The 110,438-nt window shown below is 44.3% G+C and overlaps 2 protein-coding genes, 1 long non-coding RNA gene and 2 pseudogenes across 3 annotated transcripts in view; 3 read left to right on the top strand and 2 right to left on the bottom strand.

Moving 5' to 3' along the window:
- Nucleotides 1-5,844: 5,844 nt before the first annotated feature.
- Nucleotides 5,845-6,510, bottom strand: LOC127691889 (non-histone chromosomal protein HMG-17-like; annotated as a pseudogene).
- Nucleotides 6,511-10,353: 3,843 nt separating this feature from the next.
- On the top strand, nt 10,354-14,013 carry Tmem169 (transmembrane protein 169). The gene is made up of 2 exons (XM_052193610.1): nt 10,354-10,625; nt 13,201-14,013. Exons 1-2 carry the CDS (start codon nt 10,355-10,357, stop codon nt 13,821-13,823), a joined length of 894 nt encoding a protein of 297 aa, XP_052049570.1. The 5' UTR covers nt 10,354; the 3' UTR covers nt 13,824-14,013.
- Nucleotides 14,014-18,775: 4,762 nt separating this feature from the next.
- Xrcc5 (X-ray repair cross complementing 5) lies at nt 18,776-69,564 on the top strand. The gene is made up of 16 exons (XM_052192647.1): nt 18,776-18,913; nt 21,989-22,102; nt 24,672-24,855; nt 26,854-26,902; nt 27,974-28,096; nt 31,848-32,039; nt 38,002-38,116; nt 39,350-39,488; nt 43,405-43,517; nt 47,058-47,120; nt 50,985-51,122; nt 51,809-51,899; nt 54,766-54,899; nt 58,784-58,980; nt 66,739-66,832; nt 69,483-69,564. Exons 1-16 carry the CDS (start codon nt 18,893-18,895, stop codon nt 69,546-69,548), a joined length of 1,833 nt encoding a protein of 610 aa, XP_052048607.1. The 5' UTR covers nt 18,776-18,892; the 3' UTR covers nt 69,549-69,564.
- Nucleotides 69,565-83,543: 13,979 nt separating this feature from the next.
- Nucleotides 83,544-84,370, bottom strand: LOC127691888 (ribosome biogenesis protein NSA2 homolog; annotated as a pseudogene).
- A 22,697-nt stretch (nt 84,371-107,067) lies between these two features.
- LOC127692375 (uncharacterized) overlaps nt 107,068-110,438 on the top strand; it is a 3,596-nt gene continuing 225 nt past the window's right edge. The window contains exons 1-2 of the long non-coding RNA XR_007979456.1: nt 107,068-109,575; nt 110,022-110,438. The exon at nt 110,022-110,438 is cut by the window's right edge and continues 225 nt beyond it. This is a non-coding gene — a long non-coding RNA (uncharacterized LOC127692375). The remainder of the gene's footprint in view (nt 109,576-110,021) is intronic.

Below are 110,438 nucleotides of genomic sequence, written 5' to 3'. Positions count from 1 at the left end.
GACTCACAGATCCTCCTGTCTCTCTTTCTCAAGTGCTGGGATTTAAGTCTGCAACACCATGCCTGCCTGCCAAGAAACTTTAGAAACTTAAAGTTACTGATGCGTAGAATTTACCTCCCATGTCTTCTCAGAGCTGACTTTTCCCAGGAACATCGACTCTTCCAGTTAGTCATTAAGATGCAGGAAGGAGTTTTGGCTGGAAAAAGTTGACCGTTGACACTCTCAACAAGAGAGTTGCTTCAGGCAGAGGTATCATTCCCACCTCCCTAGTGGGAAACTAATTATCATTCAGCTGCCCGGTCTTCCAAGTCAGTAACTGCTTTTGTTTGTTTGTTTGTTTGTTTGTTTGTTTGTTTGTTTCTTTCTTTCTTTTTCTTTTTTCTTTTTTAATATTTACTTATTTATTTTATGTATGTGAGTACATTCTTGCTTTTTTTAGGCACACCAGAAGAGGGCATCCGATTCCATTATAGATGATTGTGAGTCACCATGTGGTTGCTGGGAATTGAACTCAGGACCTCTAGAAGATCAGTCAGTGCTCTGAACCGCTGAACCATCTCTACAGCCCCCAGTAACTGCTTTTCAAGAGTATTACTCACACTCCGTGTGTATGAGTGCTTTGCCTGTGTGCATATTTGGGCACTTTGTTCATGTCTGGTACCCTTGGAGGTCAAAAGAGAGCACTGGATCCTCTGGGACTGGAATCTAGAACAGTTGTTAAGCTGTCACATGGGTGACAGGTACTGAACTTGGGTCCTTTGCAACAGCAAGTGCTCTTAAATGATAAACCATCTCTTCATCCATCCCCCAGATTAGTGGTTTGTAAAAGTAGCAGCATGTGAAGGGCCAGCAAAGATGGTCCATTGGGCAGGGGCGCCCTCTGACAAGCCCAGGGACCTAAATTTGATCTTTGGGACCCACATGGTGGAAGGTGAGAACAAACCCCTAAAGTTGTCCTCTGCCACCATATGAGTTCTGTGGCCCACAAATGTGCCCCCACTGCAATATATGTAGTAAAAAATAAACACAAATGGACGGATAACAGAAATACAAAGGGAAAAGAAGGGAAAGATGGCTGCTCCTAATGATGATGGAGGTTTATTGTAGATAAAAGGGAGAGTGTAGCCAGAGTGGGTGTGACCCTGAGCTGATCTGTGTAGGGGGAGGTTGGAAGGGAAGGGAAAGGGAGGAGAGGGGAAGGGAGAGGAGAGAGGGAGCCCAGTGGAGCAGCCAGGAGGCTGTTATACCTTTGGGTACAAAAAAGAGTGAGTAACCAAAATGGCTGGATTATACAGGGAAGAGCAGCCCAGCCTACTGGGCTAGAGAGTTCGTGGTAGGAGGCAGGTATGCCAGCCAGGAGGACCCTGTAACAGGTAAGATCTGTAAGGACTGCAGGGAGAACCTGATGGCCAGGTTCACTTTGATATGTGAAATAGGTACTGCAGCCATTTGTCCTGGGTTTGAAACCTCACAAAAAGCAACTGAAGTTGTAGGATGTGCTCAGATTTTACCCCAGTTACAAGAGTACCAGAGAGAAGCAAGCTGTATCCTGACTGAGCTCACTGGCCCTTCCCAGCAACCAGCTGGAGGCAGGGAGGTTTCTCATGTTGCTCTGCCACAATCCCAGTCACCTAGTACTGGCCCAAGCTCAGTTCCCTCCCACCTTAGACTCTGCAAGAAAGGCTGGTCACCTTTGGGGGTAAAACACTTTGCTTCTTTGTTGGTAGCATGTCTCACAGTGGTCAGTTGTAATCAGCAGATTTTGGCCAGTCTAGACAGGGGATGTGTGATCCTTGGTTGACAGACTCTCAGATCGTGAGAAGAGTGGGAAAGACAACAAGTCAGAGGCAGGGCACACTTCATCGTGTAGTGGCTGACTGACTTTGGGAAGATAGCCCTCCACACGTGTACACTTGTGATCACAGCAGATCAGCTGCAACATGGGAAAGAGGCAAAAAAAAAAAAAAAAAAAAAAAAAAAAAAAAAACCACTCAACATTTTCTACAGCACTGGATTGGAAGCTTCTTGTTGACCATCAGTGGCATGCAGCCCGCCCATGTTTCGATTTGATTGGTTGTCTGCATGGCCATTCATTTAAAATTGGGCCAATCACTCAAATTTAAACCAGAAATTTTCCCATGAAACTTTATACAACCCATGCCAAACGGGCCAAGTCTTTATGAAAGGAGTTGTGTGGACAGTGTGCTTGGTGGGTAAAAGAGAAAGTCACAGCAACTTCCTGGTTTACACGAGACCCAAGCTTTTGTCTTTCTTATCATCCTGACCACTTACACATCCAGCTCTACTGTCAAAGTTTGCTGCCATGGCCTTTATTAACCCTTTCCAGTCAAATCTCAACCCCACTCTCTAGTTACCTGCTACCCTGCAGTGCACATGAAAGTATAGGCCTTTAGATTTCTTGGTTTCTGCACCTACTAAATCTGTAATTTAAGCTGAATTATCTGAAAGAATAGAAGGATGTGCTGGGTTAGTTGGGTAGTGTGAACAGACCATAGGGAAATCACACAATGTTGAAATGTCTATGAAGATGCAGAGAGGCAGTTCTACAGGTTCGGCATGGAGGTAGACTAGTAACCAAACAATTGCTTACATGGAATCTGACTGGTCCTTCGAAGATCCTGTAGGCTTACTCATTTTGAGTTTGAAGATTTTTTTTTTAGTGATGTATAAGTAACTTCTATTTAATAAAACATCATTGTTGGCCCTCTTATTGCAAGCATCAAATCCTATCATGTACTGGGCTACACTGAGCTCCCAGTGGATTTCTATCCTTTTTTTTTTTTTTAAGCTTGTTATTTCATACCTATGGTTGTTTGGCTTGCAAGTCTGGCTGTGTACAGCGCATCTTTCCAGAGCATGCTGAAGCCAGAGGAGTATGTTGGATCCCTGAAATTGCTGTTACAGATAGTTGTGAGCTGCCACATGGGGGCTAGGAATTGAACCCAGGTCTTCTTGAAGAGCAATCAGTGCTTTTAACTGCTAAAACATCTTTTCAGACCTCCAGGGGATTTCTGATTGAACTTGAGCCAGTATCACTGGAATAGTCCATTGTACTGGACAGCTGAGTTTTAGAATTTCTGGGCTCCCAGAAGAATCAAAATAACTTGAGTTACCCATTATCAGGAATCATGTTATTTTGAGTCTAAAATGCTCCTTAAACTCTGTGCATATGCCAATGACACAGCAGAGAGATGGAGCTATAAAATGGCCTCGGAGTTTTGAATTCCTATCTGCCTATATTCAGAAAACCAAAATTACAGATTAATACAAGACTCCCCTGCCCACATAATTTCAGTCTAAACAAAAAGAATCTATGGTCCTATATTCAACTTTTTCTGTGTCATTTTTCTATTGGGGGGGTATGTTCTACTGTCCTCCGGCTATGTGGACATCATGTGATTACCTGAAACCTGCATTATTTGAAAGGAGAAAATGGGACTAATTCTCAACGGCCTGTACCTATAGTTTTGGAGGGATCTGACACCTCTGGCATTTGCAGGTACCTGCGTTCATTTGTGCATCACTCCTTCCTAATACATACAATTACAAATAATAGAAGCAGATAGAAGCAAAAAAATAATAGAAGCAGACAATAAATATAGGAGGAAAACCTACCAAGTGTGAAACAGCTAGCACACAAAGGAGCACATTGGTATCTTTCTTATATTTCTCTTTAGTCTCAGTCTCAAAATCAGGCTAGTGATTGCTGCCTTTTAAAGCTCTTTCTTACATATCTGCTTTGTTGAGCTACCCTGTGACTCCGCCTCTCTCAGATTTTATAGTCTCATATAGAGGAAAGACGACAAACAGATAAAAGAACATTTGTTAATAATTAAATACTAATTACAAGTGTTGATACGTTTTACCCAGGAAAATGATTTTGGAGAGGAAGAATCATGAAAGGGAAGGAGCCCATTTCTGGTTGCTGGAAAAGAAAGCCTGGGAGAAGGGGCATTTGAACTTAGGACTTAGGAGATGGTCACAGAGTAGGCTAGATGACAGAGTAGGCTAGAATGGCATGTCATGCAATGTAGACAGCATTTAAATATGTCAAGGAGGAAAGTACTTGGCGCTCTTGAGAATACAGTCAGCCAGAGTGGCTATAGACAGTGGTTGTCAGGGAGGTGGCTCAGCAGGGGAGAGTGATATGGGGGGGTATGTTCTGCTGTCCTCCGCCTATGTGGAAGGTCTGGATTTCATTTTATAGTAAGTAGTGGGTTTTAGGCAAAAACAAAACAAAACAAAAAATGATTTTATTCATCTTTTTCAAAGATCTTTGTTTCTTTGTGAATACAAAGTCTCACTAATCCAGGCTAGCCTCAAACTCATGATTCCCCTGCCTCAGCCTTCTGAACTCTGGAATTTCAGATGTGTGCTACCGTGCCTGGCTCCAAAAATCTCTTTTAATGGTGAAATGAAGGACTGACTAAGGCATCAGGACTAGAAGCCAATGGCTTAACCATTTTTTTTTAAGCATGAATCCTGGAGTATAAATGTATTCTTTAACATCTCTTGATTCCCTGGATGACCAAGAGTCCAGTTTGAGGCTAATGCTCTGCAGGTCAATCCTGGATAGGAGACTTTGACCTGGGAGCAGAGACAGAAGATAGGCAAGGCTTGATCCAGAAAGGAGAACAGAGTTGTTTTTCTTCTCTTGATTTTTTTTAAGATTTATTATATATAAATACACTGTAGCTGTCTTCAGACACTCTAGAAGAGGGGTCAGATCTCATTACAGATGGTTGTGAGCCACCTGTGGTTGCTGGGATTTGAACTCAGGACCTTCAGAAGAACAGTCAGTAGTCTTAACTGCTGAGCCATCTCTCCAGCCTTCTTCTCTTGATTCTATTAATTAAAGTTTTGGGAACTTGGCAGATTTGTTGTATTCTATCTTAATAGAATCCAAAAGGCAAGAGAGAGATTCAGAACCTGTTTCTCACACGAAACACCACAGCATTTTATATGTACAAAAGTCAGAAAGAATTAGATCTTCTTCTTCTTCTCCTCCTCCTCCTCCACCTCCTCCTCTTTCTCTTCCTCCCCCTCCTTCTTTCCTTCTTTTCTTCTTCTTCTTCTTCTTCTTCTTCTTCTTCTTCTTCTTCTTCTTCTTCTTCTTCTTCTTCTTCTTCTTCTTCTTCTTCTCCTCCTCCTCCTCCTCCTCTTCCCCCTCCTCCTCCTCCTCTTCCCCCTCCTCCTCCTCCTCCTCCCCCTCCTCTTTCTACAGTAACCAGCTTTACTTTTCATAAACAGTCATGGTATTTCAGGCAGGACACGGGCAGACACTCAACAATATACAAGAACTTCCAAATTCCCTTCTTGTATAGACTACCAAAATCAGAAAGCCACTATAAAACCCAATGAAGTCTTCATTTAATGTTTTGAAAAGGGGGAAGTGGCTTAGAGTGAGGGTTGACATTTCACATTAAGGATGTTGTTTAACAACATTTCACAAGCCGACCCTGACTTTCAGGAAATGAATATGGCAGAATTACCAATCTGAAGATCCACAATCTTTTATAAAAGGAACCAGAGCTCTCCTGAGAATACCCAATAAAGTCACTGCAAAGTCCACATCATCCAATAGACTGGAAAACCGATTTTGGGGACCAGATTCCAATGGGTCTCTGGTTTTAAGGGAATTAAGTCTATGTTGATGGTGAGGGGGAAGAGGATATAAAAATGAATTGAGAGTTTTCCCAGACCACAAGACATTTTGTGCCTTGGTGGCCACCTGTGTCAAGACCAGGATGTCTCTCCTGGGAGCCAACAGGAGCCTTTTAAAATTATCAGGGAAAGAGGTTTTCTGTCATCAATCCAGCTTGGGAGATATTTTGTTAGTGACACATGATCCTTCCCCCCAATAATGAAGTGTTCTGTGTGCTAACAATATAGCCTAAAAAAAAGTAAAACAAAAATCTGCATTTTTATAAAACATGATAAAAAATAGTATTTCAAACTGTACAGTCACCAGAAGTACACAGTTATTAAAAATGCACACACGTCACTTGGCATCCCCAGCACCTTCAGTTTTCTGTGCCTGGTCTGTTTTGGCATCTCCATTTTCTGCAGGGTTATTTGCATCCTTACCAGGTCGGCTTTTCCCTTCTTCCCCTGGGTACCTTCTCTCCCTTCTTCGCAGGGGCCATCTTAGGCTTGGGCTCTGGCTTTGGAGGAGCAGGTTTAGCAGACACCGTGCAGATCTTCTCTGTGGCTCGTCCTTCACCTTGGCTTTGTCTCCTTAGCATCCCCTTCAGCCTTTCTTTTGGGCGTGGTGGCGGCAGTGGACGTCGGCACTGAACACAGGTTTACAGCGGCTCGCAGATTTGGTCCATCCGGGGGTCGTCCTCGCTGCTTCTTCCCACTGTCTTCTTTTTAAACACTTCTTTCCATCATTCAGAGTAGTTATTCATTATTCAAAATTACTTGTTCATCATTTATTTCTCCTCTGTTCTAAGAAGTCAGTAGGTGCATACTGACTATCAGGTACATCCACTAGTGGCAGAGCAGTGTAAGGCAATTCCTGCCCTCTACAAGGTGATAGTCGGCCTGTAGGAATGAAGGAGAGGTCACAATGCCACTCACCACCCCCGACATGAAGTGCTGCATCACTAAATACTAAGAGTATGGAACAGAAGGCAATGCTGGGTTAAAGGTTCAGGGCCATGCCTGGCTTTACATGGGTGCTGGGGATTTGAACTCAGTTCCTCTTGCTTGCAAAGCAAGGGCTCTTACCCACAAGACCATCTCTTCAGCCCCTGGCATGCACTTTAGTTGTTGTTGTTACCTGTAAGGAACTTTATTTGGTGCTGGGGAGTCCTCACAGAACTTGGTACAGCCCTCCTTCCTTCAACTCATACAAACTGACTGGCAGAAAAATGCAGATGCTGTCCTGGCACTAGACTCTTATTAAAGAATGATGGAGACAAAGTCTGGAGAAACCCTCCATCCAGTGTGGGGATTTCCTGCCCATGGTATCACTGTAACCAACCACAGTAACCCCCTCATACCCCTGTACAAGTCTTGAGCCAAGTGAAGGAGGAAATTGGAACACAGAGCATTAGCATTCCTCTATTTTCCTCAGGGTTGACACTGAATAAACTGACCAACTTCCACTAATTTCTGTCTATGCAGACTTTTTAGGAGAGCAGTGAGTAAACTGACCTTAGATATGGTGTCTGTGAGAGAGCCTCCCACAGCAAGTCTGAGGCGGTAGTTAGGGAAGACACTAGGCTGCTTCTGAGATCTAGGGTGAGGGTCTTGGGCTATTTCTTTGGCTCTGGCAGGGTATTCTAGTGGCCTGGCCCAGTGGGTACAGCGGAGCTGGGGTGTGGATGCAGATAAGTGAAAACAAGCAGAGCTTAGAATGCTGTTCAATCAGAAGCAAAGCCCATGTCTAAAAATGATGCATCTTTGCTGAGCGGTGGTGGTGCACGCCTGTGATCCCAGCACTCTGGGAGGCAGAGGCAGGCAGATTTCTGAGTTCGAGGCCAGCCTGGTCTACAGAGTGAGTTCCAGGACAGCCAGGGCTAAACAGAGAAACCCTGTCTTAAAAAAACCAAATCCATAAAACCAAAACAAACAAACAAACCAAGGATGCATCTTTGATATTACCGTGTGACAGGAAGGACTTTGTGTTACATTTCATCAAATACTAACACATGCAGATGTTGTTGATGGCCTTTCCCCCCTCTCTTCTTTTTCTGTATTTCTAAACTTTGGGTGCATTCATTCCAGCGAATGACAATTTTGACCTTCCAAGCAGTAGATAATCATCCTTTGCCCTTTGTCCTTTGCCTACTCACCATACCCTGTACTTGATTTTCTTTTGTGATTCCACAATGGATAAGCAGATTGTTGAGTCTTGCTTTTGCGTCTTAAGTCCTTAATCTTCTGCCTGAACTAAACCCAGTGCTTATGGATGGCATTCTTAACGGCGAGGCTTCGAGGAAGATGTTCTATAGCCCTTTATTACCTGATCAAGCTTGAGAGTCTTCAGTAAACAGCATGAACCCACAGGTTCTTGTCTTTTACAGAAGGCACTGTGTTTAGAGTGTGTTATTTACACTTGTACAATAACCTTGTATTTAAAAAAAAAGGCACCAAACCAAAACAAGAAAAGGAATATGATCAAATGACATGGTATGAAAATTATTTTAAATGAAAATAACTTACATTAATATTGCTCCTTGGTTTAGTCAGTATTCTATTGCTGTGAAGAGACACCCAGAGCAAAGCAACTCTTGAAAGGAAAACACTTAATCGGGGCTGCCTTATAGTTCAGAGGTTTAGTCCATTGTCCTCATGGGGGGAGCATGGTGGGGAGCAGGCAGACATGGTGCTGGGCAGGTAGTTGGGTGTTCTGCATCTGGCTCTGCAGGCAACAGGAAGAGAGAGCCACTGGGCCTCGCTTGAGCATCTAAGACCTCAAAGCTTGGTTCCCCCAACAAGGCCACAGCTCCTCATCCTGGTCAAGTGTCACCACTCCATAATGATCAGGTGTTCAAATTATATGAGCCTGTTCGGGCCTTTTTTTTTTTCAACCAACCACATTCCTGCAAAAAAAATTAAGGAACCTTAATTTTTTTTTAATTAAGTTTTTAATTTTGAATGAGATAAACATATAAAGTTTAGAACACTGTGAAACTCTTAGGCTTACATCTAACTGATCTCTCAGGCTGTTGGGCTGTGAATTCATCGGGCCAAGGTGTTTAGGGGCCCACCCTTATCTCCAGGAAGAGTCAGAGCAGAGGGACTCCCCAAAGCAAATGAGCAAAAGAACCCAGCATTAAGTGTTGGTTGGTTCTCAGTGAGCTCAGCCAGGCTCCTCACCAAGATGACCCAGCACCGAGGGACCCAGATGGAGAGAGGCTGGGAAGACATGGTCCTCCCTAAGGGTAAGGATTCCAAGTTCCCTTGTTAAAAATGTATATAGATAGACAACCCTGCTCCCTAAGTGTCTGTTTAATACAGAAATGTTTCCCACAATCTAAGCCCGTCAGTAAGACTGACACTCAGGAAGCCATAGGACTGTGATTCGGCGACCACTTTATACCCCATAAAGGGCACACATACCAGCATGGCAGACTTTGCTGTGACTCTGTGCTTTCCTAATTGGAGTGTCTGCTGTCACAGAGTCACAGCAAAAAAGTTGCCCCTTATACGTGTTTGAAACTTACCATAATGACAGTTTTCCCCCTATGAGTAACTGGTTACCTACATATAATAGGATGGGTGTTGCTAATGTTCACTCTGTAGCAACAGCGTCACAGGAGTCCTTGGGAATGACTCAAGCTCAGAAATGGATGGCAGCCTCCTGAGGTCGGCTGGATTTAAGTCAGAGCTCATCTGTCTTGATTCTCTTGGCGTGCCTTGGCTTAACATTATAAGCCTCAGACAAAGCCTCCCAATTTTCTCCTAGAACAGCAGTTTTCAACATGTGGATCTTGGCCCCTTTGGGGAGGTCAAACCACCCTTTCACAGGAGTCTTTAACTGTCTTATAACAGTTATCCTGCATATCAGATATTTGCATCATAATTCATAACAGTAACAAAATTACAGAAATAGTAACGAAAATAATTTTATGGCTGGGGGTCACTGCAACCTGAGGAACCATATTAGAAGGGTAATAGCACTAACAAGGTTGAAAAACACTGTCCTAGAAAATCAATATTAGCCCAATGTTAGCTTGCAAACATAAGTAGTATGCCCACATTTTCCCTATAAGATGCTCCACCTTTTCCTTTCTTTCTGGCTTAGCTGCAGAACAAAAGAATGTTCTGCAGTGTTGGAAGTGAAAGCAACCCAGATTCCTGAAAGTTCCTGAGGACCTGTTGTACCAGGAGTTGATTTTCCCATAGCAAAGTAGTCAGTGCTTTCACTACTCCCATTTGGATATTGTTGGAGTGTATTCTCAGTAGTCAGAAGTCCAAAGTACTAGCCTCAGCCATATCAGTCTCCACCTATGAGGAGAGGAAGACTGGGTTTAACCCTTCCCTGCCTGTAGACACTAACTTTCCCATACTCTGCCCCCTTTAACTGGACTCACGAGGTTTTCTTTCATAACACTACACGTTTATTCCGTGTCTGTTACTGAAAGTTGATTTCTATGGACCCTTCCCTCCTCTGATTTCCCAGTTTCTCTCCAGCCCGCCCTTTATGATTCCAGAAGATGCTTTGTCTTTCTGCCTTTCAGGTCGCAGGCATCCTCGGAGGCATGTCTGCATAGTCCTTTCCGGGTAGAAGCTGAGTGATGTGCGGTGCTTGAGTTTGCACTAACAAGTCAGCCTCTTCCGTAAAGTAAGTAAGCTCAGTTAGCTAGCTCTCAGGCCTAGGATGGAAGAGTCGGCACCAGTGGAAAGCCAGGGTCAGCTCCCAAGCCCCCACCATGGCTCACTGAGGAGGGCAGTTGCTGCTGTCCTGGCCCTGGATGGGGAATCCACATTGGGCCGCAGGAAGAAGAGGAGGAAGGACTCTCGCCCAGAATCTATCATCATCTACCGGTCAGATAACGAGAAGACGGATGAGGAGCCTGAAGAATCTGAAGGTGGAGATCGGCCTAAAGAGGAAGAGGGGGAGGACTTCCTGGACTATCCTGGAGATGATGGTGAGTCTTTTAGGAGCCCCTTGTTCAAAGTCATCGGAAGAAAACTAAAACAGGGTCTACCCTCCAGCCGAAGGGCACCTGCTTTCTGTCCTTTTCTTTCTGATGATGCATATCTTGATGCATGTCTTCACTCATTACACTGACAGTAGTTACTTAGAGCCCGCAGTGCTCTAGTCTAGACTGGACGGGCTCTCTACCCTTTCACAGCTGCTAGTGTAAGAGAAGGGGTTTTATAGGCTAACTACGTTAACATATATAAAGAACAGCAGTCATTACCTTTCATAACTATGAACATTCGCTCAGGTGTGATAGCTTATACCTACGATCCTAGTACTTGGGAGGCTGAGGCAGGAGGATCATGAATTGGATGCCATCCTTGGCTATACCGCGGAGACCGTGGTACAGCAAAACAAAAGGTAAAACCAAAAAAGAAAAAAAGAAAAAAGAAAAGGAAAGAAAAATAAAAAAAAAAAGAAAAAGAAAACCAGGAGACTGTTTTTAAGTTTTGAAATCAGTGAGATAAAATATTCCTTCACATTTAGGAATATCAAGATTTGTGTAAAATATGATAGTATTATTATGAACTATAGATAGTATTACTATGTAGAACTAGAACATGATGATAGTATTATTATGTGGAACTAGATAATACTCTCATACTTCTCAAGGACCAGTTAGAGTCACATTAACCACACTGTAGGGAACTGTCCAATATTTATAAAGATACACAGTATGCATACTGTGCGTCACCAAAATTCTTAGGATCTCCACCATGAAATTTATATCCGTGTCCTCCATGTTTAAGAATATTTGCTGCTATTAGGGAGTAGTGGGTTGTCTATGTTAAGAACTTTTATGCAGTACTGGATAGACCTATTCATGTAGAAGGACAGACGTTAAGACGCGTGCTCAGAGGAGACAACATGAGCAGTCTCCCTGAGCTCATCTCTGAGCTTTTAGTCTGGGAAGACAGACAGCGAATAAGATGACTTCAGGTGGTAAAATGCGTCCCAGAGACAACAAAACCTAGAAGAGTGGGGAGATGACCATTGGCAGAGGGTGTCAGGGAGGGATTATGGGCCAAAGGGAGAAGACCTTGCCAAAGAAGTGGCATTTGAACTCATTCAAGGAACAGAAGAGACCAGGTAAGAAAGACAGGCGTGGCAGAGGGTTTTTGTGTGTTTTGTTTTGAGACCAGCAAGGGTCTTGAGGTGAGAACAATGCAGGCCTGTTGATGGGGAGGGGTGTTTCTGTCAGTGTGTGGAGAGAGCCAAGGAGGAGGTGAAAGATCAGCAAGGAGGCCTCGATAGATCCTGGTGCATCTCACAAGGGCACAGCGCAGGGCTAGGGACCGTCACACCCAGTGGGAGTCAAGGGGGACTGTCAAGCAGGGCAGACATTGTCTTATTTTAAAAAATTACTTTAATTAAATACACACACACACACACACACACACACACAAGGCCATACCTCCTAATAGTGCCTTTCCTTGTGGGCCAAGCAGGAGTCTATGGAGCCAAACCTACTCAAACCACCACTCTGTGTGTGTGTGTGTGTGTGTGTGTGTCTTAGTTGGGGCTTCCATTGCTGTGAAGAGACATGACAACCAAGGCAACTCTATAAAGGACACTATTTAACTGGGGCTGGCTTACAGTTCAGAGGTTTAGTCTGTATTGTCATGGCAAGAAGCACGACACCACCCTGGCAGACACAGTGCTAGAGGAGCCAAGAGTTCTGCATCTTGATCTGAAGCCTGCCAAGAGGAGACTGCTGCAGGCACTTGGGAGGAGACTGGAATTCCACACTGGGCGGAGCTTAAGTATAGGAGACCTCAGTGTCCACCCGCATAGCGACACACCTACTCCAACCAGGCTACACCCTCTCCAACAAGACCATACTTCCTAATAGTGCCATTCCCTGTGGGCCAAGCAGGGGTCTATGGGGCCAAAACCTACTCAAACCATCACTCTGTGTGTGTGTGTGTGTGTGTGTGTGTGTGTGTGTGTGTGTAGTGAGTGAATATTTTTTTCTTTTTGAGACAGGGTTTCTCTGTGTAGCTCTGGCTGTCCTGGAACTCACTCTGTAGACCAGGCCAGCCTCAAACTCAGAAATCCACCTGCCTCTGCCTCCCAAGTGCTGGGATTAAAGGCGTGCACCACCATCGCCCAGCTGTGAGTGAATATTTATAGCTCAGATTTAACAGCTAGGGTGTCTATAGACATGAGACACCATGTTCCCCATCTCAGGGAAACCCAGAACATAGACACACATTTTATGCACAGACCAGTACTCATAAATAATGCCTTCCTAACAGGGTCATGATAAAGTGGTGAAGAGGTTCCTCAACAGTCTCCCAATCACAGAGACTGTGTCAAGGCTGTGGTCCAGACAAATGTAGAAACGATAGGAAGGACATGTTCATCTTGCTCTCGGTTTTCTCAGGGCCCACCCTGTGGAGCCAACGGTCTCTGTGAGAGTCACAGCAGCAGAGATCGCCTTCCGTGGCCTCAGGATGGCACTGAGATGAACTGTGCATTCCTCAGTTCAGGATGCCCCTCTCCTTTGTGTGCTGCAGGTGTGTGGGACATGCCTCTGGACAGCCGCTATGTCACACTCACCGGGACCATCACGCGAGGGAAGAAAAAGGGTCAGATAGTGGACATCCACGTCACTCTGACAGAGAAGGAGCTGCAGGAGCTGACCAAACCCAAGGAGCTGTCCAGGGAAGCGGCACCTGAAGGAAGAAGGGCCTGCCAGGTGGGGGCGGACCAGGGGCCACATGTGGTGCTCTGGACCCTGGTCTGCCTGCCTGTGGTCTTCGTCCTCTCTTTCGTCGTGTCTTTCTACTATGGCACCATCACCTGGTACAACATCTTTCTCGTGTACAATGAAGAGAGGACCTTCTGGCATAAGATCTCCTGCTGCCCGTGCCTCATTCTCTTCTACCCAGTGCTCATCATGGCCATGGCTTCTTCCCTGGGGCTCTACGCCGCGGTGGTGCAGCTCTCGTGGTCCTGGGCTGCATGGTGGCGAGCGGCCTGTGACATGGAGAAAGGCTTCTGCGGCTGGCTCTGCAGCAAGCTGGGTCTGGAGGACTGTTCTCCCTACAGCATTGTGGAGCTGCTGGAGTCTGATAATATCTCAGGCAATCTCTCCAACAAGGACCCCATCCAGGAAGTAGAAACTTCTACTGTCTAGACCACCAGTGACTTCCGTCCCAGGCCCTAGTCTATAATCATTCAACAGAATCTAGCAGAGTCTTTCCTTAAACTATGGAATACCCTCTATAGTCCTGGAGCATCCTGGCTCACACTGGTGTATCCCACCATCTTCATTATTCCAAGATGGGGGGAAAACAGAAAAGCGACTCGTGCCAAAGCAGTGCTTCTGAGATACAAATGCTTCTTGACTCTTTCCCCTGAAATGACTGTTTATGCGTGATATGAAGAGACATTGGAAATTCCTTCAGGGGCCTGAAGGTGTTATTGGTGCCTGTGACCCAGGGGAGTGTGTGCCTAAATGTGACAGAAAGGATAAAGAGGCTCAGGGGTGACCAAATCCTCCAAGGAGATAGCTGGGGGATGGAGTGACACCCTTAGGGAGTTAGGAATCACTGTATTTAGATGGAACGGCACATAACTAAAGCCACAAACATCATTGAGCTAAACAAAAGAGAAACATACTTCCTTCTTACGCAGATGTCTGGAGGCAGACCACCCTATGAAGTTTTCTGGGGTTCTCTGGATGGTGGAATGTGGTCCTTGGTGCTCCTGAGTTTCTAAATGTTGACTACAGCTCTAACTGCCATAGCAACAGAGATGGGAAGGAGAGCAAACTCGACCTGTTTGAGGAGGCTTTTAAAAGTCCCCCCCCCCACCAATATTTATTATATTTCATTGGCCACACAATAGTCACATGACCTCACAATCAAAGAATGCTGGGAAATGTAGTCTTTCATCTGGGTAACTGTGTTCTTAGATGAATATTGGGGTTATGTGAATTTGAGAAAAGGGGGATAATGGCTATTGGGTAGTCGAGTACGAATTGACATCTTAGGACAGGTATTTAGATACACCCAGAATTCCAAATTACAAATGCAGCTTTATTTGTTTGTTTGTTTGTTTATTCATATTTTGGCCATAGTCTTACATGGAGAGTTTATTATATATCTGAATTACATACACTATGCATATGCCTTAGATAGTAGCATCTCGTTGGAAACTTGCCTTTTGTCAAGTGGTTTCTGGGTTCTTTGGAAAGAACCATTAGGCAGGAGCATATGGTCACACAACCACAGACCACAGCACAATTCTTCCTGGAAAGGAAGGGGAACAGGGATTTACAATATTTAATCTATAAAGATGGAGAAGACAGAAAGGGAGAGGAAGAAGGAGAGGGAGAGAGGGAGAAAGAGAGGCAGAGAGAGGGGAGAAAGAGAGAGGGGGGAGGGAGGGAGAGAGAGAGAGAGAGGGAGAGAGAGAGAGAGAGAGAGAGAGAGAGAGAGAGAGAGAGAGAGAGAGAACATCTTCCAAACGCTAACCCAGCAGAGATCAGTAGCTCAAAATACAAACCACAGTTCGCCTGTGGTTTCAGCAAACCCAGGAGCCTTATTCTCTCAGATCTTTATAGTATGAAGCTTCTCTGACAGGGTTAGGAGCAATGTAACAGGTTAGTCTAGATGGAAAGATCTGGACTGGAGAAAGAACAGCTTCTTTAAGACTGTCCTGATTTCAAAGGGGTCGGCGAGTTTTCAGTTTGGTTTCTTAAAAGGAGCGATAATCTTTTCTTTTCTTTTTTGGTGTGTGTGTCTCAGAAGGAAGTGCTCGGAAGCACTCAGTGAACCAGAGGGGTTGATCAAGCTCCCCCGAAGCCAGCCAGGGACATTTATTTAATGTATGGTGCTGAATTCCACTTTCAGAGAATTAAAAAAAAAATCCTGTTATTAGTTTGGTCAAAAGGAAAAGAAGATGTGTCCAGTATTTTTGAGGATAGCTGTGGTGCTTTTCTGGTGCATTTCCAGAGATATGAATAATATAAATGAAAATAAAGATAATAAACTGACTAGCATTTGCTTATTTTATTTTGGGGGGGTGCTCTCAAAAATAGCTCTGAATGCTATAGTTGAGTCTGTTGGCAGTCCTGTGGATGAGAGATCTTTAAAAATCTTTTAAGTGTCTGAGTGCTGCCTGCATGTATGTAAGTGTACCACATGCATGTCTGATTCTGAGGAGGTCAGGAGGGGTCCTAGCACGTGCATGGCTGACTCTGAAGAGGTCAGGAGGGATTGGAGCCCCTGGAACTGGAGCTGCAGGTGGTTATGAGCTGCTGTGCAGGTGCTGGGAACCAAAGCCATGCTCTCTTGGAGATGCCCTTAATTGCTGGACCGTCATTCCACATCCTTCTTTGAGAGCTTTATTCTCCCACCCTGGAATGTCAATTCAGGGTTTTCATTTATGGCACTGAAAAGATTAATGGGCCAGGCAGTGGTGGTATACGCCTTTAATCCCAGCACTTAGGAGGCAGAGGAAGGCAGATTTCTGAGTTCGAGGCCAGCCTGGTCTACAGAGTGAGTTCCAGGACAGCCAGGGCTACACAGAGAAACCCTGTCTCGGAAAAAAAAAACAAAACAAAAACCAAAAAAAAAACAAAAAACAAACAAACAAAAAAAGGGAAAAGATTAATGGGCAACATAAAGTTTCTTTCCCTCACCTCAATTTACGTATTTACTTGAGGCTTTATAAAACATGGACTTTAAAAGATAATATTCGATAAAAGGAGCTGAACGTGGCATCACAGCAGAACAGTCGTGGTTAGGATTTTAGTGATGTTCCCAAATTGTCCATACAATGCTACAGCTGTCTGCTGGGAACGGAAGGTTGCGCATCTTTGTTCTAATGCTCATGCAGTCATCTCTTAGGTAGTGAAGGGCCCTAGCTGGCCTGCACGTGCGTGCGTGCGTGCATGCGTGACAAACAGGGCTCTGGCAGGCCTTACCCCGTTCCCATTCCCTCTTCCTTGCCAAGAACCACTAGATTACATCCCTAAAGCTAGCCACCTACATCTATTTCCATATTTGACCACTTCCTCCTCCTAAAACTGACTATGAAAAGAACCCACGACACACCAAAGTCCAACTTGGCAAACCAATTAGTTTCATTGGGGCTACTTACAGGGTATGATATGGGTAAGAGGTTACTTGCAGGAGCAGAAATGACAGGAACAGAAATGGAGCTGTATCACCAAAGCCCACCTCAGCATGGGTAACAAACAGGTCACAGAGCAGGGAAACCTGGAGCACACTGCTCAGGCTGTAGGCGGTTCATTGCATTGGAGAAAGTCGTTTCCAAGTGACTCAGTTGGTCTACACGTCTTCCAGGCAGCTTGTTTTCTCTGACTGGTAGTGAAGGGCCTAGAAATCTAGTCAGTTTCAGGGACTTCCTGAAGCTATTCTGAGTTGTTTACTTTCTGTCTTAAGGAACTTCTCTGCAGGAGGGATGTTTGCATCTAAAAGGAAACAGCTATTTAACATCCTTAGGAGTGATACCAACTTTAAATATTCCAGCAATTTAATTTACATTTTGAAGTAATTTTTTTTCTACTTTTTTAATCATCCTGAGGGAAACACATGGTTCACAAAATTCAGTATGATAGGTCTTACTTTTAAAAACAAACTCTTATTTTGTTGCAGGTTTGGGGTCATCCAGAGACTCATCGGTATGACTCAAGTTTTGGTTTTAGTAAATTAGAGGCTTTTTATTAAAAAGAGACTGGTCAGGGCCAGCCTGGAGAGAGTTCTCCAGGTAAGGCTCCGGGTTCCAATTATTGTTAGCCAAAGGATTAAAAGGTAAAAGTCACAAAGTTATTGTAAGGAGAAGTATCTGCTTAGGACCCTGAGGACCAAGTTCTCAGCACAAAGGAGGGGCAGAGGGCAGGGAATAAGAGACAAAGGCGGGAGACTGAGGACAAGGGAGAAAGGGAAGGGAACGAAGGAGAGGGAGGAGGGGTACTTATGGGGACAAAGGACTGACTCTGGATAAAGAGGAAACAGCCATGGCACATAAGAAAATGACAGTTTAATGACAGTTTATAAAGGTAAAAAGAGAAACCCCATGTTAGGATGAGGTGTTTTATTAATTGGTCACGTGGATTGGTGAGCCAAAGGGGGCTTTTGATTGCCTGACTTAAACATAGGTGGGTTAGCAGAAAATTCTTTCTAGAGGCTACGGGGTTTTAACCTCTTGTCTGTAGAGTTGAATGCCTTTCCTACTTTTTTCTTTCTTTCTTTTTAAAGATTTATTTATTTATTTTATGTGAGTACACAGTCACTGTCTTCAGACACACCAGAAGAGGGCATCCAATCCCATTACAGATGGTTGTGAGCCACCATGTGGTTGCTGGGAATTGAACTCAGGACCTCTGGAAGAGCAGTCGGTGCTCTTAACCACTGAGCAATCTCTCCAGCCTACTCCAGAGAATTCTCACTCTTTTCTTTGGATGTTGATCCAAAGATCATCGTTTCCATGGTTTTTCTTTAGTATCATGTTTAGAAAGCCTTTAGAGGAGTTAAGTGACTTCGTGGACTCATCTTACACAGGGGACTCTAACTCCAGAGTGCCGATACAAATTGCCAGCAGGAGGGGTTATTAGTCGAGTAATAGCAGTTATTTTTTCATTTTTATTTTTAAAAGTCGTGTATGCATGCGGCTGCATGTGGGTATGTGCATTTGTGTGGAGGCCAGAAGAGGGCGTCAGATCCCACGGAACTGGAATTTTCGGTTGCTTAATGTGGGTGCTGGGCTTTGAAATACTCACCCTTGCAAATACAGTGCCCCTTCCTAACCTGTGACCCTTGTCCTTCAACCACCTTGTTTCCTTTTTACTATTAAATTTATTTATTTAAAATTAATTTACTTATTGCGATGTGTGGGACACGTGGAGGTCAGAGGGCAACTTGTGGAGTTGGATCTTTTTCTCCACCGTATCGGTGTCTGGGGTTTGAATGGGCTCGTCAGGCTTGATGACAAATGCCTTAAACTGCTGAGCTTTCTCCAGCCCAATACTGGCGTTTTAGCAGCTCAGAGAACAAAGCCTAGACGAGGGAGGGAAGGAGGGAGGGAGGGAATTCTGCGCATGCTCAGCCCGGAGCCGCGGTTCCCCGCCTTGCACGCAGAGCGGGACGTCTGGGTCTGTGGGTTGCCCGGAACTGAGTTGCGACACTCTAGGTTTCCGCCTGGAAAAAGTAACCAAACCACCTGAGGACCAGCAACATGGCGTGGTCCGGTAATAAGGTACTGAGAGCAGGGCCTTTTACCTTTCCTAAGCCGGGGATCTGCAGAGGGTGGTTCGGTAGCAGAAGCTGTGGGAACCGCAGCTGAGTCAGCGCTGAAGGATGGATGCCCAAAACGAAGGGCTTGGGGTTCGGAGTTCTGCATTTGAGTCTTGTGCACCTTCACGCTCCCGTAATCCTCCCTCCTGCCTCTCCCGCTTCGCTTACCCCTTCCTCCCTAGCGGCTTCAGTTTACTTTCTATCCACTCCACCTGCTAACACAGACGTCCTTTATTGCTTCTGAACCTGGGTTCTAAAAAAAATCTATATAAGTTGGCGAGGATAGTCCCCTCCATGACGGGCTTGTGAAACTTTAGAGAGGGATTCTGTGAGATTCTGTGAATGAAATAACTCAAGGTGTAAAGTATCATATTATTACCTTCATAATAATTAAAAATCTCGAATTTATTGAAAGCTTACTGTGTGAGGCACAACTAAGCCTTTTATTCCTATTTAATTAACTCTTCACACCAAACCGTGAGATGCACATTATTGTCCTTAGCTTGTTAAGTAGGAGAACCAAGACATGAAGAACTGAAGTGATTAGAACGTGGTTACCCTTTCCATGGGTGGTAAAATATGAATGGGAATCCAAGCCATCTTCAGAGCCCTGAAAGAAAAACAAAACAAACAAAATAACATGCTCTATTTTTAAGAATCTATGATCTCTGGCTTCCTAGATTAATGATGGAAATTACAGTGAACTTTAAAGAGATTGTTTTTGACTGCTAGAGAGAGATGCGCTTGCAAGGATCCATTCATTCACCGACTCACCTATTCGTTTAAGACAAACACGATAGGGGTTCACTAACAGAGCTCTCTTTCCCTCCACCCCCATTTGGGAAATTATGAACTCATAATAAGGTAGCTCACTTCCCTTGTCCTCTGTTTTCAGTTGCTGAAAACTTTGTAGCTCTTGTGAAGGACTTACGGTGGCAGATGTACTTGAGATAAAATCCTAGCAGGCCGTATTGCTTACTGTAGTAATGAAGACTTGCAGTTCCCTTCCAGTTTGTCTCCCCTGGTTTTCTTACTGCTTCCAGACAAAGACAAGATTTATTTATTTATTATATGTGAGTACACTGTAGCTGTCTTCAGACCCTCCAGAAGAGGGCATCAGATCCCATTACAGATGGTTGTGGGCCACCATGTGCTTGCTGGGATTTGAACTCGGGACCTCAGGAAGCCCAGTCAGTGCTCTCAACCACTGAGAGCCATTCTCCAGCCCAAGACTTTAAATTATCATAAACCATTCTTCCAGACCAGAATCTTCATACCATCAAATTATTGATTGCCTTTCTCCAAATCTCTAATTCTTGACAAAAGACTTCCAGTCCTTTTATGTTTGCTACTTTAAAAGTAGATTTGTAGCCATATATTAAAGGACCACAGCAGCATATTTTGTGATTCCTATGTTTTTTGTTTTTTTTTTAAGATTTTTTTATGCTGAGGAATCACTGTGGGATGTAAATTGAATTCCTCTTAATAGTTTAATTACTGTTTGTCCCCAAATAAGGTGTCATTACTTCTGAAACCTGTTAATTTTCAGAGTGTCATGTGGTTTCATTCTTTATGAACTAAGGGAAAATAGTATGTCCTTTGAGTGCTGCAAAAACTCAGTTGGGGAATTAACCCCCTACTACAGGGGCTGCTCCATGTTTTTCAAACACTTCTAGAGTCAGATGATTACCGTCTTAATTGATCACTTTTCTGTCTTTGTCTCCTAAGATATGATGCCCCAAATCACTCACATTCTGTCTGGTCAGCACACAGCACAGATGAGACTGGTAGAATCAAGACTGTTAATTCTGCCAGCAGCCTTAGACCTCATCAAGCCCAACAGTTTACCGCCTGACTGAATTAACAGTGAGGTTAAGAGACATTGCCTAGGGGGTCAGAGCTAATTAGACAAGATGAGACTGGACCCAGGTCTCTGGATTGCTTATCTAGGTTTGTTTTGTTTTGTTTTCCCCCCATCGAAAGACCCTTCATTTTCTTTTTATGGTTCTTTTTTTTTTTTTTTTTTTTTTTTTGATTTGGTTTTTCGAGACAGGGTTTCTCTGTGTAGCCCTGACTGTCCTGGATCTCACTCTGTAGACCAGGCTGGCCTCGAACTCAGAAATCTGCCTGCCTCTGCCTCCCAGAGTGCTGGGATTATAGGCGTGCACCACCACCGCCCGGAGCTTCATTTTCTTACTTGAATACATTATAGTGTTTTAACAACCTAAAATGTTCCTCGAGGAGAGAATGTTGAAACTGTATCATCTTGACTCAATCTATAGTTTACTTTGAAATTATGAGTTCAGGCCTTTAGCAGTTTCTATTTAATTACATTTTGTGAGCAAAATGCACAGAGCTTCACATATGTTTTGTTTTCTTAGTCTCTGTGATAGTATTAGTCATCAAGTTGACAAACCTTAGAATCATGGGGTCAGATAGGCCTTTGGGCCTGCCTGTGGGGGACATTGTCTAGATTATGGTAATTGATGTGCAAAGACCCATCTCAAGTATGGGTACGGTTCCCTCCTCCAAGGATTTTATAAAGTGGGGAAGGCAAGTTGAACACTGGCTTTTGTGCATTCTTTGTACTCTGGATGTAACATGACCAGCTGTGACTGGATGAAACTTGACCAGCTGCCTCAAGCCCCTGGTGACTTGTTGTGGCTCCCTCACTGTGATGAGCTATAACTTGAACTATGACCTAAAAGAAAGGCTTTATCCCTGAAGTTACCTTCATTGGGGTATTTTATCACAATAATAGGAAAAGAAACCCAGAGAGCCCCCAATATATGATTGCAATGTCACATGATTGACACCTCTGACTATGTGGCTTTTAGGAAATATTAGAGCCATTCACAGGCTCTCCAGAGTGGAACTTTACATGTTTTTAAAACTTTACATGCTTTACATGTCTTATACATGCACACACATGTTCTCTCCCTTTATCCTTTTTTTTTATAGCAGGACAGGGACCCATTTCAGAAGCTTTGCCAATAGCTTCTTTTTTCTTGTGTACTTTTTGGTCCGTTGTGTCTAGGCAGCTGTTGTGCTGTGTGTGGATGTCGGCGTTGCCATGGGTAACTCCTTTCCTGGTGAAGAATCCCCAATTGAACAAGCAAAGAAAGTGATGACTATGTTTGTCCAGCGACAGGTAAGTTTCAGATGAACCTTAAGCTTGTAGCCCATGCTTTGAACACCCATTGTCTTTGGCCTCCTGACGTAAGTCACCAGCCTCCTCAGTATGCGCAGCCTGTGTTTTTCAGACTCTGGGGCTGGGTGGGGTGGTGGGGTGGGGTGGTGGGGGTGGGGTGGTTCTTACATGTACTCAAACCTGCTCACCCCTAGAGCCTGATAGTCTTTGCTTTTCCTGATCCTACCCCTTCTCCAGATATAACAGTTGTTAGCCGAAAGGAAAGTCAATCAATATAAAATGTTAATAAAAGTCTCTATGCCAGATGCATCTGAATCCGTGCTTTACCTGTCATTTACAAACTCCAAGATCTTGAGCAAGCCCTTCAATTTGCTTGTGCCTAGTCCAGTAATGTTCTTTTCAGGGCATCACAAATATTAATATCTTAAGTGACTTTTTCAAAAAAGTCATAGATGGCCAGCGTTGGCTCAGGCCTTTGATACCAGCACTTGGGAGGCAGAATTGAGTTGATCTCTGAGTTCAAGGCCAGCCTGGTCTACAGAGCAAGTTCCAGGACAGCCAGGACTACACAGAGAAACCCTGTGTCAAAAAAAAACAAAACAAAACAAAAACAAAACAAACAAACAAACAAAAAACCAAAAGCAAACAAACAAAAACAAAACAAAGAACAAAAACCAAACTAAACCAAACCAAAAACAAAGAAAAGAAGAAGTCACTGTTTATGGCCATGGGCAGTGGAGTGGCTGAAGTAGGCTCAGTTAGGGCTCATCCCAACCCCTTTTGATTAGTTACTTGTTGCTGCAACAAAAATACTTGAGAAAGCAACTTATACAAGGGTTTATTTTGGTTCACAGTTCCAAGGTCCAGTCGGCCATGTCTGGGAAGGCCTGGGTTTAGGAGCTTGAGGCAGCTTGGTCACATTGCATCTGTAGTTAGGAAGCAGGGAGGCAAAGGTTAGCGTTCTGCTCACTTTCTCCTGGTCTTTCAGCCCAGGACAGAGACACTCACAATTAGGGTGGGACTTCCCGCCTCTGGTAATCTAGCTAATTTCCCACCGCTCTTCTAATCTACATGATCTCTCATAGGCACGCCCAGAGATTTGTTTCTCAGATTCTACAATTTACCAAATTGACAGTATTAGCCACCACGCCCATCTTTTACCACCTTCCCCCTACTTTTTAAAACTTGAGGCAGTGTCTTTCCCAGCCCGGGCTGGCCTGCGGCTCTCAGTTCTCCTGTCTGCCTCCTGAGTGCTGGGATTACAGGCATGAGGTACTATTTTGCGTTTTTCATGTGAATCCTCTTAAACAGTTGCACCCGGATGGCGGATGGCGGGCGGCTGGGGATGGAGTTGCCTGAAGGCTCACTTGCTGTGGATGGCCAAGACGGCACACACAGAGAGGTGGATGATGGTGCTTCATGGCCGTCGGGAACTCACAGACCCCCTTACATGTACATGTGTGCTGGGTTTGGGAGCCTCACAAGTGGCCTCACTACTTCTAAGGAGTGTTCTAAGAGTAAACAGTTCCCAGAGGCACTGCCTGGGTCTTTGTCATAGCCTAGCTTTAGAAATCTCAGAAAGCTTTTTTGTCGTTTTGTGTTTGCCAATAAGTCATTAAGGCCAGTGCATATGTAAGGATGAAGAGAGAATTAGACTCTCTCCTTTTAATAGAAAGAAGCCAGCCAGTGCAAAGAGAAGGATGTTGGCTGGCTTGGAGACACCTAACAACGCTTCAGCGCCCTGTGTGCAAAGTAAGACAAGTAATATTCCCTATTACAGCGTTGCTTTCAGGAATAAAGTAATTCTGTAACCAGGGCATGGTGATGTATGCCAGTAACCTCAGCCCTCAGAAGGCTCGGGCCTCTGAGGTCAGCATGGGCTACACAGCAAGTTTTAAACCAATTTGGGCTACAGGAGCAGACCCTGCTTCAAAACCAGCTGCCCTGGTTTATAATTTCTGTTTCTGGCATCAAGAAAAAAACAAAACACAAAAACTTCATGAGAAATGACTTAGGAGAAAGGGTTTATTTTAGTTCACGGTCCAGGTGAGAGCCTGTCATTCTGGGGACATGAAGGAGGCAGGGACTGGAAACTGTCAGTCACAGCTAAGTCAGGAGCAGGGAGGGAGCGAAGCTCGTACGCTCATTGCTCTGGGATGAAAGGTAAGACCTACAGATAATGAAAAATCTGCCTGTGCTGGAGAGACGGCTCAGGGGTTAAGAGCACTGGCTGCCCTTCCGGAGGATAGGCCTAATTCCCAGCACCCACATGGTGGTTCACAACCATCTGCATCTTTAGTTCCCAGGGATCCGTACTTTTGGGGCATGAACAGACATACACACAGACAAAATACCATCTACATATAAAAATAAAATAACTTTTAAAAACTTGAAAAGGTCTCCTTAGGGCATAGCTATCTTTGTTAGTCCTGTGTTTGTTTAATCTAATATCTGGTGGCCTTGGGAACCTGCGCAAGGAGGTATGGCCTTCCTGCTTCCCTGAAGGTCAGGTGTCCTCTTCCTCTGAGGCTGTTGGAATTGTCTTCAGCCTCTGGATTTTCCTTCCTAGGTGTTTTCAGAGAGCAAGGATGAGATCGCTTTAGTCCTCTATGGCACAGACGGCACGGATAATGCCCTTGCTGGCCAGGACCAGTATCAGAACATCACAGTGCACAGACACCTGATGCTACCAGATTTTGATTTGCTGGAAGACATCGGAAACAAAATCCAACCAAGTTCTCAACAAGCTGACTGTATCCTTTCTGTGCACCAAAAGAAAAGAAATTTCCCTTTATCTGGAGAATCATAATCCAGTTTGGCGAGGCTCTCCCAGAGTCCCAGATATAATATCTGGGCATATTTTCCTCTGAGGAAAGGGGGTTGTGCAATTAATATGGAGTTAATTCCCAGCTCCAGGGCTTCTAGTGTCTTGCTCTTCTCTATGTGATTAAGAGGTTCGGAAGTACAGGAAGGGGGAATCCTAGGGGATGTATGCGTAGGTTGACCAGGGAAATGGGCTGGCACTGTTTGGAGGATGTCATTTAGGGTTCTAGTGCCGTGAACAGACACCATGACCATACAACTCTTATAAAGCAAACATTTATTGGGGCTGGCTTTCAGTTCAGAGGCTCAGTTCATCTTCAGGGCAGGAAGCATGGCAGTGTGCAGACAGACACGGTGCTGGTGCTGGAGGGGAGGAGGGGGGAGGGAGGGAGTGGGAGAGAGAACAGCTCCCGTGACACAGTTTCTCCTACAAGGTCACAGCTACTCCAATTTGGCCACACCTAATCCTATCAAATAGTGCCACTCCCTATGAGCCTCAGGGGCCACTGTCATTCTAACTACCTCAGAAGTCTGTTACAGATTACAGTACTAACTGCCTCTGCTCTTCTGGATGAAGGATGGTTTAGGTTTTTTTCTGTTTTTTTTTTTTTGTTGTTTTTGTTTGGTTTGGGTTTTTTTTTTGTTTTTTTGTTTTGTTTTGTTTTGTTTTGTTTTGTTTTTTGTTTGTCCCCCCCCCCCACTGGGTTTCTCTGAGTAGTTCGGGCTGTCCTGGAATTCACTTTGTAGACCAGGCTGGCCTCGAACTCAGAAATCCGCCTGCCTCTGCCTCCCAAGTGCTGGGATCAGAGGCGTGTTTTTATGACAAAAAAATAAGATGCTTTTGGCCGGGCGGTGGTGGCACTCGCCTTTAATCCCAGCACTTGGGAGGCAGAGGCAGGTGGATTTCTGAGTTCGAGGCCAGCCTGGTCTACAGAGTGAGTTCTAGTACAGCCAGGGCTAAACGGAGAAACCATGTCTCAAAAAAAACCAAAAAAACCCCCAAAAAACAAAAAAAACCCCCAAAAACAAAAAAAAGTTGCTATTGAAGCAGAGCTTTCTCATCTCTTCCACAGAAGGCTGCTCTAGTTTGATTCTCTGCTGGTGTGATAAGATACCCACCACCATCAAACTGGAGAGGAAAGGGTTTATTCTAGCTTCCTTATGGTCGGAGCCTGAGGCGCAAACACTTGGAGGGACGCCGCTCACTGGCTTTCTCCCCCTCAACCTGCCCACCTACTTAGAGATGGCGCCACCCACAGTGGTCTGGGCTCTCCTGCATCACCTAGTAATTAAGAAAATACCCCACAGACATGCCAACAGGCCAATCTAATGGAGACAATTCTTGAGTTGAGGCTTAGCCTCCTAGGTGTGTCAAGTTCCCAATTGACATTAGCCATGAAAATTAAAACCCTCTCTCTCTCTCTCTCTCTCTCTCTCTCTCTCTCTCTCTCTCTCTCTCTCACACACACACACACACACACACACACACACACACACACACACACAGATTAGGGTTCTAATTTTAAGAGTGTATATATACTATTTTTCTAAAAAAATTAGTAGTACCATTCTTGACCACTAGGGAGCGCTGCCGTGTTTGGTGTGACTTGCAAATGATGTATTATGACTTGCTTTGCATTTAAGAATGGACTGATGACCAAACATGGGTTCTAGGAACTATTAAGTGATATCTTAAGGCTTTTGTTAAATGAATGCATGTTAAATTTCTTGTTTTACTCCCACACTATTTGTCAGGATGTATTCATTGATAGAAGACACTTATGAGATAGAATCTGGAAGAGGGACACATGGGGCGAGCCCTTTCAAGTCGTCCAGTGTCTACGGTTATGTGGGCTTTGCTGGGAGCACCTGTGATGTTCGTGGGGAGCAGGGAGTGTTGGCATTCTTTTAACCCTTAACTAGCTGAGTCCTGGACGCCCTGATTGTGTGCATGGATTTGATTCAGCGCGAAACCATGTGAGTGTCTCACCTGAGGACAGGAGTGGGGCTTTCTGGGAAAAACATGATTGATGTGTGGAGAGGATGCATGGTTTGTTGTTAATCAAGTGGCACGTTAGTCTGGCAGCAGCTTTCTAGCTTTTGAAAGTTTAAAACAAAGGGCTACCTTTGGCAGGAGTTTCTCTGGATGAAATAAGTATTTGGCATACTTTGGTTTTCTTATTTGGCTTAAACTAGTTACCCCAAATCTTTAAAAAGCACTAAGTGGTATGATCCGTAAATAGTTGGCGTGCTGTACACAGCAACTGTCAACTTCCTAATCCATACTTTGCTTAATTATTGTCTTGAAAGTGTATGCCCTTGAACACATAGGGTTGCGCTGTTAAAAAAGACATTTTGTGATAGCATCCCAGGCCTGGGTCTCTGTTATTTTTATCAGTCTGTATCCTTTGTAGAATCCTGTAGCTAATCCCAGGTGTAGTGTCCCAGCAAGACATTTGGGAAGTGAAGCGGCCAGGCAGATGTCTTATGCCTGGGAGTCCCTTGTTTACGCTCTGAAGCTGTGCAGGTGGGAAGGCATTGCTTTAAGTCACAGTGGTAGGAACCAGGGCAAGGGACACAAGAATATCACATTTTATAATGTTGAGCCAAGTGTGAACTATATGAAGCTGATTACCTACTTAATAGGAACTCAGCTGAGCTTTGAGAATGTAACTGCACTTCATCAATTCACTCCTTCATCTCTCTGATCAGTGATCAAGTATATTTCAACTCCTAGAAAACAGATTAGGAGATTTACTTCCTTTAAAATCGCCTTTTTATTTTTATTTTTTTATATTTTGTATCTGTGCATGCATACACACACACACACACACACACACACTCACTCACATACATCCACTCATGTGAACACTCTGCAGCGAATGGTGGAGGCCAGAGGACACCTTCATGGAGTTAGTTTTCTTTGTGCGCCCTGGGTGAGTTTTGGCGATTGAACGCAGGCTTGCACGGCAGGCGTCTCTCTCTGTGCTGAGCCACCTCCCTAGGCCTCAGAGATTGACTTCTTAATGTGATCATTCTGTCTTTTAGAGGAAAGAAGTTTGGGAAGAAGCATATTGAAGTATTCACTGACCTCAGCAGCCCATTCAGCCAAGACCAACTGGACATTATAATTTGTAACTTGAAGAAGTCTGGCATCTCCCTGCAGTTCTTGTAAGATCCTGAGAACAGGAATTCTTGTATAGGATTCTCGGCATCCCTCACGCAGTGAGCAGGGCCCTGTGTGGATGGCTCCCAGGAGGCCTCTGCTTCAGCTGAGCTGGGGGATCCGGGAGGTGGCTGATTGGCCACCCTGCATGAATTGCCATTCCTGTGTTCGAGGAACTATTCTGAGCCGTGGTGAGAAAGAGAAAGAGAAAATAATATTACAGAGAAACAGCTCAGTAGCAAATCACTGCTTTTAGAACCAGAGAATCAAGGAATTTAAGAAACAAAACAATCAGACTCCATCTTTTGAGGCCCTTCAGTTTATCTCCTGTCTGCATCCATGACATGGGCCCTCTGATGTGTGGCCCGGAGAGTGATATCTACAAACAGCAGTAGATTGAGGGTAGACAGGACTGTTATGTTGGGAATCAACTTATAGCACATATAATGTATATGTTTAACCCTTTCTCAGGATGCAGATACATAATAAGATGTAATGTGTGATGTATATTATAAAATTTGGGGAGAAAACATATATTTTATAGTTTAAAAGGAAAAGTTATTATTATCTCATAATAACTTGAATTTCCCCTCTAGCATTTACTTTCTGGGTCTCAACATCCCCACTAAAAGATTCCTGTCACACTAATCCTTCCTGCTGCATTGAAAACCCATTTCTTCTTGTCCTATTTTTGGCCGAAGCAGAGTGATGATACAGGATGTTGAATTATTAATCTGATCAGGGACGTTCACTTTTCAAATTGAGAACTGCGCTAAGAAGCCTTCAGTTCAGAGTGGTAAGCCTGTGGCCTCCTAGACTGCCTGCCAGCGGGGATTACAAACCCTTCTAGCACGCATGTGTCCCCCTTAAGACTGCCGAGGGACATCTTCCCGTGGCACTATAGAGAAAACTTCAGAAGAACCCACCACATCGCACTTGTTAAGATAATACTTCAGAGAAATTAAGTGCTTTTTAAGTGACACTTGTCACTGAGCGGGGATTTCTCAGTGCTGCGGAAGGCCGGTTTAGCTCCGTCTCCTGCCCATGGTCTCAGGATGCCTCCGGTTTGAAGCACATGGTGTGGCACTTTCTGCTGGTGTCATTTGGAAGAGCTGTTTTTAATAACTTTTTATCCTAAAGATTTATTTATTGTTATATGTAAGTACGCTGTAGCTGTCTTTAGACACACCAGAAGATGGTGTCAGGTCTCATTACGGATGGTTGTGAGCCACCATGTGGTTGCTGGGATTTGAACTCAGAACCTTCGGAAGAGCAGTCAGTGCTCTTAACCGCTGAGCCATCTCTCCAGCCCCCTCTTTATTTTTCTGTGAGTCCACAGTAGCGTGCTCGGGAGGAAGGTGGTCTTTCTTCCACTTGCTTGCACTGTGCTGGATGCATTTGCTCCCCTGCATGTTTTCTTCCTGTACGATAGGCTGCCACTGTTCAGGGCATCCCATGAATTGCAGTTGCCTTAGTTTCATTTAACACATAATTACTCGTTCCTTTGGCATAGTTTTTAGCTTCCTCTACTCTGGTCAGATACAGCACAGAAAAAGCTGTTACTGTAACTTTTTTTAGGAGAAGCTTCCTCAAGCTTCATTTTCACTTATTTTCCTCTTCCTGTGTGATGCTATGGTAATAGTCAATACCTATTGCGAACTGGCGCACGCACACACACACACACACACACACACAAGCGCTTTAGCTTGATGTGTTAGGCAACCATGTGGATCTGTCATGCTAAGTAAACAGGGGAAAGGTTTACACAGAAAGCCTTATTTTAAGTATAGCAAGCAGAATGACTATGGCCTGTAAAGTGTCCACCCACACAGGCGTGGCCTACAGAGTGTAGGGGAGAAGATTGCCTGACTCAGCCACTGCGTTTGGAAGACTGAGGTGAAGTCAGGTATGTCAGGGCACAAGCGCTCACCCTGTTGTCAGGTGACGAGGGCCTCTGGCCCAGTTATTTCAGCTCAGTTGCTTTAGTTCCTTTTCAGAAAACAGAAGCAGAAATCTCCACTGACTCAGTATACGAGAATCCATGCTATTGTTTAGATGAAAACATTTCTACAGTACCATATTATAACATTATCTTAGATATATTTGGGTGGCTTTTCAGTTTGCATATGAATTGATTAATATATTTTTAATTAATTTCTATTTTCTACGTTTGGGTGTTTTGTTCGCATGTATATCTGTGTACCACAGATGTGCCCGGTGCTTATGGAGACCAGAAAAGGGTATTGGGAACCCTGGAACTAGAGGTCCATGTGGTTGTAAGCTGCCCTGTGGACGCTGGGAACCAGACCTGGGTCCTCTGCAAGATTAGCAAGTTCTTTTCATTGCTGAGCCAGCTCCCCAGCCTCTGATTTTGGAATATGTTTTGTGATTCATAATCCCAACCCAGATTTAGCCTCATTTCAAACAAATAGCTAGAGAGAAACATAACACAATTGGGTTTTATTTCTGCCTGGCAATATTCTGATCTCTATTGTGATCTCTGATCACAATAGCATGTGAGTTTTAAGTATTTTCTGTTTTGCAACCACTTATTTCTTCTTCCGGCCATTGCTTGCAGTGCTAGGGTTGGGCTCAGGGCCCCGTGCTTGCCTGGCAGCCAGTCACTCTGTCACCCAGATATGTCCTCAGCTTCACATTCCTACTAAATTCCGTAGGACTCCTGCAGGGTCACAGTCGCCTCCGCAGCACCCTGACGTGCTTACGTATTGCTTGGACTTGCTCTGGGATGCATTTCTTCCTGACCTTTAACCTCCGGCATTAGTGACCATCTTCTTGGCCTCTCCCTCAGACTCTTGATGTTATTCTTATAAGTTTGACGTTGAAGGTTGAACACTTGAGTCCTTCAGAGGTATAGTGTGGGATGCACGGTGATACACTGCGGTGTCCGCGACAAGATGTTTCCTATGCTTTGTTTTGTTTTGTTTGTGTGGTTTTTATTTTTCTTTTAGTGGGGGTTACGAGGGTGGAGGATGGATATGAGGGTCCAGGAGATGAGTGGGACTGTGGTGGATGATGGGGAACTCACAGAGTCAATAGACAGACAGAGCGAAGCACACTGAGTCCTTAGCTAGTAGCCATGGGCTACAGGAACTTGCCTCTGTTGATTCTCATTGCTGTGACAATACAGGTCAGGTGATTTATAAACAGTTTCCCCTCACAGGTCTCGGGGAGGGGAAATCTGAGCTCACAATGCTGACACAAATTTTGTATTTGGTGGTGGTGGGGGTGTCTGCCTCCCAGGTGATGCCGTGACATTACATGACAGGAAGGATGGAAAAGGCAGAAGGGCACTTAGTCCCTGCTCAGCCATTGGTCAACCTGATGACGCCCCTTCCCCCCCCCCCCCCCACCTTGAGTTCCAGTGCAGGACATTTGGGGCACAGACCATAGTAGAGCAGTGTAGAACAGGCATTCTCAGAGGGCAACCAGGTACGAGGCAGCGAGGTGAACCGTGGAGACAGAGAGAAAGGCTCCAGGACCCGGCTCTAACTGCACTCTGCACAGAGAGCATTTTACTTATTTGCTTGCCAGCAGCCAGTTTCCCCTCTTTATGAAATCAAAGGAGTGTTGGCTATTTAAAGCTGAGGTAATATTCAGGTAGATACATGGCATTTGACAGATAAAACTATGGAGCTGAGTAAGGTTGACTGATAGGCAGGCGTCTTCCCCATTGGTAGGAACAGTCACAGGGTGGAATCCAGGTTTGCAGCCAGAGCTTATCTTCTTTCTCAATAGTCTGCCTTTTCCAATCGACAAGAATGGCGAGCCTGGCGAGAGAGGAGACTGCGATTCCGGCTTGGACCACCGTACACCCTCCTTCCCTCAAAAAGGACTTACTGAGCAGCAAAAGGAAGGCCTCCGCATGGTGAGAAGGGTGATGCTGTCTTTAGAAGGCGAAGACGGGCTGGATGAAATTTATTCCTTCAGGTAGGAAGTGGGGGCTTCAGCGGCGTCTCCGTCTTCCCACATGATCTCTCTCATCAGAGATCCCACAGATCTCTCTCATCTTAATGCTGTCTCTCTCTGACTCAGCAGTCACTCTTTAATAAGTGTTCTGACTTTTATTAAAGAAGTCTCCAGCTCACTCTTAATCTCTTTTTATTAGTTGCTGTGGTTTGCCCAGGGTTCTCATTTATTTCCAGATGTGCCACTGAAGTTTGGGAGCATACAGAGGCTCAGAGACAGAGTGATAGACTCCGTTTTTAATTCCAAGCTTGGGGCACATGTATTGGACCACATTTACATTTATACATTTACTAAACCCATGTAAAAAATGTTTAAGTCCTTTTATTAGTATATATTAGTTATAGGTAATTGTTTTTATTGTGTCTTTTCATTCCCGTGGATCATGTCTTTTGATCACACTCGCCCCTTCCTGTCCTCTCAGTCCTGCTGATCTCTCCTTTTCTGTGCATTTCCTTTCTACTTTCATGTGTTTTTGGATGTGGTGACCTGATGGGTTTACCCAATGAGGGCTGCTTACTGGAGCATAGGTGAGGGATTACTTACAGACAAAGACTGGCTCGCCTGTAGTTACGGTAGTGAAGAAAATGTCTCTCTTCTTCTCCCACCAAAAGAAAAAGGAACTCTCTCCTCCTTCCTTCCTTCCTTCCCTGCTTTTCTTTTCTTTTCTTTTCTTTCTTTCTTTCTTTCTTTTTTTGTTTTTTTTTGAGACAGGGTTTCTCTGTATAGCCCTGGCTGTCCTGTAACTCACTCTGTAGAGCAGGCTGGCCTTGAACTCTGAAATCCACCTGCCTCTGCTTCCCAAGTGCTGGGATTAAAGGCATGGGCCACCACCACCCAGCCTCCTCCTTTCTTAAAAAGTGTTAACTGCCTATAGATCTTGAGGGAAGGGCAGAACTTGGGAGCCCCTCCACGCCGTGATGGAGTGTTGAAAGGTCCAGTCTTACATGATCGTAACACAACATTCTACAGTATTCCACTGCTTCCTCTAGTTTTTAATTTTTTTTTTATGATCCATCTTCTATAGTGTTCCCTGAGCCTTGTAGGGGATAATATAGGTGTCCCATTTATGGCCAAACATTCAATAAACAGTTTTAGCGCTTTGACCACCTACAGTCCTACCTGTAGTAATTGCCACCTACCACAAAAAAGATTCTCTGACCAAACCTGATGTAGCACCACTACTTTATGTGCATAGACATAGATGTTAAGAAGGTAATTTGAAGGACCTGGAGGGATAGCTCAGTGGTTAAGAGTGTTTCCTGCTTTTCCAGAGGTCCTGAGTATGTCCTCATGTGCATATACCCAAACAAACACACAATTTTAGTAAAGACAATTTGAGGAGGATATTATGTGCATTTAGCTTCTTCACTAGGGCCTATGACCTTTGTAGCCATGGGTGTTTGCTAGGGTTGACAGTACTACATGTGGCCTTTTCCAGCATGGAGGGGTCAGTTGCCATAAGTCATACTACAGTTACTTCTGTGGGCCTGGCAGGCCGGTGTCACAGTACACTGTATCCACATCGTGGACTGAGTAAGACCTTTGATGACCGTTCGCCTGGCAGTCTGCCTAGCATCTTCCAGCATTGGGAAACCTACACAGCAGAGAACAAGCTGCTCACTCAGCACCGGCCAGCTTGCTTTCTCTGCCCTGCAAGCAAAGCACGAGGTGCCTTCTGCACAAGGGTCTTTCCACACAGTTCTGTTGAGCAACACACAGTAGAGGCAGTAGCCCTATTGTTTGGAGGATCTCAGGAGTTTCCTTTACCAGTTATTTGTAACAGTCTAGCAGTCACGAGCAAACTGACTCGTGGGTTTACCTGAAAGGGAGGCTGGAATTAAGGTAGAGGGCAGAGAAGAATGGAGCCAAGACCAAAGTTCTGATCAAGTTTATTCTTCAGTTCTGCGTTTACATAGGTGAAGACCCAGCCTTAGTTTCAGCTGGGTTCTTGTTTCAAAGCAGACTGTCTTGTTTTTGCAGGAATACTGTGGATGTGGTAAACAGGAGACTCCACTCCAGGTGGGCTAGGCGACTGTGACAAAATAAGGTCTGATTAGCCCACTCAAGGCTGGGGGAGGGGTACAGTTATTCACAGTAGTAACCTGCCCCTGGGATTTGCACTTAGTAACCTGTGGCTTCTGGGACAGCTTTGTCACCCACACAGGAAACCTGGACCTCTCTGGTCAGTCTTTAAAGTTCTATCTTCTTACAGCTTACAGAGAAGAAAGTTTCCTTATGGCTTAGAAAGACTTTCTGAAAAGTTTTTTGTTTTTACTTTATTTGTATGAGTGTTTTGCCTGCATGTATGTGTGTGCCCACATGTATGCCCATGTCAGAGGTCAGAAGAAGGTATTGGATCCCTGGAACTGGGGTCACAAATGGTTGTGAGCCATCATATGGGTGCTGGGAATTGAACAAGGGTCTTCTGCAAGAGCTGTCTGTGCTCTGAATCCCTGAGCCATCGCTCCTCCTTACAGCTTTCTCATAGAGCCTTAGCTTGGGTCCACTCCGTCTCCTTACTGTTCTACACACACACACACACACACACACACACAGAGTTCAGGCTTCTTTTGTTCCTTCGTATGGTCTATTTCTGGTTCCCCAGCCTCTGTAAACTCATCTCACACATAATTCACATATATAAAAATTAGAAGCCAGACTCCACATAAATACAGACAAGAGAATATATATTAATTATCTTTCAGAGCCTGGCTTATCTCACCTAATATATTTTTTCAATTCTATCCACTTTCTTGCAGAGTTTATAATTCCCCTTTCTTTAAAGCTGACTCTAGTTCTCCCGTGTATATGTGGTGCATTTCCATTACCCACTCAGAAGCTGATGGCCGTCTAGGCTGCTTTCTTTCCTTACAGTTGGGAATAGAGCAGCAGTAAGCATGATAGGCAGGGACCTCTGTGGTAGGGTGCAGGGTCCTTGGGCAGATGCCCAGAGTCGTGTAGCCGCGTAGTGCCTGACTCCACATTAATTTCCATAGTGGCTGTACCAGCAAGAACCATTTTTAATTATGAGAAATGATGTCATGTCTGAGACTGTCAGTATTCCTTTACTTTTTTAGGTTTTAGAGAGCATCATGGGAAGGAATATGATGGTTTTGATTTGGGGCTTTTTTTTTCTTACTTTAGATCATTAAATAGTTTGAGTAAGTCCTGTTACAGCAAATAAGCAAACAAAACCCCTCTCAGATAAGAATAAACAACCAAAACACCCAAAGTCCAAACTCATAATGTAGAGAATTCATAACCAATGTCATTACAATGTTGGTGTTATGAAAGGAATATGTCCCCCTTGGTGACGGAAAGGGAACTGAAATCCCTGGCGGGGTGGTAGTGGTACATGCCTTTAATCCCAGGAGAGGCAGTGGGAGTCAGTCCTGGGCTACAGAGTGAGTTCCGGGACAGCCAAGGCCTCATGGCAAAATCCTGACTTGAAAAACAACCAAAGGGATGAAGCCCCTGAAGTAGCGTGTAACTCTGAAAGAAACTGCTTTTTCATCTGTCCGTAGAGGCTGCGGGAGAGACTGTCTCCATTATCCATCTTATTTTCAGTTAGAGTTGGATATACACTTATTATGAGCAAAGAATCTGGGAAGGCTTATATTGTATCTTCTGCCCTATTTTTGAGGAGTGAAACTTGCCAAACAAAGGTGGCCAAGTAGTGACTTGTACGGATTCAGTCTCAGGATAGTGCTGTGCCGCCTTCGTTTAGGAATTAATCCCATTGATCTGTTGCTACATGGAATTGAGGGCCATGTGCAAACTCAGCTGAAGTAGGTCAGCGGTTGGCATTTTTATGAGTAGCAACAGACTACCTCTTTTTTCTCAGCTATGATTTTTAAGTATTTATGGAAATCTGTAATTGACAAGAAATACACCATAAGTTTGTTAAGTATGGAAACCCCTGAAATTATTGGTAACTTGGAATGGAATTGTAATTTTCCAAGGGATCACCAAAGGAACTAGTGAGAAATACTACAAAGTGAGACATCTTGACTAATATGTATTCTTGTCATACTGTGTGCAGATGACTAATAGTGTTCTTGTCACACTGTGTGCAGATGAGCATTCTTAAGCTGTTTCTCTCTCAGCTTTGGGAATGCATGCCTTAATGTGTAATGGGCTAGTATAAATTTACTATTTTAAAATTATCTTCCCATTGCCCTAGAAAACAGATAAATTATTGACTATGTTTGTGTATTAGTACATTAAACTGCTTTGGTTTTGGGTCTTCCATGTAGGTCAGAACTTTGTCATTCAAAGACAGTGACTGTTCTTATTTAAGTCAGTTGTAAACAACTGGATTTTCTTTCTTTCTTTCTTTCTTTTTTTTTTTTTTTTTTTTGGATTTGGTTTTTTTCGAGACAGGGTTTCTCTGTGTAGCCCTGGCTGTCCTGGAACTTACTCGGTAGACCAGGCTGGCCTCGAACTCAGAAATCCGCCTGCCTCTGCCTCCCAGAGTGCTGGGATTACAGGTGTGTGCCACCACCTCCCGGCTACAACTGGATTTTCAAATTCAGTTTCTCTGAAACTGCACATGTATGACCTTCGGCCCGGTGATCATAGAAATGAAAACAGAGTCTAAAGATTGAGTGTTCAGGCAAAAATTTTAATTGGAAGGAAAAGGGGCTTAAGGAAGGACAACATTGGCTGTGAGAATTATATACAAGTCTTTTAAGTAAATCCTTTTCAGAATCCATGCCTCATGGTTATCATGGATGGACTAGTAATGTCTCATAAGACAGATTAGATCTGGTGCAGACATAGTCATTTTTCCACAAACCCAAAGCCAAGGTGTACCATGAACTTTGGAAGTGGGGGTCAGGCAGAACAGCTGCTTGCTACCATGGTTTTGAGGACTGGAGTCTGTTGCGGTCCCTCTGACTCTTACTCGGTGGGTAATATCAGGTAGCTCTCTACCACTTTATAGACTCTTCTTTGGTCTGTACCAAGGACATCAGTCGTAAGTCTGGATTGTATACTGCGTGTATTAGAGCATCAATTCCTTTGCTCTTTCTCTGATTGGATGCCACATTCTACCTCTCATGTGGTCTTTTGTTCTGTTTGATTAAAGGCAAATAAAACCAGACTTGAATTGTACTCCATCCCACCCCCCCACCATCCCTGAGACAGGATTTTACTGTGTAGTCTTGGCTGTTCTTTGTAGACCAAGCTGGCCTCAAACTCAGAGATCAGCCTGCCTCGGCCTTCCAAGTGCTGAGATTAAAGGTGTGTGCCACCATACTTGGCTAAATGCCACCCTTGTCTAAATGAAGCAGTGCTCTATGTTATATTTATTTTTTCCCTGCTCTTCTCTGCATTAAAAACCTGTAGAGCTAACTACTTTACATGAAGATCAAACAGGCTACAGAGTCCTTTCTTCCCTGGGTAGTATTTATGTAGCTCCCTCTTGTGTGCACATAAAACCATCCTGTCTTTTATTTAGGGGAGTTGACATTAAGTAATGAATTGTGAGCAGGACTGCAGACTGGTACCGTGCCTTTGATACTCCAGAGCTGGGGCTCATAGCCTCTTGTCTGTTGTTTTCTGGGACTGGCTGGGTGCCTTCCATTGTACGCCAACTCACTGGTGAATGTGTTTTTATCATCTCCTCAAAGGTGTCCTTGGTGGAGCGTAAATGTTAAGAATCATTGGTAACAGCAGAAAGAAATGAGGGCCGAGCAGGTCCTTTACCCTGTCAGGACAGTGACTGGAGTTCCCCCTCCCAAGCCAGCTGACCTGTCTCTGGCTCCTTCCCAGCCACGGTTGTCATTTTCCTACCACCTGCTGCTCTTTCTCTCTTTATAATCAACAACAGCTTACATCTCATTCTAGTAAAATAAGGAAACCATCTCGTCTAAATTAACATTAGAAAATTGTCTTTCATTATGTGTTTTCCTTTATTAAGCGAGAGTCTGCGGCAACTGTGTGTCTTCAAGAAGATTGAGAGGCGTTCCATGCCCTGGCCCTGCCAACTGACCATTGGCCCCAACTTGTCTATAAAGATTGTAGCCTATAAATCGGTAGGTAGTAAAGTGCTTTTTTTTTTTTTAAAAAGCAGTGTTACTAGGCAGATAAATATGCTTATGTAAGAAGCTGACAATTCATGTGTGAGTTATTCAGAGTCTAATTACTGCCTCTCTTGCTGCTCTCCCTTTTGATTTAATCTCTGTTTAGCTTTTCATCTAAAAGGCATGCGAGGAGAGGCTTTAAAAATTGTTTATAAGATGGCTCGATTCTCTCTTCCTCAGGAATTCAGGCCTTTGTGTCTTTTCCTTTTGGGGGAAAGAAAATGTGATGGATTAACTTGTCTTTGTGTGTCATAGTGGGGATGTCAGTAATACACCAGTTATGTGTAGAGCTGTGGAGATAAGGTCATACCTAATTAAGTTATTAGTGGTCCAATAGGAATAGCATAGGATGCTATTATAGGATGTCAGAAATGTTGGCTTATTAGAGTCAGGTTGTGTGTGGGTACTCATGTACATTTGCACACCAGAGTTCACTTTTTTTTTTTTTTTTGTCTTTCAAGACAGGGTTTCTCTGTGTAGCCCTGGCTGTCTTAGAAGTCACTCTGTAGACCAGGCTGGCCTTGAACTCAGAAATCCACCTGCCCTGTCTCTCAAGTGCTGGGATTAAAGGCATGCGCCACCACTGCCCGGCTTCAGAGTTCACTTTCAAAAGTCAGTTGCCTTCTGAGATGACTTAGGTTCCAGTCTGAGGAGGAATCTGATCTAAGCTTCAACATGCACTTCCGTGTCCTCCTTAAATAGATGCTAAAAATAGAATTAAATCTGGGAAATAAATATACAGAAATATTTTTGTATGTTTAAGAACTTAATTCCCAAATACATGATGAGAACCACAGAGATAATTTTGAATTATTTTGGTTTCTGACAAGGCCGAAAGAGCGTGCCGAGGGATGAAAATAAACTCTCAGTTTCCTTTGTTGGCTTTCCCCTCCCTTTGACTATGGCAAAATGTTTTCTCCCTCTTTATTAGTCAATTTGAGAGTTTTCTATAGAAAGTATATGTGTATTCAGAAATCAGTTTGTGCCTGTAGCCTACCAAAGGAGGAATGGGGACTGTAGAAACAGCTATAAGGTATTCCCATTTGAAATAAACCAACATTTAATAAAAGGAGAGAAGAGGCTAAATACTGTAGGTAGAATAGCTGTTCAGAGACTGTCAGATTTTCATTTTCTGTCCGTCACTACCTTGTCTGTCCTTATTTTCTATTTATCTTTTGATAATAGATTGTACAGGAGAAATTTAAAAAGAGTTGGATAGTTGTGGACGCAAGAACTCTAAAGAAGGAAGATATACAAAAGGAGACTGTTTATTGCCTAAATGACGATGATGAAACTGAAGTTTCCAAAGAGGACACTATTCAAGGTATGAAGCAAGTGTCTGTACTTCCGTCCGAGAGTTTTCTGCAAGGAGACGGGAGGCAGCATAGACTAGTCATGTAGAGATGCTTCTTTGATACAGAGGTTCAGCAGACACACTGGGTCCTGTAGGTCAGTGGGGACTCTGGCAAGATGGCCCTGGGGAAGGACCTGTGTGTTTGATCCTTCCAAATTTCAATGTGTCAAGTGACTTGTACTTGGCTTTATTCTGCGGAGCAGATTCACTAGCGAGGAGGGTGCTTATAATGCGACTAAAGCAGCTTTCGCCCTCATTCTTCAAGTGCCAGTTCCAGGCCTTACATCCTACTGAGTATGCTCACTTAGGGGAGAAGTATTACTCGTGATTATTGTCATGGCTTATACACTCTAGGCTCTTTAAAGCAGGCCTAAATATACCCAATCCGTTTGGCTTACATAGTATGTTTAGACGACATCTTCATCCAGAGGACGGGGAAACTAGCTGAGAATATCTGAATATTCAAGAGCTCAAATCCTTAGATGCCAAATGATGCTTAAGATAGCAGCCAGGGTGCGGGGATCAACTTATTACCAGGTTGTGTACTGCTTAGGGTAGTTTTAAGTTTCCAGTTCTGAGGAAAAAAAAAAAACAACTCAAGAATGGTGTTATGTCTTCCTGCATGTATTTAAGTGTGTGAGGGAATTGGATGATTTGAAGCTGATAGTGTGTACAGTTATGTACAGAATATAATGAATACTTTACAATATCTACTGGTTTGATTGAATTTAGTAGCATAGCGTAGGCATGACTTTTGGAATTGTAGTTGAACTGTTGGAATTGTAGTTGAGCTGGAATCACGACCCCGTTGTTAGTGGATCATTCTATCTGGTTGAAGGACTGGCTCACGTGGGCAAAGGAGTGTGAGTAAGCTGCAGGCCAGGCTCAGAGGGCCTGTGATGTATCCTAAGTAGCAGCCTGCATTTTCTCTTGTCACAACCTAATGAAGCAGACACTGTTGCTATTTCTGTTTTCCACAGGACTATAGCAGGGACTTTGCTCACTGCGGTGACAAAACTAACTTAAGGCAGCAAAGGGTTATTCTGGCCCACAGTTTGGGGATCCAGTCTGCCAGGCAGGGAAGGGAAGGCGGCAGGGATGTGAGGCCCACTACAGCTACGCTCAGCAAGCTGTGCTCAGCCCATTTGCTCCTTTTTGTTAAGCTCTGGACCCCAGCTCTTGAGACTGTGCCATCCATAGTCAGGGTGGGCCTTCCGGCTTCAGTTAATGCAGAGTCAGAGTCGGAACTTCAGAGACACACCCAGAGGAGTGTTTCCACGGTGATGCCAAAGTTTATTATCCCATCTAGTTTATTATCCCATCTAGTAGAAAATCAAGATTGGCCCTCAGAAGGACCAAAGCTGAAAGACACTCATTAACATAAAGTCACACAGCTATCTTTGCATAGACACAGAACTAGATTGGGAGCTGTGTCCCAACAGTCTGGATCCCTCCATTCTGTTCAGAACTAGGGCTGATAAAGGGTTTTGCATGATAGTCTCAGAGTGTATGCATGATTTTAAAAGCACGTGGAGCCATCGATGGTTTCAGGGATTCGCATACGTCTACAGTGTCCAGGAGTGTTCCAGAGGGAGATGAGTGTGACAGCTGGATTAGAAAGGGAGGGGCGGGAGGAGAGGGGACCAGTTCTTTAAGTTGTTCAAAGAAAGTCCTGTTATCTGGGACAAACAGATTCTTAGGGCAGGCAACTGAAGGGGGTCGTTAGGCACGGTCTGGGTCACAGCGTGGGAGTTCCTCAGCTTCCGTTTCCCTTTCAGTTACCGACCACTTTCCTTTGCGTCTCCTCCACCATCTACTCACTGATGTGTGGATTGTCCTCTTTCTTACCCAGAGCATCTGGTACACACGTGAGCCATGTATGGTGCTATGCTACGGTCTCTTCTGTACCCCTTGACTCGGAGGAACGTTATTTGCACTTGAAGTAGAAGAACCAGAAAACACAGGCAGTTTTCATGAGCACCTCTGAGATTCTGCTAATGCAAATAAGAACATGCCTGATGATAAGAAAACGTTAGGAAAATGCTTGGTTTAGGGTCCAGGGATGGCTGGGGAGCAAAGCGCTGCTGTGCTGGGTGAGGGCCTGGTTTGGGTCTACAGCGTCCCCAGAACGGCCAGGACGCAGTGTCACACGTCTTTAACCCCAGCACTAGGAGACAGAGACTGGCAGATCTCTGCGTTTGAGGCCAGGCTGGTCTATAGAGTGAGTTTCAGGACAGCCAAGGCTACACAGAGAAAGCCTGTCTTCAAAAAAATTCAAAACCAACCAAACAAATAAGGAAATGAAATAAAATAAAGCCAGGCATGGCAACGCACACTTGCAGCCCCGCGCTGGGGAGGTGGACACAGGTGAGCCCCAGGGGCTTGCCAGCCAGCCGGCCAGCTGACTGGATTACAAGCCCTGTCTCAAAAAGTGAGGTGGAGAACAGTAAAGGAAGAATAGAGGGGAAGTTGACCTCTGACCTCCCACGCACTCCCACACGAGCACACATACACACATGTATGTACCCTTCCCCTTACCTGCAGCACACAAGTGACTGGAAAAAAAAAGAAGGCCATTTGGTTTAGACGCCATGCTAAATCGTGTCTCAGGTGTTTCCCTGTTGAGTTTTGTATTGGAACTTTTAAATTTGTTGTCTTTTTCAAAAAGCCATGCATGAGTCTAGTAATTACTTTCTATGATTTTTTATTAATTACATGACCCCAGCAGCCTCGCGGGCAGACACTGGATTAGGAAGTCTGCCTCGGGGCTCCTGCTGTTTCTGGGGTTTTGATGACCCTTCTTGCATTCACAGTATTCACAGTGGAGAGTCCCTCTGCGCTGCAGAGAGCAGATGCAGAGAACAGGGTTGGGGCGTGGATGTTTTTTCTTTCACTTGTAGTGGGGACATAGGAACCCATATTCATCCAACCTAAGACACTGAAAACAAGTACAACCCAATTCCAGTAATATCATAAATTCTAATCCAGAAAAGTGTAGAGCTAGTCAGTTGGGTGCTTTTAAAGTAGAGTTTGGGCTTCTTCTGTTAGGTGGCTGCAGGCACACCTGTTTCCAGCATGTGTTTCTGGACGTTTTGTTCTGAAGATTTCTGATGGGCCATTTTCTCTGTGGACCTCTGAGTTTCTGAATAAATGTGCTTTTGATTATGTTTACAGCTCACTCTTGTTCTGCAGTCAGCATGGCTGTCTTTGGGGGAAGACTAATTTGCCGTGTTTGTATGGTCTTCTCTGCTGGGTGATCATTAAGGCGCCTAGACTGCAGAGGATGCTACCTTAAAATGTAATCAGACCTTAATCATCTGTAAGGGGAAGATGCGGTTTGTTTCTGCCTCTCCTTTGGGGGCGCAGTAATTTGGTTCCAGGGAGCAGAAGAGACTGGCTCTGGGATACATGTATTGGTGTATTTACACATGTATTGATGCATATACATGTATTAATGTAGGTACACGCGTATTGATGCATATACACACATACTGATGTATTTACACATGTATTGATGCATTGATGTATTTACACATGTATTGATGCATTGATGTACTTACACATGTATTGATGCATTGATGTGTTTTCACATGTATTGATGCATTGATGTATTTTTACATGTATTGAGGCATTGATGTATTTACACATGTATTGATACATTGATGTATTTACACATGTATTGATGCATTGATGTATTTACACATGTATTGATGCATTGATGTATTTACACATGTATTGATGCATTGATGTGTTTTCACATGCATTGATGCATTGATGTATTTTTACATGTATTGATGCATTGATGGATTTACACATGTATTGATGCATGAACACAGCTTCTTTCAGGCCCCACATGGCTAACACATGCTCTGCTCTCACTCTCCAGGGTTCCGCTACGGAAGCGACATCATTCCTTTTTCTAAAGTGGATGAGGAACAAATGAAATATAAATCCGAGGGGAAGTGCTTCTCTGTTTTGGGATTTTGTAAATCTTCTCAGGTACGGCAATTACTCTGCAGTTGGGAACAAAGTGCAAGTCTTGGGCTTTTGACTGCTTACTCTATTTACAGTTCATGCTTATTTCTTATTCTGTCTTCTAAAATGTAGTTTGCAGAGGAGCGCTGCCTTTTTTTTATTTAAAAAATATTAATTTCTGTGTCTGAGTGTGTGTATATGTGTGTGCCCATGCACAAGTGTGTCCACATGTATGTGGAGGTGTATACACACACACACACACACACACACACACACACAGAGTTTTAAACACTCAAACAAACAAACAAACCAAACCTCTTTAAGCCGAAAAGTGGGCAAACCTACCTGAGATCTCTAAGAATGTCCTGCAATGGACTGTGCTAAATTAACTGCTTTTTGGAAGTTTAGAGCCCCTAAAATTCTTTAAGGTAAATATGCAAAATATGAAAGTTAATATTTATCAATCTTAAGTGAAACTAATCTTATTTAGACCAATTTGTACAAACTGTCTCCCCTTTAAAAAAAAGATCTGTAGTTTTTATTTTACTATGCATGGATGTTTGCCTGCATGTTTATCTGTTAACCATGTCATGCTGTGTCTGCAGAGGTCAGGGGACTGTGTCACTGGGACTGCAGTTAAAGGCAGTGAGCTGCCGTGTGGCTGCTGGGAATTGAACCCCGCTCCTCTGGAAAAGCAGCCAGTGCCCTTAACCCCTGAGCCATCTCTCCAGCCCTTCTCTCCCTTTTGTGAGAGAGATTTTACTATGTATCCTGGCTGGCCTTGAATTCACCGAGATCTATCTGCTTCTGCATCCTAATTGCTGGGATTAAAGATGTGTGCTACTATATCTGAATAAACTGCCCTTTCTTCCCTTGTCTAGATAAGACAGATAAGCCCTATCTCAAACACCTTTAGTATAATTCAGAATTGCTAATTCTGAAATTACCTTTGTCAGGCTGGAAGTAGGGGCCTGTTTTAGCTAAATAACAAAGCAAAACAGGGCAAACATAACCAAAACCCCCCCAAAAAACAAAACATGTCCCTTTAAAACAAGACATTTATTAACTTCAAATTTTACTTTTAAAATCATGTTCTCTTTTTTTATCATTTAAATCAATTATTAATTGTTCTTTTGAAGGAGGAAAATACTTTTATTCAAATCTGGGCTTAGAAAATGGGTAAAGACTGCCTATCTCAAAGAGAAGACCCACCTCCCCCCTCCCCCCCAGTGTGGAAGAAGGGTCTCCCAGGTTTCCGGAGATGGATATCCGAGTCCCGGCTCCCCACTCAACTTTGTTTTAAAGTTCTGTCTCAGACAACTATCAGGCAAATATTATAATTATAACTACCATTAAATGCATAATTATAGTGTTCCAACCCATGTAAGCATTTGATAAAAATTCTTAGTTATTATTACCCTTCCAGGCATGTACTATTGTAGGCATTTTTTAGATTAGGAAATTGAAGATTAGCCTTGTTATGTAACCAGGTCTTCTTGACTCCGGAGCTGTGCCATTGCCCAGCGCTGCTCTTACTGTGAACCAGCACAGTTTTGAACAGCCCACTGTCCATACCTGCTTTCATGTATGTTTTTACCCAGGGGACACAAGGTGTTGCGGGGAGTATCTTCCATATGGAATACGACATTATACAGATGTGCACCTTCTAACAGACTAGTGGATTTTTTCAGTTATCGGAAATGAAATCGTATGCTCCTCCACCCCATCCATCTTCAGCGGCAATGCTGACAAAACACCAGTTTTGGAATGAATTGGTGTGAAATAGTTTTGTGTGTGGATGGTGACTGTTTGCTAGCCAAGCACACTACCACTTCTGTGTGTGTGTGTGTGTGTGTATGTGTGTGTGTGTGTGTGTGTGTATACACTGTCTATTTTAAAATATCCAGCAGCTTTTCAGTTCTCTTGCTGCGTTGTTAAGTATTCTGGGTAGATAATTATGAGACAGAAAAGACTGGTAATTAGCTTCCCTCCAGATTCCTGGCTGTTCTTTTAAAAAGTCATTTAGGTGTACTAGATAAAGATGTCATTAGCTATTTCTTAAAGATTCCTTTTTATTTTTAATTATGCTTGTGTGTGTGTGTGTGTGTGTGTGTGTGTGTGTGTGCCTGGGTGTAGCTATGTGCATGTGAATGCAGGGGCTTGGGAACCCAGAGGTGTTGGATCCCCTGGAGCTGGAGTTATGAGGGGTTGTGAGTCTCCTGACATGAGTGCTGGGAATCAAAGTCCAGGACTTTGCTAGAGCATTATGGGCTCTTAACTGCTGAGCCATCTCTCCAGCTCCCTCATTAGCTATTTTTTGAATAAGTCAAGGACTATTATAAATTCTCTCAGGGTAAGGAGATGGCTTGAGTATCTGTGCTAGCAGTGTAGGGTTGTTCTTGTATGCCTTAGCATAGTGGTTTTCAACTGGGACATAGAAGTGGAAATGAGGGATATTTAGATTACGTGCACTTCACACCTTTGAAGCTCAGCGGGCCTGAGCCGCGGTTGCTCTAACGTGATCTTGGTTTCTCGTCTTCAGAGGAAATTTGAGGAAGAAGCTGATGAGAAATGTGGCCCAGAACCACACATGGCACACCCTTCTGAATAAGCCCCAGGCTCCAGCTCCCTGGAGCTTGGCGGATGGTGTAGGGTTGTGATTTAGGAGGTTAACATACATTTTCTAGTCAGGTGTTAGCAGAGTTCTGTGACCCTGATTGCATTTCAAGAATGGGGAGAGACCGGCAGCAGTACATTGCCTGTAACTAGTTTCCCTGTCCCGCGTCTGCTCAGCATTGGCTTTCTTTGGTCGTCTGCAGTTCATCAGGGGCTTGCCACCTCTCCTGAGGACTTTATTCCCAAGAGTCTTCAGGAGACAGTCTTTGTAATTTGTCACTTTTCACCTGTCCCCTTGCCCTGGGCCTCGGCACTGCTCTATTGCAGGACCAATGAACACGAGCTCCGTTCCCATTGCTCCTGATTGCTCACTGTGATGGCTGCCTTGGAGCCACCATAGACCTTCCTTCACGGTTTCCTTTTTCAAGACGCATTCCTGTTGGGCGTGGTGGCGCAGGCCTATGATCCCAGCACTTGGGAGGCAGAGGCAGGCGGATTTCTGAGTTCAAGGCCAGCCTGGTCTACAGAGTGAGTTCCAGGACAGCCAGGGCTACACAGAGAAACCCTGTCTCAAAAAACCAAACCTTTTGGTTAGTTTCTACTTCCCAAGTCTTGGTCAGTTTTTACATATGACGTCTGAAACCCTCACAAGCAAGCCCAGTGCCCTGTGTTGGCCTGTAATACAGCACTGCATTTAATTACACAACCTTTTAGGCTGTTGAAGGACATGGTCTATCCTGCTCGCTCCTCTGTTTCACTGTCCAACATGTAGGACAGTACAGGCCATGCATTGGGTGCTCATGAAGTTGAGCTTCAAGTGCTAAGTTGTTTCCAGTCGCTCTTGATGTTTACCAGGAAGAACATTGTAAGTAGATATTTTAGCAACATGGGACCTTACAGTGGTGTATATCTCAAGACATTTTTTTTCTCTCTCTCTTACTCTTGTAGGTTCATAGAAGATTCTTCATGGGATATCAAGTTTTAAAGGTCTTTGCAGCAAAGGATGATGAGGTGAGTTGGGTTGGAGCTTTGAGATAGTGCTACAAATTGAACTGTTATTCTAGGAAAGTGGGCTGTTTATGGCCTTTATTTGTTTGTTTGCTTGCTTGAAACAGGGTTTCTCTGTGTAGCCGTGGCTGTCCTAGAACTCACTTTGTAGACCAGGCTGACCTTGAACTAAGAAATCATCCAGCCTTTGCCTCCCAAGTGCTGGGGTTAAAGGTGGTCACCATCACGATGGCCTGCCTTTGTGTTATAAAATGACATGAGTAATCGCAACAGTCGTGGGAAAGTCACCAACCTTTAACTCTGAAAGTGGAGAGATGCTAAAGGGGTTCATGTTAGCTTCAGCGTAAGACCTGAGGTCATAGTCTTACACGGCAACCTCTGACCAGTCTGACTTAGGTGTAGGTGTCGGCTGTTAAGGAGCTTTGGACCAGGTTGGCCTGGTCTCTCATGAACAGTGAACGTTTGTATGGTGTGTGGACCTGGAGAAGCGCTCCTGATCTGTGGGCGATTTCCCTGGTCTCCCAGGTTCTTAAAGTTTTCTGTTGTTAGGCCTGTTTATTCCTGGCTAACAACTCTGACTTTCACAACCTACACTCACACTTTGCTCTCTGCATATGTTCTTTTTGAAATATTAAGTCAGCACTTAGTATTTCATTGGTGTGTTGATCTAGCTGGAAAATTCCAGTATAGTGTGTTAAAACAGCTTAAGCAGGCTTCTAAAATTCAAAGGTATTTGCATTAGAAAATAGTGACCTTAATGTAGAAGATTCGTTCAGGGTGGCAGGAGGGGTCAAGGCCTCTTTCTCCACGCTTCTGGAACATGGCTGCCTGCTCACCTAGTAGGTGGTCATTGTTAGTATCTGAGAACAGTTAACATCAGGGAAAGAGGCTTGCCTTCTGCGCTCTTGGGTGGGAGTGAGTTCATTAGTCATCAACACATAGACGACTTCACACCTGAGAATTCTAGTTTGTGATGTTCTCCTGAGTCAATCCTTAGAAATTGTGCTGGTCTGGTTCGGTGTGTATTGATAATTTTAAACTTTTTTGAACTCTAGCTGTGGACATAACTCCCACTTGTTTTCTTTCTTTCTTTCTTTCTTTTTTTTTGTTTGTTTTTTATTTTGTTTTGTTTTTCCACAAAGGTAATTCTGGTCACCTCTTGAGAGTTCTGTTGCAAAGCTATATTGAGGCACCTGAGCTGAAAATCAAATTTGTCATATAAGTAACTAGCTTCTGTTGTCAAAGTCAAAAGAAAATACAGAGACAAGTTTCTGATGAAGCATCGTGTATTTGGAATGAGGACTGGGATCGTATCCAGGGCCCATGGGCATGGATGTGTAGGGTGTGCTTAGGTGATGGAGCAGAGTTTGGGGTTTATTAGGACCAGGAAACCTGGGCAGCTGTTATGAATGAGTCCTTATTGGCATTGGCACTTTTGGTGCTCTAGGGACGCAGTTGGCTCTGATGTGGGTGAGCTCTGGAAGTTCCTAGGTAAAGCTAGTTCCAAGGTTATAGCTGCTGTTCTGCAGTCAGTATATCTAAACAACGATCAAGTTGTCTCTTGGTTACTTGAGATTATTCTGGGGGTAGATGTTGGTGTCCTGGGTATTTCTACTTTTCCATGGTCCTTTGATTCTATTTTTGCGAGTTGTAACAGATATGGCTCAATTTTATATAATAAATCATCACATATCACTTTGAAGTTTTTAAAGAAAAGACACTTTCATTTCCTAAAGGCTCTTTGGTATCTGTGAGTTTTTTTCTGTGGTAGTCGAAAACTGATATTGTCAAACCTGTGCCTATGAGATCAATAGGAGAATAGGGAGAGTGTGCTGTATGAGAGCACAGTAGAAAATGCATGCCGCGGACTTGTGTGGGTAGACAGAGGAGTAGGGCACGGTGACAGATGTAATAGCAGTCTTCAAACACTTTGAGGAGGATCATGTGGAATAGAAATTAATCTGTGCTTCCTACCAGAGCCGTGAACGGGGACCAACAGGTGGGGAGCTTGGTTCTAAAAGAGTTATTCTGTCACCAGAGATTACCAACTCCAGATGGATTGCCTTCTTGTGAGGTTGTCTTAAGTCCATCCATGGAAGGGTTTGAGCAGAGTCTCCGAAGCACCAGCCATGTGCCTTGTTGGGGTTGCTAAAATGGGTGAATATTATTTTTTTTCAGTTAAAATATTCTGTGATTCAGTGACTAACTCCTTAACATGTTTTATCTGGCTATTTGCTTATAATTGAATATGTGTGTGTGTTTAGAATATATACATTTTTGTGCTGATTTGCACTGCATGTGGAGAAGAAGGGCAGAGGAGAAAGGAAAGGAATGGGGACTCAGTGGAGTTAAATACAGTCTCAGTGTTGTTACAATAGAGAAACAGTCATTAACCCATTGTCCTTTACATCAAATATCCTGACTAGTCCTGTTAAAGACACACAAATTTTAATTCTAAGCAAATGAGAAATAGTCTTTTCCCTAGACTCTATGCTTATCTGGTCCTCTCTTATGGGACTTAGCATTAGGACAGACATGTTCTGTTTGGTACATCATTCATTCCCACTAGTGAAGAATATCTTTACAGTGAATTCAGGGAGTCCTCTTTGCTCTATGACAGGGCCTTGACACCTCCTAAGAAAAGTCTTAACATCAATATTCCTTGAAATGAGAGGAAATTTATCTATTATCAAAGCTGCAGACTATTTTGATGGCAGGATATTTGAAGGCATAGGTCTTTATGAAGGGATGGGGCACACAGATCTAACTGATACAGGCTAGCTAGCTGTGATCCTGGGAAAGTGCATGGTGTTCAGAACCTTGGAAGATGACGCTTACTTAGTAAGGCACATCTGAAATGCCTTAGAAGACATGGATGGGGTCGTTGCTAGGAGGAAATTATATGAGCGGAAGCACCCAGGGAAAACAGGGCACAAGGTACAGCCCTGGGCCCCAGCCAGTTCTGTGATGCTGGAACAGAACTCTTAGAGGTCTGTGGAGGAGACAGACAGGGTCACCTCTGAACAGAGGAGGCAGTGGTGGATTTGAGAGACAGGGTAGAGCTCAGGCTGAGGGATGAGGAAGGTCAAGGACTTTGAGGCCATAGTTTGGTCGAGTTGGAGGTGTGGGTAGCGGAAGTGGGAGATACAGGAGGAGAAAGGTCTTAGTGAGTGTGGCAAAATGAGCGATCCGCAGTCAGGGCCTGGCTCACGGGACAGTATTTATTTGTGTGTCCACAAGAAGAAGCCAGAAAAAGATCCGGGGAGCCTTTCCCTCTCTTACTTCCTTGAGACTGGGTCTCTTACTGGACTAGAACCGTGTCCTTTTGGCTAGGTTGGTTGGTCAGCAACCCCCTAGGCCGCCAGTCTCCAACCGTAAGTGTTAGGGTTATAGACACAGCCGTGCCTGGGTTTTTATGAGGGTGCTGGAGTTTCAAGCGCAGATGCTGAAGACTCAACCTTCGGTCCTTAAGTTATAAAGACAAACACTCTAACTTACTGACCTGTCTCCCCATCTCCTTGGAAGAGTTTTGAAGACTTTTGATTCTTCCATTCATGAGACTGGACCAAATAATCCCTAAACTGAGTTTTAAAGTGAAAAGAAACGAAAGACTGAAAGCAGACGTTAAGAGCTAGTTGGAAGAAGAAAAGAGTGGCAGAGACCCACGTAGAGTAATCAGAGGAGACTGTTACTTCTGAAGTCAGAGTGTTGAGAAGGGGGACCCGGGTTCTGTGCTTACTGAGCAGGTGCTCCGCCACTGAGAGGCTGAAACAGGAAGAAAGCAGGTGGCCCGTGTGAGCGTCAGGTCTTGTCTGTGAGGAGCTCTCACGAGCTGGACCTGAGCTGACACACTCTTCTTCCTTACAGGCGGCCGCTGTTGCACTTTCCTCCCTCATTCATGCTTTGGATGAATTAAACATGGTCGCCATCGTCCGATACGCTTACGACAAAAGAGCTAATCCTCAAGTTGGTGTAGCCTTCCCTTACATTAAGGATGCCTATGAGGTAAAACCTATGTATTCTAGTTCTGTAGGGCTGGGGGGGGGAACCATTTTCTGAATTTTTTGAAAACTCCCAGATGATGTTGGGATTGCTGGCTTGCAAGCCAGGTTTTCAGTTAGAAAGCAACATGACTCCTGAACGGATTTAAGGAGGGTCTCATTACACCAGCGAAGGTGAGAGCAGGGCTCTCTCTCCGTTCCCACCCGCTTGGCCTTTTCAGAGCCACATGAGTAGAGAAACTACTTCCTGTTTAGCAAATAAGGACCAGGAATAAGAGTCGGGTGTGATTTCACTGTGATCTGAGTGAAGGTCAGTCCGTGTGAGGCTCTCCTGTTTGATTCTCCTATGCTCTGGAGACTCCATGCGGCAGGCTGTAAGCGAGGGTAGGGATGGCGGCTTCCCAGCCGGATAGCCTGCCATGGACTGTCCCGTCGGTTCTGCTTGGTCCTGTGCTTTATGGTTCCTTACCAGCCTTCTTTGAGGCATGTCTTTTACATCTGGTATCTGCCGTACTGTTTCCAACTGTGAACTCACTATTAGGCAGCCAAAGACTTTATTTACCGAGTGTCAGTCAGATTTACACCGCGTTTTGAACTATTTCTGCTGTGCCACTCCCGCAGCATCTGGGACCACTCAGATGAATCTCCATTAATCTGATGGTTTCTGCTTGTTGACTTCTCTCTCATTAGTGTTTAGTTTATGTGCAGCTGCCTTTCATGGAAGACTTGCGGCAATACATGTTTTCCTCGCTGAAAAACAATAAGAAATGCACTCCCACAGGTGAGTCAATTCCATTTAGCTCACTAATGGCTCTGCACACAGATTCTTCTTGGGAAATCACCTGGCTGCAGCTGTGGATGGGGCCAGGCCCTCGTGGGGGGAATGAAGTACTTGGATTCTAAGCTCAGACTCACAATCGTGATGAACGTGGTGCAGCAGGTGTTCTGACAGGGAGCCGGTTCTCCTAGCCTTCCAAACTGTCTGGTTTTCCTTTCTGCATCCGAGGAGCAGCTTGTTGGATGTCTGCTCTCCAGTTGTAAGCAGAAAGCTTGCTCAAATGGGAGCACGTATATGTGCCCCACATCCTGGGCGTGGTCTGATGTAGCAGGAGCGACAGTGGCAGCATTGAGCATCTCTGGTCACTTTGATCTTTCTTTGTAGTTTATGACCGCAGTTCAGTTCTTACTGGGGCTTGTTGGGAGCTTCCGGTAGTTACCCCTGCAGCCAGCTGTCAGAATGCCAGAGCGAGCCTCACAGCCACAGGTGCTGTCTTCTAGGCAGCTCGCCATTTGTCACCATTTGTGTCGTTGTGGGCAGAATGTAAAACACAAAACCAAAACCCAAAAAGTACAACAACAACAAAACAACAAAAACTACCAAAAATAAACAACAACAGATGATGCTAGAGACTTGAAGATCATCCAGAGAGATATAACAAATGATAATGCTTTAGGCTACAAGTCTTCTATATTATCTGTGGCAATGTAGGGTGAGGGAATTTTAAGGTGAGTTTGCAAATGGGGTTCTCTCAATGCATTTTTAGGATTAGGCCCTTTGGAGACAGTATGCTATTAAAAAAAGACCACAAAATCAAATGGGTCCCTTGGGTTGGTGTCTAGAGCTAGAGCTTTCTGTCATGACAGGCCCGTGTGGACCTGAATGGAATGTAAGAGGAGTTGTCGCTACACTGTTGATTGTGCCTCTGCCTCTTGATTCCTCGCTAATTAATTAACTAAGGATTAACTGGGGATTGAACTCAGAGTCTCATGCACACTGTGCAGTCAGTCTAATCACTGAGTTCCACCCCAGCCCTCATTCCAAACTTGTTGAGAAGTTATCTTATGAATCAGCCGGAGTCTAAAAGTTGAGCACCTTTGGATCAGTTGACTTATTTTCTATGTCTTAATGAATTTTCTTAAAGCTATTGGCAAATCTCCCAAGTTGATGTGTATGGGGGAGGTTATGACACCAGTGTGATCTAGCATGAGAACTGCTGCGAGCGTAGTGGGTGGGACTCACTGGATGCTCCCTGGTGTGAGCAATGGCTCCAGAGTCGCCTGGTGGGCCCTAGCTCATCACTTATGATGGTGATGGTTGTGGCAGGTTCAGACAGGCGGACGGTGCCTTGTGATGCCTTAGGCATAGAGACTGGAAGCATTTAAGGTACTGTTTAGAAGCCACTTACTCTTCCTGCCATTGGACGGCTCTGCAAACTGCCCTGAACCATCACTGTGAAAGGCGCACACATGGTGGGGCAGTCAGAAGCTTTTCAGGGACGACTTGCTTCTTGTCCACGTAGCTCTGGCCTGTGCCATTTGTATTGACCTGGTAGATTTTTACTGAAGGGCAGTTGCTAGGTATTAAGTGAGACATCAAAGAGACACTGTCATTTTTTCTGCCATCAAGGAGCTTTAGAGTTTTAGTGGAATGTTCTCAGGTGTGTGTAGTATACTTAGTAGCTCTGCAGAAAGAAAGGGGCGATTCTGACAGATCACGAAGGAATTCACTTGCTCTGGTCAAAAGCTTCTTGTGACACTTCTGGGCTCCGCTGAAGGAAACTCAAGATCTTCAGGAAGCTTTGCTTCATTTGGAAGTTGTTAGTTTAAATGTTTTTCTCTTTAGCTAATTACTATTTTGAAAGTGTCAGCTCATTGGATACAAAGTATTCTGTTTAAATTTCCATAGAGGAGTGATTTTAATATTTAAATTATTTTATGGCAAACTTATTTTTCTGGAACACACTCTTACTTTTGTTATCATATTTCATTGCTAACTGTTCGCTAAATGGTAGAACTGGAAAAGAGTCAAGAGGGCAGCTACTCTCTGTTCTGTTTTCTTCTTTTTAAGACCAGGGCTCACTCTGTAGCCCTGGCTGCCCTGGAACTCACTGAGGAGACCAGGTGGTCCATGAAGTTGAAGCGATCTGCTTGCCTCTGAGTTCTGAGATTAAAGGTGTATGCTACTGTGCCTGGTAAACCAGCTCCTTTTGTTTTTTGAGATTTTTCTCTTATGTGTATGGGTGTTTTGCTTGCATGTATGTCTGTATATCATCATGCATGCCTAGTGCACACATAGAACAGAAAATGGTGTTAGAGTGACCAGAGCTGGGGTTACAGCTGATTGTGGATGCTGGGAATCAAAGCCTGGTCCTTTAGAAGGGCAGTCAGTGCTCTCAATTTCTGTGCCATCTCTCCAGCCCCCAGGTAAAATCCTCCTCCTCTTCATTTCTTCCTCTTCTTCCTCCTCCTCATCTTCCTCTTCTTCTTCCTTCTTTGTTTTGTGCTTACATTTAACCTAGGGGAATAATTTTTTGTTTTTGTTTTGTTTTTTGAGACCGGGTTTCTTCAAGTAGCTTTGGTTGCCCTGGAACTCACTCTGTTTATCAGGCTGGCTTTGAACTCAGAGTTCCACCTGCTTCTGCTTCCTAAATGCTAAGATTAAAGGCATGTGCCACCATTGCCCAGCCTCAGCTAGTCTTAATAGCAAAACCAAGAGTCAGGCCAAGTACTTACACAACTAGAGAGTGCTGAGCAGACGCTGTACAACCTGCCGGGGCTACTGAATTCAGAAATGGAAAGCAGTACATTTTGATAGCGAATAATAGAAATGATCTATCTCCCCCTTGCCTCCCTATCATTGTTTTAAGAGGCACAGTTGAGCGCTATTGATGATCTGATTGATTCCATGAGCTTGGTAAAGAAAAATGAGGAAGAAGACATCATTGAAGACTTGTTTCCAACTTCCAAAATTCCAAATCCTGAATTTCAGCGATTGTACCAGGTGAGAAAGGAAAGATCAGCCCGATATATTTTTCTTTTCTTTTCCCCTTCTTTACTCCCTCTTTCCCTTCCTTTCTTCCTTTTTATCTTTCTGAGATGGGGATCTCACTATTTAGCCCTTGCTGGCCTGGAACTCAGTAAGTAAACTAGACTGGTTTTGAATTCACAGAGATCTGCCTCCTGAGTGCGTGAACGGATACAGAGCCATAGTTTAGCAACCGTGTAGAAACACTGTGGAAATGAGGAGTGGAGATCTTGGACGTGGATTTTATGGAAGCCCCCTGTGAGGTAGAGACCTTGGGCAGAGACCTAAAAGAAGAAGGGTGCCTGACAGGAGGCAGGCGTGATGCAAAGCCCCACATGGTTAGCCAGTTCTATTTGTCTGGGGAGAACTCAGAGGGGAGAGTCCAGAAACCACTTCAAGATCTGTGTGTAGGCAGGATTTTCCCAACAGGACTTTAGGCATCCAGGAAATAAGGCCAACAATTGACAAATGGAACCTCACGAAATTAAAAAGCTTTGCACACAAAAGGAAACAGTTAATGGAGTGAAGAGACAGCCCCAGAGAGGGAGAAGAAGCCTTGTCAGCTATTCCTTCACAAAGGATCAATATCTAGAACGGACAAGGACCCACGGATGAGGCCCCATGAAACTCAAGGGGGAGTTGGGGAATTAAGAGTGAACAAAGCCAAAGGGGAAGTAAAAGAACACAGAATAAGTACGCATACTGTGAGAGGGGCGGATTGTTGGCGTGTTGAGGGAATGCTGGAGGGAGGTAGGAGGATGTGGATGCTGGAGGGAGGAGCATGTGTATGCTGGAGGGAGGGAGGGGCACGTGGATGCCTGAGGGAGGTACTGACTCCTAGGATATTCTGTCGAGCCTGAGAACTTTTTTTTTTTTTTAATACAGACTTCTAGATAGCATTTTCTTTATGGAAATAGTTCATGGGATGGAATAGTATGCGTTGTGATATGAAATAGTTTGAAATTGCAAGAACTACTCAGCTCTTTTTTTTTTCCTTTTAAAATTACCAATCTATAAGTTACAGATATAAGAAGATACCTGTTTAAATGTGGGAGCAGGGCTGGGCGTAGCTTAGTGACAGAGCATGTGCCTGGCCAGTGCAAGACCCTGGGTCCAACCCGTGGCAATAACAAATAAAACAGGCCAGTCAGAGCCACCGCCTTCGCAGGAGGGAGACCTCGATGGGCTGTGTCACTTCATTGTTTCTTAAGGGCATCTTGTTGCTCTATGGTCAGAGCAGTGGTTCTCCACCTGTGGGTCGTGACCCCATTGGCTCTGTCAACCCTTTCCCAGGGGTCACATACCAGATGGCCTGCATATCAGCTATCTACATTATGATCCATAACAGTAGGGAAATTACGGTTATGAAGTAGCAGGTCAGCACAACATGAGGAGCTCTATTAAAGGGTCCGTGAGGAAGGCTGAGGCCATTGTTTTTTGTTTTTTTTTTACAAGAACAAAACCAAGCCTTCCTTGTTTTTTATTTTCAGACTTTTTTTTTTAATTTTTTTTATTTGATATAATTTATTTACATTTCAAATGATTTCCCCTTTTCTAGCCCCCCACTCCCCGAAAGTCCCTCAAGCCCCCTTCTCTCCCCCTGTCCTCCCACCCACCCCTTCCCACTTCCCCGTTCTGGTTTTGCCGAATACTGCTTCACTGAGTCTTTCCAGAACCAGGGGCCACTCCTCCTTTCTTCTTGTACCTCATTTGATGTGTGGATTATATTTTGGGTATTCCAGTTTTCTAGGTTAATATCCACTTATTAGTGAGTGCATACCATGATTCACCTTTTGAGTCTGGGTTACCTCATTTAGTATGATGTTCTCTAGCTCCATCCATTTGCCTAAGAATTTCTTGAATTCATTGTTTCTAATGGCTGAATAGTACTCCATTGTGTAGATATACCACATTTTTTGCATCCACTCTTCTGTTGAGGGATACCTGGGTTCTTTCCAGCATCTGGCAATTATAAATAGGGCTGCTATGAACATAGTAGAGCATGTATCCTTATTACATGGTGGGGAATCCTCTGGGTATATGCCCAGGAGTGGTATAGCAGGATCTTCTGGAAGTGAGGTGCCCAGTTTTCGGAGGAACTGCCAGACTGATTTCCAGAGTGGTTGTACCAATTTGCAACCCCACCAGCAGTGAAGGAGTGTTCCTCTTTCTCCACACCCGGCTGAGGCCATTGTTGGCGTGCTGCCCAGGCCTGACTCAGACTGATGCCGACAGGCGACTGACTGGCACTAGCCTGTTGCACTCACTTGGGCAGCGGACAACCCGCCTCTCCCTTGGTCCTCTCCCCACCCTTGGTGAGTCTTTCTGGCATCCCTGTCAACAGTGAGTGTCCTCCAGAAGAGCATCTAGTGCTCCAGTCAGTATCAACAGATTCTTACTATGTGCCGGGCATACTTTCTGTGCTTACAGTCCAGCAGTACACAAGAGAAGATAGCTGTTTTCAAGGGGAAGGGCTAGATAATACATAAGTGAAGTAAGCAGTTGATGAGACGATTTTAAATAAATGCTTGAAAAACCCAAAATTGGGAAACGTTAGACTATGGCCAGACAATAGCTTGCAAGCGAAGAGGCTGCTTCATACACGGTGTCAGGGAAAGGCATTCTGAGAGGCTAATATTTGAGCAAAGACCCAACATGATAGAAAGGGGCCAATTCCACTAGAGCTGGGACAGGCAGAGGACATGAGGAGTGTTACCCAAGGACACAGAGGCAGGAGGGAACCAGAGGAGCTCATCTTTACTTGGTTGTGAGGAGTCAGAAGGCACTGCTATGATGGGAAGTGGAACTTTGTTTACAAGACTTCCTGGGTTGGGGTAAGGAGCTTGGATGAGTTACTCTTGTGTCTCCAAAGCACTTGAAGGAAACAAGGGAGGGGAGATTTCTTTTGGCTCAGTTTCAGGGGTTCTCACAGCTGGGAAGGCAGACGGAGCAGCTCACAGTGGTGGCGCATGGCAGAAGGTGGCTGTTCACATTGTGTGGGCCAGGAGCAGCATGCTGGAAGCAGGGTTTGGGTAACCTTCAAAGAGCCACCTCCAGGGGCCCGCTGTCACCAGCTTTACCCCAGCTCCTGAAGGTCTCACGGCCTCCCCAGAGCACACCCATAAGCCGGGGAGTTATCGTTTAGAACATAAGATCCTTTTCAGATGATTTAGGCCCAGGATAGTGTCAGCAGAAGCTGAGAGGCCAGTTAGAAGGAGGCCAGGCCAGGCCTGGGCAGGAGTGGTGCTCTCTCGCTCTCTCTCTCTCTCTCTCTCTCTCTCTCTCTCTCTTCATTTGTCATGTTCTGTCTCTCCCATTTTCTCCTTACATGGATGTCAGAGTCTGTTTCAGTGGGGATGCTCCGCATGTGGAGACAGGGTCACACGCTGCCCTCCCTGGTGGCAGCTCAATATTGTCACATTTTTCGGACCTTGCTCTGGGGCTCAGAGTGGGCAGCTCCCCTTAGGCCTCCATCTCACCCATCACACACTGCCGCCCCAAAAGCCACATGATAGAGACCATGCGTGCGATGAAGGGAAGTAGAAAACTTACTCTGAAGAAACTGTAATCTTGGAGAAATGGGGAGTTATGTCTCAGGAACCGTGTGTGCTCCCTAAGTAGTGTATAAGATGAAGGTCCCTCGAGGAGGTTTACAGAGGGAGTTGCCTCTGTGCCAGAGTCTGCTTTTATAGCTGGTTTTAGATGTGACCAGTGCCCTCTGAGCCATCCTGTTTGTCTCTGCTGTTTAGCATGAGTCTCCTAACCCTTCCAATTAGAGATGGAGGGTTCCTGATCAGAAAACAGAAAGCCATATTTGATGTCAGCCTCCGGGTTTTAAGGGCTTTGTGCTTTGCCTACAGTGTCTGCTGCATAGAGCCTTACATCTCCAGGAGCGGCTGCCCCCGATTCAGCAGCACATTTGGAATATGCTGGATCCCCCCACTGAGATGAAAGCGAAATGTGAGACTCCACTCTCTAAAGTAAAGACCCTTTTCCCTCTGACAGAAGTCATCAAGAAAAAGAACCAAGTGACCGCGCAGGACGTTTTCCAAGACAAGTGAGTACCTGATGTGGTCACCTTGGGATCTGTAGTAATGCAAAGGGAGGGGGATGGGGTAGGGTGGGGGCCAGAACAACAGAGTCTGGAATTATGGTGCTGTCCAGGTTTCTCTGGGATTACAGAGGGGGCTAGAACAACTTTGAAATCCTTGTGTAGAAATACTGAGTTCTCATACCTGTCCATCAGAGTCCTAGTCTAGCCTTGATGTTCACTTGGGCTGTCTTCTGGTTTGGATTGGATTTTGTATCAACCATAAAGTTTTTGTGAGTTATACATAGGAAGGCTAAGCAACATTAGTGAATGCCTGAGGCTGAGCTCTCTCTGTCTCTCTCTGTCTCTCTCTCTGTCTCTCTCTCCCTCTCTCCCTCCCTCTGTGTGTGTGTGTGTGCTCATGAACACATGTGTATGTGTAAATCAGAACAACTTGGATGTTGGTTCTGGGATCAAATGCACACTGCCAGGCTTGGCAGCAGGTTATCCTGCTGGTCTTGAGTTGTCCCTTTCCTAAAGTAAGGAGCTGGGGATGGGAAGGGCAGGCTGGATGTCACAAGGTTTCTGCTGGGTCTCAGCGTGCGTGCGTGTGCGCGTGTGTTTGTGTGTGTTTGTGTGTGTGTGTGTGTGTGGTGGGGTTAGGTGTCGGTGAGCTCTTTGGCGGAGAACTGCACCAACCGTGGCCCGTTAGCTGTTCTGTTAGGAGTGGAATGTACTTCCTATGGTGCATGAGCTAAGCTTGCAAAGGGTTAATAAAGTGTTTTCTTCTTCACATTTTGTTCAGAATCTATATTAACCTCCATATAAATAAAATTAAACTAGAAGAAAATATTCATTGTACAGAATCGTTTGTTTATGTGACATTGACTTTCCAGAATTCAGTCAGCTGGTTATTGGTGATTTTTTTTTTCTTAAGCCAAAATAATGCTTCTTTCTGCTGCATTTTGAGATTTGGCATCAGACCATGATCTCCTGCCCCCCTCCCTGTTTTCTTTGGTTTCCTTCCCACAGCTGTATCTCCATTGACAAAGTAAGGCTTATTATTTATAAGTACCCAGTGGGAAAGGATGAGTAATCTCCAGAAACTCTCATTGGTTTCTATAAATCAATGTTTAGTGAATTATTGTACAAGTTGAATAGAAAGCTTTGCATTTTTTCATAGCTTCCCAGAGGTAAATACCCCAACCTTTTGAAGGAAATTTTGATTTTTGAAGGAAAAAAAGAAAAAGCAGACTGAACCAGATTGATCCTGTTCTCCATCGTGCCCTGGGGAGCTTTACCACCCTTTTTAGCCTGTCCTGCTTTCTTCCGCACAGGAAGCCTGTCCCTGGAATTCCACCCCACCTCCATCTTTCTTTGCCTGTTCGCCTCTGGGTCCAATTGAGAGCCTCTCCATGAAGTCTGTGTCCCCCTCCTGCAGCACATGTCTATCCTCTCCCCATATGAAACTCCAGTTCGTGATCTTGATTACCTTCTGGTACTGTGGGAAAGAAATAGACCATTTCTCCTCCTCCTTTGATTAAAATGTAAATTAGCTGGTTAAGAAATAAACCACAGAGCCCCACAGGGCAGTTGCCCTGTGATGCGATCCCTGCAGTGATCACAGCCTTCAGCTGCAGTCCTATCACTCATCGAGGGGAAGGGGCGGCTGTGCTCAGTTTCTTGAGCTTTGCACCTGTGATAGATAAGGATAGATAGTGTGCGGCACCGCCTGGGCATCTGCTGGGGCCTGGGGATTAGCTCACCTGGACACTCTTTCCCACATTCCTGTTCTCCACCTTTTATTATCCGAAGTCGTAGTTTTTAAGAACGGTAGAAACGATGAAATTTAGCAAATATTTACTTAGTTCCTCCTTTATTCAAGACTGATTCAGTCTCCTTCACCTGGATTATAAAGCCCTCCATTTTAATGAAAAGCCCCCAGTTAGCTTTACAGGTTCTGCTAAGGGGGAAAACAGATCGCTAATACCGAGGTGTGTTTTTTATTTATTCACTATCCTTGAATCCAGTTTCCCGACTTCCAGTAGATAGGAAAAGAGCTAAGATTTGGATGTGATAACTATCTGATAAGTAACTTTCTTAGTAAAAAGCAAGATGTCTCTCACTTGTTAGGTTTTTGGTGGAATAATTTTATCTTTATGATAATTTCTTCCTCTAAATACAGCCACGGTCAGGCAGGATGGTTCAGTGGGTAAAGATTCTTGCCTTGCAAGCCTAGCTACCTGAAAGTGGGCAGAGAAACCAGCTTGACTAAGTGGTCCTCTGACCTCCCCGTGTTCATACCACGGCACATGGTTCTCCACAACAGTGACTGAAGAAGGTTAGAACCAGTCTCATTTCAAGAGATTTCATGGCTACAAACTCAGGATTAAAGCATTCTGAGCTGTGGGGAGGGAAGCCGATAGTCTAAAGTCAGCGTTACAGCATCATTCTGAAAACATGGCACATCTGAGAAACTGCTGTTCATCTTCAACCTAGTACCTGTAGTTGGATGCCTCGTACCTGTGGTGGTAATGTTGTCCTTTCCAAAGGGAAAGCGCTCTGCTGGCGCCTGCATGGAGTCCTGTGGTGTACTACATGCTGCCTGCATTGTCTAAAGCACTGCTTCCTTTAATGTTGGCATACACCGTGGAGTCAAAGTATCCTCTCTAGGCCAGGTGGTGCAGGAGACTTGGGGCGTCTGATGTCCAGCTCTGCCTGTACGGCACACATATGTCCTTGCTTTCTTTTGCACCTTGTAGAGATCGTCTAAGGTCTGCTGCTTTTTCCAAGTTTCCTAAACCTTCTCTCCCCGTTTACTCTCAGCACCCGATATTCTACTACAGCTCCATCTGACTAATGTTCAAGACGTGAGACCCTAGAGTCAGCCAGTGAGAGTTAACTCCCGTGCTCTGTGTGACTGTAGGTAGTAGCTGCTTATCCTCTGTTTCGTCATGAGTGAGATAGGGATGGCAGGAGTACCTGTCTCAGGGGTGTCATGAGGACTAATTGGATAACTCATGCCATTTACCTAGAACCCAACGCAGTGTATTGTATCATATCACATTATATCAAGTCATATCGTAAGAACAGCATTTATCAGTCAACAGTCTTCTTCATTTTGTTTGTTTTGTTTCTTTTGAGACAGGGTTTCTCTGTGTAGCCCTGGCTATCCTGGAACTCACTTTGTAGACCAGGCTGGCCTCAAACTCAGAAATCCACCTGCTTCTCAGCCAACAGTCTTCTAACAGCCCTCATCATGTCCCTAGGATGTTATCAAGGACAGCAGAGGCAATGATGGTGGTAATGACCTCATAGAGAAGCTAGTGGCCAGAAGTGCCTGCTCTGCAGACACCTTTACTTCCTTCTTTCCCGTCCCAGTGGACACAGGACACCTCATCTTTCATCCCTTCCCCATCGCTGTGGCCTGAGCTCCCATCTGCATAGTATCTGTTATCCTGGTCCACTAATGTCTTCTGTCCACTGTAACTAACCCGGTCGCCCCCTGCCCTCTTCTTGTTAACAGTTCTAAAACAAAACAATTCCCCCAGGCTCCTTCTTCAAATTGCTACTTGTTGCTAATGAGTAACATAACCACTGTGTTTCCTTCGAAGGCTAGGCCTCGGCTGCTTTTCTTGGACCGTCCTCCTTGGCGGCCTCTTTGAAGATCCAGACTACAGAACCACTTAAGTTCCTTCAGCCTTGCGCTCCCATTCTCCAGAGACTTTTGTCTTCACTGTGTTTGACATTGTCAATTATTCTTCTGTCTTGATATATCCCCTAAGTTAAGCTCCCAGATTTTTTTCCTAGTCTTTTAAAACTCCCTGCCAGACTCCTCTGTTTCCTTTCCCTGCCAACCTTACATGTGTTGCGTGTATAGTGATGCTTTTATTTTATTTTATTTTATTTTTTATTTCTGTTCTCCTGTATTTCTTTCATTCTTTCTTTTTTAATTTTTTTATTTTCTATATTCTATGTTTACATTCCAAATGATTTTCTTTTTCCTGGATCCCCCCTCCCCATAAGTTCCCTAAGCCCTCTTCCCTCCGCCCATTCTCCTATCAACCCCCTCCTACTTCTCTGTCTTGGTACTCTCCTACAGTGCTGGAACAAGCATTTTCAGGACCAGGGACCTCTCCTTCCTTCCTTCTTGGGAGTCATTTGATATGTGAATTGTGTCTTGGGTATTCAGAGTTTCTGAGCTAATATCCACTTATCAGTGACTGTATTCCATGAGTGTTCTTTTATGACTGGGTTACCTCACTTAGGATGCCTAAGAATTTCATAAATTCATTGTTTTTAATTGCTGAGTAGTATTCCATTGTGTATATATACCACATTTTCTGTATCTATTCCTCCATTGAGGGACATCTGGGTTCTTTCCAGCTTCTGGCTATTATAAATAGGGCTGCTATGAACATAGTTGAGCATGTGTCCTTATTGCATGCTGGGGAATTCTCTGGGTATATGCCCAGGATTGGTATTGCAGGGTCTTCCGGAAGTGTTATGCCCAGCTTTCTGAGGAACCGCCAGACTGATTTCCAGAGTGGTTGTACCAACTTGCATTCTTGTGGAAACTTTATTACAGAGGCAAGATTGATTACATCCATAGCCATTGGTAAGCAGGTTAACCTTTGGCCTCCTCCCTCCTCAGGAGGAGTAGAAACTTACTTTCTAAACTTGCCTTCGTCTTTTTAGGGAGCCCTCCTGATTCCCTTTTCCTTAGCTACTCAGGGGCTGCCAACTAGTTACAGTGAATTCTTAAAACTTTTATTACATTCTTTTTATTTATTTGTGTGTGTGTGTGTGTGTGTGCGTGTGTGAATGCACTGTGGCACACACAGGGGTCCAAGGACAACCTGTGGGAGTTGATTCTGTCCCAGGTCCTGGAGATGAAACTCAGGTTGTCATGTATGGGGGCAGGTGCCTTTGTCCCCTGAGCCATCTCCCTAGCCTGAGTGATTTGTGAGTGTGTGCGTGTGGGGTGTGTGTGTGTTTGCATGTGTATATTTTTTTTAAAGTCGGGTCACATCATTGCTACTTAAAGTGCTTTAATTCCATGCTTCTTAATCCTCTCTCCCTCCTTGTCTCTGATGGGCTCATTCAGTACAAACACCAAGAGCCCTCTCTCCAGATGAGTGTCCTTACACCCCACACTTTGAATGTGATTTCAGTAGTTCTGTTTCCTCAGGCTGCAGATCAGCCTTGCCCTCAGCGGCCCCCTCCGCTTGCCACCTAAGATGATGGGACCGTTACCCAAACAAGAAAGCCAGCAGCCAGACCGAAGTCTACGCACTCCCGCTATCCTAACAAAACCATTTGTTTCCTCACCCCATCCCCTTTGATTGGGGGTTGGCCCAGGGCCTCACACACATGCTCCATCAGTGAACTGTACCCCAGGCTACCCTTGTGTTCATACTCGGCCAGGTGATAACTTAGTAAACTCTAAAGCCCAGATAATATCCCAAGATCAGATCACATGAGTGTACCAGGAAGGTAGAGGCTGAGACTAGGGCTGGCAGGATGGCTCGGGACATGAAAGCACTCACTGTGCATGCCCGATGACCCAAGTTGGATCTAGAATCCACAGGACAGAGAGAGACCCTGCTGCCTCATGTTGTCCTCTGACCTCTACATGCAAGCTGTAGCGTGTGGGTGTCTGTATACACACACCAGTAGTAGTAGTAGTAGTAGTAGTAGTAGTAGTAATTTAAAATTTCAAATAGGGTGGTGGTGGCATATGCCTTTAATCTTAGCACTTGGGAGGCAGAGGCAGGCAGATTTCTGAGTTCGAGGCCAGCCTGGTCTACAGAGTGAGTTCCAGGACAGCCAGGGCTATACAGAGAAACCCTATCTCGAAAAAAAATAAATAAAATTTCAAATAAAAAAAAAATCTACAAAAGTGTAAGTCTGGAAACCAGGTGTATCATGGCCCACATCTTCAGACTCCCTTCTCGTCTCTCGGGGGCTAACTGTGGCTCGTTTTCATGCTTACATAGACTAGGGACAAGTCTTCCGGGGTCTGTGTCGTCTCTCCCATGTCTGCCGCCAGCCTTTGTGTGCTAACGCTCTTCTCATCAAGAAAGAGCCGTGCTGACCTTGCCCCTGAGCTTCGTGGCCCTTGTCACCCTGCCTTCTCCCCTCTCCACTTCTCAGTGGGGGAACGGCAGAGACCAGAACGCCTTAGTCACACAGCACTTATTACTGTGCTAGTTATTCTGTGTGTCCCTGTAAGAGAACGTTCATTATTGACTCCAGTTGCTGCCTTTTTAATTTTTGCTTCATTTTAAAGAAGCCTTCTTCTATGAGCTCATTCTGAATGTGGGGATTTGAGCAGAAAGCCAACACATTTTGAAATACTAGAATTGAGAAATCTTTAATAGAGGGAAGGGTGCCTGGTATGCACAAGATTATGAGTAGTAGTGCCAGCACTATGCCCAAGGTGAAGGGATGTGCATATTACTTCCAGTTAGTCATACCACAATAATGTTTACTTATTTTAAACCATCAAGTTATTTTTGACATATTTAATTTTAGCTTGTCAATTAAAACAGATTATTTCTTGGTGCATATGTATGTGTGTGCTTGTGTGTTCATGTTTGTGTATGTGTGTGTGTGGCACATATATGTATAAAGGCCAGAGGGAGAACTTTTTCTGGTGACATTCATGTTTAAAATTTCCTTTTCTTGAGATAGGCTCTCTCACTGACCTGTAACTCACCAAGTAGGCTAGGCTAGCCAGTTCCAAGGATCCGCCTGTGTCTGCCTCCCAAACACTAGGTTTACAGCACACCACCATCTCTCTTTTTCTTCCTCCCTCTCTCTTACACACACACACACACACACACACACACGCACACGCACACGCACACGCACACGCGCACGCACGCACACACGCATGCACTCTGTCTCACCCTGCCTTGAGTTCTGGAAATTGAACTCAGGTCCTTCTGCTTACAAGACAAGGCACTTTACTGACTGAGCCATCTCCCCAGCCCTAACTAGACCTTAGTTAGGAGTTTCTTGGTTACTACTTTCAGTTGTTTCTCTGTGGCTGCCCTTGGCCTGCGATTTCTCTGGGAGGAAATTCTTCGCATTGTTGTGTTTCACTGTGTGAGGAGGTGATGGGCAGTGTGTCCATGGGCTGAATGTTCTTTTCTCCTTTAATCACCCTGTCTCAGAAGCCAGTGTTAGCAAAGCCAGCCTGCTACTTGAGGCAAGATAGGGCCTTTCTCGGAGCCGTCTTTCTCTCGATCCTGTTGAGCATTGTCAGCACTGTGCTCGAATAAAATCAGGGCCGTAAGATGAAAAGGTTTACTTCAAAAAATTTTTTTAAAGCTTAAAAAAAGTTTTCCCATATTTACCTGGTCTAGTAAGTTTTGCCACGTTTAATTAGAAGCTTACTGAGATCTTACATAGATTGGGACAATGGGAAAGATGGTTTTCCAGACACAGCGCTCATCCGTGTACGTGCAAAGCTCTGGCTCTGGGTTCAGGATGGGACCGGGAGGATGCCTGATGGGCAGAGGAATTTCTTAGTTAACACTCAGCTGCTGATGTGGCTGCTGCTGCTGCCTTCCGTATTGCTGCAAGGCGAAGCCACGTTAATCCAAGGCCTCCTGTCAGGGCCCCAAGGCAGAGAGAAGGCGCCGGCTATTTGGATAGAATGTCTGTTAGGTGTCTTTACTTTGATGCTTTGGAGATCACGCTTTTCACATACAATATCTCAGCTGTTGCATTTTTATTTTGTTGTAAGGGGGAAACACCTGTTTCTTTCCTTTCTAGTCATGAAGAGGGGCCTGCTGCTAAAAAATACAAGACTGAGAAAGAAGAAGGTTTCATCAGCATCTCCAGCCTGGCAGAAGGGAATGTCACCAAGGTAAACTGAGCTTTTCCAGTGTCCCTCTCTCTCTCCCTCTGCAGGAAGGCCACGGTTTGAGTTCAGTGAGTCTACTGACTTACCGCTCTATCTGGTCCTCTCTGTATATGAACCATGTAGGCCAATCCCATGTTTGTCCTTTCTTCCTGGAAGTAATTAATAGTGAATGACATATAGAATTATGTGTTGGATTATGGTGAGCAGATCTCTGAATAAGATGTAGACACAGAATGCCTTCATTTTGCATTTTCCATTGGATCAAGATGATAGGATTAAGCGGGGAACAGTTACTTATTCCTAAAATATGTAAAATTGAAGAAGAATACCTTTCCTGACTTCTAATATAATGCTTCAGAGGCTGGAGAGATGGCTCTGATAGTTGAAAGTACCCAAGTTCCGTCCCCAGCACCCACATGGAGTGGCTCACAGCCCCCTGTATCTCCAGCTCCAGGGGATCCAACACTTGTAGAGAGAATCTCTTATGTACTGTGTGGAAGCATCACCTGTCAGTAAAAAGCTGATGGCCTATCAGCTGAGGCAGGAGCTAGAAGGCGGGACATCAGGCCGAGAGAGATAGGATTCAGGGAAAGACTCAAGAAAGGGAGATTTCTTCTCCGACTGGAGGGATGGATGGAGACCAGGAGAGGTAACCAAGGCAAGAGCTGCGAGGCAGACTTAGACTAAAATAAGCAGGTTATATAAGGTACAGGCCAGTCAGGGAACAAGCCCATACTTGATGAATAATTAACTTTCAGCATTGTTATTCTGGGAACAAAGAGGCTGGGTGGAAAAGCTCGTGGCTACAAACACCTCTGGCTTTCTCTGGTACCTGCACTCATGTGCACAAGTCCACACATAGTTATACATGTGCAATTTAAAAACAATAAAAATAAATCTAAAGAAAAAAAAACAAAACTGCTGGGCAGTGGTGGCACACGCCTTCAATCCCAGCACTTGGGAGGCAGAGGCAGGCGGATTTCTGAGTTCGAGGCCAGCCTGGTCTACGGAGTGAGTTCCAGGACAGCCAGGGCTACACAGAGAAACCTTGTCTCAAAAAACAAAACAAACAAACAACAAACAAAAAACCCACAAAAAAAAAGCCCTTCAAAACAGAACTTGATTAGGACTTTCCAAATCAAGTTTCCTTTGCTATGGAGACCGTCATTGGAAGAGAAGGTTTCAGGAGCGTGCATCTCTTACTCTTCTTATGTGTAGCACTGTTTTGAATCAACATCTTAGCATTCCCCTGTTAGCAAAATCAAACAGAAATGTCTCAGAAAAATTACCCGTCTCAACAGTGGTTTGAATGTGGTGGGTTGGTTTCTTCTGTAGTATTGAGAAGTCAAGATCCTGTGTAGGACTTTCCTACCTGCGATCCCAAGCCAGGCTGAAACAGTGCACTTCCCGGTAAAGTTCACTGACACTCACAGGACCCCTTCGTCCCCTCCTCTTGGGGCCAAGTGCTGCAGAGGCTGGGTTAGGGTGGAGAGTAATTTGGACTAAAGACAGGTGTGATCAGAAAATGTGACAGGCACATTGCTTTAGATCTGTGTATATGATCTGGTTTGTTAGGAGGATATGTTCTGTTTGGACATCTTTATGCATTCTATCAAAACTTCAGTGGCAAAGGACCAGTAGCAGCACCTCCCCCCCAAAAAAAACAAACAAAAAAAAACCAAACAAGGAAACTGCAGTTCAGTAGGTCAAGCATTTGTCTATTGTTGCTAATGTATTTAGCATGACCGCACACACCAACGTCCTCCCTTTCCTAACTGGTTTGGTATCAGAATGTACAGGTGATCTTTACCACATAAGACCTTCAAGCTGGCCTGGCTAGTGGCTTGGATTGCAATACTTTTGACTCTCTGGCGATAAGTCACCTGGAATGATGAAAGTCAAGTGAGAAGAGGCAAGGCAACCAAGAAACTGGTTGAATTTTCTAGCTGTTGTTGTTTTTTAATTGATGTTTTTATATGTGCACATGTGTGCATACATACACATATGCATGCCCCATGTAGAAATACGACAACTTGGAAGAGGAACTGGTTTTCTCTTTCTCATCTGTTAATGCTCTGAGTTCAGTCTTGCCCCCACCCCCACCCCCATGAATCTTCTAGCTTTTAAGAGAGTCCTGGAAATCAAAATGATAGACAGGCCTTCTTTTTTGTCTTTAGGAGTACACTTACTACATTAACCCATCTATCTTGCCTGAGGTTTGATGGTTAGTTTTAACTATCAACATGCCATAATCTAGAATCATCTGGGAATTGAATCACCGTGAGCAACTATCTAGAGGAGGTTGGCCTGTGGGCGTCTGTGGGGCATTATCTTGCTTGTGTTAGTGGAGGTGGGAAGAGCTGCCCACCATAGGTGGTGCCACGCCCTAGGAAGGGAAGTCTGCAGTGCTGATGATTGGGCACTACCATGCACACATTTATTCATTGCTCTCTTCCTGTTGATGGATGTGGTATGAACAGACCTCCTCCTACTTCTTCCACTGTGACTTCCCTGCTATGGTGGCCTGTAACCCAGAGCTGGGAGCTGTTTTTGACGGTGTTTTACCCACAATGACAGGAATGGAATTAAGATGTATGGATATTGCCAAAATGTGAAGTAACCTGCAGGTGTGTGATCCATGGGTCTGTTCTAGGTTGGAAGTGTGAATCCTGTTGAGAACTTCCGTGTCCTAGTGAGACAGAAGATTGCCAGCTTTTGAGGAAGGTAAGAGGCACGCCCCTCGGGTGTAAGAGACATACACAGTCTAATTGATTTACGGCCTGGATTAGGAGTTGAGGGGTTCTGCTGCTACGCTTTCTCGGCATTGGTCTTCATGGGCTGATCTGTGCTGCTGGTGCTGAGTTGACAGTGGGGTGGGCATGGTCAAACACAGCACATCTCAGCCAGAGATGAGACTATAGTGCCAGTCTCCCTGTTGCAGAAGCTTTGGATCAGAACTGTGGAACTTTTATTTCCACCTCCTTGAAGTTCTTTGGTGTCCTATGAATGGGGTAGATCCCGTCTATCTTTTGAAATACGATTTCTTGCCCCAGGCTCCGTCTAGAAGGATGTTGCTGTACTTCTAGGCTGAATTCTTCTCACAGGCCTTATCCTCATCTTTCCTTAGCATAGAGTACTTGTAACTCCATTCAGGTTTGTGGCTAATATCACAATAGTTTACAGGAACAAATGGAGGCTTAGCGACCCGTGATGGTCATGTAATTCACTCTTAGAAAGGCAGCAAATAGCAGTTTGTAAGCCTGTAGGTTTGTTTGTTTTCCTTTTCTCTTTGGTTTGAGACAAGGTTTCTCTGTGTAGCCCTGGCTTGTCCCAGAACTCACTCTGTAGACCAGGCTGGCCTCAAACTCAGAGATCGCCTGCCCCTGCCTCCTGAGTGCTGGGATTACAGGCATGCGCCACCATTGGCCCTGCTGTTTTTTATGTTCATTCTGGAAATTCATTTTTGCTATCCAGAGTCAGGTTGTTGCCTTATCTATGTGTGTTTATCTTCATGTATGCATAGAAATCTCTCTTCCAAAAAGGCAGCTTTTTAGTGCAAAACTGAATCTTAAGTACCACTACTCCCAAGAACAGGTGCATAGTGTGTGGTCTGACAAGACAACCGGACTTGCTGTGTTATTGTTCAAAGGCGAACATGATGCATAAAGCCTCCGAAGGCACTAGCAGTCACCAGGTCAGATCCCACGGGCTGGCACACCCAGAGGCCACGTGCATGATCACTTCCTGAGAGTGACTAGCCTGATGTCTGATGATCTGAGGACAGAAGGGGTCTGTGTGTGTTCTGTGTTTGAGACAGAGGAAGAGGCTTTTGTTTTGTTAAGTATTACTATATAGGAATAAAGCCTTTGAGTTGTAAGACAAAAGAAAAACATCTAAACTGGGCCTAGGTGGCTAATGCTTTTAATCCCATCAAATGGAGGACAGAGGCAAATGGATCTCTGAGCTTGAGGCCAGCCTGGTCTACAGAGCTAGATCTAGAACTGCCAAGGCTACACAGAGAAACCCTGGCTTAAACAAACAAAAACTAACAAACAAAAAACCAAAAAAACCAAAACCAAAACACACCCAAAGACCAAACATCTCTTCATCTAAACAGAAGGAAATCTAGAAATCTGGGCACAGTTTCAGGAGCAGTGGCAGGACGGTGCCTCAGACATCATCTGTCGCTGGGTGTGGATCCCAGGGCTTGGCAGGCAGAGGCAGGAAGACTGCCATCTCCTTTTTTTCTTTCGTGAATTGACATCATCAGTAGGGAAGGGACTTTTAGAGTGACTTTGTGTTTGGAAGGGCAGATAAATTAGAGGACCATGTTGTCAGTCTCCTCTGTGTGTGTGTATGTGTGTGTGTGTGTGTGAGTGTGTGTTGGTTTTTCATCTTCTTGTTTGTTTTTGTTTGTGTTTGTTTTTAAGGACAGGGCCTTGGTGTGTAATCCTCTGTGGCCTAGAACTCATTCTGTATACCAGGTTGGCCTCTAACTCTGTAGACCAGGTTGGCCTCCCTGAGATACACCCGTTCTTCTGCCTCCCAAGTGCCTATATTAAAAGGAGTGAGCCAGCACTTTATTGTATCTTTAGAGAAGAATGAAATCTTAGCTTTTAATTGCTTATTGTCTGGTCAGTCAGTGTCCAGTGCCCTCTTCTGGAAGTGGCTGCTCTTCCAGCTTCCTGTGGGATAGTCTCTTCAGGGACTAAATATAGCTATGATCACCACTGTGTGGTACATCCTAGTTATTGGTGTCTACTGTGTAGAGATCACTGGGCTAGCACTTTATCTTAGCACTCGCTATCCTAGTATATCCAGTACAGCACTTCTGCAGTCACATTAAGAAAGTGGAGACAATGTTAGAACTTTGAAGGGGTGTTTGAGAAGGTCGTTTTTATTCAGGGAACACTTGGGTGGGTGTTGAGAGCAGAAGCGAATCCTTGTCCTAGGCTTGGCCATCAGCCATTGCTAAGGCATCAGAAGAAGGGAAATGCATAGCTGCTTAGAGGGTAGAAATACTGGGGCTGGAGAGGTGGCTCAGTGGTTAAGAGCCCTGCTCTTCTAGAGGTCCTGAGTTCAATTCCCAGCAACCACACGGTGACTCACAACCATCTGTAATGGGATTCCATGCCCTCTTCTGGTGTGTCTGAAGACAACTACAATGTACTCACATACATTAAATAAATATATAAACAAATAAATAAAAATGTTAGAAAAAAGAAGGTAGCAGTCGAGCTGGTCCTGGAGAGGAGTGAGAGGAGGTGGGAGGAAGGGGAAGTGAATGAATTAGCCCATGGACAGGTCTGTGGTTTTCACCACCAGTTTCCATGTGATAACCACAAAACCCAGATGGCTGAAACTAGGACTGGCACTGCCAGGTTTATGTGCTACACTGGGTGAAACTGGTGAAGGGGAAGTTGTCTGGAATTACTTCCACCCAGGCAACAGTGTTCTCACAGTGCAGGAGACCAAAGTCTTATGAGCACATGAGAGAGAACCTTCCAGAGAATTTCTTCCATCTTAGGAAAACATGGTTCCCCAGAGCTACGGCGATAGGGTTTTGAATCAGTCTTAGGCATTAACAAGGCAAACAGACCACATGGCATATAAGTTATAAGAAGTATGATTATATCCATTTTGCTGATGAAAAACAGTGTTACATTGGAAGAGATGGACCTCTCTAAAAATCACGCTGGGATTGAACATAAGCCTCATTCACGTTCTAAACTTTTCTATTTTGCCAAATTGTTTCCTTGTTTTCCTAACAATCTCTTTTCCTACATTTAATTTTAAAAGTTGCATTTATTTTGTGCGTGCATGCATGTGTGTGTGTGTGTGTGTTTGTGTGTGTGCATGTGTGTGTGTGTGTGTGCCAGAAGACAACTTGCAGCAATTGGTTTTCTCCTCTGTCATGTGGGTCTCCAGGATCCAACTCAGGTACAGGGTTGGCAGCAAACAGCTTTACCCGCTGAGCTATTTCAGTGGCCCCCTTTTCTACCCTCTACATACGATGTCACATATCTAAAACCCAGTCTGTGATGGGCCTTTCGACCAGGATGTTCTTTTACTTTGGATGTGACACTCCCAGTGTTGTGACAGTGCATGTCCTCTGTACTGCCACCCAGGGTGTTGGTGAATCACAGCTCCTTGTGGCTGTCACCAGACTAGACCTGCCCAGATGTTAGCTAGTGCTTTGTGACTTCCACTGGGTTCCTCTTTCACACGCACCCCTCTCACTTCCCACTTTAAAAGTTTTGTCTGCTCATCTCTCGATTGCATTTATTCTTCTGCTTGGGTACCTTGCTACCGAGGCTCTTTGTGATCCAGGACTTGCCCTTCCTTGCCTATGAAAGTGTACTCTATCCAGATTTGAAGCACCCTCCCTGGTAGTGATCTTCCCTGTCCCTCTCTGTCTGGGTGAAGAGCGGAGGAAGTCCTTCCAGTTCTTTAATTGATTGGACAAAAGCTGATAATATTACTTAGGTAGAACTGACCATATCACACACGGGAGTCCTTCCATTTTGTCTTGCTTGCTTGCGACATAGGTCCACTGAGACCGCGGTCATGCCATCTCCTGACGTTAGCAGACCACAGTAGCCGGCTACACATTTCCTTGTCTCTTTGTTTTCAGTATGAAGATGGCGATTCATGTTCTAACCATGTTGGCAGGTAGGAGACCGAGCACACTCCTGGCTGCTAGGCCTTCTGGGAGCTGTGGGTGTCTCAGGTGGCTTTCCAGTGAGTTCCTTCTTCACTGCTCCCCCTGCCACTCTGTCACCACAGTTTTACAGTGGAGACGTTGTTCGACCATGACTGCATACATACTAGCATCCTTCAGTGTGGAAGTCGGCTCATTTCCCCGTTCATTCATGCTGTTCATAAGGGGGCTGCTATCACCTATGGAGCCTCTGAGGCTCCTCAAATGAAATCTTTCCATTGTCTGAATGTCTTTCTCGACCCAGCCGTTAGGGGGCGCTGCTGAAGAACACTTTCTTAAAAAAAATGCTAACATGGTCTGAAGGTAGACATCAAGACAGGAGAAACAGTAGTTACACAACTTTAGTCATTTCCCCAATTCCCATGTGACTGAGATATGAAGATAAATCCCACCTGAATATGGAACATTATTAGAAGAGCTAGGCTCTTCCTGAAGAAGGACACATGGAGACAGCTAATAGGATGGGACGGAACTTATTTAGTAATGAGACAACTTTCTCATTCCTGCATCTTGCTTTTGCCACATAGATTATAGAATCTGTTTTACATTAAGCTTCTGCGTAGTGACAGGAACTGGAACTCCGGTCCACCAAATTGAATTTTCATGAATATGACTGGCTTAAAGCATCACAGTATCCCAGGAAGAAATGGTACAGATCCTGTCCTCTGCTGTTCTCTTAACACTGGCTTTATGTGTAAGTGAGGAACGATACACCGTACCCATTGGATGGAAGACACTCAGTTTGTTCTGTAGCTTCCAAACTTTTCTCACCCACCCCCCTTTCCTTTAGTTTCTTTAGATCAGATCTCATCCCCAGGTCTCTGTGTCCTCCTTCCTCACTGCCTACTTTATATGTTTTCCTTAAAAAAATTCACTTAAATTTAAGAGATGCTTTCTAAAATTCATTTTTCCCAAGTTCTGGCACTGGGTAAAACATGCTGTAATTGAGTGGTAATGAAATGATATTCTCCATTGAAGCTCGGTGGATGTTTTTCTCTGTTCTGTTTTTGTGTGCTATTGCTCTGTTTTATTTCCACAGAAACTTATTTATATAAGTATCTTATATTTTAGCCATGAGTCAATTCTGAACTGTGGATCTTTGAGCCTTGTGATCTAGAATCAATCTCTCTCTTCCCCCCCCCTCCTTTTTGTAGTTTGTTCTGATGTATATAATTTTGAGTATAAATTAGATAATCTTTTAGAGTTTTGTGCAGATAAAGATTAGATTATCTTGTCAACTTAAGGTGCTGCTAAATATCTTGAACATCTTAAAAGAAAGACACTAAATATATAGTGACTACTTGTAAACATCTTTAGATCCATAATTTTTTTTAAAGTCTGACACACTTTCTTATTCCTTCCCCCAAATAGCTCTGATGCATGTAAGTCATGAGGGAGAGAATACAAAATTGCCAGTTCTGGGTTTTAGACTATAATTCATATTTTTTATTAAATATTTTTACTTGCTTCTTTTTGACTTGATTTGAATTGTTTCGTCTCAGAACTTGAGGATCAGGCTTATTTCATGCATCATTTATCAGGACATGTCATCTTACTCGAACATAAAAGACCATTTGGAATCCTGAAGGACTTGCAGAAGAGGTGTGTTACTATTTGACACGGTAATTACACATCAGTGGCCCTTGGAGCCATCTTCCACTTGGGTGGATTGAGGCCCAGAACAATCCGGATGGCTTCCCACATATTACTGCAAATGCGTAAAAGACACTGTATCCAGTTCCAGAGAGTCAATTCATGGCCTCTGTAACTTAGATTGGCACACAACGCTACCCTTGAAGTATACATTTTAGTGTAATAAAACTTATCAGCCAAATAATTAAAATGAAATGTGAAATAAAGATGAAAAGAGAAGCAATAAATGGCATGGTATGGAAGCTAGAGATCACATGTACAAGGTAACTATCAGGAGAGCGTTCAGGAGCTCCCACCACGGCTTCGTCGCTTAGCTGCCTACCGTGCAAGCATGAGGACCAGAGTTCAATAGCCCAGGCATGGTGGGGTATGCTGGAACTCCCGGCATGGCGGGGCATGCTGGAACTCCCTGGGGAGCAGAGTCAGGTGATGCTCAGGTTCATTGGCTAGCTAGCCTAGCCAAATTGGTGAAAGTTCTGTGAGAGGAGGCTGGCAAGATGGTTCACTGGGTAAATGTTTCCTGTGTAAACCTGATGGACTGAGTTTGATCTTTGGAACCCACACAAGATGGGAGGGAACCCCATCTCTCTCTCTCTCTCTCTCTCTCTCTTTCTCTCTCTCTCTTATAATACTAATAATAAATTTTAGAAAATAAGGTGGAAAATGAAGACATTTTAATGTTGACCTCTGGGCTCTACATATTAGTGCACATATGCACATGTGTGCCTGTGGGGGAACCCAGCTAATTAAGGTTGAATAGGTTGAAGCCTACCATGACCACATAGCTCCTCTGAGCGCAACACAAAATTACCAGCAGGGCTTTCCCTTCTCTGACCTCGTGTTGGGAGCCTGACCCCCCACACCCTCTACCTGGGGAAGGTCCAATAGTCCTTGGCAGACCTTCAAGTCTTGGATGGTTTTGCTTCCTCAAGCAGTGCCATAAAGAGGCTTGCTTGAAACTTGATGGCTAAGTCTCCCCCACCCCAATGGGAAAGATACCTTTTCCTCTGGCTGAAAATAGAAATTTTTTTTTCAGATTTATTCTTCTGTACATGTATATTTTGCATGCATGCATATCTGGGCATCATGGGTGAAGGGCACCTGTGAAGGTTCTGACAGGAGAAGGCATCAGCTCCCCTGAAACTGGAGTTACAGGAAGTGGTGAGTTGCCACGTGGGTGCCACCCAGGGTATTGAACACAGGTCCTCTGGAAGAGCAGTCAGTGCTTTAAATACTTGAGCCATCTTTTCCAGTTTCCAAAATGTAGATGCCTCTAATCAGATAATTAGAAGAGGCCAGAATCTATTCAGACATTTCTCTCCACATGCTAAACTCCACTTGGTGACTTCTGCCATCAAGGAGACTGGGCACAGCGCTCGCAGGTGGGTGCCGTGGAAATGCAGAGTTTGTTGGTACTTAAGAGGAAAGGGCGTGCCATTCAGCTTGCTGCCGGAGCTTGCACTTGGTCACAGTACGATTTATAAGGCAGAGAGCAGTGAAGTGCTGACTGGTGGCAATGTGCTTTCCCCTACTCCACTGTCTGTGGATTATGGGTCATCTCTGCGTGGTAGATCATCGCCTTGCAGACTGCTGTGCTTGGTTCTTGAATTGGGCTGTCTTAGAGATTGTTTTTCAGGCCCAGCTGGTTGAAAAAGAAACTGATTTTAGATTGTGCTGATGTGCAAACTGCTTTTAATCAATGACTTAAAATGACTGCTAGTGGCAAACAACAGAAGCTCTTAACCAATTAAGATGTTTAGGAAAGGACGTTAGACTTTTGTTACAATGGGCACTAATCAGCTGAAATGTGTTGAGAGGGGCTGAGAAGCAGCTTGGAGTCTCACTTAAATGTAATAAAAGCGGTCCTCCTCTTTCAGATTGCAAGCCCAAGGCCAAAAATACGCTGACTCAGGAAGAGGTGGCAAGTATGATCCGAACAGTCAGTCCTCTTAGGCCACGCATAGCTGCGTGGGACTGGAAACTAAAAATGGCCCATGCTTGCTTCTTGGGTCAGCAGTGAGAAAGGAGTTTGATTCACATACAGAAGAGTTTAGCAGAGATTAGGAACGGTGTCAGCCGAGATGGCTGTAGAGACGAGCCTCTATTGAATGAGCCATTCTTCCTGGAGGACGATGTTCTGTCATTTCCTGTAGAATTTTGTGTATATCGGGCTGATTTTCCAGCAGAGCTTCGGTAGCTGTTCCCTAGTGGAAGCGTGTAGTGTTTCCCCACTGAGGCAGAGCTCCAGAAGTCTCCTGTGTAGGTTGTAGTCACCGTTGGTGCCAGCTCACTACAGCTTTTTTGAAGGAAATGTTTGTGCTGTGAAGTCTCCCTGTAAGTGTGTTTTAGGGGAGCTTTTACGATTTCACAGAGCTTTATTGTCGCCCTGCAATCCAGTGGAAAGAATGTTTTCTTTCCCCCAGAAGCTCTTCGTGTCTGCCTGGAGTCGGTTCTTGCTTCACATCCCACTGTGAGCAATGCTTTCTGTCTGAAGTGAAGTGCTTTTTCTAGATAAATCTAATGGAATGGTTCAATGCAGTCTTTTGCCTCCAGCTTTTGACTGACGGTGCTCTCCGGGTTGTCCACACTGCAGTGTATAGCAGGACTTGGTCCCGGTATTTCTGCAGACTGCTTATTCCTCGGCAGCCCAAGCACAGAACCTTACCTTTTACCTGATTGCCTTTTCAGTAACACCAGGTTGTGTTTGTCCAGTCACCAGATGGGCACATGGATTGTTTCAGGTGATGCTGCTCTGACATTTGTATGCAAGGGTGGTTTGAGTGCGTTTAACTCTCTGGAAAAAATTTAAAATGTATTATTATTATTGTTTCAGATTTGTATGTGTTTGTATAGATTTTTGCGTGTGCATGTTCATGTGTGTGTGTGTGTGTCTGTGATGTGTGTGTGTGGTGGTGTGTGTGTCTGTGTGTCTTATCCTTGCTTACTTGCCTCATATCCTGTATGGAGATCAAAGGAAGCTGTTCTTTTTCTTCCACAGTGGGCTCCAGGGATTGAACCCAAGTTATCAGGCAGTGCCACCCAATGAGCTGTCTCACTGATCCCACTAACTTTTCAGAAGCAGCCACACTCTTAAAAAGAAGCCTATCATATAAACAGGCAGCATTTCTGTTGCGATTTGATAACCTGTGTTGTCTTCTATTTTGGCATTTCATTTACGATTTTAATGTGTAGCTGTTTGTAAACTATTCATATATCTTTGTGTGTGTGTGTGTGTGTGTGTTTGATGACTTTTAACTGGTTTTATCATACTCAGATACAGAGTTATGTATGTTCTGGTTACCTATCAAATATGATTTGCAAATATGTTGTTGCCTGTGACTTGCCTTTTTAAAGAGTTGCTCTTAATTATGTAAATGTGTGTGTTGTATGTGTGTGCCACATGTGTGTGGATACCCACAGAAGCCAGAAGATTGCTTTGGATCCCCTGGAGAGGGAGTTACAGAAGTTGTGAGCCACCCGATGAGACTGAACTTGGGCCCTGTGGAAGAGCTGTGTGCTCAGGAGCAGGCTTTCGGGTCAGATCCACCTCAGAGTCTCCAGGCCCTGTGTCCTAAGGGGCTGGCGGCTTCCTTCAGGGACTTACTCTCTGTCATCCAAGGGCCATGTCGGCATTCGTCTTGGCTTTGAATTCTAGACCTTTCACTGCTTTGGAGCTCAGTCTGTAACCTGGGCTCGCTGGTCACTGAGCCCCAGAGGTGCAGCAGTCTACCTCCCTCAGGCTGGGATTACAGGAGCTGGGGGCACAGGCCATCCTTCCTGGCCTTTTCACATGGATTCCAGGACTCACACAGAAGCTCACAGCACACCTTCATCAGCTTCTATTAGGCTATTTGCCGAGCTCCTAAAGCCTCTTTTCTTACACAGGCCTTTACAGCCAAACATTTGTTCTGAGCAGTTCTTCAGCTGTACATCATAAATTGTGGGCTTATTTTTAACATTTTTCAGTATCTTTCATGATTTGGTTATTTATTTATTTATTTATTTGTGGCCTCTGGGTTATTTTATTTGTTTAGTTTTGCCTTTTGAAGCAGGGTCTCGTTATATAGTTCAGGCTGCCCTTGAACCTCCTGTATCTGTGCACCAGTCTGGCCTTGAACTTGGATTACAGACATGTGCCCTTATACCAAGCAATAAATTTATTTTAAATTTTTCAAATATTGAGAACTTTTCAGCTCACTGTTGATTTTGAATTGAATTCTGTCATGATTAAAAAGCATTCGGGATAGTGTTGGGCCTTCTTCTGGGTCTTTTGTGGCTTACCACATAATTTCCTCTGACACGTTCCCTGCCTGTCAGGGAATGTGCCTTCTGCTGCCCTTAGCTAAAGGGTTCTGGGAGCCTTAGTTTGGCTGATCATTTGTTCTGATGCATGTCTTTGTTGATTTCTGTCTAGTGCTGCTCTGTGATGTGCTGGGCATTGAAAGTTATTCACCTCAAGAGCTTTTAAGCTACTGAGTCCTTTGTAATCTTTGTCACTTACTAAGACACAGAAGTGAATTTCTACACACCACCATAAAGAAAACCTGGTCACAAAGTATTGTAGTTTTAAAAGAATGAACTCAGATACATTTGTTGCAAGGTTATACTTGTTTTTAGAACCCTCTACCTCTCAAAAAGAATTTGTTCATCTTGTTAAAAGATGAAGTTACTCTGGGTAGGAAATATTATATAGATTTCAGAATTTCTTAGAGCATAAAGGTCATTCCGTGTTTGAAACAAACAGAATTTTAATGACAGTGGATACTTTAGTGTGCCAGGTCTTAGACAGATGTTTATCATTGGCAAAATGTATTGGTTTGTTACTCCTTTCATCTGTGCTTTCTTTTATGCCACTTTTATTAACCTCATGTTTATGCTTTTCAATAATTTATCTTATATACTGAAAAGAAAGTACATATGGAATAATCTAGGATGTATCATTACATAATTTGTTCCATTTCTTCTCTTTTCAATATATTTAAAAACGTTGATTAAAGTGTGTGTGTGTGTGTGTGTGTGTGTATGCCATGTGTGTAAAAGTAGGTACCTGCAGAGACCAGTAAAGAATGTGAGATCCTGGAGTTTGAGTTATAGACAGTTGTGAGCTGCCATAGGGGTGCTGGGAGTTGAACCTGAGTCACCTGAAAGAGTAGTCAGGACTCTTGACCCTTGAGCCCTCTTTATAGCACCATAAAATAGATTTTTGAGGGATTGGAGGTGGTTCACAACCATCTATAACTGTAGTTCCTGAGTATCCTACACTGTCTTCTGACTTTTTTGGGTATGAGGAAGGCACAAGGTACACATACATATAGGAGGTAAAAAACTTACATACACATACACTCAGAAACAGAAAAGACAACCAAAAATTAATATTTGACACTTAATAATGGACACTTAAATAAAAATTGAACATATTAATGAGGCAGTATGATATGTTAAACATTTTTAAAATGACTTAAAATTTTAATTGTGTAAGTATTTTGCCTGCATGTGTGTTAGAAAATACATATGGGATAATGCAGGCTGCATTACAACAGGTATGCCTGGTACCTGAGGAGATCAGAAGAGGTTGTTGGGCTCCCTGGTTTGGAGTTAAAGATAGCTGTAAGACAGTCTAGACTTAGTTGTGAAAGAAATCTTAAAAAGAGTTGACTGCCATTAAAGTTTGCGATCGGTTAAAAAAAAAAAGAGAGATTATCTAGATTAGGTTGGTTGGTATGTCTATGGGGGACTATTTTGATTATCTTAACTAGGTGGGAAGACTTGCCCACTGTAGATGCCACTATTCCATTCTGGACTGTGTTAGCTTAGAGACAAAAATACATTCGTTAACTTACTGCTTTCTGCCCTTGAGCGTGGATGTGTAGTATGACTTACTGTTTCAAGTTCTTGTCGCCTTGACTTCCACACTGAAGAATTGTAACCTGAATTGCGAGCAATATAAGTCCTTCCCCCATCAAGTTGCATTTGCCAGGGTAATTTATCACAGCAACAGGAAAAGAAACAAAGGCAGCGTGTCTACATGTAATTCCAGTCATATTGGACATGTCTCAACCCCGTGTGTTTCCATATAGTTTCTTACATAGCTTATTCTTTGTGGGTTTTCTTAACCCATTCAATTCCATTGAAACTGTTTCCGTTTCTGTAAAATGAAAAAGAGTTCTTCACTGTCTGTTTCTTTAAGTGCTTATTTAAGCACTAAATAAGCAATGTGTTATTTTACGTTAAAGGAACTCCGAGAAAGCACCTTTATTCCATGCAGTTTTAGAGGATCAAACTAGTGAGACGTGGATCATTTGTTTTGTTCATGGGCTTAGCAAGGGTTTGTTGAATGTCTTCTGTGAGCCAGTTATAATGGCAAGAAATAGATAGTTATCAAATAAAATATTCTGCATGCCCTGGACTGTTTAGTACCTAGTAGTTTCCTAGCGCTCCTCGAGCAGAATAGGACAAACTCAATGACTTAAAGCAACAGAAGCTTGTTTCAAATTCATTCATTTAAAGAAAAAGACCTCTTTTTCCTTAATTGTTGCGCATGCATGTGTGTATATAAATATAACCTGTTTGGACTGTATACTGTTACTCATATGTATGTTTTTAGGGCTGATCATTTGGTATTGGATAACTAGTTCTATGTTTTTCCCAGGGGTGGGGGCGGGAAATGCTTCTTGTATAGCTTCTCTGATACTTTTAGGAGACATGACCTCACAATCAACTTCCTGTTCCTCTGGATCTTACAGACCCTCTGCCCCCTCTTCAGCAATGATCCCTGATCCTTAGGTACAGCAGTTGTAGATGCATTCTTGAATGTAGATGTATTACATGCTGTTAATAATGTGGTGGCGCACGCCTATAATCCCAGCACTCTGGGAGTCAGAGGCAGGTGGATTTCTGAGTTCGAGGCTAGCCTGGTCTATAGAGTGAGTTCCAGGACAGCCAGGGCTATACAGAGAAACCCTGTCTTGGAAAAACCAAATCCAAAAAAAAAAAAAAAAAAAAAAAGATGATGTACCGATCAATTTAAAAAAAAAACAAAAAAACAAAAAACAAAAACAAAGAAAGCTTGATCTTACCATTCTAGAGACTGGAAGCCTGAAATCAATGCTTGGCAAATTTGGTTTCTTTTGAGGACTTGAGGGGTCTATGTTTAGTGGCTCTTGTGTGGCTTTTGTTGACACCTGGCTGTCCTTGGTGTTCTTGGCTTATGATATATTACTGCAGTAATATGGAATTCATCATATGTATGTGCATCTTATTTTGCTGTTGCTTTACAAGAAGGCCTGTCATTTTAGATTTGAGCCCACTCTAGTGACCTCATCTTAATTATGTCTCCAAGGGTCTTATTTCCAAGTAAGGTCACATTGTCAGGTTATAAAATGGGCATGCGTTTTGGGAGAACTCTATCCAGGTGATTACAGTATTGTAAAGGGGGATTATCCAGAGTGATAGGACTGGGCCTTCCGTAATAAGATATTCTGTGCTACTGTGCAAAGGGTTGGAGACCCCCACTACTGTGGAAGGAAGAGTCCAGTGAGTGCTCACTGTGTTTGCAGGCAGAATAACACGATCCTCTAAAGCAGAATATGCACAGCTCCCCTTCAGGAAAGCCAGAGTGGTTCCTGGAGGACAGAAGGGGAAGAGATTAGAGCAGTAGCTGGACAGGTATCACAGAGATCTGGATCTTCAGGAAACCACTGAAGGGTGATGAGCAGGAGGGGATCTGATAGACCTGTGTCTTATCCCTCTGAGAGAGGTAGACATGACAGAGGCAGATGATTGGAAGGTTACAGGTTAAATCATCATGGTGTGGGGAGGGGTGTTGCTGGGGGGGCGGAGCAAGGATTAGTGATAAGAAGCCAGATCCTTGTTGGGGTTTGAAAGTACAGTTGGCAGTTTTGCTGATCAGGTCTGGGAGAAGGAAGGGTGACTCCTAAGACTTTTGCCTTGAGCATCTAGAAGGATTGCCATGGATGAGAAAGGAGTGACATATGAAATTGGTTACCAGATGTGGGGGAAGTGACCACAGAATCGATCTATAAAGACATGAGAGTGGGTGAGATCCTTCAGCGGGGAAGAGTGCAGGGAAGATGTTGTATAGGAGAGGGAAGACAGGCTGTATGAATCCAGGTGCAGGGGAACAACAGGTTGAGGAAGTGTCTAAGGGTAGGTTGTAAAGGTTGGGTAAGAGGGGCCCCCAAAAGTACACCAAACATTTTTATTTTTAAATTGGGCAGTGTTTTATTTTCCTTTATGATTTAATAAATACTTCCTGATGACTGCACATGGGGAAAGGCTGCTTGGTATTTCAGAAAGATCCCAGCGATGGTGTTTTTCTGACTATGTAGTCTTCAGTATTGAGTGGAACAACTTGTATGACGTCACTGTCAAACCAGTAAGGCCTGCATTTATGCATCCATCGTTTTCAGGATTGTTGGTAACTTGGGCATACTTTCCCCAAATAACCTTGCCTCCTTGTGTCACAAGGCCCAACTCGCTCACATTCGCTTCATTCACTGTACCTTTGGTGATCACACCCAGGGTTGTATATAGTAGGGATGATGGGTTCTTTGTCACACCGAGTATAGGCAGGCAAAAGGTGGCTTTCAGCTCAGGGAGTGTGACCTGGGCTTTTTTGAAACGTAGACTCATTGGCCTGATGAACCTTTCATATGTAGGTGGTTTTCTTATAAAGCCATCACCAACAAAGCAGACTTCAGTAACCATTCTCTCCCATGCCTTCTTTGTTTTTTTTTTCTATTTGAATAACTTTCAATACTTCTGTTTATCCTTGGTCACTAACTTTGGGTAGAGGGACCTCCCATTTTCCTGCCTTTTCGTTTCTGCTTACTCATGTTGGAAAGCACTTTTGCTCTCTACTGCTCTCTCTGTCCTGCAGGTAGGCGGGCTCCCCGTGGAGTCTTTTCCCCATCCTTCTGTGTGGTGTTTCTTTTCTCATGCATCCTAATAGTCTTTTCCATTTGTATTTTCTCGGCGTGGTGCTGTTTATGGTAGAGCTTAGCCTTCAGGCCAATCCTTTTTTTGGCCTCCTTTGACCGTTCTCCGGCCTCCCGACCTCCGACCTCCGTTCTTTCCCATTTTCTCGTGGTAGTCCAAACAATATCCATATCGTTTGCAGTGCAATCAATATATTCATTTTGTGGCATGATGACAGCTCTGGTACAGCTGTCTGCCACCTCCTGGGTTCCAAAAAACTCTTAATTTCTGGGTGTCACTGGTCCACGAGCCTGCTTCGTTCAGGCCAGAACGAAGTCCCCAAACATTTTCTAATGTTTGTGGTGTTAGTGGCACCTCCCCCAAATATGTTTTTGTTACTTTTTGTCCCTTCTGTTTCAGACGGAGTCACTGTAAGTTTTCTTAATTTCTAAATTCATTCTCTCAGATCTCTTTCCATCCTAACTACCACTGTGCTATCCCAAGCTGTCATTATTTCACCACTGGTCAGATCCAGCATACCATGTCAGTTATCCGTAAAGTTCTTCTCTTCAGTTTAGCCCATGCATTTGTACAGATTTGGCTTAGAGTATGTGGATCAGCCCTTTTTAATCACAGGCCATGCCTTTGAAATCCGTCCGCCATCTTAAGACTTGCTGCCGTGCTTCCACCCTGACACATCATTGTTGTGGTCTCTTCTGTGACACCTGTACTCAAACAGTATTTCCAGTGATCCCTTCCTGATGTGAGCTTTCTTTTCTGTCAATGCTTGCTCATGCCATTCTATCTGAAAATGGCTGTGCTTTCAGAGCCTATAAGTAGTACTGTCTAGTCATTGTTTCCTTATAGTGTAGTTCATTATCATGGTACTGTGGTTAGTGAGTCTACCACCAGTGAGGCAAAATGACTTCCATATTTTCCTCTGTTCTCTGCATACTGCCAGCACATATTGAGCTACTTTGTTCGTGTTGTTATAACAGACAAGAGATTGGAAGTAACAAAAATTTGAATATTTGAATTGCACCAGAATTTTTTCTTTGATTATTTCAATCAGTTTCCAAATTCTAAACCTAAGAAAGAAGAAGCAGAACCTATTAGTTACTTTTCTCACTGCAGTGGCACAGTACTTGACAACAGCATCTTACGGAAGAAATTATTTATTTTGGCTCACAGTTTTTAGGGAGACAGTCACTAGTGGTTGGGAAAACATGGCAGGATGTGAGGTAGCTGCTCACACCACACCACAGCCAGGAGTCGGAGAGACATGAATGCTGGTTCTCTGCTTGTTTTCTCTTTATTTTCAGTCTAGGGCCCAGTCTATGAGATGTCACTTCTGTCTTCATCAGTGTCTGTTGCTGTGAAGGGAGAGACACCATGACTACAGTAACTTTTACAGAGGACAACATTTAATTGGGGCTGGCTTACAGGTTCAGAGCTTTAGTCCATTATCATCATGGCGGGAGGCATGGCAGCGTGCAGGCAGGTGCTGGAGAGGTAGCTGAGAGATCTACATCTTCATCCCCAGGCAGCTGGAAGAGAGAGAGAGACTGGGCCTGGCTTGAGCACTGGAAACCTCAAAGCCCACCCCCCAGTGACACACTTCCTCTAACAAGGCCACACCTACTCAGGCAAGGCTAGAGCTCCTAATAGTGCCACTCCCTAGTGACCAGGCCTGTGAGTCTGTGGGGCCATTCCTATTTGAACCACCACAACTACTCACAGTGAAAGTGGATCTTCCTCCTCAGTTAAACTCAGGGAACTCCCTGGAAGATACAGCAGAGATATGTTTCCTAGGTGATTCCAAGTCTAGGAGAGTTGGCAAAGAAGGTGAACCAGTACATAGAGAAATATAGCTTTTCTGTATTTCGAACTCTAGATATTAAATGTTCTTCATTAAGCAATAGAAAAAATGTAGATGGGGAAAAGGAGAAGATCTGAGGAGTTCTTAAGGAAAGGAGCTTATAAAAAGGGTGTTATGAGGACTAGAGGATTTATGGAGAATGTGGTTGTTCTAAAATGTCTAGTAGTGATACCTCAAGAGTGACTCAGATTCTTGATGCATTGTGTAAGCAGTATGCTGCCTCTGCCTCTAGTCTACACAGAAGCACCCTTCACTGCCGGTTGCCTGTGTGGAGGCTGACTCATCACTCACTCTGTATTGTCAACTGTTACATGAATTTCAATTTCATTCAATTACCAAGTTTTAATTGGATCCCACTGCCAGATTGATGTCCTGTTCCAGACTGTCTCCTCTCGGTTATGTTGTTACTATGGCTACTTGGGTCCTTCTGCTTCATCCCTGATGTCATCCCTGCAGTAGTGGATGACATCGACATCTAGTCAGGTAGAAGCCAGACAGACTGCAGAATACTGCATTCTGCATCTGCTGTCTTCTTCCTGCCCATCTGGAACAGGACCAAACCATGGTGGTAAGGCTCTTAATTTCTCCATATTTATTTTATTTAGTAACTTTTGCCAAGTGTTAGAGTTCTGGGACCTTAGGAACTGTGGAAGCCATCTTTGCCTTCCCTTCCCGCCTCTCACCAAGCCCAGTACATTCTTTTAGGAATATGGCATATAGTGTACATAAACATATGGTATATAGTTTACATAAATGAGCCAAAGAAATCTCTTCCTTACTTAACGAGAAAGTCTTTCTTTGGTTTCTTTCTTATGTTAGCTTTCTTACGTAGTTTTTTTTTTTTTTCTTTCTTCAAATGTATTCCTTTTATCTGGAGCTGGAGAAAATGAATCATTTTAGAGGATAGTCTTTGTTCTGTATTACACTGCTATGTTGCTATGTTTCTTGTATTAATTGATGACCTTTACACTCCCTAGGAAATGTTCCATGGGCTTTTAATGTTTAATGTCTGTGTTTTTAATGAAAAAAAAAAAAGAAAGCAAAATCATAAGATTCTGTGGAGTTCATCCATTGACCATGAAATTTAAAAATTGCCATCTGCCCTGGAAAGAGATCTGGTCTTACAGCCAAACTGTTTAAGATGAGGAATATTATCCATCCAGATTTTAAAATGATATGTTGTTATGCTTTTTAACATGTGGTTGAGTTTACAGCCTAAGATCTAACTGGATGTCATTTTTCTAGTTTCTTCTTACCTCACACTACCATTTTTATTCTCCAGAGTAAGCTGAGGTCAAGAGGCCTTCGGTATCTTCCTTTCCTGTAGCTACGGAAGTGGGACTCACAGTTAACACAAATAAAAACAAAAATAAAACAAGAGAGATCTCATAGTCCTTAGGAATAGATTCTGACAATAAAGACTGCATCTACTCTGCTCCCTGTGCCTGCGGTTTTAATTTAACACATCAATGAAAAGACAGCAGTTAAAAAGGGAGGGAACACCCAGCAGGACTTACTTTTATTAGTGCAATTTGTAAGAAATTACTGCATTTAATGAGAAAATCGTTAAGCATGAAAAAAATGGGCTGTGATGGAACTTGTGGAGCTTAGAGGGTGAGATTTTAATTGAGTTTTTTACTTATTGGAAAGAGATGGTGGTGATGATGATGATGGTGATGGTGATGATGATGATGATAATCCTGGACTCCTGTATTGAGGTGGTCAATACTCTGTATTCTTAGTTCTGTTCCTCCTGCTACCCAGCATGCTGCGTAGTGTAATAGCCATGGAGACCCTGTGGACCTGTGGGCCCTTTTTCTCTTTCTCTGAGGAAGCCACAGCACTGTGCTAACTGGGGGATTGGGAGGCAGAGCCCCGCAGAGCAGTTCCTAAGGGGCAGAGGACAAAAGAGGCAAAGGGCAAGCGATGTGTACCTCACTGCCCGAGTGAACAGGCAATCTCAAAGGCCATTTTCAGGCTCATAAACTTTATGCTTTTTTGTAGTTCTATGTCTTTTGATTTCTTTTTCCCCAATAAGAATATTCACTAGAACTTGTAAAATTGGATGCAAGGAACCCGGACACCCAAGGAAAAGTTCTTGGAATCTTAGATTAGGAAATAAATCAGGGTGGGGGTGGGGTGCTGGAGAGATGGCTCAGTGGTTAGAGCACTGACTGCTTTTCCAGAGGTCCTAAGTTCAATTCCCAGGAACCACATGGTAGCTCACAACCATCTGTAATGGGATCTGATGCCCTCTTCTGGTGTGTCTGAAGACAGAGACAGTGTGCTCATATATATAAAATAAATAAATAAATTTTAAAAGAAAGAGATAAAGAAAGAAATCAGCCTGTCTTTGTCATTTAGAAAAGAAGTATTTAAAATCCCTTCTTTTTGTTCTTAGCTGTTCACTTTGACCCCTGTGAGGACACGGGTCCTATGGGAGTCACTCATTGCTTCTAGGACCTCCTGTGTATTTCCACAATCATGTGGTGGTTTGGTAGGTTTGCCACCTTGTTCCCCATGCTAAATATGATAAAACAGCAGCAACAACAAAAGAACTGTATGCCACTTGGCTAAAGATGTTACACTTAGTAATACTAATGGTTTTTATGTGGCTCTGTTTCTGTAGAGTAAAATTTATTTACAAACAAACCCCAAACATCTAGTAAAAGCTTCATGCGCTGGAGAACTCTTTCAGCCACTTAATTGGGTTTTGTTTCGTCCCACCTCATTAGAGAGGAAAGAGAGAACATTGCAAAGGCTGTCTTCATTTACTGTTTATATTAAACCATACCTTGCTCATATTCCAATTCTCCTAGAAAGACCTAGTTCACACAGTGAGGTCTTCTTTGCAAACTCATGATGAGGCACACACCAGGCAGCTCACCCAGGAGGCCGAGGTGCGCCCCCCCCCCCAAAACCATTTGCCTTTCCTGTTCTCTTAGGTCTGCAGACTTCTGCAGGGTTCAGTCAGAGGGAAACCGTGGCAGGAAATTGGTATGGGGATTGGCAGAGGCCAAGGTGAAAGCAAAGGGGAATATCCTTTTCTGTGGTGGGCAGCGTCTCTGGTCCTCTGTGGCTCTGCCTCCACTTAACCCATCGTCTCTGTTCTGTTTGCAACGCGGCACAAGGTGCTGAAGGCTGCTTGCCGCTTGCTGCTGGCTTGCTGCCTTACAGAGCATGCTCAGTTGGCCTCGTAGCTCTTCATCCTGATACATCTCCTGTGGTAAATATTTAGAGCGACTTCTTTCCTTCTGGCTGATAAACTCATAAGCTCTACCCACAGCAGCCAGACTCACAGCTTAGAGCAACAGTTCTAAACCTTCCTAATGCTGCGACCCCTTAATACACTTCCTTGTGGTATACTGACCCCCAACCATAAAATTATTTCGTTGCTACTTCATAACTGTAAATTTGCTACTGTTAGGAATCGAGATGAAAATCTCTGCATCTTCTGATGGTCGTAGGTGACCCCCGTGAAAGGGCTGTTTGACCCCCAAAGGCCTTGTCCCACACAGGTTGAGAACTGCTGTCCTAGAGAAACAAAAGGAGAGCCATTTTGTGATCCATCTCATTATAGCTGCCTGTTGTAAAATCTACACCACAGACTCCCTTTTATTATCAAGCACACATTCTTTCCAACATTCTGGCTTGAAGCGGGAGTTGTAATTTACATGTCGATTTAATTGGTGACAGACTCCTTGCCTAGAGTTTTATCTGCTGACGAGCATAACTCCTTTTTATTCTATTCGTGGCCTAATACTATGTTTATTTGATTTAAATGCTTACATTTTTATTGTTGCCTTATAATTTTTAAAAACAAAGATACTATTGTTACTAGGAATATAAATCTGTTCTTACCATTTAAAAATTATTTAACTACTGATACCTGTAAATTGAGCAATAAGCAAACTTCCCATAAGGCAATGTAGAAGGAAGGGAAATTCAGTAGGGAGACATCCTGAACGATACTTGGGTCCAATAAAACCACTCAGGATGCTGTCAGGATTTGTCTTATGTGGCTTGTGACCAAGGAGAGAGCCTACTGCTTTTTTGCCATTAGATTAGAAGAAAAGCCAGAGTTACTTTCTGTCCCTTGGATGAAGATGTCTTTATAGGTCAGAGAAGCAGGCTGGGCTGTGGCCTCAGATGTCCTATCCCTTGTTACCATGCACTGAGAAGGAGGGTAGTCTATTGTGTAGGACTTTGGGTGGTATCACATGGTTTTTGTTTTTTTTTTTTAGAGGGAAGGTATGCATTTCAGATAAAACAAGAAGTCCGTCGTCTGTTTCCTCTGGTGGAACACTTCTGGGTCTAGACATCCTTTGACTATGATGTGGTTGTATGGTTCATCTCACTTTTGAACATGTTCTGGACTACTATATTAAGTCCTTGTGCAGCCTGAATCTAGAGTAGATATGTTTGAAGCCACTTTTGAGATAAACGAAGACCTGTAGTATCCCAAGATGCATACTCCTTCCAGGGGTCATTTTTTACATTTGCTGCTAATAAGTGTTGAGTCGTTGGCTAATTCTAAAGAACATTTTGGTGCACCTGATTGGCTCTGTGGCTTACGGAGTATGGAGAGTGTCAGGCTGTCTCTTAGCCCTGGGTTTGCTATAGAAGCAGAGACACGCCTGGTGATCAGCATCTCCTTCATACCGCAGAACAGGACAGCCAAAAGCAAAACCAGCTACCAAGAAATACTGGGTTTTCCCAGTCATTTTTGTGGTTTACTTTATTAAAGATGGCAGGGAAATGGGGCCCTGTCTCCAAATGCTGTAAGGGAAGTCTCTTGTCCACATCTCCTCTAATATTCAACATGTAAAGTGTTATCCACCACAGCTATGCCCTGATGTTAAATGGTTCATTATAGTTAGTGAACCACAAAATTGTCTGGGTAAAGGGGCAGAATTCAGAATCAGGGGCCAGATGCACAGGCTGTCTGACTGCCTGCTTCTAGAAGGACAAAAACCCAGCCCTATGCCTTCATTGGATCGTCTCAACCTTGTGGGGGAAAGGACAAGGCAGTCTGACAGGCGCATGTGAATAGGTTCTCGGGTTCTGAGACCATCATTCTCAAATGTAAACGGGATGCCGAGATGCCTTCTTCACCACGTCACCATTGCTCATGGCTTGGGGACTTGCCGATGTTGAGTGTGGGTATTTTCTCTGTAAAGTGGTCTGTGTCTGTCTCTTTAATGCTGGTGAGTGTGAGTATGTTTGTGAGCTTAGTCTGTATGAGTGCATTCTTTTATATTTCAGGATAAGCAGGTAAAGAAACTGTGTGTGTGTGTGTGTGTGTGTGTGTGTGTGTGTGTAGGCCAGAGGTCAACTTGGGGTATCTCCCTCTATTACCCTTCACTTTACTTCTGAGATAGTGTCTCTCATTCAGCCTGGAAACCACCAGTTTCAATCAGCTGGACTGCCTGGCCAAGATGCCCTGGGGATCCTCTTTTACAGGGGTGCTGGGGAGCTGAACCCTTGTCCTTGTGTGGTAAGCACTCTACACTCTCTGGGCCATTGGAGAGAAAGGCCAGCTGTTGGGGAAAGACAGCTTCTACCTTTCATTGCTCAGTTATGAGCCATGTTCTGTCATCACCAGAAATTTTTTGCACAAAATTTGTGCAGTCATGCACAAATTTTTTTCAGATAAGTTAATATGATTTCATAACATTCATAGCCTTCTTCATATTTATACCCAGTTGTTGTTGTTGTTGTTGTTGTTATCATTGTGTGTATGTGTTACAGTCCCTAGTGGACTTTTCAGTCCTCAGAGGCAAGGGACTTAACCTTAACTGAATCCTAAGGAACACAGCATCATGTCTTGTACACAGTAGTTACACAATAAATATTAACTAGGGCAAGCTGATGAAGTGGTTAAATGAGGCACAGAGGAACAGTTTAGCCATAGCTTCCTAAGATACTTCATTCTCACTTCAGAAGAAATGGAGGACTTGGGGTATTTGGGATTAGTATCCTTAACCTATAAGGGAGTTTATCTGTGACTAGATAGATAACACTAAGTGAACTTCCTATCAAACCGTCTGCAAAAGGAGGCTGTGAGCTGTATTAGAAATGCCAGACATTCGGTTACTTTGCCTTTGCAAGCTGAAAAGAGACAATGCTTTGTTTGCTTTGAGTTTCTTGTTGATGGTTCTCTCCTGCCAGATAATCAGGGATGTATTATTTACCTCCCTAAAAAGACCATCGGAGCATGCTGTGCTCCTTTGAATAGTATGTGGATATTAATTTACTGCCAGAGGACACATTGGGGGAGATTTCTGAAATTGCATAGGGGAGTGTTTCTTTAATCCTCAAATTTGTCAAATGCTTTATAATAATGGAGATCATAATCTCCAGGTTGGAAGGAGAAATGGAATGGTTCTTGGGGATATTTTTTCCTTCCTGAGAAATTGCTATATGAGAAAATGCTTCAGTCGGGTTTTTTTTTTTTTTCTTCTTCTTCTTTTAAATTCTTTCTGCATGCTTTAAGGTCCTCCGGAAATGAGTAGATGGCACTGATTCAGGTCTTTTGTAAGACGCTGAACCGTCTTCAGTTCTCTGATTCATAGAGTTGGTGGCCCTGAGTCCTCGCGGGTGACTCTTAAAAGCAGTTTGCTTTAATATTGCACCCTCACATACATTTTAAACAGACTGTTCCAAGGAGGTCATGATTTTGGGAAATAGCAGTGGTAGGTATCTCGGCCATGCCTCAGAAGTTGTCAGGCAGCCAGGCAGGGCGTGGTTCCAGGGATGAAGGAGAGCCGTGTGCCTTTAGGCATGGCGTCCAGGTTTCATTGGTTTCTTCTTCTGTTGAGGTCAAGGCATGTTTCCATTTTCCTCTGCTTTTTTTCATCCTGAAGGATTCTTTTTTTCTTGGTTTGTGAGGCAGCCACAAGTCTCAGCTTGCCTTGCAAATGATAACATTATTAATGTCCTTCTGCTTTCTAAGCCATTTATACGTTGCCTGCTAACAGCGATTACCTATTAAGTATCCAGAGCTAGTGCAGTGCTGAGAAGCACGGGAAATGTTCAGGGCCAGGAAGGGCACAGATACTGTAATGATCGTTCATTCTAATGATGAATGTGGGCTGCTCTTTCCTAATGTGATCTGCAATTGGTAAAAGGTAGGCTGTCCCTAGCTCGTTACTTCTCATTGCCTGGAGCTGTTTGACAGTTACCCTTAGTCTCAGAGTTAGGGGAGGAACTAGAGGATTAATTTCCTGTGAATATATATTAAGGAAGGTAGTTTTGAATTGTTCAAACTAAAAACAAAAACGTTGCAAGCAAATAAAAACATAAAACAAACCATCCTACTACAACCTACAGAAAGAATACTTAGCTATAATTCTAGGCACTTTAGAAATTTAATTTTATTTCTTGACAAATAGTGTTAGCTTATTCAAAAGATTGACTATTTTTAATTATCTGTATGTATGTGTCTGTCTAAGAGTATGTGCATGTGACTGCAGTGCCCAGAGGAACCAGAAGAGGGCATCAGCTTTCCTAGATGCAGAGTCAGACTGACTGTTGTGAGCTGCCCTATGCCAGTGTTGGGAACAGAACTCTAAGCCTCTGGAAGAGCAGTATATTACGAGCTCTTACTGCTGAGCTGTTCCTCTAACTCTTCACCAAATCTTTTTCTTTGTATGTTTGGTTTTCTTTTGTTTTTAATTTTTTGTTTCTTGAGATAGGGTTCCTTTTTGTGGGCCTGGCTGCCCTGAACTTGCTTTGTAGACCAGGCTGGCCTCAAACTCAAATAGATCTGCCTGCCTTTGTCTTCTGAGTACTGGGACTAAAGGCACATTCACCACCATGTCTGGCACCAAAGCTCTTAAATACTGACTTTTGAGATAGGATTTTGCATCGTCTCCCTCCGTAAAGAAACTTGGCTACTATGCATGCAGATTCTGAGGCTCTTGAACAAGACCTCATCCTTACAGTTCTGCACCGAGAATTGTACCATGTTCTCACAAACCCTCCACACCTAAAAGAATAAATTTATTATCTTATATTCTAGCGAGTCTCCAGTTAATAAGTCTCATCGAACAGTTTTTGGATACCAACGAAACACTGTATTTTATGAAAAGTATGGACTGCATCAAAGCTTTCCGGGAGGAAGCCATTCAGGTAAGTGTGCTCACCCATCTGCTCCAGCAGCTCCAGCCTCTGTCACCGGGCAGAGGCACGCAGCATCCCACAGATAAGCCTAGGTTTTGGAAAGCACCATTCTCACTGTGAATTGTACAGTATGCCAAGAGGAAATGACTAAACTCTCCTGTCATTATCACCTCTCGGGAGGAATGGAGGGAGTGGTGGCCAGGCAGTTCATTCCTCAGAGTTAGCTTTTTATGACACTAGTGTACAGGCTTCACGCCCCTGCTTAAAGAATGGAGAAAAGTCCCATTGTAACTTCTGGTAGTCCTGGATTATAAAGGATAAACTAACTCTTGTAGGAAAATTGATGGAAGATATATATGAGTGTGAGTGCTAAGAAGGATTTACATAGACAGGGTAGGTGTGTGAATGCCAGAAGAGACAAAAGAACCCTGCAGTTCTTCTACAGCAGTGGTTTCCCAGTGCTGTAGCTGGGTTTTCTTCATTTTGTTAAGAACTTTTAGAAAATGCTTATAAACGTCTTCCAGATTATTTATGGGGCTTTTTTCTTTTAAGCAAGAAGTGAGCCAATTTGAAATTGAAGGTGTATTTTTAAAGTTGGCACCGTTGTAGAGTATGTTTTTGTGTAGGTGCTGATTAAATATTTGCTGAATGAACAAATACTTGAATAATTTAGGTGCTTACAAAGAATGACAGGAAAATGAGAAAAAGCTGAAATTAGAATCAAAGGCTTGGAAGTAGATGATCCAAATACTCCACAGATGAAAAAAAACAATGAAATCTTAGAAATGCAGAACCAAAAAAAGGCTAAGGGTGGCCCAGATGAGTGCCCTGTCCCCACCGTGGGTTGGGGTAGGACTTGGGTGGGAAGACAGAAGGACGGACAGTGCAGCCCGTGGATGAGGCCTTGTGCTTCATCCGCATCACATGACAAAGGAGAGCAAGATGGCAGAGGGGCAAAGGAGACCGGACCCAGATCCGTCCGCCTCACGTAGACCCGTGGTAAGAGTAAAATCAGGTTTTTAAAAGAATATGAAATTCATCTAAAGAAACAAAATACCAAGTGGATCTTTGCTTCCTAAAGACCTTTCAGAGAGCTCTCGGGACACTGAGACTGCCCTTGAGCTCCTCACACCCTTTCCTCCATTTGCCCTGGCTGGGATGAGAGGCGTGTTCCAGGGAGTCGGGATGAATATGCTTCTTAATTTAAAAAAAAAAAAAACATACTTTAGAGATGGCATACAGAAATATTTATAATTGAAATAACTGAAATTAAATTACTTGAACTGTGAGAGGCAGGGGTGTAGACAGATCAAGATTGGTTGAGTTACTGCTGGGTTAATACAGCTCAGTGGTAGATCACCAGGCAGTGGGCTTGAGGTGATCACAAAACAATACAGAGATAGGTAAGTTGAGTCTGGAAGTCAGATGATCAGTGCATGAGCATCCAGTAAACTGTTGTTTTGTTTGAAATGACCTGTGCTGAGCTGTCAGGATCTCTGTGGCTCCTGGTCTGCGCCTTCCTCAGATAGGCTCTCTGCCTTGCGAAGAGCAGAGCAGGCTGGGTTGCTGGTCGGCAGTTACTGAGGCACACTCTTTCGGATGGATTCAAGGGCCGCCCGAGCCTGGTTGAAAGATGCTTGCTTGCTCTGATTTGCCTCTTGTTCTCCTGTCCACCCCCAGTTTTCAGAGGAGCAGCGCTTCAACAGTTTCCTGGAAGCCCTTCGAGAGAAAGTGGAAATTAAACAATTAAATCATTTCTGGGAAATTGTTGTTCAGGGTGAGGTGGTGTTGTTTTCTTCAAATATTTATGCTACTTAAAATATACATAAAAACTTTCCTTTTTTTAAAGTTTTTCATCTTCGTGTGTGTGTGTGTGTGTGTGTGTGTGTGTGTGTGTGTGGTAAGTATGCATGCATGTATGTGCATATGCATGTTTGTATGTATGGGGCATTTGCGTGCTTGTGAGTGTATCTGTGTATGTGTGTGTCTGTTGGTGTGCACGTGTGTTCGCGCATGCATGGAGAAGCCCATGGTTGATTCTGGAAAACATCTCCATTGTTCTCCACCTTACTTTTTAGATGGAGTTACTCTGATCACCAAAGATGAAGGCCCAGGAAGCGCTGTCACAGCTGAGGAAGCCACAAAGGTACTGAGGGCTAATCCCCTCCCTGTCTTTAGATGAGTTACCCCACAAGGGAGCTCCTAACACAGCACACATTCCTTATCAGCCAGGTCAGCTGCCTCAGCCGCAGCTGCACTCTTAGAACAGACATACAGCCTGCTCGTGTTGCCATGGTTGTGTCTCTAGAACCCACCTGCAGTCCTGGCTTCAGTAACTGCAAAACTGTTAGCTTCACAGTGTATTTCCTCAGGCCAGACCCTATACGCTGCGACGGGCCACTCTCCCTTCCCTCTCTTTACCACTTTAAATTTTTGTTTAAATGACATTTTAAGTGTGTGTGTGTGTGTGTGTGTGTGTGTGTGTGTAGTAGGGTGGGCTACATGCAGTGGTTCATGGCTTGTGGTACCTGGCACATGCATGGATGTCTGAAACAACTGCAGGCATTGGTCATCTCCTACCGTCACGTGGGTTCCAGGGGTTGAATTCAGTTTGTCAGACTTGATGACAAACAAACTTACCCTTGGCTGTACCCTCCCAATCTCTTTTTTAAAATACTGGTTAAACAGCAAAGGCTGCTTAACTGGAGATCCACGGTAGTGTAATCGGCTACAATAGCATGCATGAGGTACGGGATTTGTTCCCTCGCATTAAAAACAAAACAAAGATAGAGACCAGTCCAAAGATTTTGCTGGTTTGAGCCAGGTCCCAGGAATGATTTGTTTGTGGTTTTAAAGCTATCCTTGCGAGTATATTGTGGAGCTGGTAGAGAAAGACTCCCAGTCTAGCACTGGAATGGCCAGGTGTTTTCAGTGAAAGACCCCCACAGCTACAGAACCCACAGCTTTTGATTGGCACATTTGTTAGGCTAAGGCCTCCTTGTTTGATGTATTGAATATTAAATCTGACTCAGCTGTCAGTCAAATATATGTAGCTATTTAGTTCAGTAATTCTTCTTTGTACTTCAAGGTTGTAATGAAATTTTTATGAAATTAAATTGAGTAGCTCAGGGTACATAGTTTATAACACCCTGCTTCAGTTGCAGACACTGGCTGCAGTAGTCTCACTAGCACAGGACCTGGGAGCCGGCAGCGGACTGGGCTGTGGCATGATTAGTCACTTAGCTTGGGTGCTAGCACTCTAACTCCAGTGGTCAGTTCTGGGTGCATAGGGCCGTGATGAGGACTCAGAGGGAACCGCAGTGGTAAAGGAGAACTTGTCCTGGGGCTGAAGAACTAGAGTAGCTGAAGGAAGGGCAGGGACAGGACCGCGGCTGTTCATTATTTATCTACCATTTTCCAAATGGAAAATGCCAGGAATTTTCAACTCAGAAAAGGCATTAGACAGGAACTAAAATATTATTCAGGAGAGAAGTTAGCTAGCGATAATCAACAAGTTTTACTAAGTATTTTGATTTGAAATTTTTTTCTTGCTTATTTTTGTTTGTTTGATTGATATATTTTTTTTTTTTTTTGAGACAGGGTCTATAGCCTAGGCTGGCCTTGATCTCCCCATGTAGCTGAGGAAGGCCTTGAACTTGAAAACAAAATTTTTGTGTATGTATGTATGTGGTGTGTGTGTGTGTGTGTGTGTGTACACCTGTGTGTTCATGTGAGTACAGGCACACTCATGCTATGGCATGGGTGTGGTGGTCAGAGGACAACCTTGGGTATCATCCTTGTCTTCCTGTTTGAGACAGGGTCTCTTCTCGCCACTGCCTGTGACAGTGTCACTGGCCCACAAGCTTCTGGGGCTTCTGCTGTTTCTCCTTCCCACCTTACTGTAGGCACCCTGGGAGGGATTACAGATACGCACCACAGCCTACAGCTTTCACATGGCTTCTGAGCATCCAAATGCAGGGCCTCATGCCGGTGCCACACATGCCTTACCCACCGGGCCTTGAGTTCTGACCTTGCTGCTGCCATCTTTGCTGAGCTTACAGGTGTGCATCCAACCCTGGTGCCTGCAGTGCTGGGATTTGAACCCAGGGCCTTGCACTTGCTGAGCCGTGCTACATAAGTCTTTGTTAATGAACAGGCATGGGCCTGCCCTTGAGAATGGCGATTGGAGTGCTAAGAAGAAGGCTCTGCCATCTCAGGACTCCACAATGCCTAGAGACACTTCTGCGGCAGTTGATACCGGGTTCCATGGGCTTGAGGGTGTCCCTCAACTATGCGGCTTACAGTGCTGTCATCAATCAGTGTCCTCAAAGAAACACTATTAGAATAGAGGGAGGCAAAGAGAGAGACAGAGAGATTGTATCTGTTTGACCTAGACCTTATAAAAAGAAAGAAATCCCATGGTTTTCTACATTTAAGTTTGGCTTAAAGTTAGACTAGAAAATAAAAAAGTGACCTGTCCTGAGAAAATGTCAGTCGTCACATTGTATTATCCTACAAGTTGATCTTTTTATAGAAGGGCGAGCACTCATTAAGTTTGTCGGGTTGTCTGCCTCCGCTTGCAGGCACACACAAACTGACTGTGACTTTTTATGCCAAGCCTAGCCAGCGAGGATCTCAGATCATACACAGCAAAGGCAGGCACTCCGGTTGCCTCTGTCCTTCTTGCTGATGGGTGCTGGCTGCCCCTGACCCATGACCTTTTCAAGTTAAAAATAACAGTGTATCCCTTCAAAGTCAAAGGCTGTCTCAAGATAGCATCCTTAATGGGAAGAAAATGTATCTCTTGACAATCTCTTCCCCACAGATGATAAGACTCATCTGGACACATCTATGCAGATTATAAGGGAGATGAGTGCTTTGGGTCCTGCCTGTCACCAGTGTTGCAGTCTCTTGCCCAGCACAGAGAGGTCTAGATGACTTTAAGGAACCTGTGTCATCAATGCTTTCACCTGATTGGATGAGGCTTACTAACATTATCAGGGGTGTTCTTAAAGTCAGCTTTTATAAGTATTTATCTTACCTACAAAACATCATCACAGCAACCTCCAGACAGCATTTGAGGGGACAGCTGGGCTTCAGGCCTAGGGAGTAAAGCTCTACTAATCAGCTCTTGCTAAACATAGAGAGTTCACGTATAAGTTAATTCTAATCATTATGCATTTTGAAAAATCTGTCGTCTTGGTGGGATTGACTACATGTTCCAGTTTTTACAGAAAGTGGGGAATGCAGATGTTCAAACAGTAGGTTTTCCTCCTAGCCACACATCTTAGCCAAAAGTGTCACATCTTGATGAATATGGAGTTAGTGAAGGAAGAAATCTAAAAGGAGACGACACTTTCAGATTGTGTGAGACAATCTTGCATGTGTGTCTTCTTTCAGAGTAAAGAGCACAGAGCCTATGCATCAGGAGTTTTAAGCTTTAGAGGGAAATTGTTATGGGTAAGGTAGAGTCCTTAGATGATTCTAGTATCACCAGAACTGATTCAGTTGCAGTTTAAGACAACTCTGACGATGTCACCATCTTTGAGAAGAGGTAGCACAGTGAAAACAGGTGGGAGAAGCTCTTCTCCTGCCCTGGCTGCCTGGTGCCTTCTTGCGTGTTGAACAGTGTTTCACTACCAGTGAAACTCCAGTTTATGGCAGATGAGAAGCCAGGAAATGCAGCTGAATCCCAGAGTACCAGCTCTGCGTGAGGCTCTTTGGTACGCACTGTCTATAGCCACTGCAAAAATACATTGCGTATCAGCTTTGCAGACTCCATTTTGCATCAAGAAAACACCATTTTCTTTCCCTTTTTAAAAAAACATTTTTAGTGCTTCTACCAATTTAATATTTTTATGCATGTATGTATAGGTACATGTGTGAGTGTTATGTGCGTATACTTGTATGTGGGGTGCATGTGCCTGTGTATACATGGAACATATCTTCTTTCAAATTTAAGAGCACAGAGCCTCAGATATCCCGCTCTGTCATGTGCCACCATATTCGTCTGAGGCAGGGACCACCAGGATTTTGCTGTGATAAGACAGCATAACAGAAAGCAACTTAGGGGTGAAAGGGTTTATTTGACTTCCACTTCCAGGTTGCAGTTCCTCATTGTGGGACGGAAACAACCGGTCGTAACCAGCCAAGAGCAGGGAGGGAACACATGCCTGCTTAGCTATGTTCCCCAAACAAGGAATGTTTTGACTGCATGCTTTTCCCTTCTGCAACTCCTCCTCCATCTTTCCCACCTCCCCACCCACCCAACATCGTGTTCTTGCCCTCCTCCATCTCAAAAACCAATAATAAAACCAAAAATCAAAAGAAACAATAAGACAAAAATACTGTACTAAAACAAAAAGCCAGCCTCCTCCCTCCCAAAAGCCCTAAAACATAGTCTAAGTTAGCCAGCTGCTCCTGGGCCCGCTTAGTACTCCCCGTGACACTTCACTGGAGAAAACTGTCTCGCTTCCCCAGCAGGCATCCACTGCAAATAGCTGCTTGGTTAGGGGTGGCACTTGTGTCTGCTCCCCCTCTTCAGCTGTGATTTTGTCTGGCTTGCAGCGATGCAGGTCTTGTGCACACTCGACAGTCTCTGTGGATCCATATGTGTTTCAGCCCTTCTGTGTCTAGAGGACAGTGATTTTTGGGTGTCATCCGCAGCCTCTCCTCTTAAGAACTTTCTGCCTCCTCTTCCTATAGATCCCTGAGCCCTGAGGGGAAGAGTGTGATATAGATATCCTGTGAGGACTGCTTCAAACTTCCTCATTCTCTCTGCACGTCCATTGCAAGAAGATGCCTCTCTCCTGAGGGTCGAGCCATGCACTGGCCTATGGGCACAACAGTTTCATCAGGAGTCATATTATTGCTGTATTCCTTTAGCAGAATAGTAGTTGATTTCCCCGTAGGCCCAATAAGTAAGTTAGCCTCAGATTCTTGGCCACTTTTGCAGTGTCAGGTACGGGTTCCATCTCATGGGATGGGCCTTAAATCTAGTCAGAAGGTGGTTGGTTAGTACCGTAACATTTGCACCATTATTGCACTAGCATAGCTTGTAGGCAGGTCACGCCTGGTTATTTACATGGTTGCTGTGATCTGAATTCAAGTACTCAAGTGCATGTAGTAATAGTAGTGTATTCTTACTATCTTTGTAGCCCTTAATTTAGTATTTTCATCAAATGTTTATATGGAAATATTTTAAATTCCACAGTGTGTGATATTCATTTAGGACATGTGTATGTGTACACATCATATTCAGGTAAGAGTAGGAAATAATGGGTTAAATAATCTATTTAACCACAGTACCAGTGGTTCCCACTGCCACTCTGTGATCTTTACAGTGACCTTCAAGAACTGGCAAGAGTGAAATACCATCCTCTTACCACTGGGAAGCCAGACCCTAGAAAGGTTAACTGGGGTTATACTGTGAGCTCTTAGAGGCAGCAAGAAGATTAAAATGCCAGTTTCTGTGAGCTGCACTGGGCCTTTGTTCCCATGTGAACGAATGGTCTTATCAGTAGAACCTTTGACCAGCTGTCACTAAAACACACTTGCCTTTGCCTGCTTCATTTCCACGAGTTACTGGCACCGCCAAGAGGTGCTTACAGTGACCTAAAGACCCTAAAGTAGAGCCTGAACGGTGGTGATTCCGCTTCAGAGTGTATCCTGTCAGGGTCTGATGTGCAAAGTTAGGCTTTGTGTCTGCCCTAATATCAATGAACCCCTTATTTTATCCTGGAGATGTTTCTATGGCCAGCGGAATGCTTTGGGGTAAAGCACTTAGTACACAGCAAAGAAGGAGGGACTCTGGGAGAAGGCAAGGGCTGGCCTGAGGTTGTCCTCTGACCTCCTGGTGTGTTTGGGTTTTATGTCTGTATGTATTTTGCTTGAATGTATGTATGTGCACTGTGTGTGTGTGTGTGTGTGTGTACTAAGCGCCCTCAGAGTCAGAAGAGGGTATCAGATCCCCTGGAACCCAGGTTACAGACAGCTGTGACCCTAACTCAGGTCGTCTGGAAGGACAGTTAGTGCTCTTAACTAGTGAGGCAGTCTCAAAAGAACTGGTTCTTTTTAGGCATGGCAAAGCTTGCCTGTCAACTCAGTCCTCATGAGGCTGAGGTAGGAGGGTCCTGAGCTCAAGGCCAGTCTGAGATGCACAGCCAGACCCTGGCTCAAAAAGGAAAAAAAGGAAGGAATAAAAGGAAAGGAAGGAGGGAGGAAGGAAGAGAGAGAGGAAGAGAGAGAGAGAGAGAGAGAGAGAAAGAATGAGAATCATTTCTCTAACTGGTAGGTGTCTCCGTTGGACCCTGTGAAAGTTTCTTTTGTTCCTTTCTGCTTTATTTTTTTTCTGGATGTTGTGGGGGTAGTGGTAAAAGTGGTGTGTGTGTGTGTGTGTGTGTGTGTGTGTGTGTTTTACTTAATGGTTATTGAAAGCTTGGTAGTTTTTTTGTCTTGTATTTTTTGAGTTTTGTCCTTCTGCACCATGCACAGCAAGCTTGGTGGTTTTCACATTTAAACTTTTTATTAAGGCAGACCTTGCATGTAGGAAACATTCACAAGCATCATTGATGGATTCTTACATATCATACACCTGACCATCTGCTGCCCAGGAGGTTCTCCAGTGCCGTACCAGTCGGGGCCTCACATCTCCTGCATAACCGCTGCAGACTGTCATGGGAGCCTTTTGTCTGCCCCTGGTCCTCAGATCCTTGGAGTCAGGCCCTTCGCGATTCCCTCCTGATGCTCTCGCCTGTGTTCTGGCTGGGTAGTGTCCCTGTTAATGAGTCTACCTTAGTTCAGTCCTTTCTCCTGATGACAGGCCTTTGGCTTTTTTGGAGATTTTGACATTTGCAAATGAAAACATGGTAGATATTCTAATGTGTATTGGAATATAAGTTGCGTATTATCCCTACAATTAGAGCATTTCCACTTATCTACCTTTGTTCATCTGAGGCCAATCACCTCTGATAACCTGTGAGTTAGAGGAGGTGTTTGGGGATAATTAGTTTTAAGATGGTCAGGTCCTCGTCTAGGGCTCCTAGAAAACCAGCTGAGCTAACATCCTGGCTGAGTTCACACTGGGCCGCAGTTCCTCTGCTGCAGTCTATCTTTATGAATGATGTTTTTGAAGGATCTGTAGTCACTGGATAGTGTCCAGTAAAAGTCTTGGTAGTTTGTTTTGAGACAAAAATCTCACTTTATGGTCCAGGCTAGCCTGGAAGTCCCTGTGTACACCAGGTTGGTTTAGAACTCCCAGCAATCCACTTGCCTCAACCTCCAAGCGCTGGTGTTGCACATGAGAGCTACCACATCCATGTGTTTTTAATGTGGGTGTTGATAAAGGTCTGATTGTTAGCTTTTAGTCTTAATGGAGGGATAAGACTAGCAGTTCCTATGCAGGGGTTATTGATTCCATTTCTCTGAATGTGTCGAGCTGAATCTGGTGTACTTCGAGGTAGTTTATTCATTTTATAACAATCTTTAGAAAAGGAGGCTCTTTGTGGTAACGCCAAGTAAATGATGGTGGTTTGAGGAAGGGGAAAGAAAGCATGTCATCCAGGTGTCCAGTCTGGGTTTTCTCCACTTCAACATACTGCAAAGGAAAAGAATGACAAAAAGACGGGAGTGACTCTTACCCTTTGTGCCACCATCTGAGAAGTTGGTTCTTTGATAAAGCAAGCCAGTCCTGAGTGTTGGCTCTCTAGCTTGCCTGGCACCGCACAGACTAGAAATTACTTGCTGTTAAAACTGACGAGGAGCGATCTGGAAGAGATGAGCCTCGCCTGGGGCTTTGGGGAGGATGAGGCGGCTGAGCCTGTAGCCGGAATCTGCTTACTCAGGAACAGGAGTAGATCTGTCAGGGAGTCAGCCACAGATGTCCTGCACTTGGTGGAAACTCAGGTTTTTCTTTTCTCTCTCTTTTCCCTGCTGCTCTGCTCTTCCTAGGAGTTTGGCCACATCTCAGAGATGTGCCGTTTGTGTTTAATTATATATATGGCGGCCATACCGTGCAGGCAGTCCTGTCTTAATTTATCCTTTAATTGTACTGTGAAGAGGCCTTGCAGGAAGGGAGGCTGTGGGGATCGGAGCGTTTGGAGGATGAATGCCGAGATGCACTGGGGGTTTCCTAGACTCGTGAGGGAGTACCCCCCATGCTTCAGGTTTCTGGGGTGCAGTAGGTGGCAGGCTGCTGCCACCGGAGCCCTCGGGGTTTGTCATTTCTTGGGAGGTGCTGGTTATTTGTGGCCTCACAGGGTTATAGCAAGAACCAGCTGTACCTTTTCCTTTTTTTTTTTAATCCTAACTCAGTAAATCTCAGTTATGTATCTCTGATATGTGGAAAATTGTCTGTGTTAGTTAATGATAATGAGTGGAAGGGCCAAGGTAGGAAATAATCATTATAGTGCAATAATCAGGACAACTATGAAGATTAAGTTAAGAATCAAGGGGTGAGCATAGCTTAATTTTAACCTTTGACACAGTGAGCCATGTGCAAAACTTCATTTATCTGCATTTGGGCCTCTTTTTTTTTTTAAAAAAGATTTATTTATTTATTATATGTGAGAACACTGTAGCTGTCTTCAGACACCCCAGAAGAGGGCATCAGATCTCATTACAGATGGTTGTGAGCCACCATGTGGTTGCTGGGATTTGAACTCAGGACCTTCGGAAGAGCAGTCAGTGCTCTTAACCACCGAGCCATCTCTCCAACCAGATGTTTTTATTAATAGCACCCAGAATATAAATATATAGTATCAGTGATCCCTGAGCTGCACTACAGTTCTGCTCAGACTGTCTGCCTTGGATTTTCTCTCTGATAGTGTTGATCCCAGCTCTGTACAGGATCTAGTGGAGGGTCACCAAAGGACTATGGGAAAATCCCTAAATCTCAGTCAAAATGGAGATCAACAAGAAGTGAGGGGAAAAAACCCAGGGAAGAGAAGCTGTCAGCAGACTGCCATGGCTTCCGCCCCAGTGCTGAGAACAGAGCCAGTGTGCGTGCCTGTGCCTGTGCCTGTGCCTGTGCCTGTGCCTGAGCAGCGCATGCTCCTGGGATGTGCTGTGCGCAGCCTCTTAGTTAACGGGAGACTATGCTTTACGGTTGTTAAGGAGATGTCTGTATGGTACATCCTGAGTATCAAAGGTCATGGTCATCCCATGGTTCATAAAATAATAGGGATTCACTGGGAGAACAGTTCTTGCCAGTTTCATGTTAGGAAAGCAAGAAACCTGCACATACGTGTTTTCGCTGTTGCATGGAGACAGGGTTGAACTTGAAGACTTGCTTACCACTCGGAATAACAGAAAGCCATGCCCACTCCCACTACCCCACTTAAAACACTTCAGAGGCTCATCTTCCCATACCTGGAGTACAGATGCTACAGGAAGGCCACCTTCTGTTTGGGCACAGTAGGTTTTAGACCACATTTTACATGCGGTTGCCATGTGCCCCCAAGTCTGGGAAGATGTACTGATTTTCCATCTTGGAGGGGCTGGATGGGGAATGATGCTCAGATCATTCTCAGAGCCACTCGGGACTTTCAGAAGTCTGGATCTCACTCCTGGACCCTTAGCAGACGTCAGGCTGCCTTAGTTCACTGATGGGGAGTGTTCTTAGCTGCCTGTTCTCAGACCATCTCTAACACAGACAGAAGGGTTTCCACGAAAGATCAAACAGCCTCCCAAGCTCACCCATTTTGTTCTCCGTTGATGCTTGTCCTCAGTGTGTTCAGGAAGAGATGATTATAATCTTGCTGAATTCTCCTGCTCCTTTCAAGTGAGACTAGAGGTGAAGGTTTTACTTAGGAAAGGGGTTTTGTTATTTCCTTAGCCGGAACATGCCAGCGTGCCCTGTGGAAGAAGTGAGATACCAGGTGTGTACCTTCTCCTTTACCAAGCACTGGTCCCTCCCCTTCTCCACAAGAACTCTCTCTGGTGAGAGTTAGCGTGGACTACCAACCCTCAAAACTAGCCCTCATGTTAGGAGTGGAAGGAGCACGTGCCCGGCTCCCGCTCCCCAGAGCCTTTCTGTGTTTGCCTGTTCTTTATGTCAAAAAAGACAAAACTGATCATTCCATTGTCATGACTGACTTTCTGTTTATAGTTTCTGGCCCCCAGAGACAAAGCAAAAGAAGATACAGCAGAGCTTGAAGAAGGTGGTGACGTGGATGACTTAGTAAGTACTTTTAGCATGCACCAGGTGTTTAAAGACCGAACTGTCTGAGCTGTAAATACAGCCACCAAAGCTGTCATGGCAGACGTGTTTTTGTATTTGTGCATTAACTTCACACACACCAGACATTCTTTGAACTGTTAATTATTACCATTACCAATCTAATCATATAGGTAATTTCATAATGGGAATTCCGGTGTTCTGTGGTTTCAATTATAGTGTTCATTCAGATTAATCCTCCCCTCTGAAGAGCTAAAAAAGAGCCAGGGAAGCTATTCCCTTAGAAGAAAAATGTTATAATTTACTGAAATTGTTCTTAACCAGAAATAAGCAGTGTATCGTGCGGTTTGTGTGGGTTGACAAATACAAACATCCTTTTAAAAGCCCACTTCCTGCTCAATTAGCTCAATAGAAGCAAAGCAGACTGATAGGCCTATGAAGACGGCCCTAGCCACAGCATGCCGTGGGTGCCGGGAGGCTGCAGATGCAGGCTTTTGCAGCCATGTCTGGGAAAAACATGTACTTCAGCATCACAAGAAAACCCGAGTGATGACCACACGCTATGTTAATCAACCTTTTGTGGAAAAGTTTTTAGGGTTGAAATGAGAAGATATTGGGTGTCTAAGTCCTAGAGTAGTTGGGAGAGAATACCAGTACAGGTTTGTGTGTGTAGCTAGCTAACTGGTCTGAGGGCAGCCTGGTTCCTTTCCTAATATGCTGTTCTTGCTTACAGCTGGACATGATATAGATGGTGGATGCGTGGGGAAGCCAAGAAGGCCAGCTCCGTGGTGCTGAGAGCTCCGACGCCATCCCTGAGGCCACGCAGGGGGACGCGATGCTCTGGCCATCATCCTAGCAGACAGCTTGGGAGTGAGTCACTCCAGGTCTCTACAGAGTGACCACAAGCACATATACTACAAGGAACAACTTAGACCCGATTCAAATTCATAAAGAGCCATCATTTTCTGATTGGTGTATCATTTCTTGTGAGAAGTCTCATTCCTCTTGGTATATTATGCATATGCATAGAAGTTTCTGGAAGGTAGACTTCATCCCACCCTGATGTGATGGTGAGGAATCAGTCAGGTGAGGTTAGTGGACTCTCTTGGAGCCATGGCATGGCCCCGGGTGAGATTCTCAGCCCTGTTCAGGAGTCATTCACTGGGTCTGTGTGGCAAGAACAACTCATGCAGAGGGAGCAGCAGTGCCTGGTTTTTGCCAGGTAGGCAAGTGGGGAGAACCACAAGTAATGACTGACCTTAAAGCATTTTCACCCCCACTTTAGCTTGTTCAGGTGACTTTGACGGGTGGGAAGGGCAGCACACTCACACTGCACGTCAGTTTGGGAATAGCAGTGTTCTTGTGAAGAGAAGGCCTTTGTGCAGCCCAAAGAGGTCTCACTGTGGAGCTCTGGCTGTCCTGGGGCTCCCTCGGTAGACCAAGCTGGCCTCAGACTCAGAGAGGAGCCTGCCTCTGCCTCCTGGGTGCTAGGATTCACCACAGTCAGCTCAGGTGCCCTTTTAAAGCATCCCCAACTAGGACAACTAAAGCCCGGGATGCTTGTAACTTATCTTCAAGTCACAGAGTGAAAGCTCTTGTTCCTTAAAGTGTAATGCACTCTCCTCGCGCCTCCTGAGCATGGCTCAGGAAGTGTGGCCTGTCAGTGCCTCCTGCCTTTGTCAGCGTGGGGATTTCCCTGTTGGTAACATCTGCCCCATCCAACTGGAAAAATGTTTGAGTCAGTTTAGCCTTACTGATCCTGTGATACTTTTCTTTTTAGTTATGTGTGCATGTGTTTGCCTGGATGTGAGTTCAGGAGCCTGCTAGAACTAGAAGAGAGCCTCGGATCCTCTGGAACTGGACTTACCGACAGCTGTGAGCCACCTATTGGGGGTGCTAGGAAGTTAACTCAGTTCCTCTGCAAGAGCACTCTACTCTGAACTGCTGAGCCATCTCTCCACCCCTCTCACGATGGGCTCTTTTACTTAGGTTACATGTGGGAATGTAAAGGTTAGCAGGAGGGAATGAGAAAGGACTAAATTATACAAAGTCTCCACACCTTTTCTCGTAGGCACAGTGCTGTGTGCTGGCGACTCCGTGGAGCATGCTGTTGTGAGTAGGCGCGTTGCAGTTTGGAGTCATTTCCTTTCTGTGAAGTGAGATTTGCAGGTCTGCAGAACTCCCGGGTTTTCTGCTGACGACTCGCCTTGGAAAGCAATAAGCGCTGAGCTGTTGTCCATCAGCCACAGACTAGGCCTCAGGACCGAGTAACCAGGGGTTTCCATCCCACCTGAGATTGTTTAGTTCCAAAATAACACAAAACATAAACCTTAAAGCATGGGGCTGGGCAGAAATCAACCGCCTGTGCCATTTTGTCTCTTTCCCTGTCAATAATTCCAAGATATGACTTACCATGTTCTATCTGGGCTGCCCCTATTCCAACAGGCCAGCCCTCATGGCCACGAGCTCACAATCTACCTACCCCATAGTGCCTTCTCACCCCCTCCCAGGCTTCTGCTTCAGACCCCAAGCCCTGGAACAGAAGCCCCGCCTACCTCTCTTCTGCCCAGCTAAGGGCTGTAGGCATCGTTTTTTGTTTTTTTTGTTTTGTTTTTTTTTTTTTCCAACCAGTAGTTTTTAATTATGCAGCACCTTTTGGGCAGCAAAGTTAAAGCAATCTCTCGCATTTCAGCTGTGGATAAAATGCCTGGAGAAGACAGAATCTCCCCAGTGAAGGGGGATTTCGCAGTGGTTATGCAGAGGAATAATGGGTTCTGCTGGCTGTGTGGGGGAAGCAGCCCCCCAAACTATGACCTGTCTTCAACACATTTTCTTCAAGCCCCCTGCTGTATGGCAGTGGTTCTCAGTCTCTAGGTTAAGACTGCTTCGGGGTCAAATAACCTTTCCATAGGGGTTACTTAAGACCATTGGAAAACAGATAAATATCTGTTTCATAACAAGAGCAAAATTACAGTTATGAAGTAGCAACAAAAATAATTTTATGGTTGGGACTCACCATAACATGAGGAACTGTATTAAGGGGTTACAGCATTAGTCAGGTTGAGAACCACTGTGAGATGGGTAAGGGAACTGAGAGGGACTCAGGGATGGGGTTAGTGGGATTTATTACCTTTTCAGTATGCTAAAAATGATATTATTGGTAGGGTTCATGAATGTATACTGTTATCAGGAGACAGTCTTTGGCAAACCAGAGAAAAAGAACTTCTTTTGAAGCAGAACTCTCCATTTCGAAACAGGTCTGATTCGTTGGGTAAATGTTTCGATGATCTGCTCATGTAGGACTGGTGGCGGGATAAAGAGGCGTTGGGAGGAGGGGCAAGACAGGTTTCCAGGCTTTGTATTAGTGAAGGTTGTGTCATAAACTAGGGCAGGGCTGAGGGGATGGAGAGGGGTGAAGAGGACAGTGTGGTGTCCTCTGTAGGGGGAGTGGCCTCAGGGAGCAGGGAAGCCCAGGTGTGCAGGGCGTCCTATTCTTCCTTTGCCACGGATGGTTTCTGGTGAGTCTTCATGTTCCCACCAGATACACAGTGCGCTTGTTCTTGCCGCTGTGTTTGGAGTTGGTTGTTTCAGAGTTACAGATGAACATTGTGAACTGATCTCACAAAAGTGGGCAAGGATGAGTCGTCTTCGCATAACATAGATGCCCTGCTGTTTAAACCCAGACCCTTTCTATCCTCCTTAGCAGTCAGAAAGAAGTCGTCATGCTTACGCCCAGAGCCAAGCCTCTGCACAGCTGTTCACAGGAACGACACAGAGGATGCGCACAAAGAGCTGACCCAGCAGTGCACAAAACAGCGTGCCCAAGATGTCTGCTGTCCCTCACGTGTTGTGTTTTGTTTTATCGTCTTTGTGTTTTTAAGATAGAGTTTCTGCGTAGCCTTGGCTGCCCTGGAATTCATATCAGGCTGACCTCCAACTCAGAGAACTGCCTGCCTCCGCCTCCTGGGTGCTGGTATTAAAAGTGTGAACCATAGCTCACAAACTGCCTTCCAAGCTGTTGGTCTGAAGGTGACTAAGAGAGCACACACTGGGGCAAAATAAGATACACCACCACCACCAACAACAACAACAAAATCGCATCTCTTCCATACCGCCCCAT

The sequence above is a fragment of the Apodemus sylvaticus genome, chromosome 9, assembly GCF_947179515.1.
Source record: "Apodemus sylvaticus chromosome 9, mApoSyl1.1, whole genome shotgun sequence".
Classification (NCBI taxonomy): domain Eukaryota; kingdom Metazoa; phylum Chordata; class Mammalia; order Rodentia; family Muridae; genus Apodemus; species Apodemus sylvaticus.
This window is presented reverse-complemented; position numbering and strand designations above follow the sequence as displayed.

Bases quoted from the DNA above. Each gene is read 5' to 3' on its own strand.
- Tmem169 (XM_052193610.1), top strand. From the start codon at position 10,355: ATGGAAGAGTCGGCACCAGTGGAAAGCCAGGGTCAGCTCCCAAGCCCC. The intron at 10,626-13,200 runs GTGAGTCTTTTA...TGTGTGCTGCAG, and splicing joins GGACTATCCTGGAGATGATG to GTGTGTGGGACATGCCTCTG.
- Xrcc5 (XM_052192647.1), top strand. From the start codon at position 18,893: ATGGCGTGGTCCGGTAATAAG. The intron at 26,903-27,973 runs GTGAGTGTCTCA...TCTGTCTTTTAG, and splicing joins TTGATTCAGCGCGAAACCAT to AGGAAAGAAGTTTGGGAAGA. The intron at 51,123-51,808 runs GTAAAACCTATG...CTCTCTCATTAG, and splicing joins ACATTAAGGATGCCTATGAG to TGTTTAGTTTATGTGCAGCT.